This window comes from Scyliorhinus torazame, chromosome 12, assembly GCF_047496885.1.
Source record: "Scyliorhinus torazame isolate Kashiwa2021f chromosome 12, sScyTor2.1, whole genome shotgun sequence".
Taxonomy (NCBI): domain Eukaryota; kingdom Metazoa; phylum Chordata; class Chondrichthyes; order Carcharhiniformes; family Scyliorhinidae; genus Scyliorhinus; species Scyliorhinus torazame.
In genome coordinates, this window is record NC_092718.1 from 200,963,127 (window position 1) to 201,085,022 (window position 121,896).

A 121,896-nucleotide genomic window follows, 5' to 3' on the forward strand; every position below is an offset into this window, starting at 1 on the left:
GGAATGACGTTTGAGGCCAGATTGAGTCAGTTAGGATGGTATTCGCTGGTGTTCAGAAGAATGAGGGGGGATCTCATAGAATCCTGTAAAATTCTAACAGGACTATACAGGGTAGATGCAAGAAGGATGTTCCTGGGCGGCATGGTAGCACAGTGGTTAGCACTGTTGCTTCACAGCGCCAGGGACCTGGGTTCGATTCCTGGCTTGGGTCACTGTCTGTGTGGAGTCTGCGCGTTCTCCCCGTGTGTGCGTGGGTTTCTTCTGGGTGCTCTGGTTTCCTTCCACAGTCCAAAGATGTGCGGGTTAGGTGGATTGGCCATGTTAAATTGCCCTGTAGTGTCAAAAAGTTAAGTGGGATTTCTGGGTTACAGGGGTAGGGTGGAGGTGTGGGCTTAGGTAAGGTGCGCTTTCAGGGACCGTTGTGGACTCGATGGGCTGAATGTCCTCCTTCTGCACTGTAAATCCGATGATTACCCGATGGTGGGGATGTCCGGAACCAGGGGTCACATTCCGAGGATATGGGGTAGACTGTTTAGGACAGAGATGAGGAGAACTTTCTTCACCCAAAGAGTGATCGGCCTGTGGAACTCGCTACCACAGAAAATAGTTGAGGCCAAAACATTGTGTTGTTTTCAAGAATCAGTTAGATTTAGCACTGGGGAAATCAAAGGATATGAGGGGGAAAGCAGGATCAGGCCATTGAGTTGGATGATCAGCCCTAATCATAACGAATGGCAGAGCAGGCTTGAAGGGCCAAATGGCCTACTCTTGCTCCCATTTTCTATGTTTCTCTGCATCATCAGCGCACGCTGTGCTCTCTCCACTCCCATTCTTCCCCAGGTCCTAATGCTAACCAAAGCGATTACACACATTCAATGCTGCAGGCAGGAACTCTCACCATAAAAAACAGGTGCAAACAACTAGAATAACCTCCCATTTACAGTAGCAAGGCCCCCGAGTGGGAATATTGCTGAATAGCCAGGAAAGAGACAAGGGCAATGAGGAAATGCAACGCAAAAAAGGGAAGAGGAAAGGGGAGACGGATGCAGGAAAATGATTGGGAAAATTCTACACTTTGAATGAGGGGTAATTTTTCGACAGTGTTCTGGCAGGACCCCACCTTGATACCAGTCCTGGGCGCTGAGACGAAAACGAAACCGCAGACTTGCCGACTCTCAATAATTTCCACCGAACACACTCGCATCAATCTGCTTTAAACTCACAGAAGAGCTTTCAGGCCACGGACGCAAAATACTCTGCATTGTGTAGGACAGCAGTATCTCACAATACCTACCAGGATTGTGAGTGGCTGTGTCGTTGAGATGACTGCTGTGCAATCAAGCTGCTCAGAAAGTGAAATAACTATTGTTTTTGGACAAAAGTGTCAGCCTATTTATGTAAAGCCAGGTTCGGGTGGAACATAAACACCGGCATGGACTGTTCAGGTTGAATGGCCTCTTTCTGTGGCAGATATCCTACATAAACGTACATAACATCCGATAATCAAAAATCTAAATAAATGGCCACTTGATCTGGTTTTGGTTAGGGGATCATTTTGACCAGGGCACCTGCATTCGTTCTGCTTTCACTCTCCAAAATCTCAACATCAGTGTTATTTATAGGATATCAGCCTGTGCTGGCCTTTGCGATCATGTAGTTCAACTTGATTGGTTGCAAAATTAGAGGACGCCCGCACTAAATGAGCAAACCTTGAGAAAGACATGAGATTAGAAGCAATTTTTATTTCTTTCTGAGGCGGTACTGGGAGCAGACCCTGTAGTGATCGCTGTATGTGCATGTACGTAAGGGGTTAATGTGTAATCAGTGGACTCATACTAGAGGGCAGCACTAACAGGGATATAAAAGCAAGCTCATTCTGTTTCCCACTCTCTTTTGGGTGTATTGTGACTAGAGGATAGAAGTGTAGATTAGCTCAGAGTGTTAGTGTAGATAACCATAGTTCCTGTCCTTAGATCTTGTTCACATTATTGCCAGTATAAATCTTAAAGTAAAGAACTCACGATATTATTGTTTTAGTTACTCAATAAATCTTTTCTTATTACTGGACGACTTTGAGTCTTTCTCATCAAGGTTCAGAAAATCTCATCAACAACAGTATCGAGTAACATATATTAAATTCAGTAGTATAACATAACATATTACCAGAAGCGTAATAAAACAGACCCCAAACTAAAAGCTGCGCTAACTAATGCCTTTAATAATAATAATCAAGTGGAGGGAGAGGCAGAGATAGTGGCGGCAATGGACGCAGAGAAGGCATTTGATAGGGTGGAGTGGGAGTATTTATGGGAAGTGTTAAGGAGGTTTGGGTTTGGGAACGGGTTTATTAGCTGGGTTAGACTTCTTTATGGGGCTCCAACGGCAAGCGTAGTTACAGGTCGACATAGATCGGAGTATTTCCGACTATATAGGGGAACAAGACAGGGATGCCCGCTGTCTCCATTGTTGTTCGCGTTGGCAATTGAACCTCTGGCCATGGCGTTGAGAGACTCCAGGAAATGGAGAGGGGTGATTAGAGGGGGAGAAGAACACCGAGTCTCATTATACGCGGATGACCTATTGTTATACGTGTCGGACCCAGCGGAGGGGATGATAGAGGTTATGCGAATTTTGAGGGGGTTCGGGGATTTCTCGGGGTATAGGCTAAACATGGGGAAGAGTGAATTATTTGTGATACATCCAGGGGATCAGAGTAGAGAGATAGAAGGCTTGCCTCTAAGGAAAGTGGAAAGAAACTTCCGATACCTGGGGATTCAGATCGCTAGGAGCTGGGGAACCTTGCACAGACTTAATTTGACACGGTTGGTAGAACAAATGGAGGAGGACTTCAAGAGGTGGGACATGCAGCCTCTATCGCTGGCGGGCAGGGTGCAAGCAATTAAGATGATGGTCCTCCCGAGGTTCTTATTTGTATTTCAATGTCTCCCTATACTAATCACCAAGACCTTTTTTAATAAAATAGACAGGAGCATCACGAGCTTCGTGTGGGCAGGGAAAGTTCCGAGAGTAAGGAGGAGGTTCCTTCAGCGTAGTAGGGACAGAGGAGGATTGGCACTACCGAACTTGGGCGATTACTATTGGGCCGCCAATGTGGCAATGATACGTAAATGGATGATGGAGGGTGAGGGAGTGGCGTGGAAAAGACTGGAGAGAAAGTCCTGTAAAGGGACGAGTTTAGAGGCGCTGGTGACGGCGCCGCTACCGATCTCACCTAAAAAGTTTACCACGAACCCGGTGGTGGCGGCAACATTGAATATCTGGGGACAGTGGAGGCGACAGAGAGGGGTGCGGGGAGCCCTGGTGGGGTCCCCAATCAGGAACAACCATAGGTTCGCCCCAGGAAGAATGGATGGAGGATTTCAGAGCTGGTACCAGTTGGGAATTAGGAGGGTGGGAGATTTATTTATAGATGGGACTTTTGCGAGCTTGGGAGCATTGGAGGAAAAGTATAAGTTGCCCCGGGGAAATTTCTTGAGATATATGCAGGTGAGGGCGTTTACTAGACAACAGGTGAGGGAATTTCCGTTGCTCCCGACGCAGGGGATACAGGACAGGGTGCTTTCAGGGGTGTGGGTCGGAGAGGGCACGGTGTCAGAGATTTACCGAGAGATGAGGGAAGAGGGGGAGGAGTCGGTGGGCGAACTAAAAGGAAAGTGGGAAGAAGAACTAGGGGAGGAGATAGAGGAGGGTATGTGGGCTGATGCCCTAAGCAGGGTAAATTCCTCTTCCTCATGCGCCAGGCTTAGCCTGATTCAATTTAAGGTGCTACATAGAGCACACATAACGGGAGCAAGATTGAGCAGGTTCTTTGGAGTGGAGGACAAATGTGAGAGGTGTGGCGGGAGCCCGGCAAACCACGCACATATGTTTTGGGTGTGTCCGGCACTGGAAGGGTATTGGAAGGGAGTGACGGGAGTGATTTCGCGGGTGGTGAAGGCCCGGGTCAAACCAGGCTGGGGGTTAGCTCTATTTGGAGTTGCGGAAGAGCCGGGAGTGCAGGAGGCGAAAGAGGCCGACGTTGTGGCCTTTGCGTCCCTAGTAGCCCGGCGCAGGATCCTACTCATGTGGAAGGAGGCGAAACCCCCCGGACTGGAGGCCTGGGTAAATGATATGGCGGGGTTCATTAAACTGGAGCAGATAAATTTGCCTGAGAGGATCGGCTCAAGGGTTCACCGGCGGTGGCAGCCATTTCTCGACTACCTAGGGGAACGTTAGAGGGAAGACAGATGACCAGCAGCAGCGACCCAGGGGGAAGGGAGGGGGGAGGGGGCAGGGGGGGGGGTGGTTAGTTTAGTTTAGGTCAAAGATAAAGGGGTTTTGTTACTTGTGTATTGTTAAAAATTTCTGTATTGTTATTGTTGCGTTTGCTTTGTAAGAGGGGAAACATTGTTGTTTGGGAAAAAAATGTCAATAAAACATTTATAAAAAAAATAAAAATAATAATAATCATCTTTATTGTCACAAGTAGGCTTACATTAACACTGCAATGAAGTTACTGCGAAAATCCCCTAGTCGCCACACTCTGAAGCCTGTTTGGGTACACAGAGGGAGAATTCAGAATGTCCAAATTACCTAACAGCACGTCTTTTGGGACTTGTGGGAGGAAACCGGAGCACCCGGAGGAAACCCACGCAGACACGGGGAGGACGTGCAGACTCCGCACAGACAGTGACCCAAGCCGGGAATCGAACCCGGGACCCTGGAGCTGTGAAGCCACAGTGCTAACCACTGTGTGACCGTGCCTCCCACAAAAAGAGAGTTGGATAATAGTATGATTGGTAGCAACACGGGGATTGTAAAGATTCGTAAATTTAACAATAATTGAATGTTGGTCACAGTAAAGGAATAAAACGTTACGCTGAGCGGGCGGGTAAGTGGAGCTGAGTCCACAAAAAGATCAGCCATGATCATGTTGCATGGCGGAGCAGGCTCGAGAGGCCAGATGGCTCACTCCAGCTCCTAGTTCTTATGTTCTTATGTACGCGTGGGTTTCACCCCCACAACCCAAAGATGTGCAGGGTGGGTGAATTGGCCACGCTAAATTGCCCCTTAATTGGAAAAAAAATAATTGGGTACTCAACATTTTTAAAAAACTAACTGAATGTTGTGGTGGCTTCTGAGCAGCTGGGAGCATGAGCCAAGGGACACCAGCTAGCCACAGATGAATAGCACAGGACGGAAGGTTGGGTAGACATTCAACAATTTGCTTTGATTTGTGAAGACGAGGAGAAAGTTTGCAGAAGCTATCCTTTGAAGACCAAATAGGTAGAGTTGCAGAAGGAATGGATTGTGCATGGCCTGTGTATGGAAGAATCTCAATGCCCCATTGGTCTTTCCTTGTCCTAAAAACTGTGCTTCAAACTCATGTTCAGGGTCAATAAGATAAGTGATTCCATCTCACGCCAAACAAGTACTTCTCTCATAGTCATCCAGGTAATCTGCACGTGCCATTAATGCTAATCCTCACAGAAAGATGTGTTTAATCTCTTCTGAATGTCTCTTTGTCTCAAACAGGAGCTGAGTCATCAATATGGAATTTAGTTTGTCAAATCATCTTTCACACCGCCACACACAGCTTCAGAAACGCTTTGTCCGCAGATGTCAATCTTTGGCAATTTGTTTTGCATCCCTGCGCCTCGCTGTAAGCAGGCAAGGAGAATTATACATTGGCTTTGGGCTCCATCCTCTGGCGAAAAGCAGATACTGCAACTTCTGCTCAAATAGGCAGTAATTAGCATAGAAACATAGAATCTTAGAATTTGCAGTGCAGAAGGAGGCCATTCGGCCGATTGAGTCTGCACTGGCCCTTGGAAACAGCACCCGACCTAAGTCCACACCTCTACCCTATCTCCGTAACCCAGTAACCCGACCTAACCTTTTTGGACAGTTGTAATCAGGGCAATTTAGCAATTTAGCAATTAGCATGGCCAATCCACCTAACCTGCACATCTTTGGTCTGTGGGAGGAAACCGGAGCAGCCGGAGGAAACCCACGCAGACACGGGGAGAACGTGCAGACTCCGCACAGACAGTGACCCAAGCTGGGAATCGAACCTGGGACCCTGGAGCTGTGAAGTAACTGGGCTAACCACTGTGCTACCGTGCCGCCAAGCAGAGGAGATTGATAGGTTATTATTGCTCCATCACAGCCGTAACACTCCTGACACGACCACAGTTGGAAAACGGTGGTTCTCTTTTTAATTATGTATCCAGCTTCGCTATGCAGCGCAGCACAGAGAGCGAAACATGAAAATACACATTGACCAAAATTTCCTGTCCTCATTCGAGGATGGGAATTCAGTGCAGCTGAAAGTGGATGGCGTTTCGGCTGGAACATCAGATTTTCCGCTCCTGATCATAATTGGTATCACCACGGACAGTACCGTAGAAACCTGCCTATCATATATTATATGATTGCTTTCAGGGTTGTGGACTTGAAGACTAACCGAGCTTTGTTGTTTTCCATGTGATAAGTAAAGTGGCTTAAACCTTTTTATTTCAAGATTTTAAAAATAAATTTAGAGTTCCCAAGTCTTTTTGTTTCCAATTAAGAGGCAGATTAGCGTGGCCAATCCACCTTCCTACCCTGCACATCTTCTTGGGTTGTGGGGGTGAGACCCACGCAGACAAGGGGAGAATGTGCAAACTCCACACGGGCAGTGATCGGGATCGAACCCGGGTCCTCAGCGCCGTGAGGCAGCAGTGCTAACCACTACGACACCGTGCCGCCTGTAGAAATGTCAGATATATTTTTGGGAGCAGCTGAATATTTATATTTCGAGCTGTTTAGATGTAAAAAATATGATGGTTCCTGAGGGAAAATTATAATTTTATAAAATGGTATTCTTATAAAAATGTATAATTTGTTTCACCCCAACGTTTGTTTCCAAAAGACAAGTTGGCTTTCACACTGGTGTCACTGAGCTGAGATCCTGGTTCCCTCAATGCTATCCAGCATTTACTCTGCTGTCCCTTCCCGGGTCAACTTGTGTCAATGTCCACTGCAGTTCAGTGGTGCAAATCACATGTAAATTAGGAGTGTCGCACAGTGGCTTGGAAATCAGGGTGAAATCTTTTAAAATTAAAGAAAAATGGCTGAAGAGTTCAGCATAAGGTTGGAGGTGAAGTAGGGAAACAGGGCAATGTTTGACCAAGTGATTTGGGCAGCACGGTAGCATAGTGGTTGGCAAAGTTGCTTTACAACCCCGGGGTCCCAGTTTCGATTCCCGGCTTGGGTCACTGTCTGTGCGGAGTCTGCACGTTCTCCCCGTGTGTGCGTGGGTTTCCTCCGGGTGCTCCGGTTTCCTCCCACAGTCCATAGATGTGCAGGGTAGGTGGATTGGCCATGCTAAATTGCCGTTAGTGTCCAAAAAATGTTCGGTGGGGTTACTGGGTTACAGGGAAGGGGTGGAGGCATGGGCTTGAGTGGGGTGCTCTTCCCAAGGGCCGGTGCAGACTCGATGGACCGAATGGCCTCCTTCTGCACTGTAAATTCTATGATACTATGACTTGATTTTCAGGTAGCTGTAATAGATGGGCCTGGTGTGATTATTTTTCACACACCCAAAGCATGTCCTCAAGTGGATGACCTGGACGGTCATCTTTATAATGACATTAAGGCACCACTCACTCAGAGGGATTGTGCAAACATAATGTGGGTACAATGTTTTTTATTCTTTCATGGGATGTGGGTGGCAGTCAACAGTCGACCACATCGCTGTGGGTCTGGAGTCACATGTAGGCCAGACCAATGGTGGATTTCCTTCCCGAAAGGGCATTAGTGAACCAGATGGATTTTACAACAATCGAGGATAGTTTCATGGTCATTAATTTCATTATTGAGACTGGCTTTATACTCCAGATTTATTAACTAATTTCAAATTTCGCCATCTGCCATGGTAGGATTTGAACCCATGTCCCCAGATTAGTCTGGCCTTGAGGTTACTAGTCCAGAGATATTACCACTACATGTATTTAGGTGAGGACCTAAATAAATGAATAGAAAGCTTCACAGGCCAAAGTGAAACTGAGACCGGATCACATGACACACTTTCCTTCCAGTGATGATTAGTCATATTAAAACAGCAGAGACACTGAAGAAAGGAGTAAGGAGCTAAAAAAGATGACCTCGGTGTCAATGATCTTCTGATTGAAGTGCAACACAGAGAACTGTAATGTTCCTGTCGGATGGCCTGATTTATTAGAAGAACACTTGTAGCTAAAGCTATAAACGATTTATTAACATTAACTGTGGGTAAACTATACGCAAAACAATAGATTGATAACAGTAAAATCGTGCACAAGCAACCTCTCTAGCTTCCTCCAGCCAGTCTAAGGTCAGCTGACCCTAGCATTCACTTATATACCAGTGAGACTCCTAGTGGTCAGTCGGTGCATTACAACACAACCATGATATCACTACAAGAATAACTGCTGGATGCCTCTGGGAGGAAACTTCAGATAAAATGCCTTGCATGCCAATGAAATAGGGTGGCAATGGCACTAAATACCACCTCTCTGGAAATCACTTCCAGGACTGTAGGCCAGTAGTAGAAAAACATGAATGACCTGAGACGGCAGGCAAGAGGTAACAGACGACCTTTATTTTCTCATCACCAATTGACTATTTGCCTGCTAAATTGAATAACTGCATAAACTACACTTCATATTGCACCACTTTTATAAGGGCAGTACCTCAGACTCTTACAATACATTTCACCAGCTCCCCTTACAATAATGAAATGAAATGAAAATCGCTTATTGTCACAAGTAGGCTTCAATGAAGTTACTGTGAAAAGCCCCTAGTCGCCACATTCCGGCACCTGTTCGGGGAGGCGGGTACGGGAATTGAACTCACGCTGCTGGCCTGCCTTGGTCTGCTTTAAAAGCCAGCGATTTAGCCCAGTGTGCTAAACCAGCCCCATAATCAGTTATATACAAAACTTCACAACCCTGTCATCCATTTTGTTTGGTTGATAGCAGCCGATCCATTACATCAGCTGTCTATTGCCACCTGGGCAACACTCCTCAAATGTTAGTTTACACCTACGTTCCTCGGTGTAGTTACAGGAAACTCTTGCACACATTGTCCATGAAATGGCAGGGCTCTGGAGGAGAAATCCTAGGCATCAGGCAGTGAATTCCTATAAGGTGAGATCTATAGGTTGCTGGGAAGGACTCTGCTACCGATGTAGAGAAGGGAGAGATGGGTGGGACAGCACATGTGGTAGGTTAGTGTGAGTGCTTACCTACAGAGTCACCACTATATCACAGAATTGTTACGATGCAGAAGGAGGCCATTTGGCCCATCGTCTCGGCATCAGCTCTCCAAACGAGCATCGTGGCTGAGTGCCATTCCCTGCCTTTCCCCAAACCCCTGCACATTATTTCCATTCAAGTAATCCCTCTGATTGCCTCGCTTGAGCCTGGGTCCACCACACTTCCAGGTAGTGCATTCCCGACCCTAACCACTCGGTGTGTGAAAAATGTTTTTCTCACATTTGCTTCCTTTACAAACCACTTGTGTCCCCGCGAGAGAGACACACCAGATCCAAGCTGACAAGAACAGGTACCACACCTGATCTCGTGCTTGATCCTAGCCAAAAGGCCGAGAAGCGGTGCCCTCTCGTTCTTGATTCTTTTACGAGCGGGAGCAGATTCTCTCTGTCTACTCTGTCCAGCCCCCTCATGATTTTGAACACCTCGATCAAATCGCTATGCCTTCTTCTCTTCAAGGAGAACAGTTCCAACCTATCCTCATAACTGAAGTTTCTCATCGCTGGAACCGCTCTTGTAAACCTCTTCTGCACTCTCTCCAATGTGTTCACATCCTTCCTACAGTGTGGTGCGCAGAGCCGTACACAACACTCCAGCTGAGGTTCTAGCTAGCGTCTTGTTTATCTCTATACAAGAGCTCAGAACCTTCCGGGAGAAAAACCGCGGTCCCTCCGGACTTTCAAGATCAGATAGCTGCCATTAGACCAAACATGTTGCTCCTCATCGGAAAGACTGATCCATGTCTGAGGAATTGATGATGCAGGAGGCAACTTAAAGGAGGCTGTCCTTTCTCAGGGCAGCGGCAAACACTACTGACAGTTCTTTCCTCAGCCTGCAATGTTAATCCTCCTCATAGAATCATACAGCCCATCAAGCCTGCACTGATGAACAAATACTCTAATTCCACACTAATCCCAGCTCTTGGCCCACAGCCGTGAATGTTATGACATTTCAAATGCTCACCCAAGTACTTTTTAAAGATTGTAAGGTTTCCTGCCTCAGCTACCGTCCCAGGCACTGCGTTCCTTACGGGCGGCATGGCAGCACAGTGGTTAGCACTTCTGCCTCACACCTCCAAGGATCTGGGTTCAATTCTGGTCTTGGGTTAATGTCTGCGTGGAGTTTGCACTTTCTCCCCGTGTCTGCGTGGGTTTCCTCCGGGTGCTCCGGTTTCCCCCCACAGTCCAAAGAAGTGCAGGCTGGGTGGATCGGCCGTGCTAATATTGCCCAAAAGGTTAGGTGGGGTTACGGGGGTATATCTTATTGCACATCTTATTGGGATGTGGGGGCGAGACTCTGACGCTCCCGCGCATGCGTCGCCCGGCGAAGACCTTTTGGCCCCGGCTGGCGTGGCGCCAGAGGCCTTTCCCGCCAGTCGGCGGAGCGCAAACCACTCCGGCGCGGGCCTAGCCCCTCAAGTTGAGGGCGTGGCCCCTAACGGTGCGGAGACTTCCGCACCTTTGGGGCGACCCGACGCTGGAGTGGTTCCCGCCACTCCATTACGCCGGAACCCCCCCCGCCCCGCGGGTAGGGGAGAATCCCGCCCATGGTCAGTGAGAGGGAAGAGTCATTTTGTCTGACATGAACAACTCACTTGAGACACGTCATCTAGATGAAAGGGCAGTGGATCCTTGCCTCTTTGGCGCAGGCCAATCTCGCTGTCGGTGACTGCTCTCGCCTTGGCAACCCTGTGATCTCCAGGGCCAATTCCTGATAGGAGGTGAGGACTCTGATATCTGGACCTCCGCCGCCCATCTAGGTCCTTTCACACCTATTATGGGCTAACTTCTCCTGCAGGGGCAGAGGGGGCATTGTGAGCCACACGTTTGGTGCATCATTGGGGGTGGGGTCTATGGCAGCTGGCATGTGTGTGCACCAACATGGAGGGGTTGTGCTGGCGGTGCCAGAGTATGCTGGGGCACAAGCGCAGTGGTCTGAGGTGGAGAGGGTGTGAGGTGCCAGCCACGAACGTGTTGGGAGGGATGGATGTCGGACGTCGGGGGTGGCAGACTGAACTGATGCTGGGGGCTGATATGTGGGCAGCACGGTAGCACAGTGGTTAGCATTGTTGCTTCACAGCGCCAGGGTCCCAGGTTCGATTCCCTGCTTGGGTCACTGTCTGTGCGGAGTCTGCACGTTCTTCCCCTGTCTGCGTGGATTTCCTCCGGGTGCTCCGGTTTCCTCCCTCAAGTCCCGAAAGACGTGCTGTAGGTAATTTGGACATTCTGAATTCTCCCTCAGTGTACCTGAACAGGCGCCGGAATGTGGCAACTAGGGGCTTTTCACAGTAACTTCATTGCAGTGTTCATGTAAGCCTACTTGCGACAATAAAGATTATTATTATTATTATTCACTTACACTTGCAGCTCGATGGACGTCGTTGGTCATCTTCCTGTACTGTACGGCGGTCCTCCTGGTCACACTGCCCAGACAGACGGCCACTGTCACTGCCTCCCAGGCAGCATTGGTGGCCCTGCTGCTCGTCCTCCAACCCCTCTCGGGGGAACAGGATGTCCTACCTCACCTCCACGCATATAGAAGCCTGGCTAGGTCAGCATCCCCAAAGCGTGGTGCAGGTCTGCACGCTACCATACTTCTGTGCTGACTGGGAGCCAGCTGTGAGGGAGCACTTAAAAACAGCTACCCGTTATTCGCGAGGAGCTGCCGGGTGCGAATCTGGTGAATCATCATTAAATGCAGGCCATGATCGTGTCGGCTTGGTGGTCAAGATACGCCCAGGAAATCACGGCCAAAATAACACTGAACTTTTTTCATTAAATCGCGCCCAACATAACGGTATTCCACATGGCTCTCAGGGTTATTAATAGTGTTTAAACCCGTGTACTTTAAATTGCTCATTTTAACAGATGTTGGTATTTTAATTTAAGATTTATCTGCTAATTCGGCAATATCAGTAAAAACAAGCAGCTCCAGGTCGAGAGGGCACTCCAGCTTGTAAAACATAGATTAACCTGGGCATCAAGGACCTGGGGCGGGATTCTCCCGTACCCGGCGGGGGGTCCCGGCGTGATGGAGTGGCGGGAACCACTCCGGCGTCTCCACACCTTTAGGGGCCAAGCCCTCACCTTGAGGGGCTAGGCCCGCGCCGGAGTGGTTGGCGCACTGCCGGCCGGTGGGAAGGCCAGCCTGGGCCAAAAGGACTTTGCCGGGTGGCGGAAGTCCGCGCATGCGCGGGAGCGTCACCGGTTGCTGACATCATCCCCGCGCATGCGCAGGGCGGGGTGTCTCTTCCGCGTCGGCCATGATGAAGGCTGTGGCCGAGGCGGAGGAAAAAGAGCGCCCCCACGGCACAGGCCCGCCCGCGGTTCGGTGGGCCCTGATCGCGGGCCAGGCCACCGTGGGGGCACCCCCCCGGGGCCAGATCGCCCCGCGCCCCCTCCCCCCCAGGACCCCAGAGCCCGCCCGTGCCGCCTAGTCCCGCCGGGAAGAGAGGTGGTTTGATCCTCGCCGGCGGGACAGGCATTCCAGCAGCAGGACTTCAGCCCTTCGCGTCTGGAGAGTCGCCGGGGGGGGGGGGGGGGGGGGGGGGGGGTGCTCGCCGACTTTCCCGCCCCCGCCAAATATCCAGTGCCGGAGAATTCGGCAACCAGTGGGGGCGGCATTCACGCCAGCCCCCAGCGATTCTCTGGCCCGGCGGCGGGTCGGAGAATCCCGCCCCTGGTTACCAGGATTCGGGGAGCATTTGGCTTAAAGTACACAAAGGACTTTGCCTCTATCACACTATCTGTAATTCCTTCTCCACTTGTGCAGCCAGTCAGCTGATGTGGCTCTCTGAGGCTTTTGATTTCACTTTCGTTTTGATTTGACTGCTGTGGACTACAGACAGAGAAAATAAGTGTTTTGGCCTGTCTCTCTCTATTTTCATTTTAAAGAGTTGTTCCAGAAAAAAAACAGTGATTACAGTTACCTGCTTTGGTAACTTAAAAGATGCTTTCCGGAAGGGTTTAAACCTGCTGGTGAGAAGGGGTCAGAAAGTGAGGGAAAACCAGTCTTATTCAAGTGAGAATGCAGAGTCCTGCGTCATGCCCTTGAAAATAAAGGGGTTTTGAATTGTGGGATTTTGTTTTTGAATTGGAACAGTTAAGGGGGAATTCATTAAGTGTTATACATCGATCACAGTAGCTGTGAGATATGTTAACTAAGTTCTTAGAATAAAGCTTGTTTGGATTAAAGTGTCTGGGAAGACTGTTGAATCACACCGGAAGGGAAGGCTCTTGAAGCCAAATTAAACATAAAGGTTGTAGAACTTCAGAATATACTTTGGAGTTTCTAAACCCTGGCCCATAACAGGAGGAACTGGAAAATTCCGAGTGCGGCCAAAAGCCAGCTTCTCGTTTGAAATTTTCCACTCCCAAATTTTAAGGGGGGGGGGGGCAGTGGGGGGTTGGGGGGCGGGGGGGGGGCAGCTGCCATCCGCGCCATGTCGGGGCCACACTTGCATGCACTTGACTGCGATAGGGTGGGGGGGGGGGGGGTGACGGGGAAGGTGACACAGAGACACATGACTGGGTGAGGGTGACTGGGGAGAGAGCACAGAGACACATGACTGGGTGGGGGTGACTGGGGGAGAGAACACAGAGACACATGACAGTGTGGGGGTGACTGGGGAAGGGAGCACAGAGGCACATGACTGTGTGGGGGTGGCTGGGGAGAGAACACAGAGACACGAGAGCAGAGGATGTGGAAATTAGTCGGGGTCAGAGAGCATAGTCAGTCTTTGGGATTTCCGCTACAATTCCGCGGGCTATGCTGGGCATGCCTGTCTTGGTCCTGGTCCAAGGAATGGGCGCGCCTGTCTGTCCTGTGCTGTTTGAGCCAGGCATGTTGCGCAGTATGTGACCATTCACTCACACACATTGATCCTGGACATTGGTGGCTTAACACTGAGCTGCAGTTTGCACAGCCAGAGTCAGCAGAGCTGTCTGCAGCCTATAGATGGGGAACAGGCAATGTGGGCATTGGGGCAGTCGATGGTCACATTCTTGGTAAGTCACAGTGCAATAGGCCTCAAGATGTGGAGGGGTCAGGTCTACAGAGGACATCGGGACACCAACATCGGGGGCGAATAGGGATATTAGTGACAATAATGACATATTACACAGCACTCAGTTTCTGAGAAGCTGCCAATTGGTCCTCATTGGCTTGGTAGACACCGATCTCGCCCCTGTCCCAGTCCTCACCAGACACCTCTTCTGCCTGCTATCTGGGATATCTCCCTGTTGTTGTCTTCTCCAGGGTAAAGACAGATTGGCAGACTATGAGCAGGACAATTTCCACAGCAGATAAACATAAACATGCCTGCCTTCTGTGTGTGCTGAGTGGACCTATGTAAAGGCTAAGGAAACAAGTTGTGAAGGATGTGACAAGAGATGAAATGAAATGAATGAAAATGAAAATCGCTTATTGTCACAAGTAGGTTTCAAATGAAGTTACTGTGAAAAGCCCCTAGTCGCCACATTCCGGCGCCTGTTCAGGGAAGCTGGTACGGGAATTGAACCGTGCTGCTGGCCTGCCTTGGTCTGCTTTCAAAGCCAGCGATTTAGCCCTGTGCTAAACAGAACCAGATGAAGACGTTACAATGTGTGTGAGAGAATCAGTGGTCATATCCCTTGTTCTGGTTACTGTGTGAGATCCCTGTGCACCGTAACCCTGCGAATGTCTGATACGCTTGTGAGTCAAGAGTAAGAAGGTTGACTTAACCTGGCAGAGAAAATAAGATCATTCACCCTCTTCCTGAACTGGATGGTGGTTCTCCTCTGGGGCACATTCACGCTGCCCGCCTTGGCACCTGCTCCCATGCTGGCCTAATGAGGTTTGTCGACCTCTTGCTCCAACCACAGGGGAAAGGTATGTCTCGCCGGTTCCCTACTGCCTGGAGGATTCACCCAAGTGGGATGTCACTAAACTTTGGAGAAGAGTGCTTTGTTGACTAGGATGCATTCCACTGGTCAACATGACAACCCTGGTGCAGTTTCAATATGGCACCTGCTGAGATGAGCCAATGAAGTAACGGGTGATGGACAAATCCCAGTCCGCCCCACCCAAGATGTCACTGTCATAATATCCACTCATGTATATAATGAGATGCAGACAGGCAGTGATTGACACACAGGATTACCAATGAACACACACAACACAGAACAACCAATCACCAGACAGGACACTACCACTATAAAACACACAAGGCATTAAGTCTCTCCCTCTTCTCACAGGATACAGCTACAGAGATGGTTAGAGTGCACAAGGCCGTGAGCACCGTCTCTATGTGACAGAGAGCTAGTCTGGTCAAGCCAGTCAGAGGTTATCAGTTTAGATTAATAGAGTGTCAACCCACAGCAGATTATGTACAGCAACCAGCAGGTTCAACAAAACAGTGTTGGACCATCTCCTGTGTCGGAGGCCTGTTTCTAGTCTCACTGCATCCAGTTGCAGTCAATGTTAAACCAACTCAGATAACACATCATGGTACCAGGGAACTATTAACTCTAACGAACCTACCTCGAGTGAATCTCAAGGACCAGCAAGCAACCACCCAGCGGCATGGAAAAGATCCAGCCCCCTCCGCAACTCCGGATCTCAGGCAACCTCGGCGCCAACTGGAAGGTCTTCAAACAGAAGTTCCTCCTGTATATCGAGGCCTCCGACCTCGAGGCAGCATCGGCTGTCAGGAAGGTCGCGCTGTTCCTGCCGACTGCGGGGGATCACGCCATCCACATCTTTAACTCGCTCGCGTTTGCCGATGGCGAAGACAAGACGAAGTTCAAGACAGTTCTGCTGAAATTCGACAGCCACTGCGAAGTCGAGGTGAATGAGAGCTTTGAACGGTACATCTTCCAACAGAAGCTTCAGGGTAAGGATGAACCTTTTCAGTCCTTTTTGACCCATCTCCGCATCCTAGCGCAGTCATGTAATTCTGACTCAACGTCTGATTCCATGATCCGGAATCAGATCGTTTTCGGGGTCCAGTCCGACTCCCTGCGGGAACAGCTACTCAAAATCAAACAGTTGACCCTCTCCGTCGCCATCGAAACGTGCGTTGTCCACGAGCATGCCAGAAATCGCTACTCCCGCATCAGGGCGGCAGAAACTGCAAAACTGGCCTCCCGCAAGGCAGAAAGGGTGCAGGCCTGAGCATCAAGGAGAGTGGCCGTTTCGCGCCCTTTTCCCGGGTCCCTACGCATGTGCGCCACGACCGGGAGGGCGATGAGGCCGAAGACCCTACTGCGCATGTGCGAACGTCGGCCGACCGCAGTGCGCATGCGCGACGGGCACAGAACGCGCTGACGTCAGCGTCATGACGTGTCCAAATTGTGGCTCCGCCCATTTAAAGTGGCAATGTCCAGCCAAAGGCAGGCGATGTCTACAGTATGGAAAGCTTGGGCATTGTGGGGCCCTCTGCAGGTCCGCTCCACTGAGCAACAGCCAGCGATCCCAGCTGCAGCGCAGACGTGTCCGCTGCGTACAACAAGGCATGCAGGATTCTGATCCCAAAAGCCCGACAGACCCCAATGCTGACTGCCTCGAGTCTCCATATCGGGTGGGCATCATCACCACACGCGAGCTGGTCTCCACCGCGCCTGCAAACCTTTCAATCCTGAGTGTGGATCCTGACGACGAGTGGTGTGCTGTCATCACCGTCAACCAGTGTCGCATCTGATTCAAATTGGACACTGGCGCATCTGCGAATCTCATATCACAGTCAGACCTCAACAGCATCCGAAACCAACCTAGCATTCTTTCACCAGCCTGCCAGTGATGAAATTGAGTTCTTTCTGTCCAGTCTGGTCTCAATGAAAAGGCTGAGTTTGGATTATAGATATTGAGAACAAAGAACAAAGAACAAAGAAAAGTACAGAACAGGAACAGGCCCTTCGGCCCTCCAAGCCTGCGCTGACCATGCTGCCCGACTAAACTAAAATCTTCTACACTTCCTGGATCCGTATCCCTCTATTCCCATCCTATTCATGTATTTGTCATGATGCCCCTTAAATGTCACTATCGTCCCTGCTTCCACCACCTCCTCCGGCAGCGAGTTCCAGGCACCCACTACCCTCTGTGTAAAAAACTTGCCTCGTACATCTCCTCTAAACCTTGCCCCTCGCACCTTAAAAAAGAACAAAGAAAAGTACAAAATCAATGCACCCAAATATGGTGAGGTTTCATCCAGCACCTGTCACATAAGATTTGTTCAACAAATGATCCCTTGGTTTCTTTCAGTTTTTACCTTTCCATTGTAATGTTTCTTGCATTTTGCTATTTTTTAGTTAGTGCTACTTCTGAATCATAGAATTTACAGTGCAGAAGGAGGCCATTCAGCCCATCGAGTCTCCACCAGCTCTTGGAAAGAGCACCCTACATAAGCCCATACCTTCACCCTATCCCCGTAACCCAGCAACCCCATCTAACCTAAGGGCAATTTAGCATGGACAATCCACCTGACCTGCACATCTTTGGACTGGGAGGAAACCGGAGCACCCAGAGGAAACTCACGCAGTCACGGGGAGAACGTGCTGACTCCGCACAGAGTGACCCAAGTGGGAATCGAACCTGGGACCCTGGCTCTGTGGAGCCATAGTGCTAACCACTATGCTACTGTGCTGCATATTATTTTATTTTAGTTCACCCGGTTTGCAAGCTCCACTCACTCTGATGAAAAGGCAGGAGGCAACAGGTCTCATTAAACTTCCAGAGCGAGTGAGACAAAGGGAGGCAACACATGTGGTCTCATATACATTCATGCAGTATCCTCATTCTCTCCTTTTATCATTCTGTGATAACTGCTATGCCGCCTCCTAACCAACATTCCCTTCCGCTACCCGCCGACAACGGGACACCATTGTCGTTGTGGCAGATTATCATAGATTATCATAGAATTTACAGTGCAGAAGGAGGCCATTCGGCCCATCGAGTCTGCACCGGCTCTTGGAAAGAGCACCCTACCCAAGGTCAACACCTCCGCCCTATCCCCATAACGCAGTAACCCCACCCAACATTAAGGGCAATTTTGGACACTAAGGGCAATTTATCATGGCCAATCCACCTAACCCGCACATCTTTGGACTGTGGGAGGAAACCGGAGCACCCGGAGGAAACCCACGCAGACACGGGGAGAACGTGCAGTCTCCGCACAGACAGTGACCCAAGCCGGAATCGAACCTGGGACCCTGGAGCTGTGAAGCAATTGTGCTATCCACAAGGCTACCGTGCTGGCCTGCCGTCTGCACCTCCGTTCAGTGCAGGTGGAGAACAGACATGTTATATGTTCTTTCACCTCTGCCATGAGGGTCTCTATCGCTAGAGAAATGTGTGGGTAGGTATGCCCCCTAATGGTCAAAAAGTGTGCTAACAATTCGCCAGACCAACAATAGTCCTGCTGTCTCGGTCCAAATGTGGAGTTTGGTTAGGCATACAACTCCCAGTGTCCATTATAAACATCCCCGGATTAATAGCCTGCATCAATGTCTGGTCTGAAAGACCGTCCCGCAATTCATTACATTCCGTACATAAACACCTCATCACATTTTTACAGCCACTGGCTCTCCGTCCGGGTTCCTTCTGGTTTGATGGTCGCCAGTAACGGGATGTCACCTTGGTGAGTGGTGATGGGCCGAGTCTATCGGCATCATCCGAGCCATAGTCACCTTACAGCACATATTAAGGCAACCAATGATTATACAATATACAATTCTAATAACAAGTATTATCAATCCATGCATCAGGTAAAACCCCATGACCGAGCTGTGAGAGCTGACTCTGAGCTGAATCCTGCTGTAGGGTTTATATTCTCCTTCTAGTTGTACTGACTAGCAGCTATCCCCGATCCCTGTCATGTGTGTGTACATGTCGTGATTTGTAAACTGTGCACGGAAATCAATTGTAAATTCATCCATCCCGCAGACCAGTGTCGATAGACTCTTTGTATTGTTATTGCCTCAAGTCCAATCACCGTGAACCATAGTTGTCGCTACTCAGGAAGGTAACACAATAGCTATATCCGTGTGTTCCACTACCTCCAAGGCATCTGATTATCTTGGGGGTAGCAGCACCGTAAAAGCTTCCTCATGTCCCTTAGAAACAGCACACAACTCAGTCCATCAGCGACCAAAAAGGTTTTTATCCCTCACTGGTATTATTTTTTTTAGGAAGTGCTTTCCGTTTCGCATTGGATTGGTAAATTATGATATCATGTACTATCCATTGATTATCTTGCTTTATGAATTGCAGAAGCTTCAATCGACCCTGTTTCTATTCCTGACTTCCTCACACTAACATCTAACATTGTACTGAACCATGTAGCCTGCCAGCCCTGGCTTACATGAGACAATACTCAGTTTTCTTCAAATCCCTTTTGTCCGTTATCATTTTCCTTACAGCATGGAGTGTATACTTGCCATTATTTGTTTGTTTTTTTACTTTGCAATAACACCACTTGCACATTTAATACAGTCAACCTTTGGGGTTACAGCCCAATTGAATCCATACATAACAGTCCCTAACAACCTACAGGGCATTTCGTCCGTAATAACTATTACACTCTCCAAAGCAATATTGTTTGCTGCATTGGTTACAAATTTCCCACCGTGGCATCAAGCTGCCAAAATTCCTAAACTATTGTCATTTAAAATGCGGGGGTTCCTCGTCAGTCGCTGCCGTCTGCCGAGACCCTGAATAACTCCACCGCATAGTACATACCCCGTGGAGACCACAGATCATACATCAGCTAACGTGCAGTTCGAGATGTCTGACCGGAGGTTTCACTATTCAGTGATTTGTTTCTAATCCGTAAGGTTTTCCTTCCGGGCTCTGTCATTTAATTCCCTCAAATATGTAGCCAATTGTATCATTAGTTTTCCCCTCCATACTGTCTAAAACATTATTCTCTGGAGAGTAGTTCTCGTTCTTCGTCTGTATTATTTTTGCTTCATCTGAAAACCAAATGAATAGGTCAAAGGCGGAGAGGGCCCTATTTCTTAACTTGTATCTTTCTATTCTTGTTTGGATGTTCCAGAAGTGCCCTCTCCAGGACTTCCGGATTTCCATTTAATTCCCTTTTTTTTTTCTCATCCTTGACGTACATCATACGATTAAGGACTGTTAAGCCTTCTCCTCCTATCGTTGCACCCCTGAGTGAGACTTGAAGAATCTCAAACTCCTCTTTTGCTAACTCAGTGATCGAAGCGGATCGAAACTTTCCCTGATACATGTCGGATATGTGCTTTAATTCCTTTAATTTTGATTACGAACGGATTTTTATGAAAGTAATTTCCAATCATGACATTTTCATTTTATCATCTGACGTATCGATGCTGCTAACAGGTTTCAATTCCCTGGCATCCCGCTCCACTGATTCCATTATACTAGTAAGTGCAGTTATCCCCTGCCACTCACAACCAAACATTCCTTTTCCCTTGTCCGAGCGGTTTGAGGATATGATTTATCCTGTGGCACGGCATCATTGCAGTGATACAATCTCTAAACACTGTGAGGCTAATTTTACGTCCCCGGGTCATCCCAACATCTCTTAAACTACGTACTCCCTCACTAATTGGTACCACAAGTTTATCACTTCTTCACAATCCTACACATCCTTTCCCAATCACTCCGTCGTCTGTTTGGTTCTCTCTGCAGTAATTACAATTTATCATTATCACACCATCCCATAGTCAAAAGCTATCATGTGGTCACAAACTTCGATCATCAGTGTTGCCTGATGTTTCACAAAACAATCATGTTGAACTGAATTCCCCAAATTTCCCTGGGAGCTGAAGCATTTCCCATTTCTGTCATTCTAAATGCAATATCAACCCACCTGAATGCTCTATCTCTGCCATTCTCCGAGGTTTCATATGATTACTCCCTGTCCAAACTACTGGGCTACAGAACGTGCCACATCCTTGACATGATGTTTCATTATGTTGACAATGAATCATTTTAAACTGGGGTCCATTAATAACAGCCCGTGACCTATCATCCCATATTCTCAACTCCTTACTGATTAGGTTTCTTTGTTTGCTGCCGATAGGTTGCTTATGGATTATAATAATCCCACTGTTATTATTTAATTGGGTCGGATGTTTTAGTTCTGATACAATTCCTTTACTCCAGGTGCCACTGATTTTCTAATTCAATGTCCCCCGTGCTGCTATCAGCTTTGATTAAAAAGTACAAATTGCTTTTGCTGCTCCTAGGAAAAAGAGGGCCTGCATACTCTAGTAACCATTCTTCCATCGGTGTCTCAGTTTTTTTTCTATGCTACTCCCTGTTTCTTTACTCCATGTTTCTCCACCATTTTCTTTCCTGAATCTTTAAAAAATGGATGCCCACCTGGCTTGTTCCTTGTCCTCCTTAACTTTACTACCATCTGTATATACCGCCCAAGCACTTACCAACTCTGTTCTGCTAACTGATTTATCAAGTTTCTGTCCCTTTTTAAATGTTCTGAATAAACATTAAGGCAGGGTTTAAAAGAATGATTTCCCATCTTTCCCATCGAGCTATATTTGCGCCTTGCTGGCAACCCTGTCTCTTGGTCAACTCTGTCAATTCTAAAATTCAGTTGTGACACAAATTTCCTTCCCAGCTGATAATTTTTCAATCTCTGCTATCCTTTTTGTTATGGCTGCCAGACATTTAGCAATGTCGGAAAACTTTTGTTCAGCCCTTGCCCAATTTCCTGTCAATGTTTGATAGGTGTCTGAGTGCTATGATTAGCAAGCACCATACCACATCCAGTTGCGTACAAATCAAATTTAATGCTCAAATCGTCCTCTTCATGTCTCTCCTCTAATGGCCCGGATGTTGCTACAGCTGTTTTTAACTGGTCCAACCTCCTCTTCGGCAGGAGCTAGGGAATGTGGATTGGGAGCAGCTGTTTAAGGGTAAATCCACATTTGAAATGTGGGAGTCTTTTAAGGAAAGGTTGATTAGAGTGCAGGACAGACATGTCCCTGAAAAAAATCAGGGATAGAAATGGCAAGATTAGGGAACCATGGATGACAGGTGGAATTGTGAGACTAGCTAAGATGAAAAAGGAAGCATACATAAGATCTAGGCGACTTAAAACCGATGAAGCTTTGGAGCAATATCGGGAAAGTAGGACAAATCTCAAGAGATATGGACAGGGTGGATAGCAACAAAATTTTTCCAAGAGTGGGTGTGTCAATTACAAGGGGTCACGATTTCAAGGTGAGAGGGGGAAAGTTTAAGGGAGAAGTGCGTGCAAAGCTTTTACGCAGAGGGTGGTGGGTGCCTGGAACGCTTTGCCAGCGGAGGTGGGAGAGGCGGGCACGATAGCATCATTTAAGATGCATCTAGACAGATATATGAACAGCGGGGAACAGAGGGAAGTAGATCCTTGGAAAATAGAAGACATGTTTAGATAAAGGATCTGGATCGGCGCAGGCTGGGAGGGCCGAAGGGCATGTTCCTGTGCTGTTATTTTCTTTGTTCTTTGTTCTTCACTGGTCCACCTAAAATCCCCTTTCAAAGTTTCATAAATGGATCCAGCATAAAGACTTGAGTCTTCCACTACTGGTCTCAAATACCCCAAACTTCCCATGATTTGCTAAACCCCGTTTCGTGAAACGGGCGCTGCGATTCTAGCAGCTTTCTCCCTCATCCCACCACTGGCTTCCCCACCTGCCCTTGACACTGACTACCCTAGATAGTCGACTTCGCTCCTGCCAATCTGGCATTTCTTTACCCCTATCTTAAATCCTGCTTCATTAAGTGTTTTAATAATTTTGGTCACTCTTTCAACATGTGTCCCCCTGATCAACATCTCCAATTAACACATCATCAATATATACTAAAGCCAAATCCTCTTTAATCAACTCCCTTACTATTGCCTGAAAGTGGTCTGGGGAATTAACATAGCCTTGTGGTGTTTAGTGCCAAGTCTTTTCCCTGCTGTTCTAACTCTTTGATCATTATCTCCAGCTCGCATTTGGCACCTCGGGTCAAGGGCTATTTCTTTTACGACCTGTATCGGTCTCCCTGGATTGTGTGCTGGAATTGTGTGCTGATTAACCCTGTGTCATTCTTTCTATTGCTAGGTTTGCTTTCCTTATTTCCTTTACGTTATCAATTGGTTTTAATATCTTAATTTTTTTATTTCTGCATCTATTTTTATTAATCTTTCCCTGCCATCAGATTCTCATTTCCTGATACTGCAAGTAATACGCCTAATCTAAGCTCCGGTCCCATATCTTTATTCCCTAAAACTCCGTCTCAGTGTAGTTTACATTCTAAACTTCATTTCTTCTGCTCTTGACTTTCTTGCAACTCAGCGGGCACTAGGACCCAGTGGAGCTATGCCATATCACTTCCACCCACTACCTCCTAATACTGGTCTCATTGGTCCCCGTGTTTCTAGCCCCTTACTGCCACAATGCCCCTCTTACGGTTTGGGGTTTGGGCATCTCTAAAATGACCTTCTTCCTTTCTACTGGGGTCTTCCTTTCCCCCTGTGTAATCCTAAAATAAAGTTAAAAATTCATAATCTTTGCTATATGAAAAATCCCCGAATCTTAAATTTGATGTGTAGTGTGAGTTTACAGAGAAAATACTGAAACCTCTACAAATTTTGGAGCACAGAACAAATTTTTAAAAAATGTAGGTACATCATGGCTGGCTCTAAAAAGGAGCCCATTGCACTCCTCCCACACCGAATGCCTGGTCTTCGCATTTCAATTTTAAATTCCTTTGTTCTCTTTCCCCCCCTTTTTTTTAACCAACCAAGACTATGCCGAGTTCAACTAATCATTTACAAATCCCAATTTATACATTTTGATTTTGCTTTTTACTTCCTGAGAATTGTGTTCTAAATAACTTCCACAATGTTAATCATTATTACTGATTTTCTAAAGAACTTTCAAATACTTACCCCGTTTTAAATCTCACATTAACTGCCCCTGTATACCTCCTAATTGATGTGCAACTCCGTTTTGCAAAACACAGCATTTTAAAACGAGGAAGTTCACAACTTCTTATTAAACGCACACACTCATTCATCCACCGAGATCTCCACTCAACCCGAAAGGAATTCAAATCATTAAACTTTCATTCGTTTCAACCAACTAGACAATAAGTTTGAATTTGCCAAGAAAACACAATCCTGAAATTTCCTAATCATTTCCAAAGTCTTTGGTTCCCCCTAGTGGCCATTCATCTCCCAACTTTTTCACTCATAAGACATATCTCCCCCTAACAAAATCCAACTTTAATCAATTCTAATTGTATGGCATTGAATTGTCTCCAGAACATTCCCTCAGTGGTCTTAACTGAATTGTCTGTGACATTCCATCAACCTGTTAAAGAGATTAACCGAATTAAAGTGTAATTCAATACAACCAATTTTAATTTTCAACCCACATGCACGGAATTGAATTATCGTTCGATATTCCCTCAATCCCCGTTGCCTCAACCGTACCTACATCGACTGAAATTAAGTTTTCTAATCCGCCAGACTGACCTTTGATTTCGTCGAAACGACCTTACCTGACCATGTGCGAGTGATTAAACTTCATCAGACTACAAGACAGAGGAAAACCAACATGGTCATTTTCCAGCTACTCGCATCGTGGGCCCATTTCCTCTCTCCCCCTCCGAGATCAGTTTAATTCTGATTTCGCAGATGACCGGTGGTCGCCTGAAGAAATCCCACCGCTGCCACCAGATGATGAAATTGAGTTCTTTCTGTCCAATCTGGTCTCAATCAAAAGGCTGAGTTTGGATTATAGATATTATTTTATTTTAGTTCACCCGGCTTGCAAGCTCCACTCACTCTGATAAAAAGGCAGGAGACAACTTGTCTCATGAAACTTCCAGAGCGAGTGAGACAAAGGGAGGCAACACATGTGTTCTCATATACATTCATGCAGTATCAAGTTCCACATACACGAATACAAGATTCCGATAGGCCCTTTTCCCACATTCCTTGACCTGGCCATATAATCTACCTTCACTGTCACTGATCCGGATAGGCCAATTACACATTCCTTCCCTGGGGCCTCTTTCTCCCAGCACCCTTTGCAGCATCCTTTGTGTAATAGCTACCCATCCCCCTCTCGCCATGCTTTGTCCAATCTCTTTGTTCACTCCTTGCAACCTGAATTAATGTCCATGATGCACTATTCTAACTGGTCATCCCAGTCTAATGCTCTTTTCTTTAGTTCAATTCCTCACCAGCTCCTTGTCTACAATGGCAATGCCATAGCTGCCAGTGGATCGTGTCAGCTAGGTGTATCTCACAAGGCAATCAAGGCGACATTAAGATTCAAGATCGTCCGGCCTGACAAGGCATCCCTGCTTGGTGCTCGTGCATGCAAACTCCTAAATCTGGTCCAGCGAGTCCATGCCATGTCCTCTACACCTGCGACTGCCTCGCCCAATGCGAACCTACAGGCTGAGATAGATGACATTCTCACGCAATACCACAAAGTGTTTGATGGGATGGGCACGCTCCCATATCGCTACAAGATACTACTCAAGCCGAAAGCCACCCCAGTCATCCATGCAGCACGCCGGGTGCCGGCTCCTCTCAAGGATCGTCTGAAAACGCAGCTACGAGAGCTTCAAGACCACGGCATCATTTCAAAGGTCACAGAACCAACAGACTGGGTCAGCTCCATGGTCTGCGTCAAGAAACCCTCTGGTGAACTCCACATTTGCATCGATCCCAAAGACCTGAATCGCAACATCATGTGAGAGCACTAACCGATCCCGAAGCGAAAAGAATTAACCTGTGAGATGGCTCATGCCAAATTCTTCACCAAGCTGGACGTCTCACGTGGTTTCTGGCAGATACAGCTGGATGAGTCCAGTAGGAAGCTGTGCACGTTTAACACTCCGTTCGGCAGGTATTGCTACAACCGCATGCCTTTCGGTATCATTTCAGCTTCCGAAGTCTTTCATCGAATAATGGAGCAAATGATGGAGGGCATCGAGGGGGTGCAAGTCGTCTGGTCCACGACGCCCGAGGATCACATCGCTCGCCTCAGACAGGTTTTCCAGAGGGTCCATGAAAATGGCCTCCAGCTCAACAGGGCCAAATGCTCGCTTGGTCGGTCCGCTATCAAGTTTCTAGGTGACCACATTTCACAGCAGGGTGTGCAACCTGATGCTGACAAGGTGCTGGCAATCAATGCCATGAAGACTCCAGAGGACAGAAAGGCGGTCCTACATTTCCTTGGGATGGTAGATTTTCTCGGAAAATTCATTCCTAACATGGCATCCCACACCATAGCCCTCCGGCATCTTGTAAAAAAGTCCACAGTGTTCCAGTGGCTTCCGGCACATCAAGCGGAGTGGCTTGAGCTGAAAGCGAAGCTCACCACAGCCCCAGTACTGGCGTTATTTGACCTGACCAAGGATACCAAGATATCCACAGACGCAAGCCAGGACGGCATTGGTGCAGTGCTCCTCCAGAGAGACGACTCCTCGTCCTGGGCTCCAGTGGCATATGCATCCAGGGCCATGACTCCGACAGAACAACGGTATGCCCAGATCGATAAAGAGTGCTTGGGTCTCCTGACAGGAATAGTCAGGTTTCATGACTACGTATACGGTCTGCCAAAGTTCATGGTGGAAACAGACCACAGGCCTTTAAATCCCAGAAGGATTTAAATGATATGACACCTCGGCTGCAGCGAATTCTTCTTCGTCTCCGCCGATATGACTTCAAACTCGTCTACACACCGGGTAAGGAGCTGATCATCGCGGATGCCCTATCCCGATCCATCACCACTCCGTGTGAACAGGGCGACTTCATTCACCACATTGAGGCACAGGTGCAGTTGTGTGCCAGAAACCTCCCAGCCACTGATGAACGAGTTGTCCAAATGCGCGAAGAAACTGCCAAAGATCCTCTACTGCAGCGTGTGATGCAACACCTCGCCCATGGCTGGCAAAAGGGGCTGTGCCCCCAGTTCTTCAACGTTAAGGATGAGTTAACGGTTGTTGAGGGGATCCTTCTTAAACTGGATAGAATCGTCATTCCCCAAAGCATGCAAACCATGGTGCTCGGACAGATCCATGAGGGTCACCTTGGGGTCGAGAAATGTCGACGCAGAGATCGGCAGGCAGTTGACTGGCCTGGCATCAGCCAGGACATTGCCAACACGGTCCTCAACTGTACAACATGCCAGAAATTCCAACCATCCCAGCCCAAGGAAACACTGCAACAGCACGAGATTGTGGTCCAAGGTGGGGATAAACCCTTTGACGCAAATGGGCGTGATTACGTGCTTTTAGTCGACTACTTCTCCAGCTACCCGAAAGTGGTGAAACTGTCGGACCTCACGTCCAAGTCAGTCATCAAAGCCTGCAAAGAGACGTTTGCCAGGCAGGGGATACCACTCACAGTAATGAGTGACAACGGTCCATGTTTCTACAGCCAAGAGTGGTCCGACTTTGCATGAACCTACCACTTCAGGCATATCACATCCAGTCCCCATTACCCGCAATCAAACGGGAAAGCCGAGAAGGGGGTCCATATTGTCAAGCAGCTGCTTTGCAAGGCTGCAGACTCAGCCTCTGATTTTAACCTGGCGCTGTTGGCATACAGGGCAACCCCTCTGTCGACTGGTTTGTCTCCGGCGCAGCTGCTCGTGAATCGCAACCTGCAGATGACTGTTCCAGCCATCCATGTTCCAGACCTTGACCACCTCACGGTGCAGAAAGTGCAGCAGAAGATCACGTATGGTGCTCATGCCACTGGTCTGCCTGCGCTGGCTCCAGAAGATGTTGTTCGCGTCCAGTTGCCTGAGGGAGGCTGGTCAGCCCCAGCTGTTGTCGTCAGACAGGCCGCCCCCAGGTCTTTCGTTGTTCAAATGGCTGATGGCTCCATTCTACGGCGCAACAGGAGGGCGCTGCGCAAAGTTGCCTGCCCACCACCTGACCGCACTTCTCCGCATGTCATCATGCCGCCTCAGGACATCTCGCACCACGTGGCCCCGATCTGGCAGCGATCCCGCCTGTCCACGAGGCCACCGATCTGGCAGCAATCCCGCCTGTCCACGAGGCCACCGATCTGGCAGCAATCCCGCCAGTCCAGGTGCCAGCGTCCCCCTCTCCACCTCTGAGGCGATCGACAAGAATTTGTCGCCCACCACAAAGACTGAATCTATAGACTTGAATCCTGTAAATTTTGTTCAGTTTGCTCTGTATCTGCACGATAGACACCTTCCCATGTACATATGTTCATTCACTCACCACTTGTACATAGTCATACATGTATATACAGCCACATTCCAAAATTTATTTCAAAAAGGGAGATGTCATAATATCCACTCATGTATATAATGAGATGCAGACAGGCAGTGATTGACACACAGGATAACCAATGAACACACACGACACAGAACAGCCAATCACCAGATAGGACACCACCACTATAAAACACACAAGGCATTAAGTCTCTCCCTCTTCTCACAGGACACAGCTACAGAGATGGTTAGAGTGCACAAAGCCGTGAGCATCATCTCCATGTGACAGAGAGCTAGTCTGGTCAAGCCAGTAGGAGGTTATCAGTTTAGATTAATAGATGTCAACCCACAGCAGATTATGTACAGCAACCAGCAGGTTCAATAAAACAGTGTTGGACCGGAAGCCTGTTTCTAGTCTCACTACATCCAGTTGCAGTCAATGTTAAACCAACTCAGATAACACATCAGTCACATGTTTTTGTTCATGCATATTTAATAGGGTGGACAATCTGGCCAATCTGGCCTGGAAACCCACTACAAAGGTTGGCGAGCACCTTGCCACTTTTTCCGCCTGACACCACAGTGCACAATCTACCGGCCACGCTGCGCCCAAAAGGCGGTGCAGCCAGTAGATGCCGGGAGATCCCTCTTCGGTATCTACCCAGCTCGCCACACCTCACCTGATCTAACGGGTTCTCACAAGACGTCGCAATCTGCATCCTGCCTATTGTGGGCGGGATCACAATCTGGCAAATCTGCATATTAGAGCCAGGCAGCTAGTCTCACTCTATCATGCACTCGCCGGATCCACTGAGGCCCTGGGATCTAATCCCTTTGCCTTGGAGACATCTGGCAAGCGCCGTTCGGTGCTGGTCCCCACAAATGGGACCAGACGGAATGGCACTTGGGGAAGGGTCTCCCAGGGGATCGGAGGCCCCCAGATGTTAGCCCTCTGGGCAGGGTGGCTTCCTGGCATTGCTGGTGCCACCTGGGCACCTTGCCACAGCCCACCTGGTACCATGGCAGTGCCACCTGGGTGCCAGCCTGGCACTAGCAGGGGAACGTGCCGGCGAGTGGAGCTCCTCAGTGCAGGAAACGGAATAGTGCGGCCTCGGCGGGGCGTTCCCTGAGGTCCCGGATTGCAACAAAATCCCGATAGATAACATGGTGTTTCTCGGCACTGCGAGGGGCCAGGAAACACCCGGCTAAACGCGCTCGTCACAGGATGCCCTAAATCTCCAGAGCGTAAATTTCCATCCCAATTCTCTCTTTTTCATGTCAACATTTTGGCCTTTCAACTGTAGTGTTTAAGGACCTGTATAGTAAAATATATAGAAGAGAATATGATCTTCTGCATTGAAATGAAGGAAAATGGCGTCTTCATCTACCTGATGTTGACATAATGTAACTAGCCAATAAAGTAACAACATCCTGTAATCTAATCTAATAACCAGTCATGGCGTAAGGAGAAGTATCTAGATCACAGACATGTCTAAGCAACGTTACACGCTGTGAGTCAGGGGAAAAAACTGTTCCTTCAGCTTTGAATGAAAGAATAAAAAGTATCCCCTATATAAACACACAAACTAAAACAAAAATCCCAATAAAATAAAAATGCATGCAACTTTGTGATCCAATTCCCAAGTCCCTGACATGGTCAATAATGTTACAATCAGTGCTGTGATTTGTATGTCTAAGGAGCGTTGAAGTAATACAGTTTCACAGCGTTGAGCTTCATTACTACACCTTTCACATGCATCTATCAGGTTTTATGTCTCCAACTCCTTTTTTGTTGAATTACTGCCGATGATATACGGTTCAGGCAAACAGAAAGTCAGGTTCTTCACCCAATAGCCAAAGGAGGACAGATGCTGTCGGAAACTTCTTACTTTATAAAACTCATGAGCAAACAATATTGAAGTCTACCGAAAATTCACAAGGTTGTATTGTGCTTTAATACTGCTAAGTTCAATCTCCCTTTATTGTTCTAAATTACACAATGCCACACATGCTGTCAATTTGCCAACATCCCACCTTAAACCTCAGAATCTCTGCCACGGAACAGACCACATGGTCTTTGTCTGCCTAGGTTCAGAAAGTTGTTCAAGGTGTCGTCGTCGTCCCCCCCCCCACACCCCCGTCCCCCCAAGCCTCTGTAAGATTTTCAACAACTGCTCTTCACTTGCTTCAAACAGCAATCTTCAACCTACGAAAACATTGCAGCTCATTATGCCTGGCTGAGTCTGCTTTAGCAACCGATTAATCACGTCTGTGATAAACCACCTTAATCCTGATCCAATTGCGTTAAAATGCTTATAGATTAATGTCGCCAGGGGCGGCACTGTGATTAGCACTGCTGCCTCACAATGCCAGGGTCCCGGGTTCGATTCCTGCCCCGGGTCACTGTCCGTGCGGAGTTTGCACATTCGCCCCGTGTCTGTGTGGGACTCACCCCCCAACACCATCACAAAGATGTGCAGGATAGGTGGATTGGCCACTTTAAATTGCCCTGAATTGGAAAAAATGAATTGGGTATTCTAAAAATTTTTTTTAAAAAATTAATGTCACCGGAGCTGGGCTTGCCAGCACTTTTTCACAGGTAAAGGCTTTTTTAAAATTTAGAGTGCCCAATTAATTTTTTTTCCAATTAAGGGGCAATTTAGCGTGGCCAATCCACCTAACATGCACATCTTTGGGTTGTGGGGGTGAAATCCACGCAGACACGGGGAGAACGTGCAAACTCCACACGGACAGTGACCGGGATTCGAAACTGGGTCCTCAGCGCTGCAGTCCCAGTGCTACCCACTGCGCCACATGCAGCCCCTTCCACAGGTAAAGTTAAAATAGACAAGCATTAATTTTCATTTGGGCTCTTTAGCACCATCAGACTGCAGGACGAAGGGCTCCTAAAAGGTTAATCTATCGCCCAGCCCTGCCACAAACGATGAGGAGTGGTTTAAGGTGACGATCTCCGAAGCTGCTTTGAAATTTAAGAAGTGTTTGAAATGCAGAGTGTTGTGGTGGGTGCTCTGGATCCGTGGAACACATACAGGCCACCAACACTTAAAATAGTACAACACTATTTTATTAAGTTAGAAACTGTTGAACATACTTTCACTGTGGGTTAACACGATGTTAGATTAAACTAGAGGCCTATGCCTGTCCTAACCAGTCTATGCACTCAGCACATGGTGAAGAACTGTGTTGTACCCTGTAAGCTCTGTCCTACTGAGAGGCTGCATCCCGAATGAGCGGGAACTCTGATGCCCTCTGTCTATATAGTGAGTGTGCTCTAACTGGTGATTGGCTGCGGTGTTGTGTGTGTTGATTGGTCTTGCTGTGTGTCCATCAGTGTGTGTGTCTGCACCATGATATACTGGTGTATATTATGACACAGAGATGTGTAGGTCTCCTGCTGTCGGCTCCAGTCCACAGTACAGGTGTCTCAAGAAAGCCTGAAGCATAAGAGATCCAGAAAATGTGGCTCCACAAAGGAATGGTGCGTTGGATTAAACAAGGCAGTCTCAGGAAAGTGAAACATGTGGAGCCACTTCCCCAAAGTATTTGGACCGATCAAACCTTCATGTCGTATGGCAGAACCCAACACGCCAGGCTTTTAAACTGTAGAGACATTGTAAAGAAACACAACAAAAGCTCATCCTGAAATTGCTGAGAGATGACATTTGTTGGGAGCAATGTGGTGGTAGACGCCCGACTCGGGAAGAGCAGGGAGGCCCAAGAGAACCAAGGAACTGAACCACCATTGGTAGCTGGTGAGATATCTATCACGTGAAACAGGGAACGGTTTCTTTAAAAATAATAATTGATCAGGTGGATTGGCCATGTTAAATTGCCCCTAAATTGTAAAAAATGAATTGGGTTCACCAAATTATTATTTTTTAAAAATAATAGTTGCCTCATCTTCCACAACAAGTGAGAAGTACAAAGCGACAGATTTCACATTCCATTCATTTTAGTTGGATTCAATTAGCGTTGTTGGGCACTTTGGCAACTTTGAAGCAATTCAATTCAACCCAGACTAAAGTAAGAAATGCAATTTGTTTCTCTTCTAAAAGTCTGAGCATGGATAATGGTTAATTGGAATCAGGGGTTTTGGAAAGAAAGACTTGAGTTTACTACTGGTTGATCTCATCTCTCACAAAGACAGATCAAACCACTTCACTTACAACGAGATAATTTGAAGATCAATGTTGTTGGTTATTTATTGTCGCACAAGTTATTTGCCCATAAAGGCAGACTTAAAAATATGAATATAATTTTTAAAAAATAAATTTAGAGTACCCAATTCATTTTTTCCAATTAAGGGGCAATTTAGCGTGTTCAATCCACCTACCCTGCACATCTTTTGGGTTGTGGGGGCGAAACCCGCGCAAACACGGGGAGAATGTGCAAACTCCACACGGACAGTGACCCAGAGCCGGGATCGAACCTGGGATCTCGGCGCCGTGAGACTGCAGTGCTACCAAAAAATATGAATATACTTAATAATGTTGCCCTAGGGATTCAAGATTTGGTTCAGTAGAATTAGATGCGCCCATCCTTGGACCACGGCATTGCATCATTCAAAAGATCCTTACCCCACCCGTCTAATTGTAAACACATTTTGAAATTTGAAACATTTGAAATTTGAAAACATGCCGAGACAGATAACGCCAGCCTTAGAATGGAATGACCTTTTTTGATTTTAAGACAGCCAGTACAAGGGACTGGCTGGCACAGTGGGTCACCACACACACTGTAGGCACCTCTACATGTCACGTTCCTATAACATGGGCCGAGCCAATATCAGTGCAGTGCTGTCCCTGGAAAAGATCTGCTTGCACATGACTCAACTCCATCACATTCTTCCTTTTATTAAAAAAATGTATTTATTGGTTTTCACAATTTTATGTTAAGGGCAGCACGGTAGCATTGTGGATAGCACAATTGCTTCACAGCTCCAGGGTCCCAGGTTCAATTCCCAGCTTGGGTCACTGTCTGTGCGGAGTCTGCACATTCTCCCCGTGTGTGCGTGGGTTTCCTCCGGGTGCTCCGGTTTCCTCCCACAGTCCAAAGATGTGCAGGTTAGGTGGATTGGCCATGATAAATTGCCCTTAGTGTCCAAAATTGCCCTTAGTGTTGGGTGGGATTACTGGGTTATGGGGATAGGGTGGAGGTGTGGACCTTGGGTAGGGTGCTCTTTCCAAGAGCCGGTGCAGACTCAATGGGCCGAATGGCCTCCTTCTGCACTGTAAATTCTATGAAAATTCTATGTTACACATTCCAGTCAGTACTTTAAATTTACAAGTTTCATCACCGCGTATAGCGTTGGCCAAAGCAATCAAAGGAAAGTTAGAAATTTAAAACTTACAAGGGCAAGAGATAAGCCATAAGAAGAACGAGAAGAAGAGAACAAAAATGATACAAACAACCAAGGTTCATTATACTTATTTATATGGGTGTCCCCGCCCCCTCTGTGGCTGTGGGGCCCCTTTGGCTGATTTGCCTTAGTTGGACTCCAACACATTCTTCCTGATGCGCTGTAGGCTTTTAATAGATTGTTCTTCGGACATGGTCTCTCTTTCTTATATAAGCGATTAGGAGGGTAAGGGTGAGAGTGCCATGTCTGATGCAGTACGAAATGCCTACATATTGTGGCAGCCATGGCTGAGTTGATATAATTCTTGGCCCTGAATAAGGTCATGGGCTCAAGCCCCATGCCAGAGGCTTGAGAATGTAATCCAGGCTGACACCGCAGTTCTGACAGAGTTCAATGCTGGAAGTGCCAGCTTTTGGATGAAACATTAAGTCGATGCCCATGGCTGACCAGGCGTCTCTCCCATTCTTACTGCCAGCCATTGGCACATTATGAAGGATTTGTGGGTTGACACATTCAAACTGTGCGACGGGGTTATGGACACACCTTCTGTGGTCGTCAAGTCCTGGGGTGAGACTCGAATGGATCTTCTAGTTCAGAGGGAGGGACGTTAACCACCTCACCACAAGACCCCCACAGTAAAGCACTGTTTTAATGTTTAGCCTATATTTTAAAAGTACAGTGAAGTACAAATTCCTTCTTTCTCTTCCTCCTCCTCTTCTTACTCAAATTGTTGAGTTAAATAGTGATCTTCAATGAAGCACCCAAGACCTTAGCAAAAAAAACTAATGCTGCAAAACCTTTCCAGGCACAGAGGTACACAAAAATAAAATGAAAAATAAAAAGACCAGTAGCAGAAAAACAATTTGAAAGCTAAGCTGAAACTTTCAGGTGTCCCTTTAAGTTACTTTGTGTTTAAGAGCACAGTGTAGCAATCCTGGCCACTCAATTAATATGGGACAATTAATATGGGAGAAGGGAGGAACTTATGCACTCCCAGTTTCGCATCAGCATTGTAAACAACAATCAATTCAGTTTATAAACATATTGAAATTATGCTACGGTCTAATCTTGTCAGGAGATTCCTGCAATATTCATTTATTCCACCAGAAGTTTGCATCAAGTTCAACGAGTGGAGGCTCGTGTGAATCATTTCCACTCATATTTCCACTCCACCATGCATGTTTTGTGGATGTTGTATAAACCAAGTTAAATAAAAATATTTTGGCAAACTAACATAAATGTATTGGTTTTACATAAGGCTGCAGAGTTAGTGTGAATTATTGTATACCTAATGTTGGCATTATCAGAATTCTGAAACCTTAGGGATGTGTAAATGTAGAATCGGATCTCAATAAACTATAAAAGATTTGAAAAAACAATGGAAAATTTTACACTTGTGAAAAACAACACTGTACATTTAACGCTCCAGTGGGAGTCTAAGATTTAGTCTCAGGAGGGTACATAGCAACTCCAATGTAAGGGAAGGATTAAAACCGAGCAGTGCTTCACTGTAAATGTGTAATAAAAATTAACAAGCTGGAATTGCGCCAGCCTGTAATAAAGCTCATCTCTGGTTCTCTCATTTATTCTCTCTCCACTCTTCAGCACTCTTTTTGAGTTCCATCGCTGGTGCACTGTGTACGTTTGATACTTAGCGTGGAGCTGGCCCTGCCAGACACTAAAGATCCTGTTTTTTGGTGAGTTCCTGAGCCAGGCTGGAGATACAAACAGACTCAAAAACAGCTTCTTCCCCGCTGTTACCAGACTCCTAAAGGACCCTCTTATGGACTGACCTCATTAACACTACACCACTACACTTCACCCAATGCCGGTGTTTATGTAGTTACATTGCGTACCTTGTGGTAGGGGCGTGGAATGCCCTGCCGGCAACAGTAGTGGACTCGCCAACACTAAGGACATTCAAATGGTCATTGGATAGACATATGGACGATAAGGGAATAGTGTACATGGGCTTTAGAGTGGTTTCACAGGTCGGCGCAACATCGAGGGCCGAAAGGCCTGTACTGTGCTGTAATGTTCTATGTTCTATGTTCTTTGTGTTGCTCTATTATGTATTATCTTTTATTTTATTTTCATGTACTTAATGGTCTGTTGAGCTGCTCGCAGAAAAATACTTTTCACTGTACCTTGGTACATGTGACAATAAACAAAATCCAATCCAATATGACTGCTGCAATCGGTTTTGATACCCTGGGATATGGAAGGGATAAATCACACAGGGTCCTCCCTCTCCTGATACTAACCCAATATTTGCCGCTGAGATGTGCACAAATGCGCATTCATGTGGCGTGTCCGCACGTGGACCTCGGGTGAGGACAGAAGCCGGCTCGAGTAGGTTGTTCCCCCCCCCCCACATTGTGATCAAATAATTTACTGGTGTTCACTGTCTCACATGAAGGTTGGTGAGCTGGGAGAGGTCCTAAAGCTTATACAATATCTGCAGAACTGTACACCAGCACATATCAGCTCATTGAATAAGGAGCAGAAATTGAAAGAAGTACTCTCTTTTCCTTTCTTTTTGTCCATGACTGCAGTACTATGCTTTTGTCTTCTTGCAAATGTGACTTAAGTCATCCTGCTTTATTGTTATTAGTTCCAGGTCAAAGATGAAGAGTTAGTTTTGTCATGATATCCACACCTGCATATCATGGTGCAATCACACACACACTGATGGACAGGCAGTTGGACCAACCAGCACACACATAACATTGCAGCCAATCACCAGTGAGAGCACACGCACTATAAAAAGGAACACCACAGTTCCCGCTCATTCTACCAGGAGATAGCTCAGAGCACAGAGCTCACAGCGCGCCACTCAGACATAGACCATGTGCTGAGTGCCTCACTAAGATAGTGATAGGGCTGGGTCCACAGGTTAGCTGGTGAAGCAAGTACCCAAGCCAGTAGTTAGTTGTTACCATTGATTAGACAATATAACAGAGTTGTACCATCTACAGCCGTGTTGGATAATTTGTGCATCAGAACACCCACACAACAGGTTTGACACAGAATGAACCACAGTTACAATTTAGATGTTACGTCGAAGGTTGGTGATAACATTTCTGAATTAGCTTTACCTCTTTGTAGAGAATCAGTAACTAAGAGCTGGCAAAATAAACATGAGGCTTTACTTAAATATTTAGTTAAGGTGCCGCCAACGCCATGATCCTACAAGGTGCGTTAATCTACCTCTGTGCTCAGTGCAGTCAGTGATAGGTTGAGGAAATTTAAGTTCCTTTGTAAAGATATTTCAGTTAAATGTCCCTTTATGGTTCCCTTCTTTCTGTACCCCCATGTTCCTCAGCACCGGCCCTCTTTATTTTTAATTTCAAAAGAATGTAATTTGAAAGCAAAAAGATTCACCCAGCTTATTGGCTTTCTTCGTCTGACAACCCTGGTTCGAAGTGCAGTTTGACAGAAGGCACGGTAGCACAGTGGTTATCACAGTTGCTTCACAGCTCCAGGGTCCCAGGTCCGATTCCCAGCTTGGGTCACTGTCTGTGCGGAGTCTGCACGTTCTCCCCGTGCCTGTGTAGGTTTCCTCCGGGTGCTCCAGTTTCCTCCCACAGTCCAAATATGTGCAGGTTAGGTGGATTGACCATGCTAAATTGCCCTTAAGTGTCCAAAACAAGTTGGGTTGGGTGGGGTTACGGGGATAGGGTGGAGGTGTGGGCTTAGGTAGGGTGCTCTTTCCAAGGGCCGGTGCAGACTCGATGGGCCGAATGGCCTCCTTCAGCACTGTAAATTCTATGATTCTACAACCACCCAGCGATACTTCAGCCAGTTGGAGATCCTTACAGCATGAACCTTGCATTGTGAGTGCAGCAAGTTCATTCATGCCTGGAGGTAGGGCTTGTTTGCCTTGCCAGGCATCGATGCCAATCCCAACAGGGAATAGTGATCTGGAGCAGAATCCTCCCTAACCTGGGGCACTTTGGCTAATTGTGCTGCTGCCCCAACTGAGATCAGCTGCTCACCACACAAAAGGAACTGATCCTGTGATCTATCCGCTTTGCTCAATAACAATGAAGGAGTGCATTTATTCCCTAAACTGCTGGGGAAGGAGTGTCAACTTCCTTTGAAGTCTCTATTTACTTGAAATGGTTACAGGGCACAGTGGAGCCAAAAGCCCTCATGCATTATCCATGATGGAAAAGTACAACTGATGCGACACGGGGACCATCAGATAGGGCAGGCAGACCTTGACAAAATCAAATTGTAAGGGTCCTTTAACATAGGTTTCAATGTATTTCTCCATCCCAAATTTGTGCAAATGCAGTAGTGCTCCGGCAGATATAAAGATTACACTTTGTAACATTGCCGTGTCTTTGCAATAATACTTCTTCTGTAGGATTTTATCTTGCTGTTCTCAAACCAAGTAAGATTACACCAATGATTGCGATTCATAATGGTTACTGTACCCATGAGCTACAGAAAATCACATGTTACTGAACAAGCAGCACCTTGATAACCTCATAGCCACTGAATTCCACACTGAAGTAAAATGAACAATTAGGTGGCACGCTAATGGATTAGCATATTATTCTTCCACCCAGGGTTTTTGACTTTAATCTAGCTCATACTGAGAGAGTGAGGTCTGCTCTCTTTTAAAAAAAAATGTTTTTATTCTCCATTTTCACATTTTCCTTCAAAATTTACACCCCACCCACAAACAGTAAACGGTAACAAATACAAAATCAATCCCCTTAACAATACCAACGGTCCCATCCTCCCACCACCCCAAACAACGGCCCACCTGTCAATATATGCATCCAATAAAACAAACCCTCCCACGGTGGAAACAAAAAACAAAGGAGAAAAAGAAAAAGGAGTCCGGGACCACCCATGGTCACCAATAACCTATAGAGTCCACTCCCACCCCCGCCCCCCCCCCCCCCCCCCCCGCCCCTACACTCAATGCCATCCAACCTCTTAAAGCGTACCGTACATGATACCCAAGAGTTGTACAACACCGCCCGCCCCCCCCCCCCAGTCTCCAACTCCTCCCGTCCACTGCCTCTTGTAAAACTCCTCCCCCCAACCTCGGTTCCTTACCCCCAACCCGGCTAGACCACTCGGACCCTGTTCTGCCAGGCTCCGATGGCCGCAGCCCCTCCCCCCACCTCACTCCCGTTCACTGGCCGGCTTAAACCGGCCAGCGTGGAGGCCCCCGCCTGGGTCCCTTTCCCCTTGCCGAGCTCCAGGAAAGCCCAAAGATCCCCTTTTAGCACAAACCCCACATATCCACCTACACCCCAAAGAGCCCTCATTTCGAGTGAAAGTCCCATCACTTCCCTTGTCCAAATATATACAACATTGGCTCCTTTAGCCCCATACACCCGCACGCAGTGAAACAAAAAAGAAGAAAATACAGTCATGAGGTTACATCGGCACATGGCTATTCCTCAGTTTGTCAGTTCTGCCACAGTCCTTCTGCCTTTGCAAACTCCTCCGCTGCTTCCGCCGTTCCAAAATAAAAGTCCCTGAGCTTGTAAGTCACCCTCAGCTTCGCTGGATATACAATGCCGCACTGCACCTTGCTAATGTACAGTGCCCTCTTCACCCGGTTGAAGGCAGCCCGCCTCCTCGCCAGCTCCACCATAAAGTCCTGGTATACACATATACCACCTCCAGCCCACTGCACCACCCGCTTCTGCTTGGCCCAGCTCAGGACCTTCTCCTTCGCACTGTACCTACGGAAGCACAGAGTCACTACCCTTGGCGGCTCACTTGCCTTTGGTACAGGCCTCCATGACCGATGAGCCCGATCCAGTTCATATCGGGAGGGATCCTCCCCCTCCCCCAATAGTTTCACCAGCATCGCTGCCAAATACTCAGTCGGCCTCGGTCCTTTACCTCCTTCGGGCAGCCCCACAATCCTCAAATTCTGTTGCCTGGATCTATTTTCCAGGTCTTCCATTTTTCCTCGCAGATCCTTGTTAGTATCCATCATCCATCTCCTTCCCCATCGAGGCAAGTTGATCACCGTGCTGCAATAACGTCTCCTCCACTTCCTTCAGCGCCACCCCTTGCTCTCGCACCTCCGCCACTGCGTCCGCCACCGCCTTCGTTGCTGGTGAAATCGCCTCCTCCACCAGCACACTCAAAACCTCCCTCATCTCCTTCCTCATTGTCTCCATGTATTTTGTAAACTGCCTTTCGAATTCCGCAGCCATCACCTTAGTTATTTCTTCAGCCGTAAGCAATGCGGCCTCCCCTGGTGCTCCAGCCTCCATTTTCCTTGGTGACCCCACGGTGACCTTTCCACTCCCCGATGGACCTTCAGCTGTTTTCCTTATGGACGTTGTTTTGCACACCCTCGACATTTTTCTTCACTGTTCCTTCACTCTGTCACCTCTGTGCCTTCTCCCTGCTTTTGCCGCCTCCGTGGACCCTGGGACCGGGCTTGAAGCCCTGAAAATGCCGTTCCCGAACAGGAGCCCTCCATTGTGCGGCCGCCTCCCGCACGCCGTCCAAGGTCTGCTCTCTAATTGATGTTTTTCACCACGATTTATCCTCTGGAAGACATTGGGCTGGATTCTCCGTTCCTGTGGCTAAGTGCTGACGCCAACAGAGGACCCGTGGAGTTCCACTCACGCACCAATTTCGCTACCAGCGAGGGGCTAGGACCAGCACTGCGTGAAACACCCACGGAACACGTGGGAAATGGTGGGAGAATCGCCGGGTCCGTGCTGGACACGAGGAGGGCTGACAAGTTGCAGTCGAACGGACACTGACACCGCGATCACACCCGAAAAGATGGCGCCGGTTATGCTGGACTGTCTACTTGTCCACCCTGACCCAACAGCCCACCTTCTGCCCACCCCCCACTACTTCCCCCAGCCCTGGCAGGTGCGGCACGACTGTCGGCGAAGTATGGCAGTGCTGGACACTGTCCGTACGCCCTCTCTCTCTCTCTCATCGCAGCCACCATGCCAGGCTCACGACTGTTGAGGCCACACGTGGACTGCACCATCGGGAACATGGCCCATCGGAGGCGGAGCATCATGGGTAGGCCCAATAATGAGATGCGAACACGGTTGAAACTAGGCGTGGTGCGCGTCGCAATGACGATGATTTGGAGGGGGTGGAACATCCCGATTCAGCGCCAAACCAGCCCCTGCAGCGATTTCGCTGTCGGGATCTATTCACCGCATGATCGCCGTTCCCGATGTCGGTGTCGGGCAACGGAGAATTATTATATTATGTTATAATACGTTATTGTCACAAGTATGAAGTTGCTGTGAAAAGCCCCTAGTCGCCTGTTCGGGGAGGCCAGTACGGGAATTGAACCCGCGCTGCTGGGCTTGTTCTGCATTACAAACCAGCTGTCTAACCCACTGAGCTAAACCCGCCCATTGATTCCTTCCTGGGGTGTAGTGGCTTCTTTCACAAGGCTCAAAGCAATTATTCTTCGTCAGAGAACTTAGGCAGTCAGTTGACCGAGAGCCCAATCCTGGCCTCATCCTGCGCTCCTCCGTGGGCACTTCAAACTGGGTAATGATCAGGGATATGTGGGGATTCCAGCTGATCTTTAATCTCTCTCTGCCCAAGGTTTGTTGGTTCAAACTATAGGAAAGTTATATGTACATCGACTCCAAGGGGTGCATTCCTTCAATCTAGGCGCTGTGGCTGCCCTGAGCATGAAGAGTAGAAATATTGAGTGGCATTTAATGTGCCTTGCGTCCTGTGCAAGTCACTGGAATTTTGCCTTGTGCCACAAAGCTTGCAGTGGAATACTGAAGAATCAGTGGGGAAGCTGGTTAGCGCAGTCCATTAATAATGCATTTCAGATACCTGAAGTTGCGGAAGCGGCTGCCAGAAGTGGAGGGCCCCAAGGTTCTAATGGGAACAGGGTGTAGCAGAAAGATACAACTCATCGCTTCTCGGCCTTTTGGCTAAGATCAAGTGTCAGATCGAGCCCAAGATGAGGTGCAATGTTGCCATTTCGGCTCGGAGACGCCAATAATGTTGCTCCTTTTAACTGGATAGTGATATGACAGTTATTCATGATGATATTGCTTTTCAGAGTCGCCAGGTATCAAATGATACCACCACAAGGCTTTACCGGATATCGATCAAAGACCAAACAACCAGTTAGTTAGTTCAAGTTCAATGATAGTTTATTTACACACAAGAATTACTTCGACATGCAACATAAAACACTACAAGCTAAATTACACCTAACACTACAACAACCTGTACTTAACTTCAGGCACCCGGCTTCATGCAGAGGAACAAGGCCTTTGTTCGGATTTTGCGTGGCTGGGTCTGGAGAAGTGACTTCGTTTCTGCTGGGTTCATCCGTCTGGTAGCGATCGTTGGTCTTGATCTTGCTTCTGGTCGTGGTGCTGCAATTGGTTTTGGGCGCAAGCCGGGGCCAAGAGAGACCGAGCGCCGGGGCCAAGAGAGACCGAACACATGGCAGTGTCTCTCTTTATCCTTCTGGGGTTTCGCGTTCTTTTGGGCGGTCCTTAGCTTTGGACCTAATAATTCGGCAGGCTTCGATTACTGCCTTAGATTTTAGCCAATAAAGGGGCGGGTGCCTTGATGGCTGGGTGGGCCTGAGGGTCATTGACCTTGGCTTTTTGGGCTTCCTGGGTGAAGGGAGTCTGTATCTGTATCTGATACCTGAGTACAAGTCTTTCGTTCTGGGGAAATGGGCCATTAGAATGCAAATCGGCTGGGGGTTTTGATAGTGTCTGGTTATCTAATGGCAAATATACACTTAAGCTCTGAGTTCGTCTGGATCCTGCATTGGCCATATTTCCATGATTCTTTGCAAGTGGCCATGTTTCCCTTTGTAAGTGGCCATCCCAGATGGCTACACAATGCCTTTTCTTGTCAGCTTGGATCTTGTATGTCTGCCTTGTGGAGACTAGGAATTGGCTTCAACTTGAAATTGAATTGGTTTTTGAAGCAAGCAGTGAGATGGATTAAGGGTTTGCCCTGTCCACTCTGCACATTGGTTTTGTAAATTTAAGGAGGGACAAAAAAAAAAATTAAAGATTAAACTCAGCAAACCACCACTGCCATCTTGCCTGATGCCTCTGGGGTGTGTGTAGCGAACCCCCCATTCCTAGAAATCCAAGTTTTCTAGGTGGCAGAAACCTTGCTTGATAAGCAGTCCTGTTTTGGCGCGGGGCTCACTGCACCATTTCATTGCCTTTTTGGTTGTCATGGCAACTGCAACAGTTAAACGAGGGCAAATGAAGTAATAGAACAGTCACAATAGAAGTCCAATTTGCTTGGCAACTCCATGAACCTGAGCAAAAGCGTTCAACTGACCCGACTCTGAACACTAGAATTAACAAGGAGGAAATTCTTTGCGGGGTACTTGCTCACTGACTGAGCAGTCTCCTGTTCTATCTCTGTGGAATGCCACTTGGCCTGAAAGAACTCAGATGGGCGCATCTGTGCAAGTAATGATACACCAAAATCCTGGGAACCTAGCCACATTTAAAAAAAAAAGAATCTTTGCTGCCTGGATATCCACTGCTAAGACTTGGTGCCAAGGTATGCAAAGCAGTGCTCAGAATTCAACAGTTCTGATGTACTGGGATGTTGTGCTGTACCAAGGAATGGTTCAGTCTCCTTTGGAGGTCTGAGACAAGAGGAATTTCACAGTTGTCACGACTTTAAAGGCCGAAGAAAGAGCAGCGTTGACATCGGACCAAACTTTCCATGTCAGCTCGCTTGAAATGGCACAGCTCAATGAATATCTCCCCGGAAAGTGTGCGCGCAATGTTTCGCAGTTATATTCAGTGTATTGGGCCAGGGTTTAGAAAACCCCAAAGTATATCGTGGAGTTCACCTGACCCTCAACTATTTATTAATTTTGGTTACGAGGAGTACAAGGGCCTACTTTTCAGATGGAATTCAACAGAGGCCTTAAGCAATTTAAACAAAACAAAGTTTATTCTACAAATTTAGTTAACATTTTATAAACACACACAGTAAGCATTTTTATCAACTACAAACATAAATACCCCACACAGCTACAGTTCTCTCTCTATATATAACCCTTAATAACTTCCCTTCCAACTGTTTCAATTTGACAACAACATCCACTAATCCAGGAAAACCCTTTTAACAAAACAGTAGGTTTGAATTCTTTCCAGAAAACAGTTATCACTTTTAAATTATCAAATGATCTGGACACCTTTTAACATACAGAGAGAGAGGCAAAATAAACCTTCTTTGTCTGAATCCAGCTTCCCACTGTGTCAACTGAAAGTAAAACTCAGAGCCACAGCCAGCTCCCAGCTCAAAACGAAAGTAAAAACCAGGGCCACAGCCCAGCCCCACCCACACAATGACATAACTGAAGCCATTTGATAAACACACATTTCTTAAAGGGACACTCCCATGACACAGGCAGTTAGTTTTGAGGTGGGATACACACTGCTCTTAGTTCCTTATGTGAAGCACACACTTTCTTCCAGCATGCCTCAGCTAATTCAAGAGAACTCAAATGTAGTAAATTGATACTATGAGAGAATGAGTTGCCAATTGTACATGGTGCGCAATGGAGCGACACATGGTGGACAAACATATGTTGTAATATTGTGGAACAAAATATATATCTTTGATTTTGTGTCATTATTAAGCATGTACCCTTACCCATCCACAAGTTCCAGAATCACTCTCATATTATGTCAACTTAATCATCTCTAACTTGAGCATTGCTGAAAAAAGGAGACATGCCGCCTAAGCTTTTTGGCTTGCACTCATCAGGACAAATCGCAAGGTGACCAACAGTAAAGGAATAACGATTTACACTGCATGAGAAGAGAATGCTGACTGGTTGGGGAGTGGACTCTGTTTAGTAGAGGCATTATGAAATGAAATGAAATGAAAATCATTTATTGTCACAAGTAGGCTTCAAATGAAGTTACTGTGAAAAGCCCCTAGTCACCACATTCCGGCGCCTGTTCAGGGAGGCTGGTACGGGAGTTGAACCGTGCTGCTGGCCTGCCTTGGTCTGCTTTAAAAGCCAGCTGTTTAACCCTGTACTAAACTAGCCCCTAAACCATTACCACAGAGAATGAAGCAGGGGACAGTTAACCACCAAACTATGGTTTAAATTCAAACCAGGTAGATTGATGTGGATTGATCAAGGAATTACCATGGGGAATGAACCAGGGAATGGCTGTCCCACATATTTTTGTTTAGTTCAAAAGGGTGCAATGCGTGGGCGTGATCCTTCTGTCTGTGAAGGATAGGGCCCTGTGTGTGAACATACGTGGCTGCTCACACGTGTAAGTGAACCACACTGCCAGCCTGATGGATAATCTTAGTATCCAGTGTAATTCTCAGCACAATCAGGATTATTTAGATTTGTGTTGCCCAATCACAAAATCACATCTAATGTTGGAGACAATGTTTTGAGTTTTGCAAGCACGGCTGGTTTAGTATGGCCAGAACTGTGCCTGTTGTGAACAGCCAGAATTTTGTGCTATTTGATATGGCCCACCATTCATTGGGATGTATGGCCTACATACCTGTTTGTGGAGAATACCATGCATGTTGCTACTGCATAGTAACAATGTGAAATGGCTGGCTTCATCAGTTGCTCATAATCTGAGCTACTTTATCCTTCCAGGGTAATCTGAGGTAGGTTGGGTACTTTTCAGGACCAAAAGTGGGGGTGGCCTTCTGCCCATTCATGAGTTTGTGTGATTTCCAGCGAGTGATGAACTGAGCAAGGTAGCCTTTATCCCAGAGACGGCTTTGATGCACCCTATTTCAACATCAAGCTTGCACGGTGTGGCTCAAACCCAACTTAATCTCTATGTTATCAACAGCTCAGTCACAAAGCTAAATTCCTCACAAACGAACTCCTTTACCCCCCAGAAAATGAGATCAGTATAATGCCTTACTTTGTTACCTTGTCACATATCCCTTCTCTGTTAAGTTTAATTGCTGGTTCACTAAGCGAAGCTGCTAATTATAAGCCTGTCATTGATTCTATAAACGTCACCATGGTTTGATCCTCCCAACTAACAAAGACTTTAATTAAAAAGATAACACCTTATTTGAATGTTCTGCCTTTGCAATTAGGCAGTTTTGCTTACATTTCTCTCAAGCTCGTGATCAACACACGCTGACATGCTCCCAATTAAATGATCCCAATAAATGTCTGGCTTCACCTGTTGCTCAAATTTTTGAGATACCTTACCCTTCCCTGTGCACTTTTTAAGACCAGACATGGTGGCCTTGGGCCCATTCATGAGGTTGCATAATATACAGTGAGCAATGACCTGATCAGGATAGCCATTATCCCAGAGGATGGTTTTGGGATATGCCCTATTTTAGCATCAAGTTTGCATGGTGATGGGAGTGGCAGGAACTTGGAACACCAGGTGATGGGTGTGCTGGGTACTGGAAGTGCCAGATGATGGCACTGGCAGACACAGGGGATGCCAGGTGATGGAAATTCCAGGTACTAGGAATGCCAGGTGATGGGAGTACTGAGTACTGGCAGTACCAGATGATGGGTATACTGGGTACTGGCAGTACTAGATGATGGGAGTACTGGGTACTGACTGGCACAGGGAATGCCAGATGATGGGAGTACTGGGTACTGACTGGCACAGGGAATGCCAGATGATGGGACTCCATGTTGATTTAAAATGGATTATAATTCCATTTAAACTCACCTCCATCTGGCACTTACCCCTGGGACCAAATGTGAGGCTAGACCATGAATTTTGGCATCTAATCTAATGGTGGAGATGCTGCAAGTTTATCTTGTCTTGTCCTTACCCTCCCTACATCTATTCTTCAGAAAGTGCAGGAGCCTTGAATGTGCTGCAACCCAAAGCAGGGTGAGATCAATTGGAATACCACCACTGCCACCCTAGCCGACATTAACTATCTTAATACAGACTGGGGATTGAATTTCAGACCTTTTGTTCTGTATGGAGCAGTATTACATTGCGGCTCAGTAAATGAGGAATGATGTGCTACTTTTCGGTGTTTAAGTATACATTAACTTTGAATGATCAACCTAAATTTCACATACATTATAATCAAATCTTTGTAAACTTCAAAATTAGCTATACTTCATGCAGACAGGCTGTTCACTCGAAATCCTGACATGGGGCTCATCGCAAATCAGCGTGGCTCAGAGATCAGCATGCAAGTCAGCCCAATACTGTAGCTGAATGGTCATCAGTGATTGCTACCACTCCATTCTCCTGCACTTCCCTTGATCTCTTTGCTGGAGCCTGTAGAGTGGCTGAACCTTACAGATCGGGGGATCGATCGCAGGTTTATTCCTGCTTAAAGCGGAATTGGTTGATCTCAGCGAGTATAACGAATGCACTCCTATGATCCTTTAATACATTGGAGAGGGGAAATTGCCCAAAGATCCATGTTCCATGAATGAACCCCTGTTGAACGTGCATGGGCCTTGGATAATATCAGAGTTCTTCCTGCTTGCAGTATGTTTTCGAGTGAACAGTCTGCCTGTATGAAGTATAGCTGCTGACATTTGATTCATCCAATGAATCTGATATCCAAATAACACTAAATGCTTCAAAAAATTAGCAAAATAAATGCTTCAAAAAAAGAGCAGTGGGTAAGCATCTGAAGAAATATTGTATTACATAATATTCACCACTAGGCGGTGGCATTTCTATGGTTCGGAATTATAGATAGCATACTGGGGTTAATTAATTCTTAATGCAGATTGAGCTGAATTAGAGGGATTTGTTTAGCATATTGGAAAGTCTTTGCTACTCTCAGTGTGGGTTAAATGTGAGGTTAAATAACGTACAGCTCACAACGGAGGAGTCCCAGTCACAATGCATGCTGATGAGCTTAGTGAACCGGAATCTGCAAAAAAATGGACTAATTCTTCAGTGTGCGTGCCTTTAATGATTTTTATTCACAATGGTACAGATATAAGTGCAGGAGCCACAAGTAGCCAGAAGATCCTGCATTAATTCACATGCATAATCACAACTTATTGCGTGTGCAAAACAAGAAGAGGTTGGAAACGGTGGAAATATTAAATGTGTGAATATCCCATGCTGCCCCGTTCATATAGCTTATCAGTGAAAATATCGATACATTTGACTTGAAGAATAAGTGAATCATGTTCAAAATCATGAGGCTGAAATTATGTTCTTCAACAGCAGGTACAAACATTTCTACCCCATCATTCAGAGAATATGTTGCAAGGTACTGAAAATTAAAAAGGAATTTCAAATTATACAAATTTGGAAAAATAGGGCAAAGATTCTTGTATAGGACCCTGATAGGCCACCGTTAAGGGGATGGTGCAAAGCTCCAGTCTTCATGCTGTAAAAAGGACATGTAATACTGAGAACAAAGAGATTTAGAAGCTGCTAATAGAACTGACTGATTATAATCGGGATAGATTCAGGATGGCGTCTTTAGGAAAGAGAAGACTTCAAGCATAGGGGTCTTTAAAATTCTGAATGTGCTGTGAGTAGGGACCACAGGTACAGGATAGTTGCTGATAAATCCTGTCGGAAATAAGGAGATTTTATTTTTTACTGAGACAATCTGGAACTCTATCACGGGAAATGGTTGAGCCAACTTGAGTGGCACGGTGACACAGTGATTAGCACTGTTGCCTCACAGCGCCAGGGACCCGGGTTCAATTCCGGCATCGGGTGACATGCTCAATGATGCTCTGCCACTCCCGTTGCTCCTGTGTCCACTTTGTCTCTGATCCTGCATGTTTGGTTCACAGACGCTCCACACTGTTTACAAAGTCAGCTTCCTACCACTGCGGAAAGTTATTGCAAAGTTGCGGGATTGAGCTCTGACTTTGTAAGGAATGCAGCATGATTTAAAAAGCCTATTGTGACCTTGTTTTTGAAAATTCCTCAGTAAAGGACAGCCCCGTGTTCAAATTTAAAAACATGTTACTCATATGCTAAAATTATTTTAACATCCCACCTCAGGGACTTAGACTTTAACCTTGGACTATTTCATATGATCTCAATCCTGTCCTCTATTTACACTATGTCATGTGGCTCCTAATCTCTTTTATACCTATGTAAACTGAATTCACTTTGTGCCCATTCACACGTACTCCAGACAGGCTCTGGACCTCAGCCTATTACTCTATATATTTTCCTCCTTCACTTCCCCATATTTTCTCCCAGCTTCTCATGGTCACTTATCATCTCCCATCCTATTACCCAGCCATGCCACGTAAAAATCAAAAGTGAGCTATTGTTGAGCCACCAGAGAGCCTCCACCCTCCAGACTGATCCACTGTGAAGATTGCCCCACTCCAACGAGAACTGGCCACTGGCAACTGAACAACGATGCAAGGCGCTGACCACTGAAGCTATGAAGTGAGGCTGACTGTTATCGTACGAATAGGTTTTTATGATGATACCTCCACCTGGCAATACCATCACCATGCAATATCGGAAGCTGGCATTCCCAGCACATGACACTCCCAGTACCTGACACTCAGATCACCTGGCACTCGCAATACCTGGTATTCCCAATACCTGGCACTCCCAGTACCAGGTGTTCCCAATACCTGGCACTCCCAGTACCAGGTGTTCCCAATACCTGGCACTCCCAGTACCAGGTGTTCCCAATACCTGGCACTCCCAGTACCAGGTGTTCCCAATACCTGGCACTCCCAGTACCACGTGTTCCCAATACCTGGCACTCCCAGTACCAGGTGTTCCCAATACCTGGCACTCCCAGTACCAGGTGTTCCCAATACCTGGCACTCCCAGTACCCGGTGTCCCAATACCTGGCACTCCCAGTACCAGGTGTTCCCAATACCTGGCACTCCCAGTACCAGGTGTTCCCAATACCTGGCACTCCCAGTACCAGGTGTTCCCAATACCTGGCACTCCCAGTACCACGTGTTCCCAGTACCTGGCACTCCCAGTACCAGGTGTTCCCAATACCTGGCACTCCCAGTACCACGTGTTCCCAATACCTGGCACTCCCAGTACCAGGTGTTCCCAATACCTGGCACTCCCAGTACCAGGTGTTCCCAATACCTGGCACTCCCAGTACCCGGTGTCCCAATACCTGGCACTCCCAGTACCAGGTGTTCCCAATACCTGGCACTCCCAGTACCAGGTGTTCCCAATACCTGGCACTCCCAGTACCAGGTGTTCCCAATACCTGGCACTCCCAGTACCACGTGTTCCCAGTACCTGGCACTCCCAGTACCAGGTGTTCCCAATACCTGGCACTCCCAGTACCCGGTGTCCCAATATCTGGCACTCCCAGTACCGACACTCCCATTACCTAGCGTTCCCAGTGCCTGGCATTCCCAATACTTGGCATTTCCAGTAACTGGCACTCCCAGTACCTGGCATTCCCAGTACCTGGTGCTCCCAGTACCTGGCACTCTCAGTACCTGGTGTTCCCAATTCCTGGCACTCCCAGTACCTGGTGTTCCCAATACCTGGCGCTCCAAGTACCTGGTGTCCTAATATCTGGCACTCCCAGTACCGGCACTCCCATTACCTAGAGTTCCCAGTGCCTGGCATTCCCAATACTTGGCATTTCCAGTAACTGGCACTCCCAGTACCTGGCACTCCCAGTACCTGGCACTCCCAGTACTCGGCGTTCCCAATACCTGGCACTCCCATTATCTGGCATTCCCAGTACCTGGTACTCCCAATACCTGGCATTCCCTGTACCTGGCACTCCCAATACCTTTTTAAAAATAATAATTTTTCTTGGGGTTTTCACAAAATATCAACAATAGAATGAAAAAGGAACAATAGAATTAAATACAGAACAAAGTAAAACAACCCCCGTGCCCCCCTCCCCCCATGCAAAAATAATAAATTAACACCCCGAATTAACACAAAGCAAACATAGCAAATATATACACCCCCTCAGATCCCCCAGGGTAAATAAACAAGAATAAAATAGAACCCCCCCCTCCCCCCGGGCCGCTGCCGACCATTGTCCACCGCTCTGCCAGGAAGTCCAAGAACGGCCGCCACCGCCCAAAGAACCCCCGCACCGATCCCCCCAAGGCGAACTTCACCCTCCCCAACCTAACAAACACCGCCACATCGCCGATCCAGGATTCCACGCCTGGGGGCCCCGGGACAAACCGGTGGCTCCCCCACACCAGGGCCCACACCGAGGCCCCAACCCCCCCCCCCCCATTGCCCCCAGATAACGAGGGTAGCCGCTACCACCGGGCCCGCGGTACACCCCATCAGAGGGAGCGGCAGCAGACCAGCTGCCAGCGCCCCCAGACTCGCTCCCCCACAAGACACTGTCTCCAGCCTCCTCCACGCAGCCCCCCTCCCCCCCCCCATCACCCACCCGCGCACCACCGCCGCACCGGCGGCCCAGCAGCACCCACAGAGGCTGGGCAGCGCCAGCACCCCCATATCCCTACCCCACCCCAGGAATACCCCTCCCACCCCCGGAGTCCCCCACGCCCACACAAACCGCGCCACGCTCCTGTTGACCCGCCTAAAGAAGGCCTTCGGGATAAACATGCGGAGGCACTGGAACAGGAACAAAAACCTTGGGAGCACCGTCATCTTAACTGACTGCACCCTACCCGCCAGGGACAGCGGCAACATGTCCCACCTCTTGAACTCCTCCTCCATTTGCTCCACCAGCCTCGTGAAATTAAGTCTTTGCAGGGCCCCCCAGCTCCTGGCCACCTGGACCCCCAAATACCTGAAGCTCCTCTCCGTCCTTTTTAGTGGGAGCTCGCCAATCCCCCTCTCCTGGTCCCCTGTGTGAACCACGAACAACTCGCTCTTCCCCATGTTGAGCTTGTACCCTGAGAAATCCCCGAACTCCCTGAGGATCCTCATTACCTCTGGCATTCCCCCCACCGGGTCCGCCACATATAGGAGCAAGTCGTCCGCATAGAGCGACACCATATGCTCCTCCCCACTCCGCACCAACCCCCTCCAGTTCCTCAACTCCCTCAGTGCCATAGTCAGGGGTTCAATCGCCAGTGCGAAGAGCAGGGGGGACAGGGGACACCCCTGCCTCGTCCCTCGATGAAACCAAAAGTACTCGGACCTCCTCTTGTTCGTGGCCACACTCGCCATCGGGACCTCGTACAACAGCCTAACCCACCTGACAAACCCCTCCCCAAACCCGAACCTCTTCAGCACCTCCCACAAGTACCCCCACTCTACCCTATCGAAGGCCTTCTCAACGTCCATCGCCACCACTATCTCTGCCTCCCCCTCCCTCGCCGGCATCATAATAACGTTCAGGAGCCTCCGCACATTCGCGTTCAACTGCCTCCCCTTCACGAACCCCGTCTGGTCTTCGTGGATCACCTGCGGCACACAATCCTCAATTCTCATGGCTAAGTCCTTCACCAGCACCTTGGCATCTACATTTAATAACAAAATCGGCCTGTAGGACCCACACTGCAGGGGATCCTTGTCCCGCTTCAGGATCAAGGAGATCAGTGCCCGGGACATCGTCGGGGGCAAGGCCCCCCCCCTTCCTGAAGGTCCTAACTAGCAACGAGCCCAACAGGTCCACATATTTCTTGTAGAAGGCACTCCCAATACCTGGCATTCCTAGTATCTGGCATTCCCATCACCTGACGTTCCCAATACCTGGCACTCCTAATAACTGCTGTTCCCAATATCTGCCACTCCCAGTACCTGGTATTCCCAATTTTAACGATTGTAAAATGAGGAATACAATGAATTGGGGATCCGACCTCCCTGACTGATTCTCTGAGCAGCCCTCCCGTGGAGCGAGCCACATCATGTCACCAGAGTCCAGCAAGTTAAAACATTCGCTCCTGTGGCGAGTGACATCAATGATTCCCTCAATGTACAATCCAAGATCCCGCCGGATGGTCCATCAACCTCCACATCCTCTCCTCACAGCTGCTGTCTGAGCTACAAGATGTTTGCAGCATTTTGTGTTTGGAGTTCCGATATCCAGCAGCTGTAGTATTTTGCTTTGTAAACCCTCGACACGAACGAATGGCACACCCTGTGTGTGTTTGTCGTCTATCAACATTTAAGTCATGGGGAGTGGGAGTCATCTGGTGTAAGATCCCAGACTCCTACAAGCGTTAAAAAGGGGTCTTGCCCTTTTACAACCTCAAATGTTAAATACAACCACTTGCACATTTGTCTCACAGGCTGAAGTTTTTGTGACATCTCTGCAGCACAGCAACTCTTCAGTTTACTGCACAATAAACACCTTGCTGGGAGGCGTTGCATTACATTAGTATTTTTCAATGAGAGCAGTGACCTCCCCCTCCCCCTCCAACCAACCCCCAAACTTGGCTGGGATTGTTGGGTTCTGCTCGCTGTTGTACACGAGGTCGACTCCACCCTCGCCAATTGAACGCGCCTCACAATCGCCGTAGCAAATAAGATTTGTGGGCTGGCCCATCTCCGCCAACAGGGGATCGGGACAAACACTATCAGCCCTTCCTTGGATGGAGAGAGAGCGAGAGAGAGAGAGGGAGAGGCGTTTCCGCCGCCAAGGAATTGAACGCGCTGCTTCTGTGGGCGCCGCCAGCCTCCCAAAGCCATGATTGTCCAGAGTCACCCCCTCCTGTCCATCCTTTTCTTTGCTTTGAGTTTCAAGACTCTGCGAGTCTTCCTGCGGACGCACAGTTTCACTCTCCCCCCGAAGCAGGTCGAGGGCAACAGGACCAAGTCTTGGAGATGGACCAACCTCAGCGTCTCCCTTGTGCACTCGGCAATCACAGGACCGTGGGCTTTGTTGTGGTACGTGGCTTCAGACAACCATCCACATGCACACTTTCAGAGGCAGAGGAGCCGACTGGAAATATGGGGTTGGGGTTTGGGAGGGGCAGCGTGTTTCGTGCACCTTTTCGAATTTAAAATCTCAGCCACTTGACGTGTTATTGGCGTCCGCAAGCTACCCTTGTAAAAATTGCCTTTTATACGAGAGCAGTTTCCCCGCTCCAGCGTTACGTCCAGACCGTCCCACTGTTTAAACCACCAGTGGAGCTTTATTGAGCGTGTTTTGTCACTTTTTTAAAAGGTAAAACAGGACGAACACATACTCTGATGGTTTCACTGTAGCAGGGGTTCTCTGCCAACTGGGTCTGAGGAGGTTTGAGTACCCCAGTTGCAGTATGGCAAACTCTCAATTAAAGTTGAATCCTGATTGGCTGAAAGATTGTGGGGTTACCTTGGCGATGTCAAAGTGTTGCTGTTTTCGGTAGGTCCAACCCATATACAGTGTAAGGTAGGTTCAAACCTATACTCGACCAGGCGGTTCAATTTTGTACTCCCTAAAGTAGGCTCAACCCTTGTACTCCACAAAGTAGGTTCAGCCCCATACTTTGAAATAGGTTCAACCTCTGGGCTCCAAAGTAGGTCCAAACCCTGAATTCTACAGCGTTTGTTTTCAAACTAGAGCAGACTGACCCTAAGGGATCCGCACGGGGCTTTGAGCACAGTCAAAGGGGTAACTAGACTTTGATTTGCAAGTCATCAGATTTGGGGTTCACTCTTATTAACAAGAATATTTCTGATGCTGTTTACTGTCAAAGATTGAAAATTCAACAGTCGGGGTTACATTCTTGGGTTGCTGAAACTGTTAGGAGATGGGTATTTTCTGGAATTCCTAGGGTGAATCAATATTTTTCAAGGGATACTCAGGACTGTATTTCCAAGGAGACCTCAGGAATGCACCAGTATTTTCAGAGGGTCCCCAGAACTGTGTGTGAATATTTGAAGGGAATGTTCCCTTGGGTACATTCTTAAAATAAACAGCAGGTGAAAGCGAACTCGGGGCATAGCCTCAAAATAAGGGGAAGTAGATTTAGGACTGAGCTTAGGAGGAACTTCTTCACCCAAAGGGTTGTGAATCTATGGAATTCCTTGCCCAGTGAGGCAGTTGAGGCTCCTTCATTAAATGTTTTCAAGATAAAGATAGACAGTTTTTGGAAGAATAACGGGTTATGGTGTTCGGGCGGGAAAGTGGAGCTGAGTCCACAAATTGAGCCATGTTCTCAATTGAATGGCGGAGCAGGCTCGAAGGGCCAGATGGCCTACTCCTGCTCTTAGTTCTTATCTTATAAATAGATGACAATGTGAGTTAGCCAAAGGAAAATTGTGCATCTGATTATTGAAATCCATTTCTAGGAATATGAGAGAAAATTTCAGATGCTTTAAATGTAATTTTCCAAAGTTCCCCACCTTTCGGAAATGTACCTTTTGGATTGGGAAATTGGACATTAGAAATATCACCCATTATGCAAGTGGGGGGAATGGGAGTGGGACACCCCATAACTACAGACAAACTATAGTTTAACATCAGTTCACAGAATTTTTACAGTACAGGAGGCCATTGTGTCTGCTTCAGTTCTCAAAATGGGCAATTTATTTTGTATCATTCTCCCACCTTCTCCCCACAACCCTGTATTTTTCCTTTTCAAATAACATTCTAATACCCATTTGAATGCCTTGATTGAACCTGCCTCCATCACACACTCCGGCAGTGCATTCCAGACCTTAACCTGTGCGAAAAAGTTTTTAGTTGTATCACTTTTTTGTATCTTTTGCACGTTACTTCAAATCTGTGCCGTCACGTTCATGATCCTTTCACGGAAGGGAACAGTCATTCCCCCGTCTACTCTGTCCGGACACCTGATCATTTTGAATGCCACAATCAAATCTATGCTCCGCCTTCTTTTGTCCAAAGCAAACAATCCTAATTTCTCCAATTTTATCTTTTTTTTTAAAACTCATTTTATTCAAACTTGTATCAAAGTAGGTTACAGCAAATAAAGACCCAGGAAACATTCTTCCCAACAATCAACTATATAGTTTGTACAGATTTTTTCTCCTTTTTCACCCCCTCCTCATCACCAAATGACCATGACATTGGCCTTCCCCCCCCCTCTGAGCTCCGGCTTCTCTGAAACCCCAAATATCGCAACCAAAGGGCCCGCGTCCACTCCCTCCTCCACTATCCTGGCTAAGAACGCGAACACTCCCGCCCAGAATCTTCCCAATTTTTCACAACCCCAAAACATGTGCGCGTGATTCGCTGGCCCCCCCGCTCACACTCGTCTGCTACCCCCTGAAAGAACCCACTCATTCTCGCCCGAGTCATATGCACCCTGTGCACCACCTTAAACTGTATCAGGCTCATCCTTGCACAAGATGAGGTCCCGTTTATCCTTCGCAGTGCCTCACTCCATACTCCCCAATTAATCTCCATTCCCAACTTCGCTTCCCATTTTGCCTTGATGTTCACCACCCGCTCGCCTCCCTGCTCCCCCAGCCACTTATATATATCCCCAATTCTTCCCTCCCTTTCCACATCCGGAAGCAGCAGTCGCCCCAGCAGGGTGTATCCCGGCAATCTAGGGAACCCCTTCCAGACCTTTCGTGCAAAATCCCTAACCTGTAGATACCTGAACTCACTACCCCTTGGTAGCTCTACCCTCTCCCTTAGCTCCTCCAGACTGGCAAACCCTTCCTCCAAATACAAATCCCTCACCTTGACCAGCCCACTTCCCTCCACTTCCTGTATACATTATCCATCCCCCCCCCCCCGGCTCAAACCCATGATTCTCGCACAGCGGTGTTAGCACCGACATCCCTTACACCCTAAAAGCTGATTCCATATCTTCACCGTGGACTGCACCACTGGGCTCCCTGAATACCTACGCGGAGCCATTGGCAATGCTGCCATCACCGTAGCCCTCAAACTAGACCCCTTACAGGATTCCTCCTCCAACCTAACCCACTCTACCCTTTCTCCTTCCCACCACAGCCACACCTTGTTCACATTCGCCGCCCAATAATAATGAAGCAAGTTTGGCAACGCCAACCCCTCCTGCTGCCTCTGCCTCTGTAGCAGGGTCCTCCCCACCCGTGGCACCTTCCCCGCCCATACAAAGTGAGAGATGATTGTGTCCATTTTCCGAAAAAAGGCCTTTGGTATAAAGATCGGGAGAGCCTGAAAGATAAACAAGAATCTCGGCAGAATATTTATTTTCACCACTTGGACCCTCCCCGCCAATGTTAAGTGCAGTGTATCCCACCTCTTAAGATCCTCCCTGGCCTCCTCCACCAGCTTTGTTAAGTTCCACTTATGGAGCCCCGTCCATTCCCTCGCTACCTGAATCCCCAAATACCTAAACCTATCCCTCACTACCGTAAATGGCACCCCCCTAAATTAGCCCGCTGTGCCAGCTCATTCACCGGGAATACCTCGCTTTTCCCTACATTTAGCTTGTATCCCGAGAACCCTCAACCTCCCCAACAGGCCCATAATCTTTCCCATACTCTCCAACGGATCCAAAACATACAACAAGAGGTCATCGGCATAGAGTGACACCTGATGCTCCATCGGTCCCCTAATTATCCCCTGCCACTCTGCCGACCCCCTGAGAGCCATCTTGGCGCCACATACAGCAACCGCACCTATGCCATAAATCTCGGCCCAAACCCAAACCTTCGAACAAGTACCGCCACTTCTCCCAATCAAATGCTTTCTCCGTATCCATGGACACCATCACCTCCAGTACCAGAGCTCTCGGCGGATTCATCACCACATTCAACAGCCGTCTTACATTACTCGCGAGCTACCTGCCCTTCACGAAACCTGTTTGATCTTCTGCAACCACCCCCGGGACACAATCCTCCATCCTCCCCGCCAACAACTTAGCCAATACTTTCACATCCATGTTCAATAGAGATATGGGTCTATACGACCCACATTCCACCAGATCCTTCCCATTTTTGGGGATTAGTGTGATTACTGCTTGCTTCATCGTCCACGGCAACTCCCCCTTCTCCAGTGCTTCATTAAACACCCCCAACAGATGTGGTGCCAGGTCCGCCGTAAATTCCTTAGAAAATTTTGCCGGGTACCCATCCGGTCAGGGCCTTCCCTAACTTCATACCCCTGATATTATCCAGCACCTCTCTCAGCCCCAGGGGCTCCTCCAACGCCTGCCTCTTTGCTTCCTCCACCTGGGGAAATTCCAGCTCGTCCAGAAACCACCCCATGTCCCCCTCCTCTCCTCCTCGGTCTGCCTCATAAAGTCCCTGGTAATACTCTCTAAATGCCTCATTTATCTTCCCTGGCTCTGCCACCACATCCCCAGTCCGGATCTTCAATATTTCCCTGGACGCAGCCTGCCTCCGTAGCTGGTGCACCAGCATGCGGCTCGCCTTCTCCCCATACTCGTATTGCACCCCTCTTGCCCTACGCAGTTGCCCTACCGCCCTCCCCGTTGTCAGCCTGTCAAATTGCCCCTGCAACTTTTTCCTCCTTGCCAATCCCTCCACGGTGGGCACCCTCGAATATTCCCTGTCCACCTCCACTATCTCGCTCATTAGACGGTCATGTTCCACCCTCCTTTCTTTATTCGCACGAGCCGTAAATGAGAATTTCTCCCCGGACCACTGTTTTCAGTGCTTCCCAAAAAATGCCCGCCGACACCTCCCCATTCCGATTGAACTCCACGTAATCCCTAATCGCCAACCGCACCTTATCGCAAAAACCTCCATCCGCCAAACACCCCGAGTCAAACCTCCACCCCGGCCTCTGCTCTCGTCCCATACTGAACCGAATAACCAGCCAGTGGATGCATGGTCCGAGATAACTATCCCCGCATACTCTGCCCCCTCCACCCCAACCAAAATCTCCCAACTCACTACAAAGTAATCAATCCTCGAATACACCTTATACACGTGTGAAAAGAAAGAATACTCCCTTCCCCCTGATGAAAGCACCACGGATCCACCATACCCATCCTCTCCATAAACCCCCCCAGCTCCCTTGCCATTTGTACCCGACCCATCGACCTGGGGCTCGATCTATCCACCCTCGGCTCCAGGACACAGTTTAAAATCTCCTCCCATGATCAACTGGTACGTGGCCAAATCCGGGATTGCTACCAGCAACCCCCTCATAAAATCCACATCATCCCAATTTGGGGCATACTCATTTACCAACACCACCGGTGCCACTTCCAATACCCCACTCACAATCTCATTTCTCCCACCTGGATCCCTCACCTCCTTCGCACTCCCGAATCCCATTTTTTTGTTCATTAAAATCGCCACACCCCTCGATTTCAAATCAAACCCCGAGTGAAAAATCTGCCCAACCCGCCCCTTCCTTAACCTAACCTGGTCCTTCACACGGAGGTGTGTTTACTGCAAAAAGACAACCTCCGCTTTCAAGCTCCTGAGGTGCACGAACACCCGCGATCTTTTAACCGGCCCACTCAGTCTCCGGACGTTCCACGTTACCAACCTTACCGGAGGCTTGCGCCTCCAATCCCCTCTACCGTCTGTCATCCCACTTAACTCCTGCCCCTTTAATTCCACTTTGTACCTAGCCCATCCCAGATGGCCCCTTTCTTCGCCCTTGACCATGTCATCTCTCACCCCCTGCCGTGTCGCAGAAACCATCCCCCCCCCCCCCCCCCCCCCCGCTTTTCCCCTTCCCCTTTCCCCTGACCACCTCTCTCTGCCTTCTCCCCCACCACCTCACTTCCGTTCACCTGCATAACCTGCTAGCGTGGCTGCCCCTGCCCAAAGGCACATCCTAATGAACCCCCCCCCCCTCCTCAGCTGAAAGAAGAAGGCCTCCTGCTGGCCTTACCCTCCCCACCCAAACAAGGACTTCTCCTGAACTCCAGGTAGCCTTCTCCAAAAGCAAACAAACAGATGTTAAACACAAACAGTCCCATAAAACAGGAGTGGGGATGGGAACATCCATCCCCACGTAAACCTTTCACCCCTACAACTCCTTACAATCTCAACATTGAACAGAAGCGCCCCCCCCCCCCTCCCCCCCCCCACAAAAAAAGGCAAAAATCCCCCAATCCCTACACCCACTTCAGACATGCTCCCGACCATCACATAGTGCCAGCACCCTGGTTCCCAAGCATTGTCCACTCAGTTCTCCCCCAGTTTATGCTCCTTAATGAAGTCTTTGGCCGCTTCTGGGGTCTTGAAATAATACTCCCCGCCTCCGAACGTCACCCATAATTTCACCGGGTAGAGCACCCCAAACCTGATCTGCCGCCGGTACAGCACCGCCTTGGCCTTGTTGAAACCTGCCCGCCGTTTTGCCAACTCGGTTCCGATGTCCTGATAAATCCGGACGTTATTTCCCTCCCAGTCGCAGCTACGCTTCTCCCTGGCCCACCGTAGAATTTTCTCTTTCTCCACAAATTTATGGAGTCTCACGATCACCGCCCGCGGCGGCTCTCCAGCTCGAGGCTTTTGCCTCCGAGACCTATGCGCTCGGTTCACTTCAGTGGCCTTATCTAGCACCCCTTCTGCCACCAGTCCTGCCAGCATCCTCGAGACGTACCTCGTGGCACTCACACCTTCCACTCCCAGGCAGGCCCACTATTCGCAGGTTCTGTCTTCCCTAGAAAGCTTAGGGTACTGCTCCTCAACCTTTGCCCTTACAAAGGTCTCCTGGGAGCCCTATCTCCGCCTCCAGAGCCACCACACGATCGCTGTAGTCCGAGATCATTCCTTCAATCTCCCGAATCTGTGACCCCTGCATCTCCAAACACCTCTCCATCCGCTCCAAAGTATTCTTCAGGGGTGCCACAGCTTCTGCAACGGCCATTGCATGATCCTCATGCATTTCTTTCCTCTGTTTGTGGAATTCTCCTTGATAAAAGTCATCAGTTCCTGTATCTGGGGCCTTACACCTTGCCCCTCCCCTGCCTGCATGCTGGAAGAGACTGTCTGTGAAGCACAAGACTGTTTCAACTTTCCAGCCAAACCTCTCACTGTTTTCTGCCGGGTCCGGTGATCAGAAGACATACCTTATCAGGGGTAAACTACTCCTCTAAAATTCACCTATGCCTTTTCATCAAAATTCCACCCGGGTCTGGGTAAAAAGAGCCCTTTTCTGTGACTTTGAACAGGAACAGCCCTTTATGTGGCCAATCGCTCCATGGTCACAAGCGGAAGTCTCTCTCCAATCTGTCTTTATAATTGAAGTTCCTCATCCCTGGAACCATTCCCGTGAATCTTTTCTGGTCTCTGTCCAATGCCTTCACATTTTTCCAAAAAGTCCAGCACCCAGAACTGAGAGCAATACTCCAGCTGAGGCCGAACTAGTGTCTTATACAAGTTCAACATGGCCTCCGTGCTCTTGTGCTCCACGCCCCTATTATTATAATAATTTTTTATTGTCTCAAGTATGAAGTTACTGTGAAAATCCCCTGGTCACCACATTCCGGCGCCCGTTTGGGTAAGCTGGTACGGGAATTGAACCCGCGCTGCTGGCCTTAGTTCTGCATCACAAACCAGCTGTTTAGCCCACTGAGCTAAACCAGTTCTTAGAAAGCTTCGGGTACTGTATGATTTAAAAAAAAAAAAAAAAAAGAATTTAGAGTACCCAATTATTTTTTCCAATTAAGGGGCAATTTAGCGTGGCCAATCCACCTGTCCTGCACATCTTTTGGGTTGTGGGGGTGAAACCCACGCAGACACGGAGAGAATATGCAAACTCCAAACGGACAGTGACCTAGGTCCGGGTTTTGAACGCGGGTCCTCAGCGCCGTAGGCAGCAATGCTAACCACTGCGCCACCGTGCTGCCCTCAGTATGCTTTTTTAACGACTCTCTCAACCTGTCCTGTCACCTTCAACGACTTAGCATATTTACACCCAGGTCCCTCTGCTTCTGCACACTCTTGAGAATTGTAGTCTTGATTTATACTGTTCTTCTTCTTACCAAAATCACTTCACATTTCTCCCTGACCTTCATCTGCTAACTGTCTCCCCATTCTACCAACTTGTCCATGCCCTTTTTAAGTTCTACACTACCCCCCTCAGCGTTCACAATGCTTTCAATTTTGTATCATCCACAAACTTTGAAAGTGTGCTCTGTACACCAAGGTCTAGGTCATTGATACATATCACGAAAAGCTAACACTAACCCCTGGGGAGCTCCACTGCAAACAATCCTCCAGCTCGAGGAACATCCATTAACCCATGACTCGCCGTTTCCTGTCAGGCAGCCAATTTCGTATCCATGTTGCTACTTGCCCTTTTATTCCACAAATTATAATTCTGCTCATAAGTCTGTTGTGAAATGGTTCAAATGCCTTCTGGAAGTCCATGCACGTCGTCCGAACAGCATTGTCCTCACCGACCCTCATTGTTACCTCTTCAAAAAAAACTCCAGTATGTTAGTAAAACATGATTTTCACTGAACAAATAAATGTTAGTTTTCTTTGAATAACTCGCACTGGCCCATGTGACACTTAAAATTGTCCCTAATTATTGTTTCTAGAATTTTCCCACCGCCAAAATTCAACTGAATGGCCTGTAGTTTCTGGGCTTGTCTTTACACGTTTTTTGGACAAGGGTGTAACGTTTGCAATTCTCCAGTCCTCTGGAGCTACTCCTGCACCCAAGGAAGACTGAAACAGTATGGCCTGTATGTCTGCAATTTCCACTTTCACTTCCCTTGGCATCCTTGGAAGCATCTCATCTGGTCCTGGTGCCTTATCAATTTGAAGTACAGAGTCTATCCAATACCGCCGGCTTATTAATTTTAAACCATTCTAGTGTCTGAATTACCTCCTCCTTCACTCTGGCCTAGGTAGCATCTTCTTCTTTGGTAAAGACAAAGTATTCACTTAATACCTTTAGCTATACCCTTGGCCTTCATTTGGTCCCGATTCCTCCTTTTACCACCCTTTTACTATTTCTATGCCTAGAGATGACTTTGGGATTTCCCAATTAATATTACTTGCCAGTCTCTTTACATACTTGCTCTTTGCTTCTTTTGTTTGCTTTTATACTTCTCTGAACCTTCTATATTCAGCCTGGCTCTCGATTGTATTTTCAGCCTGACATCTGTCGTAAGCATACTTTTTCTTCCTTATCTTAATTTCAATCTCTTTTGTCGTCCAGGGAGCTCTGGATTTGTTTGCCCTACCTTGACTGTGGCTGAACGATCTCTTCTTTGAAGAGATCAGGCAGCATCTGTGGAGAAACAAATGTTTCAGATCGATGACCTTTCATCAGATTCCCATTTATCACTTTCTCCTGTTCTAATGAAAGGCCATTGATTGAAACGCTAACTTCTTTATTTCTTTCTTATTTATTTCTTCGCAGTTGCTGCCAGAACGGTTAAGTAATTCCATCATTTTCTGTTTTTAATCACACTTGTTCAAATGCTCACCACTCTTATGAATTGATCAAAGCATGGACTTATGTGGGGTTGGTCATATCTGACTAATCTAGCTGAGACTCTCCAGGTGGTTACTAGCATGGCGGATAGAAAGGTGTCAATTGAAAATACGTATTTTCAAAAGGTATTTGATAAGATCTTGAGTGAGATTATTAGCAAAAATAAGACTGCACAAAATTGGAGGCAACTTGTGGCATGGATTTGGTTATTGGTTGAAATATAGGAGACAGAAGATAGTAATCATTTCTTGATTGGAGATGCGAAAAGAGCTGTATTCCAGGAATGTGTAATGGCCCTCATTAGATATGTCTATTTGATGATTTAAATGAAAGAATAGAGTGTTCTGTGTCCAAATTTACAGATGATATTTAATTTGGAAGCACAGTAAGTTTTTTTTTAAATCACTCAAGGGATATTATGGGCTTTGCTGGCTAGGCCAGTATTCATTGTCCATCCCTAATTGCCCTCGAGAAGGTTGTCTCGAGCTGCCTTCTTGAACCGCTGCAATCTAGGTGGTGTAGGTACACCACAGTGTTGTTAGGGAGGGAGTTCCAGGATTTTGGCCCAGTGACAGTCTTGTGTGATTGTATACACGCTGTCAGTTTCCAACTCCCCTTCATATTCAGTGGGCTAGACAGCTGGTTTGTAATGCCAAGGCCAGCAGCGTGGGTTCAATTCCCGTACCAGCTTACCCGAACAGGTGGCGGAATGTGGCAACTAGAGGCGTTTCACAGTAACTTCATTTGAAGCCTACTTGTGACAATAAGCGATTTTCATTTTTTCATTTCACTTGTGACAAGAAAAGATTTTTAAAAAATTATTCGCTGTAAACCCCCAGGAAATAGGCAGAACTCATGCCGAAACCAGGAAACAGCTTCATTACTATACACAGATTGGGGTCCGATGACGTACGTAAGGGCACTAATGCAATTTTAAAGTTAAACTGCACAACGCATGTTGTACTTGTCCAACCACTGCGCGGAATGCAGCCAAACCAACATCCCATAAAGGGATGAAAACATAAAATGCTGGAAATGCTCAGCAGGTTTGACAGCATCTGTGGAGAGAGTTAATGTTCCCACAGCAAAATCTACCTTGTATGTTGAGATTTTGCATAGCACTGATCTGACAAAGAGTGAAGTACCCCAGGAACCTCTTGAGAAACATCCAATGTTATGCCAGTGAGTTTTTCTCATTTTTAAATTGTGTGTAATTTTGTGCCTTAACATTCGGGCCCACTGGTAGGTGGACTGGAGCTGTCAAGCTTTATCTTGCATGCATGCAATGAGAGGAGACTTTCCATTCTCTCAGCCTAAACTTTGATTTATAGATATTGGTCACTTATAATTTACCTTCAAACATTCCATATCTCATGATCTGAGCTGGCAATAGGTAAGGTAAGTCGCCATAGTCCCAGGTGACCATAGGCTGCCTTCCCCTTTTGAGAGAGAGAGCTGACTGGTGGTGATTTAACCTGATGATCACCACACCTCGGGCGAGGTTGAGATGGCGGGGCCTTCATGAGTAACCTTGCCACCGAGGTGGCAACACTGGCTTAAAGGTAGCACTCTTGCCTGTGAACCAGGAAGTGAACCAGGAAGTTATCGTTCTGCTTTGACGAAGGGTCATCCAGACTTGAAACGTTAGCTCCATTCTTTCTCCACACATGCTGTCAGACCTGCTCAGATTGTCCCGCATTTTCTGTTTTTGTTTCGGATTCCAGCATCCACAGTAATTTGCTTTTATTTACTTAGTTATAGTTCAAGCCTCACTCTAGAATGTTTTGAGCGCACAATCTCAGCAGACACGTTACTGTAGCATTGAGGGTGTGCTGCACTGATGGAAGCAGTCTTTCAAATGAGTCGTGAAATCCAGGACCCATACGCCGGATGTGAAAGGTCCTGTGGCAGTATTGATACAAGAGCAAAGCTGTCGTGTTTTGCTACATTATTACAGTGACTACATTTCTGAAATGTTTCTATGACTGAAACACTGGGACAACCTGACGATGTGATAGGTGTTAAAATGCAAGCCCTTTCTTTATGTAAACACAGTGAAGAGCCTTGCAATGCACGTTACTATGGCAGCAATGGACCTAGTCATAACAGTTGACAAAAATCCAAGTTGCAGATCAGACAGGAGCAGTAAAATTAAGAGCCTCACAATAAGTTTTCAAATCCGGTTTCCCCTGTTATTCTATATCAATAATTATATGTTGGCAGACTCACAGCCAGGATTTCATCGAGCATTGCAACAATAAAACACCTAATATCACATTGTTTTATCATAATTGCAGAAAGGAGCAATCTGATTATCAGCAACAAGAATCCACAATTGCTTTCCTTTAGAAACAGGCTTTATCCAGTTTTGCTAATAGCAGATGTCTTAATCAGTATGTTCAAGCAGATAACCCAAAGAGTTGATTCTTAGAATTGTCTCCAGGGACAATAAATGACAATCGGAATCATATTGCTGGTTACTTTGACAAAAAAAACTTGCCCAACCTGATTGTAATGAATGCTTACAATTGTAATCTCTCCATACTTTCTTGGAATTCATTCTTTTAAAATAATAATAATCTTTATTAGTGTCACAAGTAGGCTTACATGAACACTGCAATGAACGTACTGTGAAAAACCTCTAATTTCTTCCATCTACAGTTTTTAAAAGTAACTTCTTAAGTGGAGATGATTACTCATAAGCTATATATGAAAATAAAGGCCATTCAGTTCATCTTCACTTTTCTACATTTCTATAGTTTTGTTCAGTAAAGAGTGATATGGAGCAAAGGCAGGTAAATGGAGTTAAGGTATCATATCAGCCATGATCTAAGGAAAAGTCGCAACAGATTGAATGGCCTACTCCTTCTGTTTTTAAAAATCCACAGTTCTTCCACTATAGCATTGGACTGTTCCTTAAAAATGGGTTTTATTTCCATGATCCTGCGCAGATGTCAATCCGTTAGTTGATCATGTGAAGGAAAATTATAGGAACCCTAATTAGTCTTGACTTGTTCTACAGTCAAAGTATAATTTCAAGTAGTGTTTAAGATTTGCCTTTTCTACACCATTTACGGTCTGAAATATCTCGGGCACCACTCAGTCGCCTCCTTTTGAGGATGAAAAGCCAAATTCTCTCCAATCCTCTACCTTACTCGTCCCTCTGGGGCGCAGCATCAGACTTTCAGGGCGGGCAGTCTTAGGCATATTAATCTTCAAGCAGCCTCTCCCAAATCTTCTGAAGCAACTGAGGGTCTGAGTGATAGCCAAGGTTGCAGCCCCTGTGTGGGCCCATCGGGCAAAGCTCCCATTCAGTAGGAATTTTAAGCATCTTTGGAGGCCAAGAGACTGTGTTCCTTGCCAGGATAATGCTAGGTTTTTTTGGACACTACAGCATTTATAGTAGCTAGCCAGTTTAAAGGCCGGAAAATAATAACCAGATTGTAAATCCACTTAAACATTTGAAGTTAGTGACATTCAACAGAAATAGATTACATTTATAAAGAAAATGCAGTCAGTGTGGATGAAATTTGAAAGGTCTGTAAATACATTGGTAAACTTCACGCATGCCAGTAATAAGTTCCTAATTTTCAGATATGCGTAGAACTTTTAAAAAATGTACTCATGGCATCACTGAATGATTAACTTTTAAAAATAAATTTAGAGTACCCAATTATTTTTTTTTCCAATTAAGGGGGAATTTGGCGTGTCCAATCCACCTACCCTGCACTGAATGATTAACTCTTGATAACTGGAACTTTACATATTTACCGAACGTTAGACTCTTTCCTCGACATTTATCAAAAACTATGCATGCCTGCTTCACTTATAAACCCTTGTCAGTTTTACAATGTGAGTGTTTCTGGTGGAGGCAGGTTTAATTGAAGCATTCAAGAGGTCATTAGGTGATTACTTGAGTAGAAACAATGTGCAAGAGTATGGGGGAAAAGGCAGGGGAAATGTGCAAGAGTATGGGGGGAAAAGGCAGGGGAAATGTGCAAGAGTATGGGGGGAAAAGGCAGGGGAAATGTGCAAGAGTATGGGGGGAAAAGGCAGGGGAATGGCAGTAAGCCATGACACTCATTTGGAGAAGACGCGATGGGCCACATAACCTCCTCCAGCACCACAACAATTCTGTGATTCAATCTTTTACTTTGTCTGATGATGTCATCTGACGAATGTGTTTGTCATCTTATGAACTCCACTCCAGGTGTCCTGTGAGATTTTAATAAATAGTCCTTGTTTTCATCTGGTTCCCATCCAGAGAAATATAAAACTTTGCTCCATGAAAGGCTGATTTGTTAGTCTTCTCAAAGGCCTCACCCCTCTCAATCATTGCAGGTTATCATGAAATATGAACAGAGAGCAGAAAGCTGCCGTACTACACTGGGCAACAGGTAAGGTAGTCTTGATGCAACAGTGTTCTGAAAAACTTTCCCTCAGTTTAAGGCACATTTAAATTGGGTCGAGAGATGGGCATCAAACCCAAGTGACCCTTGGAGAAGTTGGTGAGAGTTAACGCCTCTGGTGTCTCCTATTTGCCTCAGTAGCAAGGACTGGGCACAGAACGTAGTGTAGTCTCGTCAAAGCATTGTAGAATTAATCATTACTTAAGCTGACGTTTGATCTAATTATTTTGGGCTCTGTAGCTCAGTAGCTTATTTACATTGTTAGTTGTCGCTTCAGAGTCGTTGAACAAGTTGAGTGTCAAGTTGGCTGACATTTCTAAATCTATGCCAAATGATGCTTAGCTATTTTCAAATCACTTATCACTTACTTTTCTATTTGGCTGCAGTGCTTTACATTTGTCCATACTAAGTTTCGTTCACCCATATTTAACCAAAACAGAAAATGCTGGAAAAACCCAGCAGGTCTGGCAGAAAGAAAATAAAGTTTAACATTTATAGTCCGTTTGGCTCTTCTTCAGAGCTAAAGAGAGGGAGAAATGTGATTGGATAATATACTGCACGAGTGGAGCAGCGACAGCAGAGTAGAATGTCAGTGATGGGAGGGAGCTAGGACAGATTATGACAATGAAGTGTAAGTCACGAGACAGAGGCAGCATTAATGGCAGGAGAAGGTGCTAGTAATTGCACAGAGGTAAGATATCTGAATGTGTTGATGGAAGAATAAAGGTCCGTGCTCAGTGAAAGCAAAACGTAAGAACAAGTGTCAGATGGCCCTGTGGGGAAGGGGGTTTGAATTTGGACAAAAAATGTTTGGGATATAAAAGAAGATCAAGATGGAGGAGAAAGGCCACAGTCTAAAGTTGTTGAACTCAATGTTGAGTCCTGAAGGCTGTAACGTGCCTAATCAGAAGATGAGGTACTGCTCCTCTAGTTTACTTTGGGCTTCACTGGAGCATTGCAGCAGGCCACAGATGGACATGTGGGCATGGGAGCAAGATTCAGAGTTAAAATGACAAGTTTGGGGTCATGATAACAGGTTGAGTGAAGGTGTTCCACAAAGTGGTCGTTCAGTCTGCATTTAGTGACCACATTGGGAGCAGCAAATGCCTGAGGTGGAAATGAAATGCTGCTTCACCTGAAAGGGGTGTTTAGGCCTTGAATGGTGAGGAGGGAGGAGATAAAGGGGCAGGGGTTTAAAAAAAAAAAAAGTGCCGAATTCTTTTTTTATTTCAACTAAGGAGCAATTTAGCTTGGAAATCCACCTACCCTGCACATCTTTGGGTTGTGGAAGTGAGACCCATTTAGACACTGGGGAGAAAGGGCAAACACGACAGCCGGGGCTGGGATTGAATCCGGATCCTTGGCGCTATGAGGCAGTGGTGCTAATCACTGCGCCACCAGGCCGCCCCTAAGTGTGACACATTCTGCGGTTGCAAGGGAAGGTGCCGTGGGAAGGGGCTGAGGAGTCGGGGTAATGGAGGGGTGGATCTGGGTGCCACTGAAGGAGCGGTCCCTGCGGAATGCTGACCGGGGGGGGGGGGAAGTGTTGAGTAGAAGATATGTTTCATGGTGACGTGATGTTGAAGTTGATGGAATGGCGGAGGATGATTCTTTGAATCAAAGGCTGGTGGGGTGGAAAGTGAGGGTGAGGGGGACTTGAGGGGAGGGGTAGGGTGGGGTGGGGGAGGGGGAAGAACCTTGGTTAAAGAACAAGGCAGACATGTCAGAAGCACCATTTTCAAAGCTGGCATCATCGGAACAGGTGAATATTTAACCAATTTGCTTTGTTACTCCTTGGCTGCTTCAAAATCAACCCTGCTCTCCACAATTTGGTGTCACAAGCAAATCTGAAGAATACAAGCTGAAATTTTGAGTCCAGGGATGCCAGCGTGGAGACATGGGGCATTCCACTCAGTGGGTGGGATTCTCCGGTCTCCTCTATGGTAGGACCCATTGGGAGCCAGATCAGAAAAGCTGGCATTCCAGCCAATACTCCGTTGAATTTCATGGGCACAGGAAATTCTCAGCCTCGACCGACCATGGGCGGCACAGTAGCACAGTGGCTAGCACTGTTGCTTCACGCCGCAGGGTCCCAGGTTCTATTCCCGCTTGGGTCACTGCCTGTGTGGAGTCTGCACGTTCTCCCCGTGTCTGCGTGGGTTTCCTCCGGGTGCTCCGGTTCCCTCCCACAAGTCCCAAAAGACGTGATGTTGGGTAACTTGGCCATTCTGAATTCTCCCTCAGTGTACCCGAACAGGCGCTGGAATGTGGCGACTGGGGGCTTTTCACAGTAACTTTATTGCAGTGTTCATGTAAGCCTACTTGCGACAATAAAGATTATTATTAGGATGGAAAATTTCTGGCCAGTGTTATTCCCACCACTGATAACACTGTGTTAACAAGTATTCTCTACTTCCTACCTTTTAGCCAACTACTCACTCATTCTTAAGTTTCGCCTCTCAAAGCCATCTTATTAGGCTTCAGACTTGCTGTGGAAGTGTGTTGAATGTTTTTGAAAGCTCTTGCATTTGGGATTGTCACTTCCTCAAAGAAAATGGTCAGACAGAATTATTTTTATCTGAACCTATTTTGAATAATTTTTTAAATGATATTAATGTCCTCAAGTTTACATCCAGCAACTGATTCCATTCTTTTTACAAAGTTCAAAGTTACAAAAAATACAGTGCAGCAATAGGCCTTTTACCCCAATCGCTCCACGTAGGTGCTTATGGGGCAGCACGGTGGCAAGTGGTTAGCACTGGTTAGCGCCAGGGAGTTGGTCTGGTAGGGTGCTCTTTGAGAGGGTCGGTGCAGACTCGATGGGCCAAATGGCCTCCTTCTGCACTGTAGGGATTCTCTGATTCTTATTCTTTACATACGTCTCCTCCCAACTATCTAACCGTATCGATTTATCCTCCTGTACCCTTCTCCGTAGTTCTGGTCTTGTCCTCAAATGGAAACCTTTTTTGCCTCTTTCTTATCAACCTCTTTCATAATCTTAATCTGCCGTCAGGTCACCCTCTCATTCTTCTCTTCTGGAAAGAAAAGCCTCATCCTGATCAGTCTTTCCTGATGTTCTCTCTTCGTACTGATATCATTCCAGCACATAATCTTTACAGCTTCTCCTTCTTGTAATATGGGCTGGAACTGATCACCGTACTCCCAAGTGTGGTCTAACCAAGGTTCTTATAAGTTTAGCATTAACTTCTCTGTTTTTCGGTTCTGTTGCTCCTGATGTGAACCCCAGTGGTTTGTTTGCTTTTTAATGACATTTATTTGACCTGCTGCAAAATATCTGCGTATTCATTGGTATCATCTGTCATGCTCCACTTTCTCCATCTAGCTACTACTCCGCTTTAGGTCTGGAGTTACAAGGTTAACTACCTTTCTCTTCTTTTTAAAAAAGAAAATATTTTTATTAAGGCATATATAATTTTAACAAATTTCAAGAGGAAAAACAACAAAGTAAATTACACCCACCCAACCAACAACCAAACCCAGCCAACATGGCTTACATACACAAATTCCCAATCCCACTTTCCTACTGTTTCTCACCTCATCCAACCCCCTATGAAACCCGGCCATGTCACAAACCCATACCCCCGACTTCGGGGGCTCAGAGTCCCTCCACACCAATAAGATCCATCTCCGGGCTGCCAGGGAGGCAAAGGCCCAAACATCAGCTGCTCTCGCCCCCTGGACTCCCAGGTCTTCCGACACACCAAAGACCGCAATCTCTGGACTCAGAACCACCCGTACCATCAATACGTTTTGTTTTTTTAAAAATGTTTTTATTCTCCATTTTCACATTTTCCTTCAAAGGTTACACCCCACCCACAGACAGTAAGCGGTAACAAATACAAAATCAATCCCCTTAACAATACCAACGGCCCACCTGTCAATATATGCATCCAATAAAACAAACCCTCCCACGGTGGCAACAAAAAACAAAGGAGAAAAAGAAGTCTGGGACCGCCCATGGTCACTATTAACCTATAGAGTCCACTCCCCCCCCCCCCCCCCCCCCCCCCCCCCGGCCCCTACACTCAACGTCATCCAACCTCTGAAAGAGTACCGTACATGATACCCAAGAGTTGTAACCCCCCCCCCCCCCTCCAACTCCTCCTGTCCACTGCCTCTTGTAAAACTCCTCCCCCCAACCTTCCCCCCCCCCCCCCCCCCCCCCCCCCCCCAACTTTCCACCCCGGCTAGACCACTCGGACCCTGTTCTGCCAGGCTCCGATGGCCGCAGCCCCTCCCCCCCACCTCACTCCCGTTCACTGGCCGGCTTAAACTGGCCAGCGTGGAGGCCCCCGCACGGGTCCTTTCCCCCTTGTCCGGCCTTGGAAAGCCCAGAAATCCCCTTTTAGCACACAAACCCCGCATATCCACCTACACCCCAAAGAGCCCTCATTTCGAGTGAAAGTCCCATCACTTCCCTTGTCCAAGTATATACAACATTGGCTCCTTTAGCCCATACACCCGCACGCAGTGAAACAAAAAAGAAGAAAATACAGTCATGAGGTTACATCGGCACATGGCCATTTCTCAATTTCTCAATTCTGCCACAGTCCTTCTGCCTTCGCAAACTCCACCGCTGCTTCCGCCATTCCAAAATAAAAGTCCTTGAGCTTGTAAGTCACCCTCAGCTTCGCTGGATATACAATGCCGCACTGCACCTTGCTAATGTACAGTGCCCTCTTCACCCGGTTGAAGGCAGCCCGCCTCCTCGCCAGCTCCACCGTAAAATCCTGGTACACACGTATACCAGCTCCAGCCCACTGCACCACCCGCTTGGCCCAGCACAGGACCTTCTCCTTCACACTGTACCTACGGAAGCACAGAGTCACTACCCTTGGCAGCTCACTCGCCTTTGGTACAGGCCTCCACGACCAATGAGCCCGATCCAGCTCATATCGGGAGGGATCCTCCCCCTCCCCCAATAGTTTCACCAGCATCGCGGCAAAATACTCAGTCGGCCTCGGTCCTTCAACTCCTTCGGGCAGCCCCACAATCCTCAAATTCTGTCGCCTGGATCGGTTTTCCAGTTCTTCCATTTTTCCTCGCAGATCCTTGTTAATCTTCATCACCTTCCGCATCTCCTTCCCCATCGAGGTAAGTTGATCACCGTCCTGCAATAATGTCTCCTCCACTTCCTTCAGCGCCTCCCGTTGCTCCCGCACCTCCGCCACTGCGTCCGCCACCGCCGTCGTCACCGGGGAAATCGCCTCCTCCACCAACACACTCAAAACCTCCCTCATCTCCTTCCTCATTGTCTCCATGTATTTTGTAAACTGCCTTTCGAATTCCGCAGCCATCACCGTCGTTATTTCTTCAGCTGTAAGCAATGCGGCCTGCCCTGGTGCTCCAGCCTCCATTTTCCTTGGTGACCCCCTGGTGACCTTTCCACTCCCCGACGGACCGTCAGCTGTTTTTCTTACAGCCGTTTTTTTGCTCACCCTCGACATTTTTCTTTACTGTGCTGCCTCTGTGCCTTCTTCCTGCTTTTGCCGCCTCCTGGGACCGGGCGTAAAGCCCCAAAAATGCCGTTCCCGAACGGGAGCCCTCCATTGTGTGGCTGCCTCCTGCCCGCCGTCACCGGAAGTCCACCTTCAATACCTTTGACGTGACATCGGCAAATCATTGCCAGAATCTCCCAAGTCTCGGACATGCCCAAAACATGTGGACATGATTTGCGGGCCCACCTCCCTCCCTCTCCATGAGCTTGTTATAAATTTCCGAGACCTTCCCCTCCTCCAATTCCGTTTTCGGCGCTACCTTGCCCTGTACCCCCTGGGGCGGCAGGTGCGGAAAGCTCGAAACCTGCCTCTGCACAAAGTTCCTCGCCTGCAAGTAGCGGAACCCATTCCCAGCGAGCAGCTCCAATTCCTCCACCAGTTCCTCCAAACACGGAAAGCCTCCATCAATAAACAGGTCCCCAAACCGCTCGATCCCAGCTCTCTGCCATCCCCGAAACCCCCCATCCAGCCCTCCCGGTGCAACCCGGTGGTTGCCATAAATTGGTGCCCATACCGATGCCCCCTCCACCCTCCTATTCTTCCATCACTGACCCCACACCCTCAGGGCAGCCACTACTCCCGGGCCTCTGGAGTACCGAGACGGCGAGAACGACAGAGGTACCGTTGACAGTGCCCCTAAACTTGTGCCCCCATATGAGGCTGCCTCCACCCGCTCCCACACCGACCCTTCCCCCACTACCCACTTTCTGACCATTGCAATGTTCGCTGCCCAAAGGTAGTTTATAAAATTCGGTGGGGCCAGCCCCCCCCACCCCTCAACGCCAGCAGTACCTTCTTTACCCGCGGGGTTTTAACCACCCCGAAATCACCGCATTCCCCCTCTTAAAGAAAGCCTTGGGAATAAAAATAGGCAGGCTCTGAAATATAAAGAAAAACCTCAGGAGAACCGTCATCTTCACTGTCTGCACCCTCCCCGCCAGTGACGATGGGAGCATATCCCACCCTCCTCCCAGTGACAATGGGAGCATATCCCACCCTCCCCGCTGGAGTCAACTGGAGCATATCCCACCTTCTGGAATCCCCCTTCATCTGCTCCACCATCCGAGCCAGGTTCAGCTTGTGCAGCTGCTCCCACTCCCGCGCCACCTGGATACCCAAATACCGAAAGCTCCCTCCCACCACCTTGAATGGCATTTCCCCCAATCACCTCTCCTGTCTCATTGCTTGAATAGGAAAGACCTCGCTTTACCATATTCAATTTATACCCCGAAAACTGGCTGAATTGCTCTAGGATCCCCATAATCCCTCCAATGGATCCGAAATACGCAAAAGCAGGACGCCGCGAGACCCTGTGCTCCACCACCATCCTGGTTCTATCCCCTGCCAGTCCTTCGATGCACTCAACGCCATCGCCAGTGGCTCTATAGCCAAGGCAAACGGCAGTGGGGAGAATGGATGTCTCTGCCTCGTCCCCCGATCCAGCCTAATATAATCTAAGCTCACCTGGTTCGTCAGGTGCCTAGTACAGCAACCGGACCCAGTCCACAAAACCCTGCCCCAACCGCCCCAGGACCTCCCATAGGTATTCCCACTCCACCTGATCAAAGGCCTTTTCTGCATCCATGGCGACCACCTCTCGTCCCTCAAAGGGCATCATTATCACATTTAACAGTCTTCTAATGTTCGCCGCCAAATGTCTCCTCTTCACAAACCCCTGTCACCCCAGGCACACAACCCTCTATTCTCGAGGCCAAGATCTTGGCCAATAGCTTGCCATCTACATTTAGAAGGGAGATTGGCCTGTACGACCCACATTGTTCCGGGTCCTTTTCCCGCTTCAGGATGAGAGAAATCGAGGCCAGTGACATCGTCAGGGAGAGCACCCCTCGCTCCCTAGCCTCATTAAACGCCCTTACCAACAGGGGCCCCAAAAAACCCGAGAACCTTTAGTAGAACGCCACTGGGTAACCTTCCAACCCTGGGGCCTTGCCGACTGCATCGCCTCCAACCCCTTCATCACTTCAACCAGACCAATTGGGACCCCTAGCCCTTCACCAGCTCTTCTTCCACCCTCTAAAAACTGACTCATCTCCTCTGTCCCGGTTGGGGGTACAGACTTGTATAGCCAGCTACAAAAGTCCCTGAACACCCCGTTCACCCCCACTGGGTCCAAGACTGTATTTCCCCCTTTGTCCTTTACTTTCCCAGTCTCCCTCGCCGCCTCCCGCTTCCTCAGCTGGTGTGCTAGCATCCTGCTAGCTTTCTCCCCATATTCGTACACCGCCCCTCTTGCACATCTCAGCTGCCCCACCGCCTACCCCGTAGATAGCAACCCAAACTCCATCTGCCGCTCCTTCAACAGCCCCGCTTCCATGGCTTCTGAATACCTCCTGTCCACCTGGTGAATTTTCTCCACTAACCTATCCATCTCTGCCCGTTCTGCCTTCTCCATGTGTCCGTATCAAAATAAACTCCCCTCTCACCACTGTCTTCAACGCCTCCCACACCGTAGCTGCTGAAACCTCTCCCGTATCGCTTATCTCCACATACCTCTGAATGGCCTCCCTCACCCGCTCACACACCTCTTCCTCTGCCATCAGCTCCACATCTGACGTCCATTGCGAGCGCTGGCGCCCTCCCCCTTACTCATCCGCAAGTCCACCAAGTTGCGGGGCGTGATCATGCACCACAATCGCCGTGTACTCAACGTCCACCACCTCCGCCAGCAATTTCCTATCCATAATAAAGAAGTCAATTCGGGAGTACACTTTGTGCACATGGAAGAAGAATAAGTACTCTTTCGCTCTCGGCCACCCAAACCTCCACAGATCCACTCACCCCCATGTTTTATAAACCCCTTTAGCTCCTTCGCTGCCGCAGACACCCTCCCTGACCTCGAGCTCCACCGATCCAGCCTTGGATTTATAACCCTATTAAAATCCACCCCTATAATCAGCCGATGCAAGTCCAGATCGGGGATTTTCCCCAGTACCCACCTCATGAACTCTACATCATCCCAGTTTGGAGCATAAATGTTCACCAGAACCACCAGCATCCCCTCCAACATCCCCCGCACCCCTAAGTCCGCCACTATTCTTCCCATTTCAAATGCCACCCGCTTGTTTATCAAAATCAGCACCCCCGTTGCTTTGGAATCTAGCCCCGAATGGAATACCTTTCCTCAGCCTAGTCTGATCTGCCACCCTCTGGTGTGTCTCCTGTATTATTGCCATGGCCGCCTTTAAGCTTTTTAAATGCACGAACACATGGGCCCTCCTGACTGGCCCATTCAACCCTCTCTCACGTTCCATGTGATCAGCTTGGTCGGGGGGGCACCATGGGATCAGCTTGATGGGGGGGGCACCCACCTCCCACAGAATAGCAACCCCAACCCCCATCAACACACTAACCACCTGCTCACCCACCACTGCCCTTCCCGCTTCTGTGAACTAGTCGGTCCAGCTAGCCTGGTAGCCCCCGCCCATGGCACCTTGTAACCTACCCCCCACTGATTCCCCTCTTACCCCCCCCCCCCCCACACTCAACCATACTCTCCAAACTTAACAACCCCCACCAAACATCCAGAAAAACCAACCCAACATCTTCCATCAAGAGAGAAGAAAAAAAAAAACCACAGAACAAAACAACCAATGGCCCCAACCACATTGCAAACGTGATCCAGACAAACCACAAAAATACAGAACGGGAACATCTCCTCCAGAGATCAATATCCTCCTTCTCCTGCCAGTTCATTGACTCTGACAAACCCCATCGCCTCCTCTGGTGTCCCAAAGTAGAGTTCCCAATCTTTGTATGTCACCCACAGGCACGCCGGGTATAGCATACCAAACTTCACCTTCTTAAAGAGGGCCGCCTTCACCTTGTTGGACACCGCTCTCCTTTTGGCCAGCTCCGCACCCAGGCCCTGACAAACACGCAGCTCACGACCTTCCTCGGTGTAGTGTCTCGTCTGCCTGGCCCACCTCAAAATCTGTTCCTCATCCAAGAACTGGTGCAGGTGGACAACCATCGCCCTCAGCGGCGCGTTCCCCTGTGGCTTCCTCATTAGCCCCTGTGCGCATGATCCACTTCCAGGGGCCGAGCAAATGCCCCCCCTCTCCCAGCAGCTTTTCAAACATCTACGCCACATAAGCGTCGACATCCGCTCCCTCACTGCCCTCCGCCAGGCCCACGATTCTGACATTCTGCCTGTGTGACCGATTTCCCCAGGTCCTCCACTTTCTCCTGCCGCCGCCTCTGTTGATCCCGCATCAACCCTTTCTCCACTGCAATCGAGGCAAGTTGCTCCTCATGTTCCCCCACCGCCTCCTCCACCTTCTGGATTGCCTGGCCCTGGGCCTTCAACCTCGTCTCATGCGGTCGATCTCCGCCTATACCGGGTCCACCACCCTGGCCAGGCCCTCCAAGTTCTTCTTCCGCTGGCCACGTTTGCATGGAGTAAGCTCACCAGCTGCTTCGTCGACCACTGGGCAGGCAGGATCAGACCCCGACCCTCCGCCATCTTCCCCTGTGTCGCAGACACCACTCCAGCCTTCGACGATTGTTCCCTCCTTTTCGACCACTTCTGGTCCACGAATCCAGACACCGGTGGGACGCTCTCTCCTTCCACCCCTCCTGCACCTTTTACAATCTCTCAGCCCCGCCATTAGCCGGGGAAAAGGTCCAAAAGGTCCACCATGAGTGGGGGCCACCAAATGTGCGACCACTCACACCATGGCCGCCACCGGAAGTCCACTAGCTTTCTCTTCTAATGATATTTTTTCACAGTCTTGGAATACATCCATTTTGTGTTATTGTAAATGGATAGAGAAAATGCCTGGGGATGTGAGAATACAAACACAGTAAAATCAAACCTTGCAATTATATGACTGTACATAGAGAATTGGAACCTGACCTCATTTGGATTTGCAAGAATACAATTCCTGAAATAAAATTGGCAATAGATGTGTGCAGTTCACAGTTAGTAAAATACATGTTGAGTAACAATATGTTGAAAGGAGTCATACATGGAACCTCCACAATGTGAAGACAAGAAAACATGATCCAGAAAAAGAGAAACGAATAAGTTTTTGATGACAAATATGGGAAAATTACCTCCGGTTTCCCATGAAAATGTGTACGCTGGTAACCCTAGTATAGTGGACTAGTTACTGAGAAGGTATGAGTTCAATTCAACAATTCTGTGGACTGGAAAAGATAGCTGTGAAAACGGTCTCAGAATGTCATTAAAAACCCAACGGGTTCACCAACATCTCTCAGGGACAGGCCTGCTGTCCTTCTCTGACCTCATGTGATTCCAGAACCACTGTCTAGTCTGTGTTGCCTTTGTTCCATAAAACAAATAAGAAATTGAAAAGTGCTTAAAAACAATTATTTGTGAAACATGAGCTTACAAAAGTAAATTGTCTGCAGTAAATAACACTGCCTATTAATAAAGGAGGTGCACTACTAGGCAAGGGTGGTCAGGTTAAATTAGCCAATTTTGTACAGCACACTGTAGCGCAACTTGGTTTCTGTAAGATAAATTTCAACAATATAACGTATCTCTATTTTTTTCTCTTTTGCAGCGTATACAACTCTCCTGAAATGTTAACTGAAATCTTTACGTTCCAAAGTTCCTTTTCGTACTTGCTCGTTTGTGTTTCCACAGGTGAGAATCTCAGTCATATGGAATGTCATAGGCAGTATGAAAAATAATGGGCTGAATTCTCCGCCGTCGGGATTCACCGTTTTGCCAGCAGCCCGGGGGTTTCCCGACGGCGTGGGGCTGCCCCATAATGGGAAACCCCCTGGACCAGCCGGCGAGACGGAGAATCCCGATGGCGTGCCGGAGAAACCTGCCCAATGGTTTTCATACACAGCTGGTTGCTTGCTCAAAGCTCAAATCTAATGTTTATCTCCCACCTTGGAATCCTTTATAAGAAAGACTCCTTTTATAACGCTGCTATAATTTGTCAGTATTGTGGCAGCAATGGTCATAGTGATTTGATGAAAATATTAGCTTGGTAATTGTCAAATACTTTGTTTTACTGCAAAGATGAGCAGGTTAGGTGGATTGGCCATGCTACATTGCCCCTTAGTGTCCAAATGGTTAGGTGGGGTTACTAGGTTACGGGAATAGGGTGGAGGTGTGGGCTGCTCTTTCCAAGGGCCGGTGTGGACTCGATGGGCCAAATGGCCTTACTGTCCTGTAGGGATTCTATGATGAAATAATTTCACTACAAAATTAGGAATTCATTATAGTTGACACTATGTTGCTGTGATGGTGTCATAAAGTTAATTACATTTTCAGTTTTATATTGGAAAACCTTTGTTTTCAACTGGCATTATTTCTGTTGACTTGCAGTTGTAATGTTGCTTGAGCTAGATTCCATGGCACCATGCAGCAAATAGCAGGACTAACCACAAAAGAATAACAAGAATGACTCCTCCCTGTGCACTGCAGCTGGAGTCTCGGTTTATGTTTAGTACTGCATTTCTCTCAACTCATTCAAGTGAATTTTAAGCAAGCAGTATAGCCCTCGAAGGTCACTTTCAATTTTACCATTGTCTAAATTAGATTCACACAACAGCTTGTATTTGGGGAGAGGCTCTGGGTGTTTCCACTTCTTTATCTATCCCCGCTTATCCCAGGTCTAAGCCCGTAAGCGTAGTTCTTCCCTGGGACAAATTTGGTAAATAGACACTGGAGGTAAATAGTGAAGGAAGTTGGTGCTTGAGTGGAGCTTGTTTATGAGTTGGCCAGATGGCTTACAGCATCATTTAGATCCTGCACTTTCCTATGTTCCAATGTTCTGATTAGTAGAATAATTTTAAAACTATTCTTTTCACCACAGGGGTACTTAGAATCCAAATCATGCAGGACTTGAGCATAAATACAAATTTATCCGGGCATCAGTAACAAAATTTACCTTTTATCTGCTGTTTTGAAAATTAATAATGGGGTGATCACATGGGTTCTTAAACTTGATGCTATAGAGGCTTCTGACACTGATGGGATCAACAGTTTGTGACAGACTGGCTACATTATTTTAAATTCCAGGCATAAATTTGAGGCAAGCATTAGTACAGCACCAGTACCCATTCATCGGAAGAAATAAAAGACTTGCACCTATTATAGATTTCAGTGTTACCAGAATCTTCAATTCCATTCCTTCTTTGCTCTCCCTATAACCATTCAAGATCAACCCACTGTCCAGTGTCACCTTGGCGTATGAAAGCATTCAGTTTATCCTCTAGTCGTCACTGGGTTTTGTGGTACTGTAAAATAAAAGTTTTGTTTTCATTTACTCTTAGTTTGTAGTATAGAGGAGCAGGCTAAAAAACATGAATTAAGTGGTGCCACTAAAATTGTTTTACATGCAGGGTTGATGATACCACCAATATGTAACTAAACCATACTGAGCAGATTTAATACCCAATCTGCTGAGATTATCTGATCTCAGCCAGTGTGGAAGTTGGGGTGCAACATTTGGTCTTGGAATTGTTGGCTGGATTGTTACATGTCTGCCAATTAATCACTGTGTAGGCCAGGAGATACTCCTTTACAGCTCGTGTTCCTGTCCATTAGTGTTCCCATTCCTCTCTCTCCCACCCATCAGAGAGCCTGTACCTCTTATTCATCCTCCTAGAGTGCTATCCCACACCACGTCTGCTCCATCCTAGCGCCATCTACCACTACAACAACACACTGCAAATATTCAGCAGGTCAGGCAGCATCTGCAGAGATAAACAGAGTTAATGGGCGGGATTTACCGACCACACCACCTCGTGTTTTTCGGCGGTGGAGGTGGTGGCCCGCCAGCGGGATCTATCGACCCTGCAGTCGTCAACGTGATTTCCCGGTGACGGCATCCTCGTCGCCAGGAAGCCCGTGTGCCAGCGTGCGACCGGACTTGCCCGCCAGTGTGAACAGCCGGTAAATCCCGCCCAATGTTTCTGGCCAATGACCTTTCATCAGAACTGAGGAAAGAGTTCTTGTGAAGGGTTATTGGACTGCAACATAACTTTGTTTCTCTCCACCGATGTCATCCACAACTCGTTCCTCTCCATCAAGGTGCCATCTCAGGACCACTTCCTCTCCATCATAGTGCTATCTCCCACTACTGCCCCCTCCATATAACAGTGCCGGTTGCCACTACAAGCTCTCCGTTGTAGTGAAAACCCCCCATCGCTCTTTCTAAATCTAAGGCAATCCTTACAAAAGGGAAAAATCGAAAAATGTTTTGTTGAAATAAACTTCCGTGGAAATGGGTCAGAAGGGGAAAAGCAAAATTGGTTGAGGAAAAAAATAATGGGAGGGAATTGTATAAAGAGATAAATTTTCTCTGGAAGAAAGCAGTTGATGCAAAGAAAATTGTGAGGAGACTAAAAGAGAAGAAAGATAGTAACCAAAATGCAGCATCACAAACAGCTTGCTTTCTGTGCTTTCAGTACTTAATTTACAAAACCGCTTGGCACAGAATGCAACAAAATGACATGACACAAATAGCTATTATTTTACAGATGAGGTAAAGAATATTCCTTTAAATTTACATTTAACAATTTCATTTCCATTTGTGCTCTTTGCCTACTGTACAGGAGGAAAGTTTATTTTTTTAAAATATTTTTAGTCGAGGCGTTTTCATTTCATAAAAACACCACCATCTTTATACATCTATCATCTAGTCCCACCCCACTACCCTAACACCATACACACCCTGTTTTATAACTAACCAATAAAATAATAATGACTATAACACACAACAATAAACCAACCCCACCACCAATGACATTCACAGATCCTGGGAGTAGGAGTTGAATAACCTCCACCTCAAAAGGAACCCCTCCTCCAACCCTCGAATGGCGAACTTTACCTTCTCCAGATGCAAGAATTCCGCCAAGTCACTCACCCATCTTGTAGCTTTGTCCGGCTCCAGAGCCCCCCCACCCTAGCAAGATCCGCCTCCGGGCAATCAGGGAAGCAAAGCCTCTCTCCCCACCTGCACTCCCAGACCCTCCGAAGCCCCAAATATCACCATCCACGGGCTCCGAGCCACTCACACCCCCATAATCTCTGACATGGTTCCCAATAAGGACTCCCAGACCTCCTCAATTTCAGGCATGAACAAAACATGTGAGTATGATTTGCTGGCCCCCCTTAACACCACTCACGCTGGTCCTCCACCTCCAGAAAGAACCAACTCATAAGCGACTTTGTCATGTGCATTCTATGCACCACTTTAAATTGAATTTGATTTAATCGCACACAGGGGGATGTCGCGTTTGCCCTCAGCAGGGCCTCCCCCGCTAAATACCCCACTTTCTTTTATCTTCCCTCAACGAAGCTCCCTCCCCCACCATAAGCTGCCCGTAGGTATCACATCCTGGGACACAATCTTTTCAAGTAACGAAGCGGGTGGCAACCGTGGAAACGTAGCCAGCTCCCTCCTAACATCCCTAAGAACGGAAACCCATTCCCCTTTGGCAACTCAAACTTCCCCTCCAATTCTCCCACTCTGCAAACCTACCTTCCACAAATAAATCCCTAAACCTCTCAATCCCCTCCCGCCCCCACACCCTATACGTTGCATCCAACCCTGATTGCCACAGATCGGCGCCCACAACGACATGCCCTCAATCATAAAATACTGCCTGGTCTGATTCCAGACCCTTCACATGGTTACCACCACCGGGCTCGTGGAGTAGTTAGCTGGCAAAAACAGAAGGGGCACCATTACCAGTGCCCTCAGACTTGTCCTCTTACACAATACCTCCTCCGTCTGCCCCCACATCGACCCCTCCTCCTCCACGACCCACTTCCGCACCTCCTCGGCATTCGCTGCCCAGTAATATTTCAACAAGTTTGGCAGAGCCAGGTCTCCCCTCCGCCTACCTCTCTCCAAAAATACTCTCCGAATCTTGGGCGCTTTCCCCACCCATATGAAGTCTGTGATCACCCCGTTTACCCTCCCCAAAATTACTTAGGCACAAAAATCAGGAGATTCTGTAAACTAACAAAAACGTCAGGAGCACCGTAATCTTTACGCTCTGGATCCGCCCTGCTAATGATAACGAGAAAACATCCCACCTCTTGAAATCCTCCCTCACCCCGTCCACCAGATTAGCCAAGTTCAATTTGTGTAACTGAGCCCAATTATGTGCCACCCGTATCCCCGAATAGCGGAGGCTCGACTTAGCCAGTTGAAACGGTAACTTCTCCAATCCCTCCCTTGTACCTGAGCATTGACCACAAATACTTCACTCTTTCCCGCATAAAGTTGATACCCTGAAAACGACTGAAATTTCATCGGATCCCCATAATACTATCTAGACTTGCAATCGGGTCCGTGACATATAGTGGGAGGTCATCCGTGTACAGGGCCACTCTATGTTCCACCCACCCTCTCTCTATCCCTCGCCACTTCGTTGAAACCCTAAGCGCCACTGCCAGTGGCTCCATCGCTACTGCAAAACGCAAGGGGGACAGTGGACACCCCTGCCTCATTTCCCGATGCAGGCAAAAATACCCCGAACTTATAGTATTCGTGCGTACACTCGCAGTGGAGGCCCTATACAACATCTTTATCCAACCCACAAACCCTGGCCCCAAACCAGACTGCTCCAGTACTTCAAAGAGGTACTCCCATTCAACCTGGTCAAACGCCTTCTCCACGTCCATAGATATTATCCCCTCCCTTTCCCGTCGGGGCTTCATCACCACAGTGTTCGACGACAACTGTTGCCTCCTTCACGAACCCTGTTTGATCGTCGGCTACCACGCCCGGCACACAATCCTCCAAGCACATCGCCAACACCTTAGCCAACAACTTTGTGTTCACATTCAAAAGAAATATTGGCCGATAGGAACCACTCTCCTCCGGATCTTCTGTAAAATAAGTTGTTCCTTAACCCTGATGTAAGGAATGGCTCAAAACTGTGCATAAAATATCTTTTTCACACCTACCAAGACACTAATCTTTGTGATAGAAATATTGATTAGATCAAGAAACAAGGGGCGGGACGGTAGCCCAGTGGTTAAACTGTTGCTTCACAGCTCCAGGGTCCCAGGTTTGATTCCAGCTTGGGTCACTGTCTGTGCGGAGTCTGCACATCCTCCCCGTGTGTGCGTGGGTTACCTCCCGGGTGCTCCGGTTTCCTCCCACAGTCCAAAGATGTGCAGGTTAGGTAGATTGGCCATGATAAATTGCCCTTCGTGCCCAAAATTGCCCTTAGTGTTGGGTGGGGTTACTGGGTTATGGGGATAGGGTGGAGGTGTTGACCTTGGGTGGGGTGCTCTTTCCAAGAGCCGGTGCAGACTCGATGGGCCGAATGGCGGCCTCCTGCACTGTAGATTCTATGATTACCAGTGCATCTCCGCCTCCTCCATAAAGCTAGTCATTTATCTATTTGTTGTTTGTGAGCCCTTACTGCATGCACATTGGCTGCTGTGTTTGCTTAAGAAACGACAATCACTATACTGAAAAAAATCGCTGGTACTGGAATGCTTGCGAATCTCCTGTGAACATGGTGGTAATGTGCTATACAGAAGCAAGTTTGGTCTTTCAAAATCTGGCTTAAATGTAATTGAATGCAGAATAGTAAAAATCAAGAAACCGCCCCAATGCAAAGTGCACAATTAAAATACACATGCATTAAGTAAATGGAAGATTTTGACTATTACTGTAACTGAAGTTTGGTGTGGCGGTCCCCTCTGATTTGTGTCCTTCCTCCTTTTTCCCTTGAAGGTTGGGAATCCTGCACAATGGTGATTGGTCCCATGCCAGCCTGTATAGTGAGCACTGGGAGATCATTCAACCACAGGAGCCAAAGCAATCTGTTTTTACAGTTGTGAGCTCCCAGCAAAGTCACTGGACAGCATTAAAGAACAACAACTCTCTCAATTTCCCTCCCCCTTCCTGGCAAACTGCACTCCACCCTGATCAGCTAACTCAGCGCAGGTTCAAGCCTGGGGCATCCTGGCCTTCTGATCTCACAGCAGCTGGTGAACCTACTGAACACGTCGGTGGGAAACATGTTTTTTGCATATATTTTCTTAAACCGTTTAGCAATCTCTTGACCCGCTATTTGAATAAGTGCGTTACAGCTCTGGTCCTCTTTAAGTAACAAATTAATAGCTTTTTGACTTGTTCCTTCTAGGTTATTTCATTCAAGATGTGGCTGATATCGTCATGAATGGCCAATCTAGAGCATCATGGGAGTTCCTGGTGCACCATGTGTTGGTAATTATATTGTGTAACAGATCAACTTTGAAGTTCGAGTTTGTACTTTGTGAAATACGTTATGCTGGAGGAGTAAATCGGTTCTGAGAAAGCTGTAATATTCGGCTTTAGGCTGCATTAACTACCTCTTGCCTGTGCACACATGCTCAACATTGAGAAAGCAGCAGTTGTTATAGCAACTGACAGCAGTATCTGCTATTGCAACACAGGGGCTAATTTTATGAGTCACACTTGGTGGGGAACCATGCCTGCCAAAAGTATGTATCCCAAATCAGGGAGTGTACTGATTTTCGCATCTTTTCCAGCAACTTTTTTTTCTGTTCCTTTGTCTTCCTGCACGACCTCTACTTGTGTAATGTATCTTTCAAGACAGCCACCCCCACCCTCAACACATCTGCTCCCCGCTTCCCTGCTTAACAATTGCACTCTTCACGCTGTTCCTCACAACAGAGCATTGGTCCCTCACCCTTTCCCTGCTATTTGCAATGTCTGCACTATTACTTGTGGTGGGGTGGGGTGGCCAACTGGAGGATGGAGTGGGTTGTAGTAGAAAAACAGAAACATTTAGGAGGATGTAGCAGTCCATGTGAAAATAAAGTTCAGAATTGGGAAGGAGGATACAGATTTCCGGCACTTGGTATACCCCCCCACCCTCCTTTTTATTAACTCCACGATGAGAAGAAGGAATGCAGGAATGCTTCTTGAAATAATAATAATCCAGCAGAGAGGCTGGTGGGTGCGTGGTTGTTCCTGTTCCCGTGCTGCTTTAAATAAAAGTAGCAAATTTGTGGTTCTGGCAGGGCTACGTGTTCCCAGGTGGGGGAGGGACGGGTGGATTTGGAATCCAGTACGCTCACTAACATGGCAGAGTGGATTGCGTCGTTTGGAGCGTGGCTGGGGGAGGTGGCAGGGTGTGGGTGTGTGTGTGGGTTGGGGGGCCGGTGGCGGGAGGGGGCGGGGGTGAAAGCCAGAGGCAGGGTCTGCATTTTTATATTAATGTGTTATGTGCTTGTTAAGTGGTAAATTTGACTTTTCAGCTGTTTGTGTTGTGCACCTGGAACTCTATCTTGTACTTTCTATACTGAAATATAACTGAGAGCAAATGAAAAAAGCGGGAGAATGGCATGTCTATTATAATTGGTGAACACTGGGAAATAGAGTTAAATACTTAAGTAATAAGTAGGAGTAAGATATCAACCAGTAGTTCAGTGTTCATAATAGATAACAGACTTGGGGAAAAAAAGATGATTATAAAAGAATAATACCAATTAAAGTTCCCTCGGCACTCAAGAAAATTAGTACTCTTGTCATATGACTTACAACCAGTATTATGAACATTTTATGTACAGTATTGTGCCTGAAGTTTATTTTTGGGGTTTGGCTGTTTTAAGTTGCTGACAATCTGTCATGTAAATTTTTACATTAGTATGTAGGTTAATCACAAGATCACCACAGACTGGAATGTTACAGATCAGCCAGGCTGCAGATAAATTTACATAATGACAATCAGCCCTCAGCAAGACATTGAACAAGTCGCTGGAGAACAGTGAAACCATTTTGCTTCCTGCACCGAAGATGGATGAAAAGGCTATTTAATACATACGCCCTTATGATATTAGTAGAATTATAAACAATGCTATTTTTGTTATCATCGAAAAGAGCAGGAAACTGAATTAAAAACCAAAAGATATAATTCCATTGAGGGCAAAATAAAGAACCGATGCCAATACTTAGCTCTTGAAATTGTGCAATGCAAATATTAAGAGTCTAAATGTCACGGATTTTTTTTCATTTTATACGCCGAGCGATCAGCCTTTTAAAAACTTTTTTTCCAATTGAGGGGAAATTTAGCATGACCAATCCACCTACCTTGCACATTTTTGGGTTGCGGGGGTGAGACCCATGCAGACATGTGTGAACTCCACACGGACAGTGACCCAAAGCCGGGATTGTACCCGGGTCTTTGGTGCCGTTAGGCAGCAGTGCAAACTGTGCCACTGTGCCGCCCTACCTATTGATGAGCCTTGCCCACTGAGACAATAGACGGGAATTCTTTTTTTTAACATTAATATAAATTTAGAGTACCCAATTAAATTTTTCCAATTAAGGGGCAATTTAGTGTGGCCAATCCATCTACCCTGCACATTTTTGGGTTGTGGGGGCGAAACCCACACAAACACGGGGAGAATGTTCAAACTCCATACGGACAGTCACCCAGAGCCGGGATTGAACTTTGGACGTCAACGCCGTGAGGCAGCAATGCTAACCACTGTGCCACCGTGCTGCCCGAGACGGGAATTCTGGTGAAGGCTATGCATTATTCTCCAACTACCGGCCAAATTCTCCCATTTTGAGATCAGCTGCGGTGGCCAGTGGGAAAACATGCCAAATCATCCGCCCCTGACCTAATTAATTGTGCACCCGAGTGTTTTACGCCAGATTCGGTGGCTGGGCAGGCCTGGATAGCGCCTAGTCCACCTTCATTTCTGGATGCCTTACTGAAAAGGCACCCAACATCACTGATCCACTATCAAAGAAAGCCAGTGGACCTCCTGAAAATGACGATAGATGCTTGGAAGCATGCCGAGATCGGAAGATGGACCTTCCAAGAATGAAGATGGATCTCCTGAAACATTCTGAGGTTGGAAGATGGAACCCCCTAACCTGGAAGGTCCACCTGCTTATGCACACCCAACCCATTGCTACGGTGTTCCAGGTTTATGGGCGGCCTACATCCTGAACTCCGGAAGCAGCCCCAGGTATTGTTCAGCTGAGTCCCGACATCTGATCGCCACATCGTGCCAGATGCACTTAACGCTGGCGTGTTTTCTCGCCGGCATTGCGGCGAACCTGATGTGGGGGTCAGGCTTTCCTCTGCATTCCGTTAATGGGATGAGGTTCATGTCAGCCATCTGGTGGGTATACCGATCCACCATGGAAGGTACCAGTGGAAGAACCCACTGTAAATTCAGGCCAACATGAAAATTCTTTCTGCCCCCTTTCCCCCCCCCCCCCCCCCCCCCCCGCCATATTTGGCCCTGTGCCTGCTGTTGAACATGTCGGCGATAGCTTGAGAGAATTCTGGTCAGAAAATCAGCTGTGGTTTGCACATGATCTCTGATACGTGCCTTCAGAGGGTAAAGATAGGATCATAATGTTGGGAAAATCACCCTTTAATGCACTAATACCATAGCCATAATTCTGCCCCTCCTGCTTTCCAAAAATACCTACATATCTGCAAGTTCCTCCCTCCAACTTAGTGCCAAATTTGTTTTCTCCTCTGCATATGTGTTGTATTCTGGGGCATCTTTCGGACGTGATGGCGTGGATTTTAATCACCTGATAGAGGCTGAAATAGGATTGGCAAACCTGAAATCTTTAAGTTTTTGACTGCAAAAAGGAATTTCCTCTCCGTTCCCGAGCCGGCGCTATTTTCGTAGGTCAGGAAGGCTTCAGTATGTGGCCCCCACATGCACCTCCTCTGAGGTCAGGGTTCTCACTGTGAACCCCATAGGAAATTGGTTTTCTCCCCCAACTACCTTTTTCATGCACTGGTGTGTATTTTGGAAGCCCTAAAAAACCCCAGCTCACTGGAGAGTTTTTGTAATCACTGACAGATGCCTGCTGAGGAGGTAGGAACTCTCTGCCAGTTAAATGTTAAATGATTTCACAACTTCAAATGGCACTTTTAGATATTATTTTGTCATTAGATGTATTTAAACTGCAGTGATTCATATTACGCCTCTTCCTGAAAAGATAAGTTGACCATTGCATTAACCACAAGTGTTGCAATGCATTTGAGTACGTTTCCTGTGGAAAAAATAATGTTATGCATTCAAAACTAAAGAACACACTACTTGGGATCTCTATCATAGAATTCCTACAGTCCATTCGGTCCATCAAGTCTGCACCAATCCTCTGAAAGAGCACCTAACCTAGGCCCACTCCCCTGCCTTATCCCCACGCACATCTTTGGACTATGGGAGGAAACCAGAGCACCCGGAGGCAACCCACGCAGACGGGGGCGGGGGGGGGGGTGCAAACTCCACACAGTCACCCAAGGCTGGAATTGAACCCATATTCCTGGTGCTGTACTAATTTCAAGTGATTTAAGTGCCCAGATCCCTTATTAGTTGGAAAAAAAAATCTTCACTTGGGAAAACAAAAACAGCTACCTATTCATCGAATACTTTGAATGACATGAAATCCAGTGTAGCTCAGAAAGAAAGCTATCTGTTTTCTCAGGTTTCATTGGACTCCATTGTTTAGATTTTTCTGGGGTTTGTTTTGATAGCTGAGTCCATTATGAATGCTTGGCGGAGTTCCAAACACTTTTGAAACATTGATCAAGCACATTTTGATTAACCGTCTTATTTAAAGTATTTTTTATTATGATTTTAACATTTTATCAATAAGAAACACAAACATACCCCATCCCAAACAAATATAGTACAAAGCGAAAACACTCTTTCCCCCCCCCGCCCCCCCCCCCCCCCCCAAGCAGCTGATGGTGATCAACTCTTTGAAATACAGAATGAACGAGCGCTATCTTTTGTAGAACACCTCGATCAACCTTGAAAGGTGAACTTAACTTTTTCAAGGTATAGGAATTCCATTAAATCCCCCAGCCACACTGAGACATGGGGCAAGCATTCAGCGAGCCGAAGGCTAAAACATCTCCCCCCCCCCCCCCCCCCCACACCATAGCTCTGGCAGGTCCGACACCTTGAGTATGGCCCTTAGGGGATTGGGCTCCAAACTCCAAATTCATGTGCAAGATTGCCGACATGGTGCTGAAGAAAGAGACCCAAAACCTCCCCAACTCAGGACAAGACCAAAACATGTGAACATGATTGGGCAGCCCCTCCCATACCGCTCACACTTGTCCTCCACTTCCGCAAACAACCGGCTCATGCTCAACCTGGTTAGATGTGCCCTGTGCACCACCTTTACTTGTATTAACCATAACCTTGTGCCGTTCACTATGCGCAACACCACACACCATCCTCCAGAGCCATTTCCAACTCTTCCTCCCACTTCGCTTCAACTCCCTCCAGCGATAACATATCCTCCTCCAGCATCCTCCCATAGGGCGTGATCTTCCGGCCTCATTACGCTCTCGCTCAAGCAAAACGAGGCCGGTGAATAGTGGGAGAGGCCAAAAATGAGAACCGTGCTAGCCACCAAATAGTTTGCGATGCAACCAGCCCGTAGGTGAAATTGGGATCTCGCAGGAGCAAGGCAAGAAACCAATTATCACCACTTAAGCCCAATTTCCATGCAATTCACGGGAGCCAACCCGTATCCAATGGCATCCTGTCATTCAGCGGCCTCCCCAGTAAGTGCTCACGCTAGCACCAATTAGTACTCCTTTTCAAAAACGTGCACCTGGTGGAAGGACTTCTGTAGGGAGCCTAGAAGGTGAGTAACCATCTTTGTTCGCAGGTGAAGAACCCGGGGTGCTGGGCTTGCCACCCCAGCGCTTGGTGGGGGGTGAGGGACCCACGGCTGGGGAAATCTCCACAGGGGTGGACCGCCATAAGAAGGTGGGGGGGGGGGGGAATTGGGAGGGGCAACCACTCGCAGCAGCACCATGCCAATCCCTGGACCATTTACCTGTTCCAGGGGCAATCCTTGTCCCTGCCTGTGTGCCCCAACGACCACCCATAACACCCACCAATTGCCGAGGCTTCCGGCCATGCGGCTGAAGGCTATTGCTGATCGGGAATTGGCAATCGTGGTTCAGTGAGCATTTCACACGTCTCAAGTGGATTCCTGAGAGTGGGCAGGCCATGTAGCACGTGGAAGTCTTGCCTAGAATCCCAGTCACACCTTGATGCCTGGACACTGTGCCTGAACATTGTGGGAGGTAACACCACACATGTAACAATCAATAACCGAACACCCAGGGGATGAGACACAGCTCGGGGGACATGTCCACGGCCGGAGGGTGGATGGGTGCCACAGGGAGAGGGGCTGCCTGGAGAGATTGGCCAAGGGTTCGTAACAACGATCCCATCCTCCTATCAAACCCCCAAAACATTAGCCTGCATGTTAACATAAACAAATGACAAAAAGGAATCACCCATAGTCACCATTAACACATACAGTCCCCCTCCCCCTTAATGTTCGATGTGATCCAATTCTCAAAAGTGCATAATGAATAACACCCATGAATTGTAGAACCTCTCCATCCTTCCCCTCAGTTCAAATTTGACCTTTTCAAGCGTCAAGAATTCCAAAAGGTCCCCCCGTCACGCCAGGGCACAGGGTGGAGGTTGATCTCCACCCTAACAGGATCATGCACAAAGGTGTTTAATGTGTTTTACAATCCCACACTCTCTGATGATGCGGCTCCCCCTCCCCGGTGCCCTCAGTGATCCTCAACATGCTTGGCCCTCATAGCTCTACCGCTAGGTCTAGGTGTATCCCCAGGATGCACATCTAAGGTGGAGGCAGCCAGCTTCGTACCTCGTCCCATGGCCTTCGATGCCCCTGGCGGGCATCTTCTGAGGCTGGAGGCCCCAGCGCACTTGTCGACTGCACATGCACAGCCGTTCCGCCCTGTCCCGTGAGCTGACTGCGAGACGCATCCTCATCAGAGGGGTGGAACTCGAGGGAGCTGGTGGCCACCATCGCCACTCCATGGGACGGGTTTGGGCTGGCACCCAATGCTCCCTCCCGGTCGGTCGGTGGCCATAGGGCCCTGGGGTTCACATGGGATGGAGGAACAGATGGTTCGAGCCCCGGCTGCCCCTGCATCATCTGGCTCTGCCAGCTCTGGCGGCTCTCCATGGTCCATACCATCGTGTTGACGCCCTCAGCGATGCTCCTCAGTGACTGGTACATGCTCTGCAGCACCTCCGCCATGCCCACCTGTGACTGGGACAAGCTCCGCAGCGTCTCAGCCATTCCTATCTGTGGGACATGTCCTGCAGAACTTCACCAAGGTCAGCCTGGTATTGGGTGGCATCCCCCAGCAAGTCGGACATTCTGCCGAGACCCTCAGCCATGACCGTCACTGACTGCGCGACGCCTTGGACACCTTCACTAATGGTGCCGACGTTGTGCACCAGGCTTTCCACTGTGGTTGCCATCCTAGCAGTGTTGGCCTCGGTGCCACACATTGCCGGCACCATCTCCTGCACCCGTAGCCTCTGGGACTCATCCAAGCACCTGGAGTGACGTTGAAATCTCCCTCTGAATGTCCCAGCTACACCCTATCATCTCAATCGGCTCCGAGTACCTCTGTACCACAGGCTCAGCATCCAGCTGGGACCCAGCTGGGTCCTGGGATCCAGCAGCTCTCTGACTGCTGTCTTGCCTGGGGGTTCCTGCCTCCACCTGATGTACACTAATATTTCCCACCAAGGTGTGTGTATCTGCACTGGTGGAGGGTGGGGATGATAGCTGTGTTGCGACTATAATGGTTGCAACTTCGGAGCTCTCCTCCGAGGTGTTCCCCTCGGAGTCAGGAGAGGATCCCACCCAGGATGGGCCGCGCTGGAGGACCTGTGGTCAGTGGGAGGGATGGGTCAGTCAGTAAGGCAATAACAACTCACTTTTGACAGGTCCTCTGGTGGAGCCTGGCGTTCCTCACCTCTGCAGCACCCGCCAGCCTCCGCGTGGGTGACCGATCGGTCCTCGGCAACCCCAGTCAACTCCGGGGCATGCTTCTCGAAGGAGGTGAGGATTCTTAAGTCAGGCATCCCTCCGTCAGTCTGGGTCCTCTCCCAACGATTATGTGAGAGCTTCTCCTGAGGGATACAGAGACGACATTGTTAGCCACATGCCTGGTGCACAGTGGTGGGAGGGTGTGTGTAAAGGGAGGGGGGGGGGTTGGAGGGAGGGTTGGGGGTCGCATAGGGAGTTGGGGGTGGATGCTTCCTTGGTGGGGTGGGGGGCGTTGGTGTCTACTCATTCGTGCTGCCCGGTTTAGGACATTGACCTTCTTCCTGCATTGGAGACCAGTCCCCCTGGTCACACTCCCCGAGCTCACAGCTGCTGCCTTCTCATCCCAGGCAGCACTGGCTGCCTTGTGGCTGACTCTCCGGTTCCCTCCGGGGAACACGGCATCCTTCCTGGCCTCCACGGTGTCTAGCCGCCTCCCAGATCTGCGTCCTCGAATTTTGAGGTTGGTCTCCTCGGTGCCATTATTGCGAGCTGGGGTTGGCTGAGCAAGTGCTGCTCGACCTTGTTAGCTGGGGGCTAGCGAGTGCAGTCCCGGCGAATCAGCTGGCAAGCCTTCATTTGCGGCGAGAAGCATGGGAGGCCTTGTTAAGCGGACCAATTAACGTTGCATTGTGTTGCCGGCATCGCTGGGCCAAGCATCAGAAAGGTCGCGGCAATTCCCGCTCTCTACCACACTTAGAAATCTTTCTGGAGAATCGCGTCCATAGATTCCTGAGGTTCTCGCCCCTCCCCCTTCCACCGTACCCACCACCAACTGCACTCTCTCAAACAGTGAGGAAGGCGGCATTACTGGAAACGTTGAAAAGACCTTCCTTGCAAAATCCCGCACCTGCTTATACCGGAATGTTTCTGACTGAGGGATCCCAAACATCTGTCAACTCCTCCAAACACGTGAACCACCTCTCCAGAAACGAATCACTCATTCCTACCACCCCCTTATCCCAACTCTGGAATCCAGCATCTAACCTAGCCGGTTCAAACATGTGATTCGCACAGATCGCCGCCAGCTTCGACACCGGCCATATCTTCAGTGTAGCCACCACCATCGGATTGCCCAAGTGTTTCCCTGGGGAGAAAGTGGAGCCGTTACCAGTGACCCCCTATATGGACCTGACTCTATCATTACCCAAATTGCCTCCTGAACCCTGTAGCAGCCGAGCACCTTCGCGGCATTCGCTGCCGAATAGTAACAAATCAAATTCAGAAGAGCCAAACCCCCCGTCTGCTGTCTTGGCTGAAGCACTGTTTTCCATATCCTGGCTATCTTACCTGCCCAGATAAACGACGAGATCAACCGCTCCAATCCCAAAACAAATGGTTTTGGAAGAAAAACCAGCAGGAATTGGAATAAAAATAGGAACTCTAGAAAAATGATCATCTTGACCGATTGAACCCACGCTGTCCCACAACTGTAGATCCCAGCTGGCTTGTGAAGTTCAATTTACGAAGCCGTCCCAATCTCTAGGTACTGCACCCCCAGATACCTAACTTGGGTAGTTGCCAAGTGAATGGGCAACCCTCCCAAATTTGTTTCCTTGATTAACCCTTATTAGGAATTGTCTTTGTGGTAAGTCAATAAGTGATCGTTTGATCACTTGACAGAACTTAATTTTTATGAATGGCTTTTGTGAATGAATGAGAGTTTTTTCAGTTTGAAGTATTTGGTTGATGGCTCTATTATATTGTTAGAAGTTTATTTTTAAATGTCCATTTCAAAGACAGCCAGAGGTCTGCCCATAATGGATACTGGGCGAGTGGCGGTGGGACACTGGGCGAGTGGCCGTGGAACACTGGGCGAGTGGCCGCGGGGCACTGGGCGAGTGGCCGCGGGGCACTGGGCGAGTGGCCGTGGGGCACTGGGCGAGTGGCCGTGGAACACTGGGCGAGTGGCCGCGGGGCACTGGGCGAGTGGCCGCGGGACACTGGGCGAGTGGCGGTGGGACACTGGGCGAGTGGCGGTGGGACACTGGGCGAGTGGCGGTGGGACACTGGGCGAGTGGCGGTGGAACACTGGGCGAGTGGCCGTGGAACACTGGGCGAGTGGCCGTGGGGCACTGGGCGAGTGGCCGTGGAGCACTGGGCGAGTGGCCGTGGGGCACTGGGCGAGTGGCCGTGGGGCACTGGGCGAGTGGCCGTGGGGCACTGGGCGAGTGGCCGTGGGGCACTGGGCGAGTGGCCGTGGGGCACTGGGCGAGTGGCCGTGGGGCACTGGGCGAGTGGCGGTGGGGCACTGGGCGAGTGGCCGCGGGGCACTGGGCGAGTGGCCGTGGGGCACTGGGCGAGTGGCCGCGGGGCACTGGGCGACTGGCGGTGGGGCACTGGGCGAGTGGCCGCGGGGCACTGGGCGAGTGGCCGTGGGGCACTGGGCGAGTGGCCGCGGGGCACTGGGCGACTGGCCGCGGGGCACTGGGCGAGTGGCCGCGGGACACTGGGCGAGTGGCGGCGGGACACTGGGCGAGTGGCGGCGGGACACTGGGCGAGTGGCCGCGGGACACTGGGCGAGTGGCCGCGGGACACTGGGCGAGTGGCGGTGGGACACTGGGCGAGTGGCCGCGGGACACTGGGCGAGTGGCCGCGGGGCACTGGGCGAGTGGCCGCGGGACACTGGGCGAGTGGCGGTGGGACACTGGGCGAGTGGCCGTGGAACACTGGGCGAGTGGCCGTGGGGCACTGGGCGAGCGGCCGTGGAACACTGGGCGAGTGGCCGTGGGGCACTGGGCGAGTGGCCGTGGGGCACTGGGCGAGTGGCCGTGGGGCACTGGGCGAGTGGCCGTGGGGCACTGGGCGAGTGGCCGTGGGGCACTGGGCGAGTGGCCGTGGGGCACTGGGCGAGTGGCCGTGGGGCACTGGGCGAGTGGCCGTGGGGCACTGGGCGAGTGGCCGCGGGGCACTGGGCGAGTGGCCGCGGGGCACTGGGCGACTGGCGGTGGGACACTGGGCGAGTGGCGGTGGGACACTGGGCGAGTGGCCGTGGGGCACTGGGCGAGTGGCCGTGGGGCACTGGGCGAGTGGCCGTTGGGCACTGGGCGAGTGGCCGTTGGGCACTGGGCGAGTGGCCGTGGGGCACTGGGCGAGTGGCCGTGGGGCACTGGGCGAGTGGCCGTGGGGCACTGGGCGAGTGGCCGCGGGGCACTGGGCGAGTGGCCGCGGGGCACTGGGCGAGTGGCCGCGGGGCACTGGGCGAGTGGCCGCGGGGCACTGGGCGAGTGGCCGCGGGGCACTGGGCGAGTGGCCGCGGGGCACTGGGCGAGTGGCCGCGGGGCACTGGGCGAGTGGCCGCGGGGCACTGGGCGAGTGGCCGCGGGGCACTGGGCGAGTGGCCGCGGGGCACTGGGCGAGTGGCCGCGGGGCACTGGGCGAGTGGCCGCGGGGCACTGGGCGAGTGGCCGCGGGGCACTGGGCGAGTGGCCGCGGGGCACTGGGCGAGTGGCCGCGGGGCACTGGGCGAGTGGCCGCGGGGCACTGGGCGAGTGGCCGCGGGGGCACTGGGCGAGTGGCCGCGGGGCACTGGGCGAGTGGCCGCGGGGCACTGGGCGAGTGGCCGCGGGGCACTGGGCGAGTGGCCGCGGGGCACTGGGCGAGTGGCCGCGGGGCACTGGGCGAGTGGCCGCGGGGCACTGGGCGAGTGGCCGCGGGGCACTGGGCGAGTGGCCGCGGGGCACTGGGCGAGTGGCCGCGGGGCACTGGGCGAGTGGCCGCGGGGCACTGGGCGAGTGGCCGCGGGGCACTGGGCGAGTGGCCGCGGGGCACTGGGCGAGTGGCCGCGGGGCACTGGGCGAGTGGCCGCGGGGCACTGGGCGAGTGGCCGCGGGGCACTGGGCGAGTGGCCGCGGGGCACTGGGCGAGTGGCCGCGGGGCACTGGGCGAGTGGCCGCGGGGCACTGGGCGAGTGGCCGCGGGGCACTGGGCGAGTGGCCGCGGGGCACTGGGCGAGTGGCCGCGGGGCACTGGGCGAGTGGCCGCGGGGCACTGGGCGAGTGGCCGCGGGGCACTGGGCGAGTGGCCGCGGGGCACTGGGCGAGTGGCCGCGGGGCACTGGGCGAGTGGCCGCGGGGCACTGGGCGAGTGGCCGCGGGGCACTGGGCGAGTGGCCGCGGGGCACTGGGCGAGTGGCCGCGGGGCACTGGGCGAGTGGCCGCGGGGCACTGGGCGAGTGGCCGCGGGGCACTGGGCGAGTGGCCGCGGGGCACTGGGCGAGTGGCCGCGGGGCACTGGGCGAGTGGCCGCGGGGCACTGGGCGAGTGGCCGCGGGGCACTGGGCGAGTGGCCGCGGGGCACTGGGCGAGTGGCGGCGGGGCACTGGGCGAGTGGCGGCGGGGCACTGGGCGAGTGGCGGCGGGGCACTGGGCGAGTGGCGGCGGGGCACTGGGCGAGTGGCGGCGGGGGCACTGGGCGAGTGGCGGCGGGGCACTGGGCGAGTGGCCGCGGGGCACTGGGCGAGTGGCCGCGGGGCACTGGGCGAGTGGCCGCGGGGCACTGGGCGAGTGGCCGCGGGGCACTGGGCGAGTGGCCGCGGGGCACTGGGCGAGTGGCCGCGGGGCACTGGGCGAGTGGCCGCGGGGCACTGGGCGAGTGGCCGCGGGGCACTGGGCGAGTGGCCGCGGGGCACTGGGCGAGTGGCCGCGGGGCACTGGGCGAGTGGCCGCGGGGCACTGGGCGAGTGGCCGCGGGGCACTGGGCGAGTGGCCGCGGGGCACTGGGCGAGTGGCCGCGGGGCACTGGGCGAGTGGCCGCGGGGCACTGGGCGAGTGGCCGCGGGGCACTGGGCGAGTGGCCGCGGGGCACTGGGCGAGTGGCCGCGGGGCACTGGGCGAGTGGCCGCGGGGCACTGGGCGAGTGGCCGCGGGGCACTGGGCGAGTGGCCGCGGGGCACTGGGCGAGTGGCCGCGGGGCACTGGGCGAGTGGCCGCGGGGCACTGGGCGAGTGGCCGCGGGGCACTGGGCGAGTGGCCGCGGGGCACTGGGCGAGTGGCCGCGGGGCACTGGGCGAGTGGCCGCGGGGCACTGGGCGAGTGGCCGCGGGGCACTGGGCGAGTGGCCGCGGGGCACTGGGCGAGTGGCCGCGGGGCACTGGGCGAGTGGCCGCGGGGCACTGGGCGAGTGGCCGCGGGGCACTGGGCGAGTGGCCGCGGGGCACTGGGCGAGTGGCCGCGGGGCACTGGGCGAGTGGCCGCGGGGCACTGGGCGAGTGGCCGCGGGGCACTGGGCGAGTGGCCGCGGGGCACTGGGCGAGTGGCCGCGGGGCACTGGGCGAGTGGCCGCGGGGCACTGGGCGAGTGGCCGCGGGGGCACTGGGCGAGTGGCCGCGGGGCACTGGGCGAGTGGCCGCGGGGCACTGGGCGAGTGGCCGCGGGGCACTGGGCGAGTGGCCGCGGGGCACTGGGCGAGTGGCCGCGGGGCACTGGGCGAGTGGCCGCGGGGCACTGGGCGAGTGGCCGCGGGGCACTGGGCGAGTGGCCGCGGGGCACTGGGCGAGTGGCCGCGGGGCACTGGGCGAGTGGCCGCGGGGCACTGGGCGAGTGGCCGCGGGGCACTGGGCGAGTGGCCGCGGGGCACTGGGCGAGTGGCGGCGGGGCACTGGGCGAGTGGCGGCGGGGCACTGGGCGAGTGGCGGCGGGGCACTGGGCGAGTGGCGGCGGGGCACTGGGCGAGTGGCGGCGGGGCACTGGGCGAGTGGCGGCGGGGCACTGGGCGAGTGGCGGCGGGGCACTGGGCGAGTGGCGGCGGGGCACTGGGCGACTGGCGGCGGGGCACTGGGCGACTGGCCGCGGGGCACTGGGCGACTGGCCGCGGGGCACTGGGCGACTGGCCGCGGGGCACTGGGCGACTGGCCGCGGGGCACTGGGCGACTGGCCGCGGGGCACTGGGCGACTGGCCGCGGGGCACTGGGCGACTGGCCGCGGGGCACTGGGCGAGTGGCGGCGGGGCACTGGGCGAGTGGCGGCGGGGCACTGGGCGAGTGGCGGCGGGGCACTGGGCGAGTGGCGGCGGGGGCACTGGGCGAGTGGCGGCGGGGCACTGGGCGAGTGGCGGCGGGGCACTGGGCGAGTGGCGGCGGGGCACTGGGCGAGTGGCGGCGGGGCACTGGGCGAGTGGCGGCGGGGCACTGGGCGAGTGGCGGCGGGGCACTGGGCGAGTGGCGGCGGGGCACTGGGCGAGTGGCGGCGGGGCACTGGGCGAGTGGCGGCGGGGCACTGGGCGAGTGGCCGCGGAACAATGTTGGGAGTTGGGTTGCTTTCCTCGACAACTGAAACAGACTTTCCAACCAGCCCACGTCTCTCAGAGACAAAATATAGCAGCAGGATTGGGGCTTGGAGGTGGGCTCGCATTTTTGGAAACCTCAAAAGGGCCCGACATGTGTTTTTCCTGACCTACATGAAAGTTCAGCTGGAGAAATCCTTCATCTGTGAAATTGGTTGAACCTTTGTGGGCTAATATTTTAACAGAAGCATCAACCTGTTTAAATTAGCACCCTAGTTGCTACATTCAGCCAGCAAATAGAGGAATTTAGACCAAAGCATTGAGCTGATATTGACGATGTATTATTTCAAGGCCTTTGCTATAAAATATTAAAGCCCTTGCTACTTTTACAATTACTACAGCAGGCCATTGACGAACACCAGAAATAGTATATAGTTAATAAGCCTATTACAAAGAGGAATAATGCAACTATTGACTGGTAGAGTGGGTCTTGCTAGGAAAAAGGTGCATATCTTAAAACGTCAATAATGTGCTCACATTCTGATTATTTGTTGTCATTTCTGGTGGAGGCATGTCTTCAGCTCGTCAACAAAATGTGTGATCATCGTCAAAGGGCTAGAAACATACTTCAATTAACATTTGATGGATCAGCGTCTTTTGTTGACTATTTCGCTGAATTATTGTGGCTGTGTCATGAAATAGTTTCACTCTATGCGCCTGCCTGTCTTGTATGGTGGCATTTTAAAGCACAATTGATTTGTGCAATGTGTGAGCACACTACTTACAGCTTGGCCTAGATGTAACTAAAATGCAATCATTTGGGATTGCACGGAAATTGTGGCATACTGCAAGCAGCAATAAAGAAGTTAACAGGTTGGTGACCTTCATCACTGGTATCAAAGGGGAGATGGTGGTGTAGGCATAATGTCACTGGACTAGTAATCTAGAAGCCCAGGCTAATGTCCTGGAGAAAAAGGCCTGGATTTCCTGCTCTGTTGTGGCAGAATCCACCGCAGGAGATTCGATGGCCCAGCCAAAGTCCATTGACATACGGCAGGACCGGATGAACCCAGTGGTGGGTGGGGCCAGAAAATCCCACTCAAGGGTTCAAATCCCACCAAGGCATGTGGTGGGATTTAAATTTGGTTCATAACCTGGAATCTAGAAACTCATCTCAGAGAACGTAAACATTGTGATTGTCGTAAAAGTCCATCTGGTTTCCTAAAGTCCTTTATGGAAGGAAATCTGCCACCCTTACCTGGTCTGGCCTACATGTGACCCTAGACCCAGAGCAATGTGGTTGACTTTTAACTGCCTTCTAAAATTGCCTAGCAAGTCACTCAGTTCAAGGGCAATTAGGGATGGGTAACAAATGCTGGTCTTGCCATGATTGCCTCATTCCATGAAAGAATAAATTGAAAATAAAACCCGCTTCGTAATATTGGACAAGTTTACTGGCTATCGGAGTATTAAAATCCCTTCTCTTCAACCTCATCAACAGCAAGTAGCAAGAATAGCAATTAATCTTTATTAATGTCACAAGCAGGCTTACATTAACACAGCAATGAAGTTACTGTGAAAAGCCCCAGTCGCCACACTCTGGCGCCTGTTCGGGTCCACGGAGGGAGAATTCAGAATGTCCAATTTACCTAACAGCACATCTTTCGGGGCTTGTGGGAGGAAACCAGAGCACCCGGAAGAAACCCACGGGGAGAAGGTGCAGACTCCGCACAGACAGTGACCCAAGCCGGGAATCGAACCGGGGTCCCTGCCGCTGTGAAGCAACAGTGCTAACCACTGTGCTCCTATGCTGTCCATGAAGCATCTCTAAGTTACTGATTTAGATAAAAACTTGGGGCAAAAGTGTATCAACAAAAAAAACCCTTCCAAAGCTATTGTATACTTAAAATAGTAGCATATTTCAGACCATCCATGATTCTGTATTATTTGAAAGGGTAGGTGGGCTGAAATTGTTCAATGGCAGTAGCATAAAGTGAATTGGCCGCCTATTACACGCTACCCAATTTTTCTTTCCGATTAAGTCAATGTGGATTATTAAAATAGATTACAAAGGGACCTAAATGGGGAACAAAGACAATGAAAGGGGGATCCTTTTGGTTCATATAAGCCAAGGGTATCTACTCAACTGCTTCATTGCTGTAAGATGGAAGATATGTCAAGTTCCTCCAAGGATGTACAGACTCCAGCGAGTGAATGTAAAGTATATCGGGTTCCACGAGGTTTGTACAGACTCCACTGGGCAAATAGAGGATGTATAGGTTCTGGAAAGCAGCAGTAGGATTTGTGGGATTCTAAGAATGAGATACTGGTTCTACAGACAAAATGTAGGGTATATTCAGTTCCATACAAGATGTACACCTTCACAGAACAATGGGGGATAACCGCTTTCTGTGATTGAACCCCAAAAATGTACATTTAAAGACGAATGAGTTTACAAATAAGTTAATTTTTACCTTTTGGGTACTTCATGGTGCTTGATCATAGAATTGCTGTTTCCCTTAATTGATACATGCATTTCATGACGCTGTTAGAAACAAAAATCCATTTGTCAAAAAGTGAATCTAAAAACATAATTACATATTGCAAACTATTAATGATGCTAATACATATTTCTCTGTAAAACTTGGAAGAATTTGGATCAAGCCACAGTATGAGCTATAATTACGTATGTTAACAAGGACTGGTCCTAAACACCAGCACAATGCAAATCTAAACAGCTGACAGTTTTGCTAATGAGAGTGCATTGAAGGAGGGTGAGTAAAAATGGAGAAAATAAATAACAGTGCACTTCAAATGCTACACAGCCTGCAGTGTTTTAAATGGAATGAATTGTGTTCCTGTGGAGTCCAGCTGCCTGCCTTGGGTAAGGAAGGCTGCATCGATGAATAGGACAGTGGTACAGAACTGTACTGTCTGTGGTACTATAGCTTTAAATTGTTGCTGGTAGTATCACACTATCTCCATTGTTCAGCCTCTAATGAACCCAAGTTACTCCATTGTCAGACCACCTCACTGCAGCAGGCCCCTGCTACCCAACCGTGCTTTAATTGGCAAATTCATTTCAAAGGCAATGGCTTCGTTCTGGTGCTTTTGAATGCACACTGCAAATATAATCTGCCTCTCTCAACTAAAATTGCACACTAGTCATCTTCAGTGGTAGTACAATTTGATGTCTTGATAATGAGGGTAAATTTTAAAAAATGTCAGAAATGAATGCAATAAAAGCAAACAAGCATAATTGTCAGAAGCATAAGTCTTTGGGTGGGGTTTTCAGCAGAATGTAGTTTTCTGATGAGCGGTTGTACTCAAACGATCAGATGCTGACTGGCAACACATTTGCTTCACATTTGGTGGCAGACAGCAAGAGGAACAATGAGGAGTTTGGTGCATGAGGGAATCAAACTCTACCAATATTAGACCCCAGTAACAGGTGGCACGGTAGCTCAGTGGTTGGCACTGTTGCTTCACAGCGCCAGGGACCCAGGTTCGATTCCCAGCTTGGGTCACTGCAAGGAGGATGCAGGAGGATCGCTTGAAGGCCATCGAAGGGGCTGTGGCATCCCTGAAGGGCTTGACGGAGAGGGTGGATAAATGTTTGGAGGCACAGGTGTCGCAGATCTGAGAGATTGAGGGGGTGATGACCGACCACAGCAATTGGGTGGTGGCATTGGTAGCAGAGGTGGGCTCTTAGGAGACCTTTTGTAAGACGTTGAGAGCAAAGGTCAAGGAGCAGGAAAATAGATCGAGAAGGCAGAATCTGCGGATACTGGGCCTGCCCGAAGGAGTGCAAAGTGCGAGTGCCACTAGGTATGTTTCGAGGATGCTGGTGGGGCTGGTGGCAGAGAGGGTGTTGGATAAGGCCCCTGAAGTGGACAGAGTGCACCAGGTCTCTGAGGCAAAAGCCTAGAGGGGGGGGGGGAGCCACCGCGGGCGGTGATCGTGAGGCTCAATATGTTTGTGGAGAAAGAGAAGATTCTGCAGTGAGCCAGGGAGAAGCGCAACTGCGAATGGGAGGGGAACAAGGTCCGAATATACCAGGATTAGAGCTGAGCTGGCAAAAAGGCATGCGGGTTTCCACAAAGCCAAGGCTGTGCTATATCAACAGCAGTTCAGGTTTGGGGTGCTCTACCCGGCGAAGCTTTGGGTGACGTATGAAGGCCGGGAATACTACTCTGAGACCCCAGAAGTGGCCAATGACTTCATCAAGGAGCACAAACTGGGGGAGAACTGACTGAACAATTCTGGGAGACTGAGGTGCAGGCACTTTGAAGTAATTGGGAATACAGGTAGGGAGTGGGGGTTTTCTTTTCCTCCAATGTAGAGGGTTTTTTCTTTTTTTTTTTGCTGTTGGATTGACAAATGGTAGCAGAGGTGAAAAGTTTGTAAGGGTATGGCTGCCCCCTTCTCCCCTCCTGCTGCCTGGGGCTTTGTTTTTTTTTTTGTTTGTTTATTCTTGGGGAAGGTGACCTGTGCTTCGAGATGAGTCTTTGTTTGGATAGGGGAGGGGGAGGTCAGCGGGAGCCTTCTTCACGAGTAGAAAGGTCAGGGTGGGGGGGGGGGGGGGGGGGGGGGGGTCAGGGTGGGGGGGGGGGGGGTCAGGGTGGGGGGGGGGGGGGTCAGGGTGGGGGGGGGGGGTCAGGGTGGGTGGGGGGGGGGCGGGGGGGGGGTCAGTGGGAGAAACCTTTGGGCAGGAGTTACCTTGCTGGCAGGTGATGCAGGTGAATGGAAGTGACGTGGGGGAGAAGGCCGAGAGAGGGGGCCGAAAGAGGGGAGGGGGGGGGGGGCGACGAGGCGAGGTTGGCAAGAAACATGGTCAAGGGTGGAGAAGGGGGCCATCTTGGATGGGCCTGGTATAGGGTGAAATTAGCGGGGGTAGAGCCAAAAGGGAGGATAGCGGACAGTAGAGGGGAATGGAGGTGTGATGATGTGGAACGTGCGAGGGCTCAATGGACTGGTCAAAAGATTTCAGGTCTTTGCACAACTTAGGAGCTTGAAAGCGGAGGTGGCCTTTCTGCAGCAGGAGCTCCGCTTCACCATTACCTCGCCTTCTCCATGGTCACTGCCCAATACTAATGTAGCACATTTGGCAACACAAACCCTCCCTGCTGCCTCTGCAACAGGGTCCTCTTAACCCGTGGCACCTTCCCCGTGCATACAAAGTCCGAACTAATTATGTCTAGTTTCTGGAAGTAGGTCTTCGGTATAAAGATTGGGAGTTTCTGGAGTATGAACAGGAACCTCGGCAGAATGTTCATCTTCACCACTTGGACTCTCCCTGCCAACGTCAAGCGCAGCATGTCCCACCTCTTGAGATCCTCCCTAGCCTCCTCCACCAGTTTTATTAAATTCCATTTGTGAGGCATCACCCATTCCCTCACTACCTGAATCCCCAGGTATCTAAACCTGTCTCTGGTCATCTTAAATGGCAACCCTCATAAATTGGCTCGCCGACCCAACTTATTCACCAGGGACACTTTGCTTTTCCCTACATTTAACTTGTATCCCGAGAATTGCCCAAACGTCTACAACAAGCCCAGCACCTTCTCCACGCTCTCCAGTGGGTCTGAAACATACAATAGTACGCCGTTGGCATAGAGTGACCCCCAATACTCACTTTGTCACCTCGTAATCCCTCGCCACTCTGCCGACCCGCCAAGAGCCATTGCCAGAGGCTCTATAGCCAGCGCAAACAGCAGTGGCAATGTGGAAGTACCACCCTGGCAGTGCCCATACCAGCTGGCAGTTTCACCTGGGCACCTTGGCAGTACCAGGCTTGTGCCCTATCCTAAATGTACCGGTGGGGAATGTTTTCACACCAAAAATAACAGGCAACCCATTTCAATCTGTGAATAACACCACTCGGTGTCTGCCAGGGTTCTGGACGCGCATGCAATGGCTTCTCAATACCATTGCCCCCTCAATGTGAGAGGACTGCACCCATTCCATTTGGAGAGGCATAACATGTCAGTGTTGGCTCTTTTCTGGGGTCAGTGTATTAGAGGACTGCAGTTGTGTTTGATGTTCGCGAATGCTTTACCCTGTGCTGTCTGCCATGACCACGATTGATGTTTTCTCACCAGTATGTGTAGGAGTGACAACAAAGTGGAAACATTTGGAGTGAATTTCCCTGGCCTAAAATAGATTTCAACCCCGTTGTATTTCGCTGGATCGGTGCCTCCTTGATGGCCTTGACATTATCCTGCACAGGGTGTAGGTCTTTCTTACCTACCCGGTATACAAGGTAGATCACTTCGCCCGCCTAGGATACACATTTCGTTCTCGAGACATCTGCCTGCATTGGAAAATGGCCTCAAAGTTCCAAGTTCGCTAGGTGTTCTTGTTCAGTGACTCCTGTGATTAATATGGGTGGTGCGGTAGCACAGTTGCTTCACAGCACCAGGGGCCCGGGTTCGATTCCCGGCTAGAGTCACTGTCTGTGCGGAGTCTGCACGTTCTCCCCGTGTCTGCATGGGTTTCCTCCGGGTGGTCCGGTTTCCTCCAAGTTCTGAAAGACGTGCTGTTAGGTGAATTGGACATTCTGAATTATCCCCCTGTGTACGAAGAGGCGCTGTAGTGTGGCGGTTAGGGGATTTTCACAATAACTTCATTGCAATGTTAATGTAAGCCTACATGTGACACTAATGAAGATTATTATTTTGTCATTTCCCTGCATCTTCAAAAACTTCAATAAAACCTTACTTTTCAGCCGTGCGTTTGTCCCATCCTGCCACACGTCCTTTCATGGCTCCCCATTTGATTTTTGCGCACTAACTACTGTGCTGAGAGTCCTTATGGAAGGTCACCTATTTTGTACGCAATAACTCATCCAGAAATTGTGATGCAGTTCGCCTTGTTCCATTTTCTCATGACAATCCCTGAGCCTCAAAACTAGTTGCTTGTGTTAAGTTCTTTGAGATACTTCAGCATGATAGAGTGCTGTAAAAATGTAAGTGTTATATTTATTACTTATTTACCTTTGGCTTATTCAAATCCTCACACATTTGCAGAATATTTAATTGGGGAACAAATTCGAAACTGCTCCTCCTGGGGCCTGTCAAGTGGCAGCTTGAAGACCAACAAACTTTTCAGGCTTTTATGCAGTTTGCTGATGCGATCAACTGTGTCCTCGGGGATCAGGAAGAGGCGCTGTAGTGTGTAGACTAGGGGATTTTCACAGTAACTTTGTAGTGTTAATGTAAGCCTACTTGTGACACTAATAAAGATTATTATTAATATGTCATCAACATATACTACCACCCTAGGCAGCTGTTGGAGAATATTTTCCATGACACACTGGAAGATGGCACATGACGAGACTCTGAAGAGCAGGTGGTATATTCGTACAGGCCCTTATGGGTGTTAATTGTGAGGTACTTTATAGATGTTTCACCTAGTTCAAGCTGGAGGTAGGCATGACTCATATCCAGTTTTGTGAAGGTTTGACCAGCTGCCAATTTGGCGTACAAATCTTCTATGCGTGGCATGGGGTACCGAGTCAGTTGTGAGGTTTTGCTGACTAAGTTCATAATCACGGCAAAGGTGGGCTGACTTGTTGGGTTTGAGGACCAGGACCACTGGCGCAGCCCACTCTGCAAACTGCACTGGTTATATTATCCTGAGGCTTTCCAACCACTCGATTGTTGTCTCTAACTTTGCAAGCAATCAGTATGGGACTGGCCGTGCTCCGAAATATTTTGGTAAGGCATCAGGATCCACATAAATCCGGCCCTTGTTCCTTTTATTTTACCGAGGTCCCCTTGGAATACTTTGGGGTATTTGCTAATAACCTCGTACAATCCACCTATCCATAATTAAACTATTTTAAGCCAGTGCAATTGGATCTTCTGAAGCCAATCCCTGCCCTTGACACGAGGTCCTGATCCTCGCACGACTATGAGTGGGACTCGGGCCGACTGCTGCCCATAGGTTACCGGGGTCATGGTTGTCCCCATGATCTTCAAAGGTTTTCCTGTGTACGTGGCTAGTCTGGCCCTGGTGTCCCTAAGGTTTAAGGGAGAATACCCATTTGGACACCAGAGAATGTGTGTTCCCCAATGACTGCGGTGGCAGCTCCCGCATCATCTCCATCTCTAAGGAATGACCATTGACAATCAGCCTTATCCTTATCAGGGTGAACTTAGTAGTGACAATGCGCACGGTAGCACACGTGGCTAGCACTGTGGCTTCACAGCACCAGGGTCCCAGGTTCGATTCCCCTCTGGGTCACTGTCTGTGCGGAGTTTGCACGTTCTCCCCGTGTCTGCGTGGGTTTCCTCCGGGTGCTCCGGTTTCCTCCCACAGTCCAAAGACTTGCCATGGATTGGCCATGATAAATTGCCCTTGGTGACCAAAAAAGGTTAGGAGTTATTGGGTTATGGGGATAGGGTGGAAGTGAGGGCTTAAATGGGTCGGTGCAGACTCGATGGGCCGAATGGCCTCCTTCTGCACTCTATATTCTAATGCAGTCCTCTGAGGCCATGCAGTGCATGGGCCTGAGGCAGCTTTGGCTTCCAACCTGAGCCTGGTAGTCTTGCCTGGGTCGTGCCCTTCGACAGCAAGTACAACAGCGCTGTGGCTGACATTTGTGATCCTCCAGGTATCTAGGTACTTCTTGGGTTATCCGGCTGTCTTTTAAAATGCTAGGATGTCCTTATGGAATGTTGGGTTGATGGTGGGCAAGGCATATGGGTGCTTTCACCAGAAATGCTGGCTTCTATATGCGAGGACCCTACTCCCAAACAGAGGACACTGCTATTCGTCATCTCTTGAGCCCCTTCTCGGCATTCTCCAGAGACAATATAGCTGTTTCGAGTTCTAGATTGGGCTCCATCAGTATTTGTTTCTGTGCTGTAACATTGTTAATCCCACACACTAGCGTATCGCATGGCATCTTGGTCATGAACAGACCAAATTCATAGTGCTCTGCCAACTTGCAATCTCGCAAGAAATTCCGTAACTGGTTCCCCTCGGGGTCCTCCCAGTTGTGTTAAAATGGTTTCTCACCAGGTCCACAAGCTTGTCGAACGTTTTAGTGTCAGGGGCCGCTGGATAGCTTTTGGTGACATTGGGGCCCCCCATGCTGTGAAGAGGATTACCTTCTGTCTCTCATCCCCTTCAATGCTGTTGGCACAACAAAAAGTGCATACCGCTCAAGTCTTATGAAGAAAGGCATTTCCGGGTTTGTTTTTCCTCAGCGGAGTTGTCTCAGTGGGCTAGACAGCTGGTTGTGATGCAGAACAAGGCCAGCAGCACGGGTTCAATTCCCGTACCAGCTGAGAATTCTGAATTCTTCCTCAATGTACCTGAACAGGCGACTAGGGGCTTTTCACAGTAACTTCATTGCCGTGTTAATGTAAGCCTACTTGTGACAATAAAGATTATTTATTTATTTTTATTATATCTGAAGTTTGAAAAAGGCTGCTCAGAATTCCACTCTTGATCCTCGTCGCCAGTGTAATAATTCCAGGAGGCGCAGTCAAAAAGGCAAGGCAGGTTTATTCTTAAATAAAGCCTGCAGCTGCGACATTCAGAACAAATGTCTGCCCGGGACTATCAGGAAGTCCAGGTCTAGGGGTCGATATTTAAGGCTCCGCTGGTGAGCCCCTGTTGGGCGGACCTACACCCGCTCAACACGAGAACTCTTATTCCATGAAGCCCACGGGGAGATCAATCAGCGATTTCCCCTGTGGTCTTCGTGAGGATTAGAACAGTGGCCCATCACAAAATGCCAGAGTCCCAGCCTGCAGCACTGCTGGTCCTGAAAGATCAAAAAGCAAATTTCTTCTCTCCACATGCTGCTTATATAATGATCCCCTTGGGGTTACTGTAGCACAGGCTAATTTGGTACACCCCAAGGGGAAAAAAAAATGTTATTTTGTGCACAGAGTGCCTACACCTGTGTTGCCTTCAGATTTTGTTTTAAAAAATCAATGCTTTTTCACGTTTTCTCCTGGAGACATTGGCTTTTGTTGGGGTTCTACACCAGATGCTTGCCCCTTTTCATTGGCGGGGCCAGTTGGTAGGTGGTTTATTCATAGGATGTGTCATGGGCAAGTCGTCTTGTCCCTACCTGACAACAAATTATGAATGAGTTAAAGTTTCCTGCACCTGAGCACTGGCCGAAGACTGAATATTTCTGACCACTGCTGTAATCGCTACTCCTTTTGCAAAAGTAGCACCCTTGCTGTTCTAGCTGAGATCGGCGACCTCATTGCCGATCTGAGATCAAACCTGGGAACTATATGCCAGATCAAACTTAATGCGATCAAAACAAGTGAAAATAAAATTAGAAGTAGCACTAGATGTAATCCGCAAACTGATTACACAATGACATCATGCCATTCAACCCAGCTTTATAAATAAACTAGGTGAAGTGTCTTGCAAGAACCTCTGAGGACTATTATGCTGAAAAAATGGAAGTGTTTGAATTTTTTCACATGTTGCTACATACAGAATATACCTGACATCTCGGATTCATTTCCAACACCGAAATGATAAATTAGATGAATGGAGTCTCACCCAGGATGAACGCAGACAGGAAAAGGCGCCCCCCCCCCCCCCACCTAAAGATTATGCATTTATTAATCTCTCGGGTAGACAGTTGAGATTTATCCTTACCTGTGAAAATAACTTTGACTTCCAGTCTCCAGTGAATTATTTCAACTCGCACCTAATTACTGCAAATTACATTTTAGTAAAGCATTATGGTGGGTGTGTGAAATGTTTTGTGTCCACTTCAACTGTGTAAAGAACTAAGTGCATTTAATATTTTCATATGTGTAGTGGTTTTTCAAATTTGGTTTGCTTCCAGAGACCATCCTCTCCTGTTGACTCATTTTTGGTGTTAACATTTATAAATTATTCATTAAATGAAAATAACACAGCAAAGTAGCAAAGCAGTGCTAAAGATTTAATTAATCAGATGATTTGAATTATATAACTTTAAATTAAGAAGAGTAGAAACTAATGAGTTATGCGACACCAGAATAAACCTTAGGCTGTATTTTTCCAAGGGGACAGGTAACCGAACCATAGGAATGGTACTGCACAGAAGGGGGCCGTAGGCCCATCTTGTCCATGCTGACAGGTGTCGGGTCTGTTTCCGGGTTCTGAATCCACCCCCAAGGTGGGGGAAACAGTGACGTTGGGATTGTTATGGAGGCACCCACTTAATTAGCAGGAAGACAGGTTCCCTGTCCAGTCATAGAATCATAGAATTTACAGTGCAGAAGGAGGCCATTCGGCCCATCGAGTCTGCACCAGCTCTTGGAAAGAGCACCCTACCCAAGCCCACACCTCCACCCTATCCCCATAACCCAGTTAGCCCACCTAACGCTAAAGGCAATTTTGGACACTAAGGGCAATTTAGCATGGCCAATCCACCTAACCTGCACATTTTTGGACTGGGAGGAAACCAGAGCACCCAGAGGAAATCCACGCACACACAGGGAGAATGTGTAGACTCAGCACAGACAGTGACCCAAGCCAGGAATCGAACCTGGGACCCTGGAGCTGTGAAGCAATTGTGCTAACCACTATGCCACCGTGCTGCCCGTCCATCCTTGACTGCACAGTCAAGGATGGTGGAGGTGCTCTTGAAGCTGGAAGGTTAATCATAGGTCTTTCAGCTTGAGAGGAGCACCAGTTTGTAATGTATTCTCCACCACTTAAGGCGTTGGAGGCCAAGTCACTGAACGTATTTAAGAAAGAGACAGGTTTCTATCTACTAAGATATCAAGTGGTATGGGGGGGGGAGACAGATGTTCAACCATGATCACATAGAATGGCAGAGCAGGCTCACTGGGCAGAATGGACTGCTACTATTTTCTGTTTCTGTGCTAAGTAGAGAGGGTGCTTCAAGATGAAGGTGTTTTCTCACCAACGTTTTGAAAATTTTAATTATAAAATGGTTTGTTTAGTCAGAAATCATGTGGCTGCTCTCATACCAGACAGACATTGAGTGTCTCTAGGCCTGCCAGGAGAACTGCACCCCCTCCCCTTCAGCCTGACACCCTGTGCCAGCCGCCACACAGATAAATTGGTCCAAGTCGGTGTGGGCAACTGAAGGGACAATTGCACAATTCTGTTGGCTTCCTTTAATTGCAGTTAACAAGGCTCCAAAGGGGCAGCATGGCTACCCATTATATGGGGGTGGGTAGCCCTGCCAGCCCCAAACCTGCCTCCACTAAAATGGCTGGCATCGGGAAATTAGCATGCTGGCCACATTGGCATTTTCAGGCCCTCTCTGCCTGTGTTCCAGTCTCCGGAGGTGCCTGAAAATCTTGTTCCTAAGGTGGTACTTTGAGGTTTTGGAAGGAACATTTCAAAAACAATATTTGTTTAAATCTATCAAGATATGTAATAATACTCTGTTAAGTGCACATGTACATCTGGATTTCAGGCTTGTATCCCAATATGAAATGGTTTCTTGTATGTAAAAAATGGACTATGACAACCTGTGATTTTATTATGAGTTCATAAAGACCATACAAGAATTATAGTAAACCTAGCCGAAACTAGTGTAAATATGTGGGAGAAAATCAGCTCACAATGAGAAGCCAACTGCCGCAATCTAACCAGAGTATTTTCTCCTCAGGTAATTTCCACATTCCTGTATATTGTGCTGACCCATCACTATGTCGCTGGTGCTGTTGTTGCATTGTTTGTTGAGGTAAACAGCATTTTCCTGCATACCCGACTTCTTCTAAAACTGGCGAATGCACAGACCTCTCAGCTGTACCACTACAACAAGTACATCAATGTCTTCACCTATATTGTTTTCCGACTGTCTTCTCAGTTTTACCTCACTTGGTTCATGATGAAGAACGTAAGCGTCCTCCCAAATGCAGGCTACATCAATCTGTCCTTGAATTTAATGAATGTCATGATCTTAGTTTACTTCTACCGTCTGATCCGTACAGATTTCCTCAGGAAGCCGAAGCACTACTTACAGAATGGGAACAATAACACAAAGTTTGTGGATGATTAAAAGACTCGTGCATTTGAAAACAATGGTTTGAAACCGATTCACTGAATTAATTTAAGGCTGGACTAAATACTTGGAACAGAATACCTTACATTTTAACACTGCTCTCTGTCCAAGATTGCATTTCTAATGTAATTTATATATAATGGGATGAGTCTAACGGCTGCTTCAGAAAGAAAGTAACACAGCCAGTACAATATGTATTATTCTTTATCACCCAAAATGGCTAGATTGGGTAAGACAAGAATTGTAAACAAAAAAAAATGTGTTGTAATTGTAGGGATAAAAACAGTGTACGTTTTTCTTATAATTTATAGTAACAGATGAAATAAAAGATGAAAGTATAATAATACAGTTAAGGAAGCCTGCCGAGCTCTCCCAAAAGCTAAGCAAAATTATACAGGAATTGGATGAGCAAATCAAACAAGAAGGTTCATGTTTCATACCTAATCTGTTCTGAGTTAGCTGAATGAACTCTGCTGTGGCAGCATTGGGGATCTAGTTAGTTTCAGTGCTCCTGCATTAGAGATCTGGGAAAAAAAACTGAGTTTACTTACACTATCCAATAATCCCTGCTTAGAATTCAGTTGTGTTGGGTGTCCAGAGGTAGGGCAAATTCGGGCTCTGCTGTGGTAAATAATTTGCCAACGCTGTGAAGTCTGTAACTGTGGAGTCCTGGCATACATGCTTGCATTTGGTGAGGTAGGAGTTCCCACAAATCCATGTGCCTCTTGACCCTCCACGGATTTTTCAGAGTCTGGCTACTCTGCGTAGCTTTGGAAGGCCGCAGTCGGGGAGTCTGCCTGGAGCAGATATGGGAAACTGGTGCCGGTGGTTATGGAACCAGCCACAGTATAGTGTCAGCCTCCTTCGTGCTAGCTTAAGAAGATTTTTTTTAAATCTGTGAACTTTGTTTTTCAAAAGCACTTTTGCCTGTGCAACCAACTGAGCTGCCATTGATTGAACAGGGCCTTCCAGCCCCTTAACAATAAATAGTGCCTCTGCCATCCATAGCAACATCGGACGCAGGGACAAACAGACCCTTTTTCCTGGGAATGCTAACGCTGCAAATGCTCGGAAATCCATTACATGATGTATTTGTATCTATGTTAGGGTAATAATAATTAGCCCTGTCCATTTTATAGACTTAAAGTTCCTCTGAAAGAAAACACAAAAATGGCAGGGATGAGTTGACAGAGAAGTCCCTTGAGAGATTTTTTGCCTTAGTCGACTGCTGTTAGGCAATATTCCTAATGTAATTCCTTCATAAAATCTCACTTTCTATAATTTCTGGCTACTTGGGCAAGATATCTAAGATTTGTGACTTGTTCACATTATATAATGCTAAAACAATTAATATTTAATTAATAAATACAAGATGACTTCATTGCATTATGTTTGCATCTAAGCACTGTCAGTGTTTTCCTGCATTTGTAAAATTAACACTTACCTTTACAATGGGTGCAAAACTAATTTATCTATCTGCATTTTATTTAGGGTACAAACAGCTTTTGCAGGGGAGAACAGTAGGATACTTGTGTATAGTTACAGCATAACTCGTATGTCAAAAGTTTGCAATCTGCTCAAAATCAATACAGTAATGTGTAACCCTCCTCAAGTCTTTAAAGGTAGTTTCTACGGCCTTGTAAGCAGATTGAGGAGGTAGTATTTATAATATGTTAACATTACCAGCACCACTGATTAAATAAAGTGCAATATCATAGCAGAAATAAAATTCTACTGAACTGCTTTGATGTATCCATAATTGGAAGAAGTAATACAGATGGAAATAATTTTATATTCTACATTTAAAAAAATTCTTCAAGTATATCTATTCTACGTTTTAGAGGAACTGCATTTCACCTGCCTTCTTTTGTTGCTCCAAAACTTGCTAAACAGGAAATTCTATTTTGGAAGCCAAACATTCCTTTTTTTTTTAAATTTAGAGTACCCAATTCATTTTTTCCAATTAAAGGGCAATTTAGCGTGGCCAATCCACCTAGCTTGCACATTTTTGGGTTGTGGGAGCGAAACCCACGCAAACACGGGGAGAATGTGCAAACTCCACACGGACAGTGACCCAGAGTCGGGATCGAACCTGGGACCTCGGCGCCGTGAGCCAAACATTCCTGAAGGCATGGTCACAAATGAATGTCAGATGATTAAAGGAAAATATAAGGAAAGGAACTGACATTCACTCTTTTATGATTCCCGGCATTATTTGATGAACCCAGAAAAGTGATAAGCTGGGAGCTTTGTCTTGTTTGAACAGTTCTGGCAGGTCTTTTTTCAATGCATTTCCGAGCTTTTGTGGATTACTCCCAGTCCCAAGTATTTCTCGAACTTTTAGAAATATCAAATGCAAGGCCTTCTAGCGTCTGTCCCTGTAGCATAGGATCCCCAAATGTCAAAGTGTGAACTATGCTTAATAATGGTAAGTGTATCACTATTTTTATATGTCATATTCTCTCTAATTTTGGAGAATTAAATGAAGCATTGCTGATCGCTCTTTAATTTTATTTTACTAATAATACTTTATAGAAATGTGCAGCCTCAGCTCTGAGCTCCCCCCAAACGAGGAATGAGGCTTGTTTCCTATAGTTTAGCCAACAGACGGCAATAACCCATGGTTATTAATGAATAAATTCAGATCCCTTTTATAGTGGTATATTGTGCTGATTGACTTGTTATGAAGTACTGATGCAACTTAGATTGACAAGGCTAGTGATCAATATATTTCCAACAACTGAAAGCAACCTAGCTGTTATAGCAGTGTGTTCTGTTTGTGATTTCTTCATTAACAGGCAACTCCTGCTAATAAAACGAAAGCCACCATAGCCATAGGTTGTTCTCTCCTTTTGAGAGAGGGAGCTGACTGGCGGTGATTTAACCCAAGGGTCACCACAACTCGGGTAGAGCCAAGGTTGAGAAGGTGGGGCCTTTTGGGATAACCTCAGTCGATACAGGATTTGAACCTGTGCTTTTGGTGTCGCTCCACATCACAAACTGGCCATCCAGCCAACTGAGCGAACTGACCTGCTGATAACTCGGCATTCACTACACTAAGCTCATTCTGTTCCAAAATAAAAGAAAGCAATAGCCCAGAATATTATAAAACCAATTATGAATGAGGTGAGTTACTCTATGAGTGACACTTACTGTTCTTGGTAAAAACATTTTTAAAAAAGTTTTTTTCCAATTAAGGGGCAATTTAGCGTGGCCAATTCACCTACCCTACACATCTTTGGATTGTGGGGGTGAGACCCACGTAGACACGGGGAGAATGTGCAAACTCCACATGGACTGTGACCCGGGGCTGGGTTCGAACCTGGGTCCTCAGCACCGTGAAGCAGCAGTTCTAACCACTACGCCACCGTGCCGCCCTACACTTACTGTTCTTCACAGAATATTAAATATCTAAGGGAAATATGCTGTGTTACCTTTACATTTAGTTTGCTGGGGAGGGGTAAATGTAATTGTATATCCCTTTAATCCAAACTGGAATGATAGGCAGATATTGGGATATTAACAATTTGCCTGAACTGGTGGAATGTATGTTCTTTTCATTAAAGTTGTTGGTGCTGCTAATAGCGTTTGTTGCCTCGTATAAAAAATGAGACAATAACATGTTTTCTATGTTTTTCAGAATCTTTGACAAATAAAGTTACATTCTGTGTAGTTCAATGTGTTATGTTTTCACGAGACACCGACCTAAAAATGAACAATGTCTACTGGAACTGGAAATATCTAAAGTATAGTACTTATCGGCATGAATTAACATCTGTTAATGCTGAAGGTGTGAAGAATATGTGAGCCACAGTTTAGTATTTTGTCTGAAGAATTAGCAGTTTCACCAGAAATACTGTTATTTAACCCTTATTTTAGAATCCTGGTCCAATGTCTTACATTTTACTACAGAATCTCTGAGATAAATGCGCTGTAATAGCGTCCTATTAATTTATTTTGGGTTACTCTGGGACAGCAAGAGGTTTTTGCCAGTTCAGCTTAATTATAGGGACTGATAGCGGGTGAATCTTTTTCCAGTCAAACTTATTTTCTAGCGCATGGGACAAGCAGTGATATTGAGTGTATTCACTTCTTAAAAATAAATTTAGAGTACACAATTCATTTTTGTTCCAACTAAGGGGCAATTAAGAGTGGCCAATCCGCCTACCCTGAACATCTTTGGGTCGTGGGGGCGAAACCCACGCAAACATGAGGAGAACGTGCAAACTCCACACGGACAGTGACCCAGAGCCGGGATCGAACCTGGGACCTCGGCACCGTGAGATATTGAATGTATTCACAAAGGTTTCCTCCCAGTTGAGGAGGATTTTGTGGGGCTCCGCTCCTATCCTGGAGGAATTGACTCCTAGGCTAAAGATGAACAGCACTATTCTTGGTACCATTTTATACTGCATGTGATTTTAAAATGAGCCACGTATAAAAACTGAATATAATGTAATAAAAATCCGTGATTTTGGACCACATATTTTTTAACTCCTAAACTTGCATAGAAACATAGAAAATAGAAGCAGGTGAGTCCATTCGGTCCTTTGGGCCTGCTCCGCCATTCATTATGATCATAGCTGATCATCAAGTTCAGTACCCTGATTCTGCCTTCCCCCTATATCCCTTGATCCCATTAGCCCCAAGAGCTATATCTAATTTCTTCTTGAAATTACACAATGTTTTGGCCTCAACTACTTTCTGTGGTAGCGAATTCCACGGATTCACCACTCTCTGGTTGAAGAAATTTCTCCTCCCCTCAGCCCTAAAAGGTTTACCCCTTATCCCCAAACTATGATCCTTAGTTCTGGACTCCCCCACAATCGGGAACTTTCTTTCTGAATTTACCCTGTCTAATCCTGTTATAATTTTGTAAATTTCAGTGAGATAATAATAATCTTTATTATTGTCACAAGTAGGCTTACATATAATTGCAATGAGGTTACTGTGAAAATCCCCTAGTCGCCACATTCCGGCGCCTGTTCAGGTACACAGAGGGAGAATTCAGAATGTCCAGTTCATCTAACAAGAATGTCTTTCGAGACTTGTGGGAAGAAACCGGAGCACCCGGAGGAAACTCACGCAGGTACGGGGAGAACATGCAGACTCCTCACAGACAGTGACCCAAGCGGGAATCGAACCTGGGACCCCGACGCTGTGAAGTAACAGTGCCACCTACTGAGCTATCGTGCGCCCCATCAAGCCCCAAGAGTGAGATCCCCGGACTTCCGGTTGCGGCGATGCACTGCTAAGCCGCACGTTTCGGCAGCTCCCGTTCTAACGGACTTTTGGGCTCTTTTCGGGAGCCCCAACGGAAATTTTTTCAGACCAAACCCAGTGTGGGGTGACGAAGGAAGGTGTGTCCCCCGGGTGTATATGGAAAAGACCAGTGGCAGTGGCCAGATTGCGAAGGATCCTCTGGAGCAGAGAAGGGACGGAAGAAGCAAGATGGCGGCGGATGGAGCCCAGATGACATGGGGCCCGGACCAGCAGGAATTCCTCCGACGGTGTGTGGAGGAACTAAAGAAGGAGATGCTGGCGCTGATGTTATTGGCAATCGATGGGCTGAAAGAAACACAAAAGGTCCAGGCGACAGAGCTCCGTGGGGTGAAAGCAAAGGCAGCCGAAAATGAGGATGAGATACAGGGCCTTGTGGTAAAAACGGAGACGCATGAGGCGCTACATAAGAGATGTATCGAAAGGCTCGAAGCCCTGGAGAACAGCTCGAGGAGGAAGAACCTCCGGATTCTAGGTCTCCCCGAAGGAATGGAGGGAGCTGACTTTGGGGCTTATGTGAGCACGATGCTCCATTCGCTAATGGGAGCTGAGGCCCCCTCGAGCCCCCTGGAGGTGGAAGGGGCTCACCGGGTCCTTGCGAGGAGACCAAAGGCTGGAGAACTACCAAGGGCGATAGTGGTGAGATTTCACCGCTTCACGGACAGAGAGGCTGTCTTGAGCTGGGCCAAGAAGGTACGGAGTAGCAGGTGGGAGAATGCGGTGATACGAGTGGGAGAATGCGGTGATACGAGTGTATCAGGACTGGAGCGCGGAGGTGGCGAGAAGGAGGGCGAGCTTTAATCGGGCCAAGGCGGTGCTTCACAGGAAGAAAATAAAATTTGGGATGCTGCAGCCGGCGCGATTGTGGTTCACGCACCAGGGCAAGCACTACTACTTTGAAACGGCGGATGAGGCATGGACCTTCATCCAAGAAGAGAAACTGGACTAGAACTGAGAGACTGATGTTGGGGGGGGAGACAACGAGGTTGTTGTACAGAAGTGTAAATTGGGGAATGGGAGGTTTATAGTACTGAAACGATAGACGGGGAATTTTTCTCCGCTTGATGGGGGGACACGGAGAAATGTGGGCGCCGGTGAAAAAAGGGACTGAGGGGGGATGGGGAATGAGGGAGCTGCGCCATAGGGGGCGGGGCAATAGGAAAGCGCGGGGTTTTTCCCGCGCTATGGAAATGATGGCGGGAAGATAGGCGCAGGAAGGAAGAGAGTTCCACGCACAGGGGGGTCAAGGAGAGAACGGGGGAAGCCGGGGTCAGTTAGAGTTAGCTGACTTTCGGAAGCATCATGGGGGAGTAACCATGCTAGATGGGGATCTAGCGGGGGGGTGGACTAACTGGGTTACTGCTGCTGAGAGCAAAGGGGAGCTGGCAAGAGAAGAGGTGGTCGGGACGGGAAGGCGCCGCCTGGGGGATGGGTGGGTGCGTGGGACCCGGACGGGGGGCTGGCCTAGAATAGGGGATGGCTAGTCGGCGGGGGGTGTGGGTGGTGGCGGGTGGCCCCCCAATCCGGCTGATCACGTGGAATATGAGAGGCCTGAATGGGCCGATTAAGAGGGCCCGAGTATTCGCGCACTTAAAAGGACTGAAGGCAGACGTGGTCATGCTTCAGGAGACGCATCTGAAGGTGGCGGATCAGGTTAGGTTAAGGAAAGGATGAGTGGGACAGGTGTTCCACGCAGGGTTGGACGCGCAAAATAGGGGGGTGGCGATATTGGTGGGGAAACGGGTGTCGTTCGAGGCTAGGAATATAGTGGTGGATAACGGGGGTAGATACGTGATGGTGAGTGGTAGATTACAGGGAAAGGAGGTTGTGCTGGTAAATGTATATGCCCCGAACTGGGATGACGCGGGATTTATGAAGCGGATGCTGGGACGTATCCCGGACCTGGAGGTAGGAAGCCTGGTAATGGGGGGGGATTTCAATACTGTGCTGGATCCAGGGCTAGACTGGTCTAGATCCAGGACCGGAAGAAAGCCGGCAGCAGCCAAGGTGCTTAGGGGGTTCATGGAGCAAATGGGGGGGGGGAGTGGATCCGTGAAGATTTGCTAGGCCGTTGGCCAAAGAGTTCTCCTTTTTCTCCCATGTCCACAAGGTATACTCCCGGATAGATTTCTTTGTTTTGAGTAGGGCATTGATCACGAAGGTGGCAGGAACGGAGTACTCGGCCATAGCCGTTTCAGACCATGCCCCACACTGGGTGGATCTGGAATTAGGAGAGGCGAGGGAGCAGCGCCCACTCTGGCGACTGGATGTGGGACTATTGGCGGATGAGGGGGTCTGTGAAAGGGTGCGGGGATGTATTGAGAGGTACCTGGAGGCCAATGACGATGGTGAGGTCTAGGTGGGGGTAGTATGGGAAGCGCTGAAGGCGGTGGTTAGGGGAGAGTTGATCTCCATTAGAGCTCACAAGGAGAAACGAGGGCAAAGAAAGGGAGAGATTAGTGGGGGAGATTTTGAGGGTGGATAAAAGATATGCGGAGGCCCCAGACGAAGGACTATATAGAGAGAGGCGAAGACTTCAGACGGAGTTTGACCTGCTGACCACAGGAAAGGCAGAGGCACAGTGGAGGACGGCACAGGGGATGAGATATGAGTATGGGGAAAAGGCGAGCCTGCTGCTGGCCCACCAACTTCGCAAGAGGATAGCGGCGAGGGAGATTGGGGGAGTTAGGGATGAAAGGGGAACTACGGAGCGGAGAGCAGGGAAGGTAAATGAGGTGTTTAAGACCTTTTATGAGAGGCTATATAAGTCCCAACCCCGGAGGGAAAAGAGGGAATGCAACAGTTTCTGGACCAACGAAGGTTCCCGAGGGTGGAGGAGCAGGAGGTGGCAGGCCTGGGGGCGCCAAGTGAGGTGGATGAAGTGACTAAAGGGCTGGGGAATATGCAGGCAGGGAAGGCCCCGGGACCAGACGGGTTCCCGGTGGAATTCTACAGGAAATATGTGGACTTGTTGGCCCCGCTGCTGGCGAGAAACTTTAACGTGGCCAGAGAAGGGGGGACTCTACCCCCAACAATATCGGAAGCGACGATATCACTAATCCTGAAGCGGGATAAAGATCCGCTGCAATGCGGGTCATATAGGCCTATCTCATTCCTAAATGTAGACGCCAAGCTGCTGGCAAAAGTGCTGGCGTTGAGGATTGTGTCCCGGGGGTGGTGCATGAAGACCAGACAGGGTTTGCAAAGGGGAGACAACTGAATGTCAACGTTCAACGGCTGTTGGGGGTGATAATGATGCCACCAGCGGAGGGGGAGGCAGAGATAGTGGTGGCGATGGATGCGGAGAAGGCATTCGATAGGGTAGAGTGGGAGTATTTATGGGAGGTGTTGAGGAGGTTTGGGTTCGGGGAGGGGTTTGTCAGTTGGGTCAGACTCCTATATGGGACCCCAGTGGCAAGTGTAGTCACAAACCGGCAAAGATCGGAGTATTTTCGGTTACATAGGGGAACAAGGCAGGGGTGTCCCCTGTCCCCATTACTGTTCGCGTTGGCAATTGAACCACTGGCCATAGCGTTGAGAGACTCTAAGAAATGGAGCGGGTGGTTAGAGGGGGAGAGGAACATCGAGTGTCACTCTACGCAGATGACCTACTGCCATATGTGGCGGATCCTGTAGAGGGGATGACAGAGGTATTGCAGATATTGAGGGAGTTTGGAGATTTTTCGGAATACAGGCTAAATATGGGGAAGAGTGAGCTTTTTTTAATACACCCTGGGGACCAGGGAAGAGGAATAGACGCCCTGCCGTTAAGGAGAGTGCAGTACGAAGTCTTACAACACCAGGTTAAAGTCCAACAGGTTTGTTTCGATGTCACTAGCTTTCGGAGCACTGCTCCTTCCTCAGGTGAATGAAGAGGTATGTTCCAGAAACACATATATAGACAGATTCAAAGATGCCAAACAATGCTTGGAATGCGACCATTAGCAGGTGATTAAATCTTTACAGATCCAGAGATGGGGTAACCCCAGGTTAAAGAGGTGTGAATTGTGTCAAGCCAGGACAGTTGGTAAGATTTCGCAGGCCAGATGGTGGGGGATGAATGTAATGCAACATGAATACCAGGTCCCAGTTGAGGCCGCACTCATGTGTGCGGAACTTGGCTATAAATTTCTGCTCGGCGATTCTGCGTTGTTGCGCGTCCTGAAGGCCGCCTTGGAGAACGCTTACCCGGAGATCAGAGGCTGAATGCCCTTGACTGCTGAAGTGTTCCCCGACTGGAAGGGAACATTCCTGCCTGGTGATTGTTGCGCGACGTCCGTTCATTCGTTGTCGCAGCGTCTGCATGGTCTCGCCAATGTACCACGCTTCGGGACATCCTTTCCTGCAGCGTATGAGGTAGACAACGTTGGCCGAGTCGCACGAGTATGTACCGCGTACCTGGTGGGTGGTGTTCTCATGTGTAATAGTGGTACCCATGTCGATGATCTGGCACGTCTTGCAGAGATTGCCATGGCAGGGTTGTGTGGTGTCGTGGT

At 48.7% G+C, this 121,896-nt stretch overlaps 1 protein-coding gene across 1 annotated transcript; it reads left to right on the forward strand.

The window, feature by feature from the left end:
- The first annotated feature begins 53,296 nt into the window (after positions 1–53,296).
- On the forward strand, positions 53,297–115,792 carry tlcd1 (TLC domain containing 1). Its single transcript, XM_072469660.1, has 4 exons — positions 53,297–53,642; positions 78,562–78,644; positions 85,133–85,215; positions 111,725–115,792. The coding sequence occupies exons 1-4, from the start codon at positions 53,443–53,445 to the stop codon at positions 112,115–112,117; spliced, it is 759 nt and encodes a 252-aa protein (XP_072325761.1). The 5' UTR covers positions 53,297–53,442; the 3' UTR covers positions 112,118–115,792.
- Positions 115,793–121,896: the final 6,104 nt, after the last annotated feature.

Excerpts from the sequence above, each read along its gene's own strand:
- tlcd1 (XM_072469660.1), top strand. The coding sequence starts at position 53,443 with ATGATTGTCCAGAGTCACCCCCTCCTGTCCATCCTTTTCTTTGCTTTG. Across the intron at positions 78,645-85,132 it reads GCTCGTTTGTGTTTCCACAG|GTTATTTCATTCAAGATGTG; the intron begins GTGAGAATCTCA and ends TGTTCCTTCTAG. Across the intron at positions 85,216-111,724 it reads TCCTGGTGCACCATGTGTTG|GTAATTTCCACATTCCTGTA; the intron begins GTAATTATATTG and ends TTTTCTCCTCAG.